The sequence below is a fragment of the Loxodonta africana genome, chromosome 4 (assembly GCF_030014295.1).
Source record: "Loxodonta africana isolate mLoxAfr1 chromosome 4, mLoxAfr1.hap2, whole genome shotgun sequence".
In the NCBI taxonomy this organism is placed as follows: Eukaryota; Metazoa; Chordata; class Mammalia; order Proboscidea; family Elephantidae; genus Loxodonta; species Loxodonta africana.
The window spans coordinates 14,711,696-14,855,874 of NC_087345.1; the positions used below are offsets into that span (position 1 = coordinate 14,711,696).

Here is a 144,179-nt window from a genome sequence, read left to right on the forward strand (position 1 = left end):
GTGCTGCCTATTTTGTATTCTGTGCTTCCCCAGACATATTCCACCAAATATGTCCTGTTGTCGTCATGGAGCTGACTGTCTCTCTGTCTACACAGTATGCCTCTCAGGTTCAGGGACCTTGTCTCATTCAGCATTGACTCGTCAGCGCCTGCTCCTGTGAATGACACGTAGTTGGTACTCAGTGAATTCTTGGTGAAGGAATATAATGAGTAGTTAATGTGTGCTTAATAGCGTACTGCTTTCAGTTGTTTAGAGGAAAAGTAACTGATTACATCTTAGAACCTTGCCTCTCTGTATTCATGAAGTTAGGAATAAATCCACTTAAAAGATGTACTGATTTTTTTTTAATTAAGTTAATATGTATTCATACTTCAAAGAGTCAAATAGACAGGTCTGGAGTCAAACCACCTGGGTTTAATGCCAGCTTCATGACCTACTAGCTGTGTGACCTTGAGCAAATAATTTCTCTGTGTCTCAATTTCTAAAATGGGGAAAATAATAGTATGTATATCATAAGATTGTTATGGGGATTAAATTGGTTAATATTTGTAAAGCATTTAGACTAATGTCTGATGCGTGTTGTTGTTACTGATGAGTCTGTTCCAACTAATGGCGACCCCATGCGTTACAGAGTAGAACTGCTCCAGAGGGTTTTCTTAGCTGTAATCTTAACAGAAGCAGATCTCCAGGCCTTTTCTTCTTTGTTACCACTGGGTGGGTTCAAACCCACCCAGTTAAGCACAAACAGTTTTCACCACCTAGGGGCCTTGCCTAATGCATAGTAAACATAATGTTGTTGTTAGCTGACGGTGAGTCGCCCCGACTCATGGTGACCCCAGGCACAACTGAACAAAACACTTTCAGATCAGACCATTGTGATCCACTGGGTTTCCATGAGCTGAGTTTTGGAAGTAGATCGCTGGGTTTTCCTTCCTCTGTCTTAGCCTGGAAGCTCCATTAAAACCTGTTTGGCATAATATTAAAAACCCAGTGCCGTATAGTGTTTATTAAATAACTAATAACTCTACAAAGATTGTTACAAACAATTGCACCCATGTGGGCCCCGTTTCCCATTCCCCAACAACGACACTTTCCCATTTTTTAACTGATTGTTTGGATATCTGCTTCCCTACATGTATCTGAATAACATGAGGCTCTGGCTACTTTTTGATTTTTCAGTGGCACACCTGGAAAGATGGGGAGTGGGCTCTCTCACATACACACACTTCCTATCCCCCATCCTCTCAATGTGTTTATATTGTCGTTTTGATTGGGTCATTAATCAGCATTATTATGATGACACCATCAACACTATCGCCAGCTGAGCTATGGAGTATATCATGGTGTATATATGTATATATATATTTATATATATATATTTTTTTTTTCCCTGCAAAACTTTTGTTACCCCTGGAACTAAGTCTTTTTTTTTTTTTTTTTAATTTGTCCATTTTCTTGTTTTTGTTTTTTCTTTTGTACTTCTCACAATTTATCTCAGATTTTCCATTGGCTGTATAAATCTCCTCCCGGTACATTCAGACACTTTAGATAGTCTGTCAATTTCACCTTCATTTTCCAGCCTTCTGACCTGCTTCACTCTCGGTGGTTCTTTTCTAGACTGTTTACATAATCCTGGGGATTCCCTTCTTCATTCTTGTCACCTCAGTGGTCTTTTAACCTGTTTCTGTCTGTGTCTTTCTGGCTTCCCACAGAGACGGGATGTCCACCAAGAAGCCAAAACCAGTGCAGAAAAAGGAGGCACCCATCTTTTCCCTGCCATCTTCCAGCTTACCTGAAGGAATCCTGGCCAAAGAACTGGAAGAAGCCTTATAGGTGAAGCCCACACATGTCGTCAAATCTAATCTCAAAAAGAAACAACAAAACAAAACAAAAAAGTAATATTGCAAGTAGGGGCAATTTAGTCATTCCCAGTCCATGGGACAAAGAATATTAAAGTTCACTCCTTTTGCTGTTGTCAGGTACCATTGCATCAGTTCAGACTCATAGCGACCCTATGTACACTGCCCAGTCTTGCGTCATCATCACAATCATTCTTATGCTTGAGCCCATTGTTGCAGCCACTGTGTCAATCCATCTCATTGAGGGTCTTTCTCTTTTTCACTGACCCTCCACTTTACCAAGCATAATGTCCTTCTTCAGGGACTGGTCCCTTCTGATAACATGTCCAAAGTATGTGAGATGAAGTCTCATCATCCTTGCTTTAAATGAGAATTCTGGCTGCACTACTTCCAAGACAGATTTGTTCCTTCTTCTGGCAAAGGCATCAATTCTTCTTCAGTTTCCCTTACTCATTGTCCAGCTTTCACACGCATATGAGGCAATTGAAAACACCATGGCTTGGGTCAGGCCAATTAGTCCTCAAACTGACATCTTTGCTTTTTAACACTTTAAAGTGGTCTTTGGCAGCAGATTTGCCCAGTGTAATGGGTCTTTTGATTTCTTGACTGATGCTTCCATGGGTGTTGATTGTGGATCCAAGTAAAATGAAATCCTTGACAACTTCAGTCTTTTCCCTGTTTATCATGATGTTGTTTATTGGTCTAGTTGTGAGGATTTTTGTTTTCTGTATGTTGAGGTGTCATCCATACTGAAGGCTGTAGTCTTTGATCTTCATTAGTAAGTGCTTCAAGTCCTCTTCACTTTCAGCAAACAAGGTTGTGTCATCTGCATATCACAGGTTCTTAATGAGTCCTCCTCCAATCCTGATACCACAATCTTCTTCATATAGTCCGGTTTTTTGGATTATTTGCTCAGCATACAGATTAGTAAGTATGGTGAAAGGATACAACCCTGACACACACCTTTCCTGACTTTAAACCACGCAGTATCCCCTTCGGCTCGACGGCACTGGATACTGGGGTAGTATCCGCTTATTCTGTTCAAACGACTGCCTCTTGGTCCACGTACAGGTTTTTCATGAGCACAATTAAGTCTTCTGGAATTCTCATTCTTCGCAACGTTATCCATAATTTGATATGATCCACACAGTCAAATGCCTTTTCCACAGTCAATAAAACACAGGTAAACATATTTCTGGTATTCTCTGCTTTCAGCCAGGATCCATCTGACATTGGTAGTGAAAATCTCTTGTTCCATGTCCTCTTCTGAATCCGGCTTGAATTTCTGGCAGTTCCCTGTTGATGTGTTGCTGCAACCACTTTTGAATGATCTTCTGCCAAATTTTACTTGTGCATGATATTAATGATACTTTTCAATAATTTTCACATTCTATTGAATCACCTTTCTTTGGAACAGGCACAAATATGGATCTCTTCCTGTCGGTTGGCCAGGTAGCTATCTTCCAAATTTCTTGGCAGAGATGAGTGAGCACTTCCAGCACTGCGTCCGTTTGATGAAACATCTTCAGCTGGTATTCCATCAATTCCTGCAGCCTTGTTTTTCGCCAGTGTCTTCAGTGCAGCACTGAAGTTCACTCCTAACCTGGGCCAAAGGTATGATTTAAATTGGAATTAAGTCACTTTGTTCCTGCTTTTACTTACTAATTCTTTCATTCACTTATTTATTAATAATAACACTATGGAATATATTAAATTATTAGATAATAGTAGTAATCATAAGAGATATCATTTATTGAGGACCTACTTGGTGGGTGCTCTGCTAAATCCTTTTTAGACATTATCTCATTTCACCCTCTTGGTGGCCCCCTGAGTGGGTATTGCTACCTCCATTTCTCATAGAAGGAAACTGGGGCTTGAAGAGGTTGAGCAGGCCCCACAGAGGGGAACCTATGGATTTATTCTGTACCATCTGTGTACTATACTAAACCCTGTGGGTACAGAGATGAGTAAAGACATGATCTTCGACTTTAAGGGGCTCACAGCCTAGAAGAAGGAAGGAGAAGGATGTGTAAACCGATAAAGACATTAATACTCTGCTAGAAACCTGTATGGAATCTGAGAAAACCTGAGGCAGGTGAAGCCAATGTGCCCAGGAGCCCTTCGGGATAGACTTCACTGAGCTGCAGCAGTACCGGAGCCAGTTGGTAGAAGGACCTGTGCCCTAGCTGAGAGGCCTGGCCTGTGTCATCTGGGCCTCAGGGCTCATAGGAGTGACCTGGTCTGATTTAGAACAGTCCATCTGGCACAGCAAAGAGGGAAGGAATCCTGTGGATGGTTGTTTACCCAAACCAAGGAGCAAATAAGTGCATTCTGGAGACACATAGTGCCTCCCACAGGTACACATCCCCATGTGAACCCTGAGTATAACCCTAAGTGACCCTCTTGGAAAATATGACCCAGGAAAAGAGGAAGCGTGGCAGGGAAGGAACCCAAGCTTTGGCACCAGAAAATTCTTGGCTTCGTATCCCAGCCCTGCTCCTTAATAGATGTAGGACTATGTGCTTAGTAGTCGTGTGACTTGACCTTTCTGTTCTTATTTCTTAAGTGCAGAAACAGAGTGCCGACCTAGGAGGGTTGTTGTGATGGTTAAATGAGGTGATTTATGCAGAGTTCCTGGCACAGTGTATTTTACTTGGTAACTGCCACCAAAACCAAAGGAACCCGTTGCTGCTGAGTCAATTCCGACTTATAGTGACCCTATAGGACAGAGTAGAACTGCCCCTAGAGTTTCCAAGGATTGCCTGGTGGATTCAAACTGCTGACCTTTTGGTTAACAGCTGTCACTTTTAACCACTGCACCACCAGGGTCTTCATAACTGCCACTAGCTATTATTGTTCTTGTTACCACTGTTATAAAGTATATCCTTCTCCTGAAACCAGGATGTGTTGAGAACCTACCATGTACAAGGTGCCATAGGGTTCAATAAGCAGAACACTCTCTCCCCTTCCCCAGCTGCAATCAGCTCTTTTTTAATAACTTATTTTTGTTGTTGTTGAGAGTATACACAACAGAACATACACCAAATCAACAGTTCCTACATGCACAATTCAGTGACATTAATTACATTCTTCGACTTGTGCAAATATTCTGACCCTCCTTTTCTGAGTTGTTCCTCCCCCATTAATATAAACTCACTGCCCCCTGAGATTCCTATTTAGTCTTTCAAGTTGCTGTTGTCAGTTTGAACCCATACAGAGAGATCTTAAAAGAGCACAGTGCTTCAGGCAGACATTCTTTACTAATTAAACTAAACTATTATTTGGTTTTAAGAAGACTTCAGGGGATATTTTTGTTTAAAGTTTAAAGATTATCTCAGGGCAGTAGTGTTGAGGGTTCATGCAGCTCCAATGGCTCCAGAAAGTCTGGATTCCATGAGAACTGAAATTCTGTTCTGCATTTTCTTACCTTTTGATCAGGATTCTTCTATAGAATCTTTGATGAAAATGTTCAGTAACGGTAGCCGGGTGCCATCCAGTTCTTCTGGTCTCATGGCAAAGGACGCAGTTGTTCATGGAGACAATTAGGTAAACATTCCATTTCCTCCTATCCCTGACTCTCCTTCTCCCTCTATTGCTCCAGGCAAATAGATAACAATTGTTGTACCTTGGATGGCAGTTTGCAAGCTTTTATGATCCCAGACTCTACACAACGAACTAGGAGATAGAACAGAAGCGCTAAACACATTCTTAGGCCAATTAACTGCGGTGTTCCATGAAACCATGACCCTAAACCTCCAAACCAAGCAAGCAAATTCCACGAGCTGTTTGGTTGTACATAAGCAGCCTCAGCAACTACTCTTTTTGTTTGTTTGTTTGTTTCATGGTCAGCTCTATATTTGCAGTTCTGAGAAGGATCCATTCCCCCTCCTGTTTCTGGGCCTTTTTCCTATTGCTTCTGTACTTGAAAGGCCCTTCTCCTCCCTCTTCTCCGTTAACTCCCAATGTCACTAATTCCGGCTCCTCTTTCAGGACTCCCCTTAGATGTCTCCTCCTCTAAGAAGTCTTCCCTGACATACCTCCACCAAGGATGGCACATGTGTTCTCCCAGGGCATTTCATGCACCCTCACTGTGGTAGCAATGATCATAAACCAGCTGCCACCAGGTCCATTCTGACTCATGGCTACCCCATATGTGTCAGAGTAAAACTGTGCTCCATAGGCTTTTCAGTGGTTGGTTTTTTTGGAAGTAGGCCACCAGGCCTTTCTTCCAAGGCACCTCTGGGTGGACTCGAACCTTCAGTCTTGCCATTAGTGGCCAAGTGCATTAACCTTTTGCATCACTCAGAGACTCCTAGTAATTATCATGGTGGATTTTAATTGCCCTTCAACAAAGTAGGTTGGCACGGTGGCTGCAACAATGGGCTCAAGCATAATGATTGCGAGAATGGTGCAGGACCAGGCAGTGTATCGTTCTGTTGTACATAGGGTCGCTGTGAGTCGAAACTGACTTGGAGGCACCTAACAACAACAACATTTACTCATCTACCTCTACCACTAGCCCACACCCCGAAAAAAGGTCTCCTAGTTTTCTGGGCCCAGCGCAGCTTGCATTGCCATCCTTTGCACAGCTTGGGTCTGGACAGACCTTTTCCAGAAATTACTGAAGACTCATAACCACAGGCCTCTCAGCAAGTTAAAGATGAAAAGACCTGTCTCTACCCTTTGTAAGTATTAGAAGGGAAAATTATGGGGAAGAAATATTTTGCTGTTTATAAGGGGAGCGGGTAGAACATGGAAGGGAACTAACATTTAAAAAGCATTTACTGTAATGTGGGATAAAGCAAATGAGTAAGTGCATAATATTCTAATTCTATCATTCCCCATGTTGCCAAGAACTAGTATCAGCATGGAAGAAAGGAAATCCAGATGTTAAACTAGAAGAGATTAGATTAAAATCCTGCAGTCCTGATTTTTTTTAATTATGGTCAAATACATATCATAAAATTTACCACTGTAACCATTTTAAAATGTAGAACTCAGTGTTACTAAGTACATTCACAGTGTTGTACAACCTAGAGCTGATATTGCATGGATGGCTTTAAAGAACAGAAATTTATATTTCTAGAGGCTACGTGCCCTTCTGAGGGCTCTGAGAAAGAATCTCTTTCATGCCTGTCTCCTAGTTTCTAATGGCTCCCAGATATCCTTGGCATTCCTTGGCTTGTGACTGAGTCTGCCTCCATAGTCCCATGGCTATTCTTCTTCTGTCTCCCTCTCCATGTCCTCCTGTTTTGTAAGACATCACTCAGATGGGATTAGGACACACCCTATTTCCAAACAAAGTCACAGGCACCATAACTTTTTGAGGGGTACAATTCGATCCATAACAGCTACCATAACCACTATCTCGTTCTGGAACTTTTTCATCACCCCAAACAGAAAACCCATACCCAATAAGCAGCCATTTTCCCCTTCTACCTTCTCCCCAGCCCCTGAAAACTACTAATCTATTTTCTGTCTATAAACTTGCCTATTCTGGACCTACAATATGTGCTCTTATGTGTCTGATTTCTTGTACTTAGCGTAATATTTTCAAAGTTTATCCATGGAGCAGCATGTATCGGTCGTTTTTTCATTTTTGCGGCTGAAAAATATTCTATTGTGTGGATATATGACATTTTGTTTATCCATTCATCAGTTCATGGACATTTGGATTGTTACCACTTTTTGGCTATAATAAATAATGCTGCTATGAACATTTACATTCGAGTTTTTCTGTGACCATATGTTTTCAATTCAAAGATGCATTAAAGTCCTAACCACTGGTACCTGTATATACCTAGAAATGGAATTGCTGAGTCATCTGGTAATTCTGTGTGTGACTTATTGAAGAACCGCCAAACTGTTTTCCACAGTGACTGCACCATTTTACATTCCCACCAGCAATGCATGAAGGTTTTAATTTCTCCACACTCTAGCCAACACTTGGTCATTTTATTTCTTTGTTTGTTTTTATTATGAACATCCCAACGGATATGAAGTGGTTTCTCATTGTGGTTGTATCTTGACTTTGGATCAGATGTATCAATATGAATTCGAGATGTATTTTATCTAACAAAAACAGACAGGTTTAAATTATACAGTCCGATATACTATTAGATTATACTGTCTGGTGATGTTTGTCTTTAGTGGCAGGGAGTGTGGTCCAACAATTACTTGCTGAATACTTAAAAAAAAAAAAAAATTTTTTTTGAATACTTAAAGGAGTAATATTTCATACTAGTGGTAAGATCTCAGAGGGAAACAAAGCTGGAGGGCCACAACTTCTCTGGACCACATCAAGAAACATGAACACCAGCTTCTGGCTCTCCCAGATTGTTCCAGGCCCTTATAGTATCATCAGCCATCAGTGAGTGTCTTGAAGGCTCCTGGGGGTGTTTCTCAGCTCCTAGAATAGTAACTGACACAAAGTAGGAACTCGATAAAAACTCGCTGAATTATTATTGTAGATGGAATGACTCACACCTGGGTGGAACATACTGTGTTGTAGAGAAGTACATATCCTGCAATACGACCGATATCTTTTTTAGCCTGGTGTAAGGTACCCAAAAATGGGTAGAGATTCATATGGCAGAGGCTAAAAAAAGAAGGAAACATCATTTAGTAGGAAACACCTGAGATCAGACGAACCAGATTAGGAACTGGGATGTTTTCACAAGAGGGCCCCAGTGAAAGGTTGAACTTCTCAAATGATTCCCTGTCAGACTGTGGGAAAAATCACATTTGGTGAGCAATTTAAAATCTGAGCACATTCTGTGATGTGTGTGTGTGTGTGTATGTGTGTGTGTATATATATATATATATATTAAACAAAAAAAACGGGGGAAGTAGCTGTTGAGGCTTCTTAGATACAACAGAACACCTCATGGAATTTGGCTTATTGGTTTGGGGGTTTAGGGTCATGATCTCATGGGACATTCCAGTTAATTGGACTAATACTATTTTTAGCACTTCTTTTCTACCTCGTGGTTCATTGTGTAGTGTCTGGGGTCTTAAAAGCTTTCAAGGAGCCATCCAAGGGAAAATAGTTGGTCTCTCTTCACCTGGAGCAACAAGAAAGAAGAGCCAAGAATAGGGGGAGGAAATGGAATACATAGTTGATCACCTCCACAAACGACTGCCTCCTTTGCATGAGACCAGAAAAACTGGATGGTGCCCGACTACCATTACTGGACATTTTGATCAAAAAGTCTAATAAAAGAAACTTGATCAAAAGAAGGGAAGATGTAGAACAGAATTTCAATTCTCACAGAATCCAGATTCCCTGGAGCCATTGAGACTAGATGAACCCCAAAAATACTGCCCTGAGATAATCTTTAACCTTGAAACCATAAAGCAGAAATATCCCCTGAAACCTTCTTTAAGCCAAACAACAGTGTAGCTTAACTAATATAGAATGTCTGCTATGGCCATTGTGTTCTTTTGAAGAACTTATGACATGGATCAAATTTTTAACGGAAACTCAAAAAGTTTGATAGGAAGCTTGGGGGAAGTGAGTTTATATCAATAGGGGAGGAACAAATCAGAAAAGGAGAGTGAGAATGGCTGTAAAATTTGAAGAATGTAATCAATATCACTGTATCATACATGTAGAAATTGTTTAATTGTTGTATGCTTTGCTGTGTATTTTCAACAACAACAACAAAATTCTAGCACATTCAGAAAAGTCCTTCTGAACATTTGCAGTCCCAACCACCCTAGTACCCTAGCATGGTACATCCACGGTACAGTTCCCTGGATGTGAAGTGTAAGCTCAGGAAAGTTTAGAATTAAATACAGAGATGATAAAGTGATTCGAACCAGTTAGGAATAATTGTTGTATGTATTTAAAGTGGTTGTATCAGTTAAGAGAATTTGTCAAATTTGAGCATCTAACAGATTGGCTTTGTGATTCCTAATTAAAATATTAGATATTTTTAGTTGAAAGATATAAGGGACTTTTACAAAGCTATATTTAATTTATGAAGACTTGACATTACTTGCAACAAGTTTTGACATCAACTACCCAGAGTTAGGCCAAACTTCACAATTAAGAGCACAGTCCTCCACAGGACTACCGTCACTTCAGACACCATCTACAAGCTTGGAGCTCCCTAGACACCTCTCACATCTGGCCAGCTGACTACAAATTCAGACATTCCCACTACTCACTCAGATTCAATAATTTGCTAGAACAACTCCCAGAGCTCAGGAAAGCACTATATTTAAATTACAGTTTTATTAGAACAGAAACATGCACATCAGAGCTGCCAAAGGGAGAGAGAAGCATAGAGCAAGGTCTGGGAGGGTCCCAAATGTGAACTTTCTGTGGTCTTCTCCCCATGGAATCAGGACTCATTACCTCCTGGCACATAGATGTGTGACAATATGCAGAGTATTCCCAACCAAACAAGCTCGGTGTCCAGAGTTTTTATTGGGGTTTCATTATGTGTTGCTGTTATTGTTTTTGTTAGGTGCCATCGAGTTGGTTCTGACTCATAGTGACCCTGTGTACAGCAAAATGACACACTGCCTGGTCCTGGGCCCTCCTCACAATTGTTGTTATGCTCGGGCCCATTGTTGCAGCCACTGTGTCACTCCAGCTTGTTGAGGGTCTTCCTTTTTTTCACTGACCCTCTACTTTACTAAGCATGATGTCCTTCTCTAGGGACTGATCCCTCCTGATAACATGTCCAAAGTATATGAGACAAAGTCTCATCATCCTTGCTCCTAAGGAGCAGTCTGGTTGTACTTCTTCCAAGAAGATTTGTTCGTTCTTTTGGCAGTTCATAATATAGTCAATATTCTTCTCCAACACCACAATTTAAAGGTGTCAGTTCTTTGGTCTTCCTTATTTATCACCCAGCTTTCACATGGATATGAGACGATTGAAAACACCATGGCTTGAGTCAGGCCCACCTTAATCTTCACAGTGACATCTTTGCTTTTCAACACTAGAAAATATTATCGAAGGCTTAAGGAAAACTAAATTTTAAAATGTTTTATTACTTAAATTAATTGAACATTAATTTTAAAAAGCTTTCTAGCATACACACATATTTTCCATTATTTACCACAATGTTTCAGTAAAATCTGATGTGCCTTTCTGCTTCGAGTGATACTACAGAGAATGAAGGGATAGGGCAAAGAAGAGGACCATGGGTGACTCACATCAGTCTCTCCACTGATGTCTGTGGAAAAGGGGCTGCATATCCTATTGAGGGGACTATGTGTAGGATGCCAGGTGGCAGTGAATGTGAAGAAGCACTGTGGAGTGGGGCACCCAGTGGTAAGAAGCTACTTCCCAGTGGACATCTCAGGAAGGACATAAATTTTCCACTTTTCTAAAACCATGGTAGAAGTTAGTTTTTGATGAGGGGGTTATATATATATATATGTAGTATACACATAACATTTGTATATATAACTGAATCAGAAAACAGACTGCTGTTACTCACAGAGCATCTTAGCACCAGTTCCCCATGTCCCAGTTCTGCAGAGGGTGATGAATGAGGGCCAAATATTCACCTGTGTATACAGCAGAGTTTGACCACAGGGGAGAAACCCCAAAATTTTGATGAGACTTGGAGTTTATATAGAACGGCTGGTATATCTGCCCCTTCTCCCCCTGGAGAAAGAGAGAGAGAGAGAAACACAGAGACCTTTACTATCTAGTGTAAGCAAATCCCATCTAGGGAGTGGAGCAAAAAGTTCCTAGGTTTTTACAACCCTAGAATATAAGCAAATGACTCCAGGGAAGAGGGGAAAGGCATCTCTAAATTTTATCACCTTTAGGATGTGAGCAAACGGCTCAGAGAAATTCACATCTCTAATTTCCAAGGCATGTTTGCCATTTAGTCGTAAAGACCATAAACCAAAAAACAAAACCCTTTGCCACTGAGTTGATTATAACTCATAGCAACCCTATAGGACAGAGTAGAACTGCCCCAATAGGGCTGCCAAGGAGCAGCTGGTAGATCCAAACTGCCAACCTTTTTAAGCAGCCATAACTCTTAACCACTGTACCACCAGGGGTTCACGCAGAAAAATGAAAATATTCATGGGGATCGTCAACAGGGGAGAAGCAGAATTTAGGGTTATACTATTACAGTAGCAGTGGCTATAATTGCCTATATACTTATCTATAGTCCTCACAGGGTTTGTATCTTGCTTGTTGTTGAATCCCTAGCACCCAACACCTAGCATAGTAGGTGATTTTTTTTTTAAGGACTTTTATATGTTTAAGGGAAGATGTACCCACTGGAATTCTTTATGTGATGACCCTGCATTCTTTAGTTTTCTACTAAAGCCATTTTCAAATTTGAGCTGTTGAGCCTCCGAGAATATATATCTGCAGGCATCAGTATGAGAAATCTGTTAGTCACTGAAATCATTTGCTTCTATTTGTTATAAGGTGATTGTCCACAGAGGGGCAGTAAAGCGCAGTGGTTAAAAATTCAGATCCTGACTGTAACCCCACTGCCTATTTTTATTTTTTAGAATATCATAATATGACATAAAAATTTTAAATTTTGTAGGGAACTTGTGGACTCCCTGAAGAATTTGAAAAACTGGACGAACTATCTTATCCAGTTATAAATTGACACAAAAGCTCTGGCTTGCCATGCTCTGTATTTAGGAAAGTGGCATTTTGTCTTGCAGAATTTTTTTTTTAAGGTACTTACTAGTTTTTCACGGCTTCTGAGTTTTATGTCATACTCAAAGAGGCTTTTCCTATTCAAAGATAATTTTTAAAAAATTCTACCACATTTTCTTCTAGTACTTTTATTATTTTATTGTTCAGATTTAATTTATCTGCAGTTTATTTTGGTGTAAGGTGTGAAGTATGATTCCAATTTTATTTTTCTTCCAGATGGCTACCTAGTTGTTCCAACACCATTCACTGAATTCATCACTTCCCCACTCATTCAAAATGCCACCTTCATCATATTCAGAATTTTCTATGATTTGAAAGACTCATCTTTTTTGTTGTTGTTCTGTTGAGTGGAAAGGTCTTCTTGTATAATTTTTAACTACTTCAGATTTTTTTTTAAATATTTTTAAAGTTGTATGTAATCAACTATGATATCCAAACAAAATTTTTATCCTCACTTTATGAATTTGTCATTACCAAGCTCATTTCAGCTTCTTTCTTTAAGTGTACTGCACACAACCTTCAAATATTATGAACATTTCTCTCTCCCAGCTGTCACTACACCAAACTACATATGTTATATTTCCCTAAATCATCTTGCTGTGCTCTTTGCAGCTCTTCTGTACACTGTTGATGTCTTCATCTAACAAACTGCTCAGAAGTTACCTTAGTTATTTTAATGAGGCCTCAGAGAGAAAGCCTATCATCACTACCTAGCTCATCCCCAAAATGGCCATTAATTTCCATTAACAATGGACAGCCTATGTTTCTGGAAAACAACAGATTTCAAAGAGCTATGGCAGTTATTTATTGGCTCTTTAAACAATCCACCTGGGGAAAAGTGTCCGACAAAATGCCAACTGCTATTGTGGGATATTTTTTTTTTTTGCTATTTATTCCAGCAAAATGTTTCAGACAATGAAGAAAAAGGGTTGCCCTGTACTAGGTCTTGAACCCAAAGAACTGTTTGCATAGATAGTCATCCAAGATCCATCACAGCCTCCACCTCAACAGATGCTCTTTCAAATGTTTCATAATTCTCTTCAACAACAGTCAGTCTCCATTTAAGGATAGGAGGACAATGCTGCCAGAGATGGCTCTGCTGGCATGAAGGCAGGCTTACAATTTCTATTTAAAAGCTGGACCAAGATATGTTTGGCATCTGTTGTCTATTTAAACTGCAAGTTAAGATGAAGAAAAATTACTCTCCATCCTGAATGGGCCCTTGGTGTCTCAATCACAGACAAGAGAGTGGTAAATGGTAACAGAGTCAAGGAGAATGAAATGAGCTTAGGAACACTGAGGTTTGAGGGACAGACTGTGAAGCCGGTCTGAAACACTTGGAATGAAAAGAAAAGCCTTGGGCAGGGGAAAAGAGACCCCTCACCATTCCACTTCCTAACTCGAAGGTTCTGATTAAGACAGGCATTGGGTATATCCCCGCCCTCTCTTCTACTCAACACCCTTCCCTCATCTCAAGGTCTTCCACCTCAGTGATGCCCTTCCCCAAATCAGCCGCTTCCCAGCGGCCTCTCTTCAGCTCAGACCAACCCCCACTTCAGGACGTTCTTGCTCACGGCAGCCTGCCCTCACCCCAGCGCGCCCACCTCAGCATCCCCTAATTTCGGCACGTCTCCTCAGTGCCTCCACCTCAGAGTGCGCGTCCTTACTTCAGCATCTCCCTCAGCTCAAGGAGCGCCCCAGCCTCTCCTCCCATCAAGGGCCCCCTCCTCAGTACATTTCCTCCACCTCATCGCCCCTGCCCCATCCCAGCGAGCCGCCCCCACTGCAGGGAGTCTCCCCTCAGGAGGCTCCTCTGGCAGCAACTCCCAGCCCCGCCCCCTGGGTCAAGCCCCGCCCCTCGCCCTCCGACCCGCCCACCGTGTCCCGCCCGCTCCCGCCCCTCAGCCCTCGCCCCGCCCACGTTGAGCGCGCGCCCGGGGCCTTTGTCTTTCGGCGCCAAACTCTCAGGTCAGCGACGCGCGGGGTCGCCCTTCTCTGCGTTCTGGGTCGGATCCCAAATCTCACGAGCTGAGAACCGGAAACCCAGGGTGGGGGCGAAGGGAAATCACCTTGAAAACCTCGGGGAGAGCGTTGGTACGAGGGAGGTGTGTGGCAAGCGGGAAACCGTGTGAAGAAACTGAGGGGAAACTCGAGGCTTTAAGAAAATACAGTCCGCTTTTTCGCCCCTTTCCTGGGGTCGTGGCTGGGGCCTGGGCTTGTGACTTTGTGCGCTCCGCCACCAGCCCCGGGGAGGAATCTCGGTGGTCTTAGAGGATCTCCGACAGCTTTATAAAACTGGACCGAAGTCTTAAAGAAGCCTCCTCGGCCCTTCCCTCGTATGAGGGAGTCGGATGTCAAGAAAATGTCCACAGGGGGGCTCTGGCTGCCAGGTCCCAGGTCGCCTGTCACCTGGTGACATCAAAGATGACATGGACCATGCTCCCCCAAGATACGGAGCCCTGTCTCCCTTAAACCGAGGTGGCAGGTCACGCGTAAAACCGTAGAAACCAAGATGTCTGGGAGCCCAGTAGAGGGAACTGTTCAGTCTGTCAGTTGCTACTTGAAAGAGATAGTGAACAATGTTTTCGTTTTATCAAGAAGAAATGGATATATATATATATATATATATATATATATATATATATATATTTCTCCCTTCGATTCAATGAGGATAGTCAATGTGGAATTTTGGGTAACCATTTTTTTTATATATATATGTAGCTATCTGGTGACACTGTGGTTAAGATTTCAGCTGCTAACCTAAAGCCAGCAGTTGGAATCCACCAGCTTCTACTTGGAAACCCAATGGGGCAGTTCTCCTCTGCCCTATAGGGTCGCTAGGAGTTGGAATCCACTCCAGGGCAACAAGTTTGGGTTTTTTTACGGCTTTATCTGAGGGACAGTATTCTAGAAGATTCCGTGTAAACTATACCACATTTGCCTCTTATACCTTTCTGTTTAAAAGTACTGGGTGGTAGGACCATACCTCTACAATAGTTTATTTCCTTTCTGCTGAGTTCCAACCCCTGACTTTGGTATTAAGTGAGGAGATGGAATAAACCAAGAAAACTTGATTATTAAGCCCACATTTTATTGTGAGGAACCTAGTCATGTAGATTCCGGACAGTTAAAACAACTGCTACAGTGTTAAATCAAAGACTCTTTAACAACTTATTGGCCCTAATGTTATAATACTACAGGTATCCACCTTATTTTTAATCTCAAAAAAATCACGAAACTGGTAAACATTATAAAACAACATATATCTAGTGTCGTATGAAACAAAAAGATACATGTTACAAGAGAAGAACGAATTCATAATCAGCAAACAGGAATGCATTCATCATAAAAAAAAAAATATGAGAAAAATAAAATCTGTTCATTCAGGGTAGGCCATGTTCTAGGTGCCAGGGAGCATACAAGGAAAAATGGCATAAGGTCAAGGTTATTACAGTGTTGTTAAACATAAACATGAAAGGTTAAATAGCAATATGCAATTTTAAATATCATTCTAAGACAACAATAAAGATATCAGACAGTCCGATTAACTGTGCTATGAGAAATGAAAAAGATGACAAAAAGTGAGCAGTGTTAATGGAGAGAAGAAACAAAATAAGACCAGCCCACCCCCCCCCCACAGACACACACAAAAGTAATGCCACCTGCCCAACAGAGAGAAGATGGCCCTGCCCATTCATTCCAAACTAAATGTTTCTCTTCTTTTGCTTCTAGTGACTTTGAAATGAAATCAAGGAGGCCTCTGGGCAAAAGATGTTTTACTATACCACCTCTGAAATAATTTCTTATTTTCCTAGAATTGTTCTGCTGCTCGGCTTTCAATATGAAGGAGGATCAGGTTGTGACGGAAGAACCAGGATTCCAAGATGATGAAGTATGTTAGGATGCTGGACGATAAGTAGACATTTAAGCATTCCACAAAAATTAAGTTCTGTCTCTGTTAGCTACTATTTTTAGAAACTAAAAGTAAAAATAAAACATAGCTCTAGAAAGAGGTTGCATTATAGATACATAACAGTACTATGTCGAGGGGTGCTAAGATTAGCTGTTTAGCAACTGGCATGAAGGTTATTTTAATAACTGAACAACTGGTATGGCTATACTAGTACCTATGCATTGTCGTTATTAGTTATCGTCATGTCTATTCCGACTCATGATGACCTCATGTGTGCAGAGTAGAACTGTTTCATAGGGTTTTCAAGGCCGTGACCTTTCAGAAGCAGATCACCAGGCCTGTCTTCCAAGGCACCTCTGGGTGGGTTTGAACCACCAACCATCTGCCTGATAGTCGAGTACTTAACTGTGCCACCCAGGGATTGGTACCAAATAGCAGCCTGGTCTTAGAAGGAGTTCAGGGTCTGGTGGGGAAGAAAGTTGAAAAAACATGTTTAAAATAGGTTAAATGCTGTTCCACTGCTTTGGATAAAAAAAAGCAGTGGAACAGCATTGGATAAAGGCCTTAAAAATTTGGTAAAAACCATGACAAAGGTGTAAGTTTCCCAGCCCTTTCAACGTTGGAAGTTCTTCTAAGTATGTAACAATGTGTGAGAAAAAACATTATTGATCCTACTTCAAACCATCTAGAGAAGTGAAATTTGAGGCATTTTGGAGTGACTTATTTTATTGAATTAACTCTTTAAAAGACATGAAACAATTGGATATGAAAAATCAAAACTCATTTTTTTGTTTTATCACCTTTAGGAATCTTTGTTTCAAGATATTGACCTGTTACAAAAACATGGAATTGTAAGTATTTTTTGATTTTGTGTTTAGTTGTTCAACTCAGGGTTTCACAGCACAGGCCTATTGACATTTTGGGCTGGATAATTCTCTGTTGTAGGGGGCTGGCCTGTGCATTGTATGGTGTTTAGCAGCATTCCTGGCCTCTACCCACTCACTATGTGCTAGTAGTGAGTAGTGCCCTCCAGTTATGAAAACCAAAAATGTCTCCAGACATTGTCAAGTATCCCCAGGGGGCAAAATGTCGCCAGCTGAGAACCACTGGCCAACTAGAGGGGTTCAAAACGACCTCTGAATGCATTTTCCGTGTCCTTATCTATCTATATCTACTGTCTCCAGTAACAGAAAATTCAGTTCTATATGTCAGGTGATGGGAGTGAATGATGTTGACAGAAATCCAGACTTCAAGTAGCAAACGAGATGAATTTCAGCAGCAATCAGTTGGTAGTAAAACTTTCCTGACATCATCTCTTGAAGCCCTAACATTTAATCTCTTTCAGTTGGTTTTAGAAAATAGGAACAAGAGAAAATCCCTGTCCCCTGATGATGTCATTATTTGCATTTTCCAAGGGCACAGGAAAAAAAAATCTTTAAAAGAACATGTTGGTAACAAAGTTCTGTAGAAGGAAGAAGCTGAACTGAGGGGGTGAATGTGTGATAAGTTTGTTAGCTTTTCTACCAACAGACTTTTCTTCTGAATTTCTTGTTACATTGCCATGGTCTCACTAACATTTTTGGGAAATCAGGGCACAGCCAGAACATTTGGCAGCCTGCTGGGTATGTTCTACTCAGATATTTTGAGAACATTTGGCTACATGGTGGGTGGGTTCCACCTGGCTGCTTGTATAAAATTGGCATCATGGTGGAAGGAGATGGACACAAAAGCACATGACTTAGTATGGGAGTCTTTCAAGCTGGCATTTTATCAATCTGTGCCCATTCTTCTACTTGCAGAACGTGGCTGACATTAAGAAACTGAAGTCAGTGGGAATCTGTACCATCAAAGGGATACAGATGACAACAAGGAGAGCCCTATGCAATGTCAAAGGGCTGTCTGAAGCAAAAGTGGACAAAATTAAAGAGGCAGCCAACAAACTTATTGTGAGCAAAATCCATTCTTTCTATTTTTCTTTTAGAAGGGCCTTGTGCGTTTTTATAGCTTTTCTCATTATGAACACTACAAACTGTTGTGGGAACTCTGAATTCCTCTAGATCAACATATTATATTCCACATGTTAACTTTTTATCACCTTATTTTCAAAACAATAGCAATTAATTTCTGAAAAATTGAAGGCAATTATTTTTTATCAAAACTTTTTGTCTCTGTATTTTTTTTCTCACTTTGTTTCTCTGCTTTCTTTTAATTTTTGTTTTTTACCTTCCTCCTCCTTACTTTTGTTTTATCTCCTCAAATATTAAATCTATGGCTGTCGTAAAGCACCAAGTACAAAGAAGTTGCTCTCTCGTAGTATACGCCAGTGGATAAGAGAGCACTGGATTATGAGAAGACTTACAGCTGTTGTGTCTACATGTGTGCAGTAGAGTTAGTTAAGATCGGGAATATTCCTGCCGAGGCAGCTGAGCTAAAATAACCCATACCTTGCAGATGGTCGATAGAGTATGAGGGGCCCATGCAGCTGAGAGGCTGCCAGGCATTTTTCCTTATTATTCATTTCCTTTTCTTTTTTCTTTAATTTTTATTGTGCTTGCAGTGAAAGTTTACAAATAAAGTCAGTCTCTCATACAAAAATTTATATACACCTTGCTATATACTCCTAGTTGCTCTCCCCCTAATGAGACAGCACACTCCTTCTCTCTTCTATTTTCATGTCCATTCGGCCAGCAAAGCAGAGACCTTTGACCCAAACATTTGTCTAGAGGTTTTGGAAGCCACTGGATAAAGTCAGCTTTAGAAATACGAATGCGAAGAAAGGGAGTCACCAGGTCTACTTCTTTGCAGAAGAGCAAGCCTTTCCACTTCTACATGTGCATGTGAAGGTCTCGTTCTAAGCAAGTCCTAGAAGTTCTTTCTTCACCAATAGCCATTTGGTTCCCTTCCCCAGAGGCAGTCAAGACAGAAGAGTAATGCAGGTGGCAGTGTGGTTCTCAACTTGAAGAGGACCCAAATGAATTACCCTGAATGCAGCGCAGTTGTTCTAGCTTCTGGATACCCTCAGGCAGTACCCACAAGGTCAATTCCACAGCTGCCAGGGAGTCTGAGGAAGCCCTTGGAGCAACATTCAGAATTTGGAAAACTTAGTCCTAGGCATTAACCTTTTCTTTGGTAAACTCAATCCCATTACCAAAGAAAAGAACCCCTCTCCTTCTAAAGCACCACAGTGCTGTCAGTGATAGGATAATATCCGTACACCTACAAGGAAGAACAGTTAATATGACTAGGATTCAACTACTAATGCAAATGAGGATGAAATCGAAGATTTTTACCAACTTCTGCAGTCTGAAAGTAATCAAACATGCAATCAAAAGACATTGATTATTACTGGCGATTGGAATGTGAAAATTGGAAACAAAGGAGAAGGATTGGTAGTTGCAAATTTTGGCCTTGGTGATAGAAATGACACTGGAAAGTGCATGACAGAGTTTTTATAAGACCAATGACTTCATCATTGTAAATACCTTTTTTCAACAGGTACACATGTGGACCTCGCCAGATGGAATACACAGGAATCAAATTGACTAAATCTGTAGGAGAAAAGCTCAATATCATCAGCCACAACAAGTCCAGGGGCCAACTATGGAACAGACCATCAATTGCTCATATGCAACTTCAAGTTGAAGCTGAAGAAAATTAGAACAAGTCCACGAGAGCCAAAGTACAACCTTGAGTATAGCCCACCTGAATTTAGAGACCATCTCAAGAACAGATTTGATGCATTGAACACTAATGACCAAAGACCAGACAAGTTGTAGGATGACACCAAGGATATCATACATGAAGAAAGCAAAAGGTCATTAAAAAGATCATGTATATATGTATATACTGAGACGGACATCATGCTTGGTAAAGTAGAGGGTCATTGAAAAAGAGGAAGACCCTCAATGAGATGGATTGACACAGTGGCTGCAACAATGGGCTCAAACATAGCAGTGGTTGTGAGGATGGCGCAGGACCAGGCATTGTTTTGTTCTGTTGTACATGAGGTCACCGTGAGTTAGAACCAATTTGATGGCACCTAACAACAGCGACTACATACAGAGTCTTAACCTTTCTAACTGAAGCTATTTATTCTTAAAGGGAAAGAGATTGAGAGAGAGAGAAATGAAGTTAATATTGTAGTACAGTGCTTCTAAAACATTGGTGTGTATCAGAATCACCCATGGAGACTAATAAAGAACACAAAAGCCCACGCTTATTGAAGTATGATAGAGACTGGGGGTTTTTCCACTCCTCCCCTCTGCCTTCCGCTCCGTAAAGTTCTTCTAAATTTGGGAACCACTGTCTATCATAGTATAAAACAACAAAAAGAGAAGCTCATTAGACCACATCAGGGCCCATTTTCACTAGCTATACCACTGCATCACTGCATCAGTTTGTATTTCATTAATTCAACAAATAAGTGGTATACCTACTGTGTGGAAAAACATTGTCTCATGAATTTCTGGACTCTTTGCAACTCTAGGCCTTTAAAAAAATGATGCCATTGAATGAAATCAACTGAATCTTTCAGTAAAATACCATTTTGCTTTATTAAGCAAATTCATTCATATTTCATTAAATGTATCTTACTTCATCTTCACAGCTACCCTTATGAGAGAGACACTGTTATTATCCCCATTTTACATACAAGAGGAAGCTGAAGTACAGAAAGATTAAGAACTTTACCCCACATCATACAACTAATAAGTAGTGGAGGCATATTTTAAACTCAGGTAGGGTGGTTTCAGAGCCTGTGTTCTTAACCAGATGTTATGCTGTCTTCCAAGACAAATGAACTGTGAGTTTTGCCAAATAATGACCTGATGATCAAGTAAATAGTTTTTGGCAACGTTTGAAATTAAAACCATCACCTTATACTTTTTCTGAACCTTCCTTATTGTGTCTTTTTAGGAACCAGGATTCTTGACTGCCTTTGAGTATAGTGAGAAGAGGAAGATGGTTTTCCATATCACCACTGGGAGCCAGGAATTTGAGTATGTATCTCATATTATAACCCCTTGCACAATCTTTGGAATACTATATTTTGTTTCCTCCATCTAGGAACCCTGCTAGTGTAGTGGTTAAGAGCTCAGCTGCTAACCAAAAGGTTGGCAGTTCAAATGCACCAGCCGCTCCTTGGGAACCCTATGGGGCAGTTCTACTCTGTCCTGTAGGGTCTCTATGAGTCGAAATTGGCTCGAAGGCAATGGGTTTTCCTCTGTCTGGTTGCTATTTCTACTAAAAATACTTCTTCTTTTGAAGTAGTTTTTCTTTTTCCAGAAGGCAAACTGAAGCGAGCAGAATTCTAGACTACTTGTAGAAACAGGATTTAAGTTTTAAGAAATTCAGACCCTAAATATAAGTAGTTTCAAAATCAGCTTGTATTAATTTATAAGGCATTTTTAAAAAATCAGTCTGACTTTTCATTTCCTTTCCTATTGATAAAAGAAATTTTGTTTCGTCTTTAGGTTTTACTTAAAAATCAGTTGTTTGATTGGATATTTTAGAAAAAAAATTCAATCAATGTTGATTTTGCTCTTCAGTAGCAGCAGATTTAGCTTCTTTTTTTATTGACTATCTTATGAAACCTGAGACATAATCATCATTTGCCAATGCCAGTTGACTAGAATGTTTTTTTCTTCCTTATCAGCAGAACTAGTATTTCATAAATCAGAGTAGTGTTCAAGAACAAGTTGAACAAAAGCAGTTTTTTTTCCTCAATGTATTCCTCAAAACACTGGCCTCACAAGATACTCCAGGACGAAAGGATTTTATAGTTAAATCTGCCTCTACTTGGATGTCTAATAGGCAGCTGAAGACTTCACTGGATGAAAACCAAACTTCTGATGTTTGCTCATCCCAAAGTCTCCCTCATCTCAGATCTGTCTTTTTCTTAATCCTTGGACCTAAAACCTCGACATCATCCTTGGCTTTTTTTTTTTTTTCCCCTCTCTCCCACCTCAGGTCTAATTCATTAGCAAATCTGTCTGCTCTACCTTCAGAATAGGTCCAAACAGAATAAACCACCCTGTTCCTTCAACAAATAAATTGCAAGAAAAAAAAGAGAGAGAGAGAAGGAGCCTTATCACCTAATCACAAAATATGGACCTTATTTGGATCCTGGTTCAAACATGGTATAAAAAATATGACATGCATGAAAGACAGTTGGAAAATTGAACATTTACTGATATTAAAGAACTATTAATTTTTTCTTTATTTTTAAATTGTGCTTTAAATGAAAGTTTACAAATCAAGTCAGTCTGTCATACAAAAACTTATATACACCTTCCTAAGTACTCCTAGATACTCTCCCCCTAATGAGACAGCACACTCTTCCTCTCCATCCTGTATTCCCCGTGTCCATTCAGCTCCTCCTGTCCCCCTCTGCCTTCTCATCTCGCCTCCAGATGGGAGTTGCCCACATAGTCTCATGTATCTAACTGAGCCAAGAAGCTCGCTCCTCACCAGTATCATTTTATGTCTTATAGCCAGTCCAATCCCTGTCTGAAGAGTTGGCTTTGGGAATGGTTCCAGTTTTGGGTGAACAAAGGACCTGGGGACCATGACCTCCGGGTCCCTTTAATCTCAGACCGTTAAGTCTGGTCTTTTTATGAGAATTTGAGGTCTGCATCCCACTGTTCTGCTCCATCAGGGATTCTCTGTTGTGTTCTTGTCGAGGCAGTCATCAGTGGTAGCTGGGCACCATCTTGTTCTTCCGATCACAGGCTGATGTAGTTTCTGGTTTATGTGGCCCTTTCTGTCTCTTGAGCTCATGATTACCTTAGGTCTTTGGTGTTCTTCATTCTCCTTTGCTCCAGGTGGGTCGAGACCAATTGATGCATCTTAGATGGCTGCTTCCTAGCATTTAAGACCCCAGATGCCACTCACCGAAGTGGACACAGAATGTTTTCTTAATACATTTTGTTATGCCAGTTGACCTAGATGTCCCCTGAAATCATGGTCCCCAAACCCCCATCCCTGCTACTCTGGCCTTCAGAGCATTCAGTTTATTCAGGAAACTTCTTTGCTTTTGGTGTAGTCCAGTTGCGCTGACCTCTCCTGTATTGTGTGTTGTCTTTCCTTTCACCTAAAATAGTTCTTGTCTACTATGTAATTAGTGAATACCCCTCTCCCTCCCTCCCTACCCACCCTCATAACCATCAAAGAATATTTTCTTCTACGCTTAAACTTTTTCTTGAGTTCTGATAATATGATCTCATACAATATTGGTCCTTTTGCAACTGACTCATTTCACTCAGCACAATGCCTTCCAGATTGCTCCATATTATGAAATGTTTCACGGATTCATCGTTGTTCTTAATCATTGAGTAGCATTCCATTACGTGGATATACCATAATTTATCCATTCATCTGTTGATGGGCACCTTGGTTGCTTCCATCTTTTTGCTATTGTAAACAGCGTGGCAATGAACATGGGTGTGCATATCTCTGTTCGTGTGAAGGCTCTTATTTCTCTAGGATATATTCTAAGTAGTGGGATTGCTGGATCTTATGGTAGTTCTATTTCTAGCTTTTTAAGGAAGCGCCAAATCGATTTCCAAAGGGGTTGTACCATTTTACATTGCCACCAGCAGTGTATAAGTATTCCAGTCTCTCCACAACCTCTCCAACATTTATTAATGTGTGGTTTTCGGATTAATGCTGGCCTTCTTGGGGTGAGATAGTATCTCATTGTAGTTTTGATTTGCATTTCTCTAATGGCTAATGATCGTGAGCATTTCCTCATGTATCTGTTAGCCACCTGAATGTCTTCTTTGGTGAAGTGCCTGTTCATATCCTTTACCCTTTTTTTTAAATTGGGTTATTTGTCTTTTTGTTGAGTTTTTGCGGTATCCTGTAGATTTTAGAGATCAGACACTGATCGGAATTGCAGTAGCCAAAAACTTTTTCCCAGTCTGCAGGTAATCTTTTTACTCTTGGTGAAATCTTTGGATGAGCATAGGTGTTTGATTTTTAGGAGCTCCCAGTTATCTAGTTTCTCTTCTGGTGCTTGTGAATTGTTAGAAAATGTTTTATAGAAATTATTAATTATTTATAGGAATTATTTATAGGAATAATTAATTATTATTTAAGTGTGATAATGGTAATGTGGTTATGTTAAAAATAAGAGTCCTCATCTTTTAGAGATACGTACTGAAATACTTAGGATGAAGTGATATGTTGTCTAGGATATGCTCAAAATAATAGGGAAAGAGAGGGAAATGGATGGCGGTTTAAATGAAAAAAGATGAGCCACGAGTTGGTGGTTGATATTTGCTGAAGCTGGCTGACAGGCGTATGATGATTCATCATACATTTTTTGTCTCCTTTTGTTTATGTTAGAAATTTTCCATAATGAAAAGGTTAATATACATATATGTATATAAAGAGAGAGAAAGAGTGAGGAGGGAATATGAATTCAACTATTTTTTAACCACTTCCATTGTTACCTCCCTGGTCTAAACTACTTATTAATATCTACCCTGAATAGTTATAACAACTTCTAAGTAAACTCTCTCCTTCAGCTCTTGCCCCCTACTATTTATCTTCATGAAACAGATAGATGATCCTTTTAAAACATGCCAGATCATGACTTTGCACTTACTGTTCCATCTCCTTGGAACATCCTTTCCTAATATGGCTAGGTGTCACCTCTTTCAGGTTTTTGCTAAGATATCCATTTCTCCTTAAGGGCTTCCCTGGTCCCTCTCTTTGAAAATGTAAACTCCCCACCTTCTTTTCCCTATACTCCTTATCCTCTGTCTTGACTTTATTTTTATCCGTAGCATTTAATAACATCTGACCTACCATGAATTTTACTTGTTTATGTTCATTTTTTGATTTCCCACTTGAACATAGGCTCCATGAGATAAGGATTTATGGCTCTTGTTCACTGCTTTATCCCAAGTGCACAGAACAATGTGTGGCACAAACTAGTGCTCTATAAATATTTCTTGAATGACTGAATGAACTAATAAACAAATGTTGAATGAATAAGTTTGGGAAGTACGGTATACAGTAAATCCTGTGAAAGCTGGAAATCCCGTGTAAGGCAGAAACCTTTCAGATAAGAAAATTAAAATATTTTCCACTAATAGAGAGCAATAGAAAAGTGGTAAGATTGTACCTGTCAAAGGTGGAAAACTTGTGAGACCTGGAAAAACAAGGCAGTTCCACTGAGTTCCAGCTTTCACAGATTTCACTGTACAGTGTATTATATATTCTCTCTCTTTTTTTTTAAATTAAAATGTTTTATTGTGTTTTTGGTGAAAATTTACACAACACATTAGGTTCCCATTTAACAATTTCTACACAATTTGTTCAGTGACATTGGTTACATTTTGCACAGTGTGTCAGCTTTCTCATCATTTCCATACTGGTTGTTGCTTCCAGTAATCCAGTTTCCCTGTCCCCTTGCCTTCTCATCTTTGCTTTTGAGTAAATGTTGAACATTTGGTCTCATAGAGACAATTTTTTGAAGGAGCACAGTTCTCATGGATGGTATTGTTTATTTTATGAGCCAATCTGTTATTTACCTAAAAGATGACCTTGTGGAACAGTTTTGGTTCAAGGTTTAAAGAGTAGCCCAGGGCAATAGTCTTGGGGAGTCCTTCAGTCTCAACTGATCCAGTAAGTCTGGATTTCTTAAGAATTTGAGTTCTGTTTCACATTTTGCTCCCATTCTATCAGGATCCATCTACAGGTAGTCCTTGACTTATACAGGGTTCTGTTCCAACGGCTCCATCGTAAGTTGATTCTGATGTAAGTCAAATACCTCCTATTTTTTTTTTTTAGTTTTCATTGTTATTGTCTTTTATTATCAGTATTTTTACAAATGTGATCTTTATTTGTCTTTGGGGGTTGGAAATATTACAAATAAACTTACAGATGTATTTTAATACATACATACATTAAAAAATACACAAATCATAAAAATTTACTCTGATGATGAAGAAGAGTTGGATGACATTGGCATTTTGTCAGTTGCAGTCGTAACTCCACTTGTGGAAGGTTCTGGATCACCTGGATTACCCTGGGAATGGGGATAGCATTTCCAGTCAGAAAATTAGTATGAGTTGTCTGGATGGTCCTTTTCTTTTTTCCTTCATATATTTCGTGGTGACATCTCACTGCTTCCCAGATCTGCCTATTGACTTTAGCAAAGCGATCTGTGTTTGGGTCCATGTTTTCAAGCAACTGAAGGCCCTGATTTAGTTTAGAAAACTAAATCAATATGACAGCATTTTGAACAGTAAATTATAAAATTCAACATCCGCAAGTGAACGTCTGAGAATGCTAATGTCAACAAATTATGTGCAGCAATGTTGTATGTGGTACATGTTACTAACGATAGGATATACAGAAACAAAAAGCAGATGGTTGTAAGTGCAGTTCAGTATAACTAATACATCATAATTCAGGAACTACCTGTATTGTGTTCTCAATCAGAATGGTTGGTATTGGTAGCTGGGCACCATCTAGTTCTTCTGGTCTCAGGATAGATTAGGTTGTGGTTCGCCTACATTATTAGTCCTTTGGACTAGTTTCTTCTCTGGGTTTTTGATTTCCCTCTTTCTCTTTTACTCTGGATGCATAGAGACCAATAGTTGTACCTTAGATGGCCGCTTGCAAACTTTTAAGACCCCAGGTGCTACTTGCCAAACTAAGATGTAAAACATAAACTTTACCTACTATATTTTGCCGTTTGACCAAGTTATCCCACAAGACTATGGTCCTAAGCCTTTAGACCCCATAAAACCAATCCTGGGAGGTATTTGGTTAAGTCTGAGAGTATCTGTGTTTGTGCCCCCATGTGCTTTATTGTTTATGTGAATAATTATGGATGCATACATTTACGTATATATACACCTGCATATGAGTACATCTATATATGCCCACATATACATACCTGTACATTTGTTGTGGAGTGACTTCAAGGACATCATACATGAAGAAAGCCAAAGATCACTTAAAAAGACAGGAAAGAAAAAAAATACCAAAATGGATGTCAGAAAAGACTCTGAAAGTTGCTCTTGAACGTCAAGTACCTAAAACAAAAGGAAGAAATGAAGTAGAAGCGCAGAGCAGAAGACTTCAAAGGGCAGCTCCACAAGACAAAGTAGAGTATTATAATGACATGTGCAAAGAGCTGGAGATAGAAAACCAAAAGGGAAGAACACTGTCTTAGTCATCTAGTGCTGCTATAACAGAAATACCACAAATGGATAGCTTTAACAAAGAGAAAGTTACTGTCTCACAGTCCGGTAGGCTAGAAGTCTGAATTCAGAGAGCCGGCTCCAGGGGAAGGCTTTATTTCTCTGTCAGCTCTGGAGGAAGGTCCTTGTCATCAGTCTTCCTTTGGTCTGGGAGCATCTCAGCAGAGGAACCTCAGGTCCAAAGGACGTGCTCTGCTCCTGGCGCTGCTTTCTTGGTGGCATGAGGTCCCCAACTCTCTTGAGAGATAAAAGGTGGTGCAGGACACACCCCAGGGAAATTCCCTTTATACTGGATTAGGGATGTGACCTGGTATGGGTGTTACAATCCCACCCTAATCCTCTTTAACATAAAATTACAATCACAAAATGGAGGACAACCACAGAATACTGGGAATCATGGTCTAACCAAGTTAATACACACCTTTTTGGGGGGACATAATTGAGTCCATGTCAAACATGCTTGGCATTTTTCAAGCTGCAGGAACTGAAAAAAAAATTCAAGCCTCGAGTTGCAATATTGAAGGATTCTACAGGGAAAATATTGAACCACGCAGGAAGCATCAAAAGAAGATGGAAGGCATACACAGAGTCACTATATCAAAAAGAATTGATCGACAATCAACCGTTTCAAGAGGTTGCATGTGATCAGGAACCGATGATACTAAAGCAAGAAGTCCAAGCTGCACTGAAGGCACTGGCGAAAAACAAGACTACAGAAATTGATGGAATACCAATTGAGATGTTTCAACAAACGAATGCAGCACTGGAAGTGCTCATTCATCTATGCCGAGAAATTTGGAAAACAGCTACCCGGCCAACTGATTGGAAGAGATCCGTATTTATGCCTATTCCAAAGAAAGGTGATCCAACTGAATGCAGAAATTATCGAACAATATCATTAATATCACATGCAAGTAAAATTTTGCTGAAGATCATTCAAAAGCGGCTGTAGCAGTATATCAACGGGGAACTGTCAGAAATTCAGGCCGGATTCAGAAGAGGACATGGAACAAGGGATATCATTGCTGATGTCAGATGGATCCTGGCTGAAAGCAGAGAATACCATAAAGATATTTACCTGTGTTTCATTGACTATGCTAAGGCATTCGACTGTGTGGATCACAACAAATTATGGATAACATTTCAAAGAATGGGAATTCCAGAACGCTTAATTGTGCTCATGAGGAACCGGTACATAGATCAAGAAGCAGTTGTTCGAACCGAACAAGGTGATACTTCATGGTTTAAAGTCAGGAAAGGTGTGCGTCAGGAACGTATCCTTTCACCATACTTATTCAACCTGTATGCTGAGCAAGTAATCCGAGAAGGTGGACTATATGAAGAGAAATGGGGCATCAGGATTGGAGGAAGATTCATTAGCAACTTCCGTTATGCAGATGACACAACCTTGCTTGCTGAAAGTGAAAAGGACTTGAAGCACGTACTGATGAAGATCAAAGACTATAGCCTTCAGTATGGATTACACCTCAACATAAAACAGCCCTCACAACTGGACCGATAAGAAACATCATGATAAACAGAGAAAAGATTGAAGTTGTCAAGGATTTCATTTTACTTGGATCCACAATCAACAGCCATGGAAGTAGCAGCCGAGAAATCAAAAGACCCATTGCATTGGGCAAATCTGCTACAAAAGACCTCTTTAAAGTGTTGAAAAGCAAAGATGTCACCTTGAAGTCTGAAGTGTGCCTGATCCAAGCCATGGTGTTTTCAATCGCCTCATATGTATGTGAAAGCTGGACAATAAATAATGAAGACCTAAGAAGAATTGATGCCTTTGAATTGTGGTGTTGGGGAAGAATATTGAATATACCATGGACTGCCAAAAGAACAAACAAATCTGTCTTGGAAGAAGTAGGACCAGAATGCTCCTTAGAAGCAAGGATGACAAGACTACGTCTCACATACTTTGGACATGTTATCAGGAAGGATCAGTCCCTGAAGAAGGACATCATGCTTGGTGAAGTAGAAGGTCGTTGAAAAAGAGGAAGACCCTCAATGAGATGGATTGACACAGTGGCTGCAACAATGGGCTTAAGCATAACGATTGTGAGAATGGCACAGGATGGGACAGTATTTTGTTCTGTTGTACATAGGGTTGCTATGTGTCGGAACCAACTAGATGGCACCTAACAACACTTGTATGCATACGTATATACACATGTAACCACAGTCCTGTTTTTTAGCTGTTATTACACAGTTGTATATGTCATAGCATTTACCAAAAACATCCTTTGTCCTTGCTTGCTTCTTAGTGATATCATTTGCCTTGGTCAAGCTGTGCATGCTTCACCTACATTTGGTTACATATTACGTGTATATGCTATATATTCCTCTTGGAGAAATCCTGTGGTAAAACAAGACACCTATTAATTAGCATTTCCCCAAATTTTCAAAATCACAGAACCTTTTTTTTCTTTTTTCAAGTATCAGCTAAAGAGCAGTCTTTGAGAAATCCTGCTACAACACAAATTGGTCAAAATCCAGTTATCAGCAAAACAACTTGATTCAGATGGCTCGATATTCTCCAGTTGCTGTACCACATGGTCTTTTAACAACCATTGTGCGTGAGAAATTACTATCTTTGTGAACTTTCTGGTGCCCTTAATGTTGGCTTTTGTGCACAGAAAAGATCACTCTGAAACTATGTTTTTTTAATGAATATTTGATTTATTAAAATGTTACACATTTTTCCTTAAGCTTGAAGTACATTTATACATCTAGCAAATTTTATGGGAGCTTTTATAACACAGCTAAGCAAATTCTCTTAAACATTTTGAACTATATTTATAGATTTAATATATTTCCTTTTAAGAGTTTTGTCTTATTAACAAGCAAAACCCTCCCAATTACCTAAATATCTTTGGTAGATCTAATAAATTACGCTTATTAGTATAGTGAGTCTTAGGCACTTTTAAATGTTCAAACAATGTTTATAAATTTAGCTAGCAACCTAAAAATTACAGCTCTATATCATTTAATCAATCAAAGACTAACCTGTTATTATAAAAGGCTTAATTCGCTTAAATTTTAGAAGTTCTCAGAATACCAAGTGTGCACAATTATTCCCAAATTTAATTCAAAAATAGTAATCTGTGGGTTTGATTTATGTCTCTGTTTATTTTTAAATCTCCTTAGGTTTAAAAACACTATTTCTATACTTAATTCTAAATTGTCCTTAGTTCCACAAAGGAAGCAATTACGTTATCCCGAATAATTTTGGAGTACCCTCCCAGGTAAATTTTGGGGTTATCGTTACAGCTGATTGAGGTTGCGTATCAACCAGAAGTTTTGTCTGGGAGACCCAGAGCTATCAAAATTTAGGGTGATTTTTCTCAAGTTAAGGAGGGACAAGTAAAGCGTTCTTTAATAGTTGAGTTGCCAGGCCTGTAAACCTGTCACTGTCGAGTCGATTCTGGCTCATAACGACCCTGTAGAACAGAGTAGAACTGCCTCGTAGGGTTTCCAAGGAGTGCCTGGTGGATTTGAACTGCTGACCTTTTGGTTTGTAGCCTTAGCTCTTAACCACTATGCCACCAGGCCTATAAAAACAACCAAACCCTTTGCTGTTGAGTGGATTCCAACTCATAGCGACCCTGTAGGATCTCCAAATGCATGCCTCCAAATGGAGGGATCTCTCAGCTGGTGATCTTCAGATTCAGGTTACTCAGATCAGTATCTCGATTTTTCTTCTCTTCAGTGAAGTCAGCAACCCTCACTAAGTTTGTGGATAACTTCCAACATTGCTTTGATTTATATTTAAATCGCTGTCTTAAATTATGTAAATTTTATGGATTTCTGTTGGATTTTCCATATCTCTTAAAAGGCTGTCTGATCCAGTGATCACGTCCCAAAAGCATGCTAATGGAAACTACAAAGGTGTTTAAAGTGCTGCTACCAAGTCTTAACACAGTTAACACAATATTTGCTGTATTTAATGAATGAGATCATGACTTAAATTTAGGTCTTTTCACATCAAGAACATCAAATACACTAAAACACTGGGTTACCAATTAAATGTATGCTGTTAAAATCTGACAGTTACTCTTCTAACTGCTGACATTACCTGTAACATACTCAGAATATTTTCATATCTTGACATGTTCATCTAGAATTTGACTTATGTGAGATAAGCCAATCATGGTGGCAATCACTGGATTCTCCTAGTATCTGTTTTTAATGTTTCTCAGTATGTTAAAAAAAGGATACTTAATTGATTTCTGGAACCATAGTCCCAGCACAATATGAAAAGGCCAATTAATAACTAAGACCACTTATTGAAACACCAATTAAATTCTAAAGAACAGTGAGACCTAAGGTCTGCGTGACCTGTCTCCTGTTGATACCTGGAAGTAATAACAGCAGGGCTTATACATTGTTGATTGGAGCACTGGAGGTGTAGTGGTTAAGAGCTCGGCTGCTAAGCAAAACGTCAGCAGTTCAAATCCACCAGCCGCTCCTTGGAAACCCTGTAGGGCAGTTCTATTCTGTCCTACAGGGTCGCTATGAGTCAGAACCAACTCGGCGGCACCAACAACAACATACATTGTTGATCTACCTGCTTATACACAGTAGAATTTGTGATTTGAGCAGAGAGAGTGCCATCTGTTTAATGAAGAATCCCCTGCTCACGTTAGATACATAGACAGGTAGGTACTAACGCTTTCTCCTTTCTTGCTATCTCTGTTTCTGCGCCTGTAACTAACGCTTACTTTCTGTTTCTAGTAAGTTGCTAGGAGGTGGAATTGAAAGCATGGCAATCACAGAAGCTTTTGGAGGTAGGTAAAACCTTAATATTTTGTTACATGAAATCTATATTTTAAATAAACAATCAGTAGTAAATTTTTTTTTTTTTTTAGTAAATTGTATCTTTTTTGGAACTTATGATGAAATCTCAATTATTACGATACAGGATCAGTCTGGGCTGCAATTAAAATATATATCAGCATTCACAGATGGGTCTCACTGGTATTTTTCATCTTTTTATCTCTGATTCCTATAGAAGAGGACAAATTTTGTTTCTCTCATTCCTTCAAAAGGTAATTGAATAATGAGACTGATCTTATTTCTAGGAAATTCATGTTTCATGAATGTAGAGCAGGTCCTCTCTTCCCTGATTCTTAGAATCTCTACATTCTTTTGAGATTTCTGTATTGATAACCATATCACTGGCAACTAATGACTGTTTTGTTTCTTCCTTCCTAAACTTTATGCCTTTCATTTCTGCTCTTTGTTTCTATCTTTGCGCGCCACCACCACCACCCTGCCACCACCACTCCCATCTCTTTTTTCTTACTAGGATGGCTAAGGCCTCCAAGACAACAACAAATAGAAGTGCTGATAATGGACATCCTTGCCTCCCTTCTGGAGCCCTGGTGGCGTAGTGGTTAAGAGTTTGGCTGCTAACCAAAAGGCTGACAGTTCAAATCCACCAGCTGCTCCTTGGAAACCCTATGGGACAGTTCTACTCTGTCCTATTAGGTCACTATGAGTCAGAATTGACTCAATGACAACAGATTTGGTTTTTTGGTTTTGCTTCCCTTCCACTTTTAAAGGGAATGCTTCCAACAGTTTCCCATTAGAATGATGATGGTGTAGGTTTTTTGTAGATACCCTTTATCCTGTACGGTCGCTATGAGTCGAAATCAACTCGACGGCAACTGGTTTGGTTTGGGGTTTTTTATCATGTTACGGAAGTTCCCTTCTGTACCTGCTTCGCTAAGAACTTTAATCATGAATGAATAATGGATTTTAACAAATGCTTCTTCTATCTTTATTGAGATGATCATTTGGGATCTCTCCTGTATTCTATTATTGTATGGAATGACATTCATATATTTTTAAATGTTAAACCATTTCTGAAATAAACTTAATTTGTCCATGGTTTGTTAGCTGTAGTATCTTTTTTCATACATTTTAGATTTGTATTGCTTATATTCTGCTTAGCATTTTTAGATCCATGTTCATAAATCAGACTGGCTTGTACTTTTTCACCCCTGGTGGCATAGCAGTTAAGAGTTCAGTTGCTAACCAAAAGGTCGACAGTTTGAATTCATCACATGCTCCTTGGAAACCCTATGGGACCCTACTCTGCCCTATAGGGTCACTGTGAGTCAAAATCAACTCAACAGCAAGGGGTTTGGTTTGAGTTTGGTTTATATTGTTCTTTTCTGGTTTTGGTATCAGATTATACTGGCCTCACAGAGATGGGGGGTAGTCCTCTTTTTCTGTTTTCTGCAAGAGTTTGCATAAGTTTGATGAGCTGTTTCTTTGAAAGTTTAGCATAACTTAAAAACAAGTTGAGCCTTGTGTTTTCTTTGTGGGAAGACTTTTTTAAGAAAGGCTATTTTAGTTAAAGGACTATTCAGGCTTTTTATTTCCTCTCATATCAGTTTTCTTAGGGTTTGTTTTCTAGGAATATGCTCATTTGAAGTTTTCATATTTATTGGCATACAGTTGATCCATGTATACTTATTAATCTTTTAATCTTTGCTTTATGTGAAGTATGTCCCTTTTTTCATTTATAATATTGTTTATTATACCTTCTTTCACTTTTCCTTGACCAATTATGGTTTTTCAATTTTATCAGTTTTATCAAAGGACTGGTTTTTCACTTCATAGGTCCCCTCTATTTTATGTTGGCTTTCAATTTTATTGATTTCTCCTCTTTATGATCTTTCTTCTACTTTCTTTGGGTTTATTCTACTAATCTTTTTCTAACTTCTTAAGATAAACACTTACCTCACTGATTTTCAGCTTTTCTTCTTTTCTAAAACAAGCATTTAAATAAGTCTACAGATTTTCCTCAAAGAATCACTTTCACAGAGTCCCACTAGTTTTGATGTTAGTATTGTTGTATCTTTTGGTTCTAAGTATTTTTTAATTCCCGTGGTGATTTCCTCTTTGATCCATGAGTTATTTAGAAGTTTTTTTTTTTTTAATTTCCAAATCTATGGGAATTTTTAATTTATCTTTTTCTTACTAATTTCACACTTGATTTCATTGGGGTTAGTGATAATGTTCCCTGTGTACTTGAGGAAAATATGTATTCTCTAATTGTTGGGTGCAGAATTGTATATATGCATAAATTAGTTCAAGCTCGTTAGCTCTATATCTTTAACAATTTTGTCTTTTTGACATATTAATAATTGAGAGAGGGTGGCTTTATCAATTTCTCTTTGTCATATTATCAACTTCTGCTTTATATGTTTTGAGTCTCTTTTATTTGGTGAATTCAACTTCAGAATTTAATTTCTTCCTAGTAAACAGAGCTTTTTTTTTTTTTTAATAATATATTGTGAATTGAATTATGTCCCCCCCAAAACGTGTTTATCAACTTGGTTAGGCCATGATTCCCAGTATTCTGTGGTTGTCCTCCATTTTGTGGTTGTAATTTTATATTAAAGGGGATTAGGGTGGGATTGTAACACCACCCTTACCCAGGTCTCATCCCTGATCCAATATAAAGGGAGTTTCCCTGTGGAGTGGCCTGCACCACCTTTTTTCTCTCAAGAGATAAAGAGAAACGGAAGCAAGCAGAGAGTTGGGAACCTCATACCACCAAGAAAGCTGCATCAGGAGCAGAACGCGTCCTTTGGAACCAGGGTCCCTGCATCTGAGAAGCTTCTTGACCAGGGGGAGATTGAGGACAGGGACCTTCCTCCAGAGCCAACAAAGAGAGAAAAGAGAGAAAGCCTTTCCCTGGAGCTGACACCCTGAATTTGGACTTGTAACCTACTAGACGGTGAGAGAATAAATTTCTCTTTGTTAAAGCCATCCATTTGCGGTATTTCTGTTATAGCAGCACTAGATAACTAATATATATATTAACCCTCCTACGCGAATGATGGAGCTCTGGTGGCACAGTAGTTAAGAGCTATGGCTGCTAACCAAAAGGTCAGCAGTTCAAATCCACCAGCTGCTCCTGGGAAACCCTATGAGGCAGTTCTACTTTGTCCTATAGGGTCACTATGAGTCAGAATCGACTTGATGGCAATGGGTTTGGTTCTGGTATACCTAATGATGCTTTTATCTTAAGGTCTGTTTGGTCTGATAATAATGAATGATGCCAGGTGTAAGTTAATATATCTCCAGTGTCTTAGTTATCTAGTGCTGCTATAACAGAAGTAACATAAGTGTATGGCTTTAACAAACAGAAATTTATTCTTTCGCAGTTAGGAGGCTAAAAGTCTGAATTCAAGGCACCAGCTCCAAGGGAAGGTTTCTCTCTCTGTTGGCTATGGGGAAAAGTCCTTGTCATCAATCTTCCCTTGGGTCTAGGAGTTTCTCATCACAGAGACCCCAGGTTCAAAGGATTTACTCTGCTCCTGGCCCTTCTTTATTGGTGGTATGAGATCTCTCTCCTCTTTGCTCACTTCTCTCTTTTATGTCTCAAAAGAGATTGACTCAAGATACAACCTAATCCTGTAGATTATGTCCTGTCTCGTTAATACAACTGCCTCTAATCCTGCCTCATTAACATCATACCAAAAAACCAAATCCATTGCCTGCAGGTCGATCTCAACTCATACTGACCCTATAGGACGAGTAGAACTGCCCCATAGGGTTTCCAAGGAGTGGCTGGTGGATTTGAACTGTCAGCCTTTGGTTAGCAGCCAAGCTCTTAACCACTGCACCACCAGGGCTCCCATTAACATCATAAAACCAAAAACCAAACCCAATGCCGTTGAGTCAATTCTGACTCATAGTGACTCTATAGGAGAGAGTAGAACTGCCCCGTAGAGTTTCCAAGGAGCACCTGGCGGATTCAAACTGCCGACCTCCTGGTTAACAGCCGTAGCAGTTAACCACTATGCAACCAGGGTTTCCATTAACATCATAGAGGTTAGGATTTACAATATGTAGGATAATTACATCACATCACCAAGAGGACAGCCTCACAATACTGGGAATCATGGCCTAGCCAAATTGACACACATTTTGGGGGAACACAGTTCAGTCCATAGCACCCAGTACATTTTTTTCTGTGCTTTAGCTTTCAACCTATCCATATCCATATGCTTTAGGTGTGTCTCTTGTAAACAGCAAATGTGTTGTTGTGTCAGATTTTTCAATCCAATCTGATTCTTTCTTGTAATTGGTGAAGGTAATCTGTTCATATTTATTGTGATTGTTAAGACGCTTGGACTTTTCTACTCCCTCACTTTTTGATTTTTATTTGTCCTACTGTGCTTCTTACCCTTTCCTTAGATTGACTGAGGGTTTTTTTGGTTGTTTGTTTCTTTAAATATAATAGTTCTTATTCCTTTTTTCTCCTCTCTTGTTTCAAAAATACACTCTGTTTTCTTTTTGGCATTCACTCTTGAATTTTACCATAAGTATTTTTTTTAACAACTTTACTGAAATATAATTTGGATACCATAAAATTCACTCTTTTAAAGTATACAATTCAGAGGGTTTTAGTATATTCACAGAGTCGTGCTACCATCGTGACTAATTCCAGAACAGTTTCATCACCCCAAAAAGGAATCACATACATGTTAGTAGTCACCCCGTTTCCTCCTCTCGCTCCCCAGTGCTAGACAACCATTAATCTATTTTCTGTTTCTAAAGATCTGCCTCTTCTGGAAATTTCATATACACAGAATCATACAAAATGTGGTCTTTTGTGACTGTCTTCTTTCATTTAGCATAACATTTTCAAGGTTCATCATGTTGTAGCATATGGTATAATACATATTTAAAGTCTAAAGTTAAACCCCCTCTTAAACCCCCTCTTAAACCCCCTCTTAAATAGTGTAAAGGATTTGGAACACTGTCCTCCAGATTTACATGGTATTGTCCAATATTTTGTTGTTGTTGTTAGTTGCCGTCAAGTCAATTCCGACTTATGGTGATCCCATGTGTGCAGAGCAGAACTGCCCCATGGGGTTTTCAAGGCTGTGACCTTTCAGAAGCAGATCGTCAGGCCTGTCTTCCAAGGTGCTTCTGGTGGATTCAAACCACCAACTTTCGGCTACTAGTTGAAGACTTAATCGTTTGTGCCACTCAGGGACTCCTTGTCCAATATTTTAGTTCTTCCTTTTTCTTTAAGGAAAAAAAAAAAAGATACCCATTTTTGTTATGGAGAATTTCCAATGTACAGAAAAATAGAAATCATAGTATAATGAACCCCTGAGTACTCCATGACCCAGACCCAACAATCATCAATTCATAGTCAATGTTGACCGATTGACATCCATTTCATCCCTTCCACATTATTGTGAATCCAATCCCAGACATTATTTCATCGATAAACATTTGGTATGTATCTCAAAAATATACAGCTCTTTTTAAAAACGTAACCTCAATACAGCATACCCACTGCTGTCAAGTCAATTCTGACTCATAACGAATCTATAGAGTAGAATTGCCCCATAAGGTTTCCATGGCTGTAATTCTTCATGGAAGCAGACTGCCACATTTTTTTCCTGCAGAGAAGCTGGTAGGTTCGAACTACCGACCTTTTAGTTAACACCCAAGTGCTTTAACCATTGCACACCAGAGCTCGAATACAACATACCTCAAACAAATGAACAGTTCCTTAATATCTTCCAAATATCAAGTTAGTGCTTAAATTTACATTTGTAAATGTTATTCTTTTTTTAGAGTTTATTTTAGTAAGAAAATTAAGTACATATATTTGCAATTACTTTATATCTTTTAAATAATTTTAATCTATACCTTCCTCCTTCATCTCTCTTTCTCTTTTTTTTCCTTGCAATTTATCTGTTGAGAAAACTGGATTGTTTGCCCTGTAGTTTCCCACAGTCAGGATTTTTCAGATTACATACCTGTGGTGTCATTTTACATGTTCCTCTGTCCTCATAAAAAAAATAGTTTCTATAAATTGGTAGTTGGATCTAGAAATCATGATCAGATTTAGGTTTCTCTTTCTTCTTAACCTTACCAATTAAGCATTATTATATATTACCATCATTATTTTTTACTGGCAATGTTTGTTTGCATCCTGACACATTTTTACCATTTTATTGCTTACCATCCCTTCTTATACTGCAGTATTATTCTGGGATCATTTGCCTTTAGAAATATTTTTAAAAGTTTCTTAATAGCAAACTCTCTTAGTTTTCACTTACCTGAAGTTGTCTTTATTTCATTCTTGTTCCTGAAAGATAATTTTGCTAGGTAGACAATTCTAGTTAGCTAGATTGGTAGTTATTCTAGATAGCTATTTGTCTCTCAGAGCTGAGAAGATATTATTCTATTTTGGATATTCATTTTTGCTGTTGAAAGTCTGCTTTCCTTTTAATTGTCATTCCAGTGTAGGTAGCCGGTCCTTTCTCTCTGGCTACTTTATTTTGATCTTGCTGTACTGCACTCTCACTGATGGTATATATCTAAGCATGAATTTCTTTTTTTTTTTTTAATCCTATTTGGAAGATATGATGCTTATTAGACCTATTAAAAAAAAAAAAAAAAACCTCATTGCCGTCCAGTTGATTCTGACTCATAGCGACCCTGTAGGACAGAGCAGTACTGCCCCATAGGGTTTCCAAGGAGCAGCTGGTGGATTCAAACTGCTGACCTTTTGGTTAGCAGCCAGCAGCTGAGCGCTTAGTCACTGTACCATTAGACCTATGGAGCTGTGTTTTTCAGCAGTCTGGAAATTTTACCACCATTGTCTCTTTATGTGTGGCCTCTCCTTCAATTTCTTTATTCTTTCTCCGTGGGTTTCCTGTTAGACCTCTGTTATGCCATCTCATTGTAGCTTCAGTATCTTTTAAGTTCTTTTTTATATTTTTCATCTCCTTTACTTTCTGTGCTACATTCTGAGTAATTTCTTCATCTAAATCTTCTAGTTCATTATTTCTCTTTTCAGCTGTGTCTATTTAATTCATCGATTGAGTTTTTTATTTCAATAATTATATTTTTCATTTCTAGGCATTCCATTTGTCATTTTTTCAAGGACTATTAGTTCACTCCTAATTAAACTGTATAATCCTTTTATTTAAAAAATCATTTTTAGGATTTTATCCAATTTTTTTCATCAATTCACACATAATTATGTTACTGCATCAGACAACCCCAGTATTTGCAGTCCTTGGGAAATACATCTGGTTTTCGATATTTCTGTTGACCCTCAGTGTTAGTGAATTATCTTCTCATATATTTATTGATTTTTCTACTTTATTGCTTAATTTTAACGTGTGGGAGTTCAATGGGCCTAAACTGGTGAGTGAGGAAGTTTTCTTGCAGAGAGAATTTGCTTCTGCTGCTAACCATCTAAGATTACTTCAGCTTCCCCTTGAAGATCTCAGTTTAGTAGGGGAGCCTGGGACTCTCCTTCCTAGGGTGATGTCTTAAACTCTATATGACTATTCCTAAGGAAAACTTAAACTAATTTTTATCCAAAGGACAGGTCTATGAAAAAATACCTTAAATTTATTTTTTACTGCTGGTATTCATACATATGGAATCCATTTTTGACACAAGACGTACCTTATAAGTGAGATTTGACAGTTGGAAAAGAAAACCAGTGATATTCTAAGGCCATATTTTATTTTTATAAAAATATCTAAAAATCAGCTATGCATGCTTTCTTATTATTTTCTCTATATTTCACAGAATTTCGTACTGGAAAAACCCAGCTCTCTCATACTCTCTGTGGTAAGGATACGTAACAACCATAATAATAATTACAATAGCAATAATCATAGCTGTCATTTACCATACATCTGCTGTGTGCCTGGTACTTCATATAATCTCATGTGATCTGAACAAACTTGCAAGGAAACTGAAGTTCAGAGAGGTTAAGTAAACAGTCCATAGTTACACAGATAGCTACCAGAGCAGTTCTTTGAATGTGTAATATCAGAGGTGATGTTGTGTATGCTAGACTATGAACTCCTGAGTGGAAGTATGGAGGAGGTATATGGGTATTTGTGTGTATTCGAGGGGAGAAGGATCGATTGTCTCCGTTTTTCCCATTTCTTCTTTTCTATATCCTTTTTACAAGAATGCCACAAAATCTGTTGAGGACTAGAATTCTTTACTTTCCATGGATTAGGATTGGCTCTAAGAACAACTTAAAAACAAATTTTTCTAAATCAAATAAACAATAATATCTCATTTTTCACTACTTTGCATGTTTTGACCCAAGTAGAAGGCGTGTGGCAAAGTGGTTAAGAAGGGGATTCTGGAATCAAAGTGCCTGGTTCCGGTCATGGCTTTGCCATGAACAGCTGTGTGACCTTGGGCAAGTTGCTTTACCGCTTTAATTTTTCCCATCAGAAAAATAGGATTAGTAATAATGCCAAACCTTAGAGTTCTTTTGAAAAGTAAATGAAATAATGCATGTACCTGATACAGAGTAACTCCCTTGTAAAGTCAATGCATTTTTAAATTTAACATACATCGAAAAAAAAAAAAGGTTACTTAAATGACTTGTATAGCGTAAATTCTATTTGTGATTATTTCTTACAGGCAGAAAGTTAGTACTATTTAAATTCTACTTCCATTCTTTGGGAGAACTAACTTTCATGACTATCTCTCATTGTGAGAGATATTGAAATCCTTTGTTGAGTTACTCCCATGCTGGCAGAATACTTACAACTTCACCACTGAAATTCACCACTGGTAATATGAAAATATAGCATGCTGTTTAGAATCTAAGGTATCATGATTCTTTGCTAAATTTTCTAAAGAGTAGCAACTGCATAAATTCCATGTTAATTTATATATTCATTTATACGAAGTTTATTCACTCCTATTAATATTAATTAATTTTTAATTGCTCCCTAGTGACAGCTCAACTTCCAGGAGCAGGTGGCTACCAAGGAGGAAAGATTATCTTCATTGATACAGAAAATACTTTGTAACCTTTTTATTTAAACAAGCTGCTAGTCCAGTAGTGATAATAGTAATGTTACTACAGAGGAGAGTTTGTTTGAAATATATCATTCTAGTAACCTTCCCATAAACCAACAATAACGAGGAAAGACAGGAAAATAATCACTGGTCAAGTTCTTGACTCTTTATTTAATAATGTTTCACTTTTCCAAATGGGTTTGGTATAAAACTGACAAAAGGAATACATGAGATTAAATTATATCTTATTCATTTTTTTAATAGACCTTATATTTTAGAGAAAGGATCCCTGGTGGCACAACAGTTAAGCACTCAGCCATTAACCAAAATGTTGGAGATTTGAACCCACCCAGTGGCTCCATGGGAGAAAGACCTGGCACTCTGTTCCTGTAAAGATTACAGCCTAAAAAATCCTACGAGACAGTTCACTTTGTCACACGGGGTCATTATGAGTCAAAAATCGACTCCAAGGGACTCAACAGCAACATACTTTAGAGCAGTTTTAGATTTACAGAAAATTTATGCAGAGAGTTCCCATATACTCCTTCCCACTACACATTGTTTCTCCTAACATCTTGCTTCCTTGTGGGACATTTGTTGTAACTGATGAACCAATGTTGATACATTAGTATTCACTAAGGTCCTTAGTTCATATTAGGGTTCCTTCTTGGTGTTGTACAGTCCTATGGGTTTTGACAAATACATAATGTCATGTGTCTACTTTTATAGTATCATGCAGAATAGTTTCACTCCCCTAAAAATGCCGTGTGCCCTACCTATTCATCCCTTACCACTCCCTCTGAACCCCTGACAACCACTGATCCTTTTACTGTCTCTATAGTTTTGCCTTTTCCAGAATGTCAGATAGTTGGATTCATATAGTACGTGATTTCTTGAGACTGGCTTCTTTCACTTAGCAATATACATTTAAAGTTTCTCTATATTTTATCTTCAGTCCTCTTATTTCTTCAAAGATTTTGCTTAATAGTTAGAAGATTTTTTTCCTTACTCAAATTCACGGCCCCACATGAAGGGGAAGGCATGAAGCAAAGACCAAAAGCACAGAAGAGAAATGGGTAGAACCTGTTTGGATAACAGAATTGCAGTGTAAGTGAGGTATAAGGTCTTCCTAGAATGCAAGGCTGGTAAGGTGATTTGGGTCTTAGACATGAAGGGCTTTGAGACCAGATGGTGGGTGAAAATTGAATACTTTTGTAATATTCTAGACAAGTAGTGAGAACCTAATCTAGGTTGGAAGCAGTAGGAATAAAAAGAAAAGGACAAGCAATATTAGGAAGGAAAAGTGAGAGGACTTGATGATTGTATTTGGTAGACAAAGAAGAGTTGTGAGAAACCCCGCTCAGATTTTTTGTCTAGATAGACACTGGAAAAATAGTGATGCTAATGACAGAATTAGGAAGTTCATATTTCAGAGAAAAATTGATGTTTCATTCTAATGTGTTGAATTTGAGGTACAGGAGAGACCCAGATGGCAGTTGGAAATGTCAGAAAGAGTAGGCCCATAGGAATGGATGAAATAGCCAGGGAGGAAGAGAGCTTACCAAAAAGAAGGGAGGGGAACGGAGAACATAACTTTGGGGTATGCCCACAGAGGCAGAAAAAATAGGAGGACATCAGGTTGTAGAAGACAAGCAAAGGGAAAATTTCAAGAAGAGAAGAGTGGTCAGAAATAGAGATGTTGAAGGTTTGAAGGTACAGACTGAGAAACATCACTGAAGTTGGAAATTAAAAGTTCAGAGAGAGTGAGATCATAGAAGCTTGTTACACACAAGCATTAAGGAAGTCAGGCGCTGTGTAGCTGACCAGTGAACAGAATAGTAGTTTCAGGAGATATCAGGTTCGGAGGAAAGGGAAGACCATTGACAACCTTATCTCTCCAATCACATTATCCACTATTACCACTATTAGAGGCAATGAGGTCAGTCTGTTCTAATCAGTTATCATTGCCTCTGAACAATGCTTTGTTATAAAATTTGAGAACAGCAGTTATTATTTAGATTATGAAGATTCTTATCTTCTTTGTTCACTGGTTTCTTGCACTCCGAATCTTCTTTCCTGTACTTTTGTTTTGCTGGAGTACCTATTCAAGTAATTCTTTCAGAAAAGCACTCCAGGTGGTAAATTTTGAGCCCTGGCATGTCAGAAAATATCTTTATTCTCTCATTCTGGAATGCTAAATTGGCCAGTTATAGAGAAATTTGCATGGTATTTCTATCCTATTGGGTCATTGCTCCCTCTACCCCCACCTTATTTAAAAAAACCACAAAAATCATACAAATCCTTTAAGACTCTCAGTTCAAGGCCTGCCTTTTTAAATCTTTCCTAATTACCTAAATTAGAAAGGCTTATCTTCCCCAATTTTCTCTTACAGAATTTACTATCTAAAATACTCGTGTGAAAGAAAAACAACAGAGCACAGCTCACAGAAGACTTTGGAAATGCTGGGCATGGGAAGGCTCTGAGGAACATTCTAACTTGGGGCAGGAAGGTGGAATGTTATACAGGCCTTTAGCAAGAGGGGCTCAGCTGGGATTCTGCTGGTTTTCGAAATAGTTGGTCTATGGTTCTCGGAAGAGGGAGGAATTATTCTTGCAGATTAACAGCATTTTGGATTTTATCAAGAAGGACAGAGAGCAACAGTTAGGGGCTAAGTCAAACGCAGGAGGCAATGGGAAGAACTGCTGTAGGGGCAAGGATATTGGAGGGCCGCATGGAACATTCTCATTCCTTCAGGGTCTCACGCTTAAACTGCTGTCTCTTGATAGTTTTCTGTTTATATGTTTATATTTTGTCTCCTTAGTAAAAGGAGCCCTGGTGGCACAGTGGTTAAGCACTTGGCTGCTAACTGAAAAGTTGTGGGCCGAACCTACTACCGCTCTGTGGGGGAAAGATGTGGCAGTCTTGCAGTTCTACTCTGTCCTATAGGGTGGTTGTGAGTCAGAATTGACTCAAGGTCAATGGTTTGGTTTTAGGGCATGGATTGTCTTATGATTAATTATATGCTCCACGATGCCTTGTGGTGGTAATTGTTTAATATGGTAATTAATTAATATGGTAATTGGCTAATAAATATTTGTACATTGACTTGAACTCCCCTTCAGTTTAAGCCTAACTTATATACCCCTAGTAACATAATATCCACACTTTGTGGAAACCAATGTGGTAGGAAAGGTATTTATTGCCTCTTCTTCTGCTTGTTCACTGAAGACATCTACTGGGTATGCTAAGTAGCAATAGAAGATTTTAGTGTCTATCGCTGAAGCTCTGAAGACAAGCAAAGCCACGCCCTAAGAAGATCATAGTAGTGCGTTAGGCTATAGATGATTGGGAAATCCTAAAGACAATTCAATTCAACATTTATTGAACTAGTTGAAAGTATCACTAATAAGATTATAAACGGTCTTTGCTTTACAGTTACTTACAGTATGTTGTTGTTGTTAGGTACCATCGAGTCAGTTCCAACTCATAGCAACCCTATGTACAACAGAAAGAAACACTGCCCAGTCCTGCACCATCCTCACAATCACTGCCATGCTTAAACCCATTGTTGTAGCCCCTGTGTCAGTCCATCTCATTGAGGCTCTTCCTCTCCTTCGCTGACCCTCTACTTTACCAAGAATGATGTCCTTCTCCAGGGACTGATTCCCTCCTGATAACATGTGCAAAGAGTGTAAGATGTAGTCTCGCCACCCTTGCTTCTAAAGAGCATTCTGGTTGTACTTCCTTCAAGACAGTTTGGTTTGTTCTTTTGGCAGTCCATGGTATATTCAATATTCTTCTCCAGCACCACTATTCAAAGGTGTCAGTTCTTCTTCCGTCTTCCTTATTCATTGTCCAGCTTTCACATGCATATGAAGCAGTTGAAACCACCATGGCTTGGGTCAGGAATGCCTTAGACTTCAAGGTGACATCTTTGCTTTTCAACACTTTAAAGAAGTCTTTTGTAGCAGATTTTCCCAATGCAACGGGTCTTTTGATTTCTTGGCTGCTGCTCCCATGGCTGTTGATTGTGGATCCAAGTAAAATGAAATCCTTGACAACTTCAGTCTTTGTTTATGATGATGTTGCTTACTGGTCCAGCTGTGAGGAATTTTTTTTTTAATTGTACTTTAGATGAAGGTTTACAGAACAAACTAGGTTCTCATCAGTTAGTACACACATTGTTGTGTGACATTGGTTAACAACCCCACAACATGCCAACACTCTCCCTTCTCAACCGTGGGTTCCCTAGTACCAGTTTTCCTGTTCACTCCTGCCCTCCAGCCCTTGCCCCAGGGCTGGTGCACCCTTTAGTCTTGTTTTGTTCCATGGGCCTGTTCAATCTTTGGCTGAAGGGTGAACCTCAGGAGTGGCCTCATTACTGAGCTGAAAGGGTGTCCGGGGGCCATACTCTCAGGGTTTCTCTAGTCTGTCAGGCCAGCAAGTCTGGTCTTTCTTTTTAAGTTAGAATTTTCTCCACATTTTTCTCCATCTCTGTCCAGGACCCTCTATTGTGATCCCTGTCAGAGCAGTCAGTGGTAGTAGCCAGGTACCATCTCATTGTACTGGACTCAGTCTGGTGGAGGCCACTGGAGATGTGGTCCATTTGTCCTTTGGACTGATCTTTCCCTTGTATCTTTAGTTTTCATTCTTCCTTGCTCCAGAAGGGGTGAGACCAGTGAAGTATCCTAGATGGCTGCTCACAGGCTTTTAAGGCCCCAGACGCTACTTACCAAAGTAGAATGTAGAACATATTCTTCATAAACTATGTTATGCCAATTGAGATAGATATTCCCTGAGATCATGATTCCCACAGCCCTCAGCCCAGCAATTTGGTCCCTCAGGGAGTTTGGATGTGTCTATAGAGCTAGCATGACCTTGCCTTGTACAGGTTGTGCTGGCTTCCCCAGTATTGTATACTGTCTTACCCTTCACCAAAGTTAGCTGTGAGGATTTTTGTTTTCTTTGTATTGAGATGTAATCCATATTGAAGGCTGTGGTCTTTGATCTTCACGAGTAAGTGCTTCAAGTCCTCTTCACTTGCAGCAAGCAAGGTTGTGTCATCAGCATAATAAAGGTTGTTAATGTATCTTCCTCCAATTTAGATGTCCTGTTCTTCATAGAGCTCAGCTTCTCATATTATTTGCTCAGCATACAGATTGAATAGGTATGGTGAAAGCATACAACCCTGATGCACACCTTCCCTGACTTTAAATCACAAAGTATCCCCTTGTTCTGTTCAAACAACTGCCTCTTGATCTATGTAAAGATTCCTTATGAGCACAATTAAGTGTTGTGGAATTCCCATTCTTTACAACGTTATCCATAATTTGTTATGATCCACACAGTCGAATGCCTTTGCATAGTCAATAAAACACAGGTAAACATCTTTCTGATATTCTCTGCTTTCAGCCAGGATCCATCTGACAGCAATGATATCCCTTGTTCTGTGTCCTCTTCTGAATCCAACTTCAATTTCTGGCAGTTCCCTGTCGATATACTGCTGCAGCTGCTTCAGCAGAATTTTACTTGGGTGTGATATTAATGATACTCTTCAATAATTTCTACATTCAGTTGGATTATCTTTCTTGGGGATAGGTATAAACATGGATCTCTTCCAGTTGGTTGGCCAGGTAGCTATCTTCCAGATTTCTTGACTTAGAAGAGTGAGCACTTCCAGTACTGCATCTGTTTGCCAAAACATCTCAGTTGGTATTCCTTCACTTCTTGGAGCCTTGTTTTTCGCCAATGCCTTCAGTGAAGCTTGGACTTCTTCCTTCAGTACTACTGCTTCCTGATCGTATGCTACCGCCTGAAATGGTTGAACATCGACCAGTTCTTTTTGGTGTAGTGACTCTGTGTATTCCTTTCACCTTTTCTTGATGCTTTCTGTGTCATTCAATATTTTTCCTGTAGAATTCTTCAGTATTGCAACTTTAGGCTTGAAATTTTTCTTCAGTTCTTTCAGCGTGAGAGATGCCGAGCCTGTTCTTCCCTTTTGGCTTTCTATCTCCAGGTCTTTGCACATTTCATTATAGTACTTCGCTTGGTCTTCTTGCTTTTCCATCATCTCTTTCCACAGAGGAAGTTGATTTGATTCCTGTGCATTCCATCTGGTGAGGTCCACATGTACAGTCACCATTTATGTTGTTGAAAAAAGATATTTCCAAAGAATAAGTCATTGGTCTTGCAGAATTGTATCACGCGATCTCCAGCATTGTTTCTATTACCAAGGCCATATTTTCCAACTACCATTCCTTCTTCTTTGTTTCCAGCTTTCGCATTCCAATCACCAGTAATTATCAATGCATCCTGATTGCATGTTTGATCCATTTCAGATTGCAGAAGTTGGTAAAAATGGTGTTTGTCTTTGAAATGCAGAGTAACATTCAAGTTTCTTCATCTTCGGCCTTAGTGGTTGGTGCACAAATTTGAATAATAGTCATATTAACTGGTCGTCCTTGTAGGTGTATGGATATTATCCTATCATTGATAGTGCTGTACTTCAGGATAAATCTTGAAATTTTTTTTTTTTTTATGATGAATGCAAAGCCATTCCTCAAGTTGTCGTTCCCGGCATAGTAGGCCATATGATTGTCTGATTCAGAATGGCCAATACCAGTCCATTTCAGCTCACTAATGCCTAGAATATCCATGTTTATGCATTCCATTTCATTTTTGATGATTTCCAGTTTCCCTAGATTCATACTTCATACATTCCACATTCCGATTATTAATGGATATTTGCAGCTGTTCCTTCTCATTTTGACCAGTGTTATATAAATAGTGTAAACAAAGTGAAATGATACCACAGACATGTATTTTATTTTTTACCTCATTTTACTTCAAATGATTCTGTAGACATATTATTGAGATCACCAAAGACCTAAAGAAAAATGTTTATTAGTCCTTCACAAATAGATAAACCAAAAACCAAACCCCTTGCCATCAAAGGTGTAAGTAAGGGTATAAGTAATTATTAGCATAGGTTTAAGTTTAGACAAGTGTAAGTAATTATTAACATCTTCCTGCATACCCTTACAAGTACACTGAATTTGCCTCCCTATGAGTTTACTAGGACCCTTTTGGTGCAGTGGTTAAGCGTTCGGCTGCTCATCAAAAGGTCCATGGTTCAAACCCAGCAGCAGTTCTGAGAGAGAAAGATGAGGCAGTCTGCTTTCATAAAGATTTACAGCCTTGGAAACCCTGTGGAGCAGCTCTACTCTGTCCTATAGAGTCGTATGAGTCAGAATCAACTCGACGGCAATGAGTTCATGACTTTACTAAATTCAGAAAGCTAACTTATCTTCTTTAGAAGAAGGTGAGTTTTAAACCCTAAATAAACCAAAACCCCGGGTTGGTAATTCCCTTCTGGACCCTTGAGGTTACTTTTGTGACCCTTTGGTTCCCATAGTCAAGTTTGTAGTTTGTCAGCAGTACAAGGTTAATGGTATATTAACCTATTTTGTATTGAACAGGAGAGAAATATAAAGAGAGTGAATTAATTCACTTTGAAATGACTTGAATTATAATTCAGTGATATTATCTTCCTAGAATAGATCTATCTATGTTTATAGAATTGAGAACAAAAGAGATTCACCAATCTTAAATCTCTGGTTTTTCTCCTATAACTGATTTGCTGCATAATCCTGAGTCATTTGCCTAATCTCTCTTTGTCGGTGTCTCCACTTGTGAAATGTAATATAGGCCGTAAGAACTAGCTTCCAAAGCCGTTGTAAAGATTTGATAATATCATATTTAAATTCACTACCGCTTCATCATTTCTATGACTGTTATTATTACTTAAGGTATTTATAAATTGAGACACTTAGGAAAAATAGAATCTGGTATAGATAGACTTTAAGTGATTAGTAGAATATGTCATCCAGAATACCTTTGCAGGCACATTGTCTTTCTTCTCATCCTTACTTAAGGTAGTTGTTGTTTTAATGCTTTTTGGAATTGATTTATTGGGTCCTTAATCCTGGTCTGCTCCAGCCGCCCAGATCGCCTTCGGGACATTGCCGATCGCTTCAACGTAGACCACGATGCTGTACTGGACAATGTACTTTATGCACGCGCATATACTAGTAAGAGCCCCATGCAGCTGGATGCTTGGGTTCTTTTCAGGTTGGCAGCACTGATTTACTATTTGAGTGACAGAACATTTTGGCACTGTTCTATTCTCCTTTTATTTCACTTTTCTCCAAATTAATTTAGTCAGTCCCCAAATTTTATCATCTGGTAAGTCCTTAGGTATTAAAATGCCCTCAAATTACTTCTTGGTCTTTGTCTTTTGGTTAATGTGCATTGGGCATGTATGCTAAGGCAGAATATGAAATCATATCTAATGAAGTCATAAATCATCAAGAAAATCCTTCAAGGATCAGAGTTTCAGAGATTTTGCCTGGCCCCCTAGGACATGAATGATCTTAGTCTTCTGCTTCTTCTGGCTGTTTAACGTCATCTCACTGCGTTTCTCACCAGGCGAACATCAGATGGAGCTACTTGATTACGTAGCAGCAAAATTCCATGAGGAAGCAGGCATCTTCAAACTACTGGTACAAGCTTTGAGATCTTGCTCTCTCACAAAGCTGTGCAGCATATCCTTCTTCTCCTATTGATTCCTCTTCAAATTAACTTCTTCCTTCCATTTCCAAATGCATGTTTATTTTGATGTGAACCCTGTGCAGATCATTGATTCAATAATGGCACTTTTCCGAGTGGATTTCAGTGGTCGTGGGGAGTTGGCTGAACGGCAGCAAAAACTGGCCCAGATGTTGTCACGACTCCAAAAAATCTCAGAAGGTAGATCGTTTAGATAAAGTGGTGCTACCAGAATTGCATCCATGACTATGGTTGCCAAGTAGGCTTTGCAGAGGAGCCGGGAGTATGACGGGAGGTAATACATCTGTAAAAAATAGTTACATTACCTTCATGGAAATGCAAGGCTTTTTACTGACCAAAAATATTGGTACTAATATTATAAGGTATCTAAATAAACATAACTTTAAATAAATAGAAGAGCCTTGGCAGCGCAGTGGTTAAAGCAATTGACTGCTAACTGAGAGGTAGGCAGTTTGAACCCCCCAGCCACTCCTTGGAAGAAAGACGTGGCCGTCTGCTTCTGTAAAGATTATGGCCTCGGACACCCTCTGGGGTCGCAATGAGTCAGAATTGACTCGACGGCAGGGGGTTTGATTTTGAATTTTAAATAAATAATTTCTGTTATCCATGAAAAAACAGTATTATGATTCTGTTTAGGAAATAAAATCATGGGGCAATATCCCAAACCTCTGAAGTTTAACCAGTGAACTTTAATTTATATTGTCCTCCTCTTCTTAATTGTATTTCTTGATACAGAATATAATGTAGCTGTGTTTGTGACCAATCAAATGACTGCAGATCCAGGAGCAACTATGACGTGAGTCCCAACATTCTGCTTCCGTACTTCATGGAGGTTAATGTCAAAAGGACTAGAGGGCAGAACAGAAAATAATTTCAAAAGAATCACTCTTGATGTGGCACGCAAGTCACGTTATTACACAGTGCATATTACTTCATAATTGCAAGTATCACTTATTTCTTGTCTAGAATCTATTTTTCTTGACTTCTTTATAGAATAAAGCAATAATTTAACCATCTTCAGAGATACTTTGAGCACCTCTTTGGTCTAGGACTAAAGGAGCAGTGGAGGACAATAAGAAAAATATCCTCGGGAAATAAAAAACTATCTTCCAGATAAATTAATGGCTTCCATTACACTGATAAGCTGTTAACCTACAAATACAAATGCAGGCTTCTCTACATGATATATGTGAGATATGTTTGTAAGAGGCTGTACGAGAGAAGCCTCCTTCCCGTTTGAAGAAAACAGATCATTTCAGTCCACACGCGGCATGTTCAGAACCTGTCGATGTATTTGTGCACGTAACATAACTATTGATGGCTCTCCCTGAGAGGTATCTGGCAGTGTATAGAGAGGCAGGGAGGACTAAAGCAGGATGGTAAGAACAGAAAATTCAAAGAAAGGTTCATTGCCATTTTAAAAAATTTGAGCATTATGTATCTGAATAAGCAATCAAAATAGCCCCGCATTCATGATATTACTTCTTTTGAAATTTTTTCAACAACTTATTATTTAGAAAAATTTTTAGCCGGAGGAAAGATTCAATGTAGGACAATGAATACACATTACCGTTCACTTGGGTTCATCAATTAAAAGATCTCACGACGTTCTCTCTACACACACACAGACGTACTCACGTGTAGACATGACGTCTGCAGATCATGTGTATCTATATATAGTGGGAAGGGCGTCGTGTTTGGTAAAGTAGAGGGTCAGCAAAAAAGAGGAAGACCATCAAAGAGATGGACTGACACAGTGGCTGCAACGATGGGCTCAAACACAGCCACGATTACAAGCATGGTGCGGGACCAGGCCGCATTTCATTCTGTTGTACGTAGTGTTGCCATGAGTCAGAGCCAGCTCCATGGCACTTAACAACCACGCATTTGAATGTATCATAGACACATATACACATATATATAGTGTGTGTGTGTGTGTGTGTGTATGAACCAGTTGAGGGCTGTCCTTTTTGTTTCTAGAACTATTTGCAGACGTCATGACACTTCACCTCTTAATACGTCCGTGTATCTCTTCTAAGAACGTTCTCTAGAAAGCCATAATACGGTTCTCACATTCAGAAAATTTAACACTGACATAACATTGTTATCTAATATAGTCATATTCAAGTGTCGTCAGTGGCCCCAATAATGTCCTTTATCATTGCTGAGGTTTTTTTTTTTTTATTTGTTTTAGAGTCCAGATCGATGGAGGACCACACATTGCATCTAGTTGTCATATCTCTATAGTCCCCTTTAATCAGAATAACTCCCCAGCCCTTGCTAAATTTTTATGACACGGACATTTTTGAAGGGCACAGGTCAAATTTTTGCAGAATGTCACTCAATTTGGAGCCGTCTGTTTTTTTTTTCTCATTATTTAAAATGGTAAACATTTTTGGCAGGAACACTCCATAAACAGTAGTCTGGCCTCCTCAGTGTACCATATGAGGCCCACGATGGGACTTTGTTCCATTATCAGGGATGTTAAAATTGACCATATTATTAAGATGGTGTTCACAAGATTCCTCCATTGTAAAAGACCTTTTTGCCTTTGTAATTAATAAGTAATGTGTGGGGTGATACTTTGAGACTGTATAAATATCTTGTTCCCCAATAAGCTTTCACCTATTGGTTTTAACACCCATTAAAGACTCTTGCCTAAATCAATTATTACTCTGATGGTAACAATACAGAGTGGTGTAGTACTTTGATACCAAAGTAATACACCATATAGTAGCATATGAGATGAGTCACTGACATATATATTAGAAGATATTTGATATGATAGTATAAATTCTATGAATTGTTCGGAAGTGAATGTATCTCTATAGGCATTTTCTAAATGAACCCTAATAGTATTGCTACATCTTCTGCAGTTTCATAAATCTCTCACTTTTCGATACCTTTTTATGAGTATTTTCTGTTTAATTGTAGGACATTCCAATGTGAAAAATATTAACTTCACCAATGGTATTGAGCAAGTTAAAAAGATTGGAGAGGAAGGAATCAATCATTTATTCAATCAACAAATATTTATTAAAAAATCTACTATGTATCTAGGTTCTGGGAGTTCACTAGTGAATGAAAGAGACAAAAATCCTTGTCTCCATAAAAAGAGAAATAAGTGATGTCCATTCACTTCAAAATTTTGAAGACTTGGTAGGTCACGCATTATGTGTAGTGTCTGAGTGGTTAAGGCAATCTTCTCTCTTCTATGGGGTGTCTTTCAGACACAGGACATGAAGTACTTTACACAGAGAATAATTTTAAATTAAACTAAAGAGAAACGGAAGATTTTTAAGGCTCTCTTTAAAAAGAGAAAATGACTCATTGGCTCAGAGGGAGGAAGTGGGTTGCATTCAAATAAAGCAGTACAAGTTAAAGAGCAATTTTCTTTCTTCAGGTGTGGGGAGGGAACGCTGAAGAGGCTACAACTGTCGATCTAGAATTAAAGGGCGAAGGAAATGGGTAGAAATTAGGTCAGATGGGGTTCTTTTTCTTATATTTGTACAAAGTTTCAAAAAAAGTAAAACAATTTTGAATTGCCGCCGATAAGAAAATGAAAGGAGAAATTGAGTGGTGGCAGAAAGGCAATGATTGCAGTTGGAGAGGGGAGGAGATTTGTAATGGCGTGAGCTCAGCAGAGAGCCGGAGAAGGCAGCAAAGGCTAGTCTTTTCACTGGGTAAATCTGCTTTGAAACATCATGTCCTCCATGTAGCAGAGTTGTAAGGGAACAAGGTTCACTATAATTAGTATATTCCAAAATATATTAAATTATAACAAGACAAATTAATACATGTCTTCAGATAAAGCACAAAAATTGCCACAACTGAATGAGAAAAGCCAGGACAGTTTTAAACTGAAGGATTTCAAACGCTATTAGAAAAGCTCCCATAAAGAAAATATGTTTTGTTTCTCAGTGTTGAGGAACTTCAAGTTGCAGCTCGCCTGGGGCCTGTCAGAGAAATATCACTATAATTGGTATGAGTCCCCAAGTACGCTGACAATAATTGAGGCTTATATCCCATGTATTATACTTGATGGCACATCGTATTAAAAAGGAACAAAATTATAGAGGCGAGGAGCTGCTGTATGATACAGCAGAGGGTAGCTCCTAGCTAAGGCTTACAGATACAGATTTGAAAACTGGAATGATCCAGCTGATGAAGGCCTAGGATAAAAAAAAAGTCCAAGTGTCAGCCTGTGAAGCCCCACACCAGGGCAAATAATAAGATGAGCAACAAATAAGATCAAGACGTTGCCACCTGCTTCATTCGTGTGTTTCTTTTGCTGGAACAAAAGGTCATCTTAGAACATTTGCAGTCATGTAAATGCGCAGTTGGTTTACTCTCTCAGAACATCACCTACTGATTCAACATCATTTGCATAAATTAAGAGGCAGTGTGGTTAGAGGAAAAACACTGTGCCATGGTCACTAGCATGGTGACCTTGCACAAGTCATTTAAACTCTTTAAACTTCATTTTCCTCCCCCACAAAACTAAGAGAACTTACATGTATTGATTGCTTACCATGTGTCAAAAGGCACTCTGGTGGCACAGTGGTTAAAGTGCTCAGCTGCTAACCAAAAAGTCAGCGGTTCAAACCTACCAGCCGCTCCACAGGAGAAAGATGTGGCTGTCTGCTTCCACAAAAGGTTTAAAGAACCAAAAGCCAAACCCACCGCTATCGAGTCGATTCCATCTCATAGTGGCCCTATATAGCCTTGCAAACCCTATGGGCAGTTCTACTCTGTCCTGGAGGGGCACGATGAGTTGGAATCGACTCGATAGCAGTGGTTTTGGCTTTTTTTGTTTTGGTACTGTGTGCCAGGTACGTTCTTGCATCATTTTATGTAATTCTCATGTGACCTTAACATAACTCAAGCTTCTTGGGCCTCTGTGTTCTGTTAGTGAAATATGTTGTTGTATTCCCTTCCCGCCCCCCCGCACACACCAAAAAAAAAAAAAAATCACCTTCTAGAATGTTGACAAAAAGTATAGATTTTTCTGCATATTTTGGGAGGAAACAGGAGAGCAAAGTTACTTAGCAAAACTTCTTAAACATACCCTTTCTTTTTTTTTAACGGTGTCAGCTCTTTCCCCAAAATTCTTCTCTTGGCAGTACGCCTCTCTCCCAGTCTTCCCTTAGTCTCTAAGCCTCCTCCTCATTCCTGGGCACATTCACTCAGCCTTTCTCTCAGCAGACCCCATCTGTAAATTTTTCCCACCAGCAAGTCAAAAGCACCAGGAGTGCCTATTGTCCCTTAAGCTTGTCCCTTACTATGCCTTTCAAGGTCCATGCCCCAAACAGTATTTGAGGTAGGCGTTCTAACTATTATTGCTGACTTATAAAGGAGGAAACCAAGGCTCGGAGTACTTAAACTCTTGCCAATCACACAATTAAAAAATCGGGGAGCTTTCAGCTGCTAACCAAAAGGTCAGCAGTTCAAACCCACCACCCACTCCGTGGGAGAAAGATGTGGCAATCAGTTTCCATAAAGATTTACAGCCTTGGAAGCCCTATGAGGGCAGTTCTGCTCTGTCCTATAGGGTCGCTATGAGCTGGGATTGACTCAATGGTAATTGGCTTGGTTTTTTTGTTTATCTCTGACTTCAAAACTGATGCTCTTTTAGCCTACTATGTTACCCTCCCCTCACCCCCAGAAAAATATCACTTGCCCTACATGACAGCCTTCATAAATTGTGAAGAATCTTCACCATAGCCCTAACTTTATGACCCCAGCACCCTAATTTGAAGTTTGGAGGCCAGGCTGTCCTGGTCTTACCCTCAACAATATATTATGCTGTATCCTATTCAACCTGAGGGGGAGAAATGGAGCAATCTTTCTCGGCCCCTCCTAATATCTACCATCATCTCTTCTTCCTTCTCTCACCGTACTCCCCGTCCCCTGGGAATAGGAGAAAAGACAAGGAGAAGAAAATACAAAAGAAGGGGAAATGAGGGAATAGGCTAAAGGAGGGTTGTGGGTGGTTGTCTGCAGCTGTTTTTACTTGGTCAGAAATAGAAGTAAATTAAAGCCCTCCGAAAGAATGTGGAATGCTATTACACCTTCATGTACTTCACCTCAAGACTTGGTTATAGCTGCTGAAATACTCGAGACGTTCAAAGAAACTTTTTTCAGAAAAGTTTCTTGGTCTACATTTCACTGAAAGAATGACTGTTTTAACTGAATTGTTCAGTTAAATAATAATAGTTACCATTTACTGAGGATCTCTTATGTGCCAAGATTGCTGTAATATAGAACTAATATACAGTAAAACCTACAAAAGCTGGAAGAAACTGTGTAGGGCAGAAATCTGCCAAAGAAGGAAAACTAAAATATTTTCCACTAAAAGAAGCGATAGTAAAGGGTGAGACCACAGCCTGTCAAGGCGGGAAGGCTTGGGAGACCCAGAAAAGCAAGGTAGTCCCGTCGAGTTCCAGCTCTCACAGGTTTCACTGTATATAAATGACCTAGCACAGTTCCTGGAACATAGTAAACTCCCAGCAAGTTATATTAACTATATCTTGAATCCTCACTTCACAACAACCCTAGGAGAAAAGATCTTTCTATTCCCATTTTACAGATAAAGAAACCAAGCTTCATAAAGGTTAGGTAACTGGAACAAAGTAACATAGGGAATAAGTGGTTGAGTCAGAATTAGGAAAGCAGAGAAGTGATAATGGTGACAGTCACTGCTAATGCCTTACCTGAATTATTTTACTCTCTGAGGTTATTTACTAAATATGGAATCCGAACAAAGGGAACTAAATTAGATCAGTTAGGAGAGCATCTGCCACATAGTTAGGGCTCAATAAATCTTAGTTATTGTTATTATTACCACCCATCTATGCAGAACATAACCCCAAAACAGTTGCAGCTGTATATAAACAGAGAACTGCCAGAAATTCAAGCTGGATTCAGAAGAGGACTTGGAAGGAGAGACATCATTGCCGATGTCAGATGGATCCTAGCTGAAAGCAGGGAATACCAGAAAGATGTTTACCTGTGTTTTATTGACTATGCAAAGGTATTTGACTGTGTGAATCATAACAAATTATGGATAACATTGCAAAGCATAGGAATTCAAGAACACTTAATATGCTCATGAGGAACCTGTACATAGACAAAGAGGCAGGTTTGAATAGAACCAGGGTGTACTGCATGGTTTAAAATCAGGAAAGGTGTGCATCAGAGTTGTATCCTTTCACCATACTTATTCAGTCTGTCTGCTGAGCAAATAATCAGAGAAGCTGGACTATATGAATAAGAACAAGGCATCAGGATTGGAAGAAGACTCATTAACAACCTGCGTTATGCAGATGACACAACCTTACTTGCTGACAGTGAAGAGGGCTTGAAGCACTTCCTGAAGATCAAAAACTACAGCCTTCAGTATGGATTGCAACCCAATGTAAGGAAAACAAAAACTCTCACAACTGGACCGATAAGCAACATCATAATAAACAGAGAAAAGTTTGAAGCTGTCAAGGATTTCATTTTACTTGGATCCACAATCAACACCCATGGAAGCGGCAGTCAAGAAATCCAAAGACTTATTGCATTGGGCAAATCTGCTGCAAAAGACCTCTTTAAAGTGTTGAAAAGCAAAGATATCACTGTGAAGACTAAGGTGTACCTGACCTAAGCCATGGTATTTTCGGTCACCTCATATGCATGCAAAAGCTGGACAGTGAATAAGGAAGACTGACAGAGAATTGATTGCTGCCTTTGAATTATGCTGTTGGAGAAGAATAGCAAATATACCATGGGCTGCCAGAAGAACAAACAAATCTATTTTGGAAGAAGTACAGCCAAAATGCTTCTTAGAAGGGAAGATGGCGAGAGTTCGTCTTACATATTTTGGACATGTTATCAGGAGGGACCAGTCACAGGAGAAGGACATTATGCTTGATAAAATAGAGGGTCAGTGAAAAGGAGGAACACCCTCAAAAAGATGGATTGACACAGTGGCTTCAACAATGGGCTCAAGCATAACAACAATTGTGATGAAGGCGCAGGACCGGGTAGTGTTTCCTTCCATTGTATATGGGGTCACCATGAGTCGGAACCTACTCGATAGCACCTAACAACAACATGCCAGAGAAGGAGGTCCATGAATCTCCTAAACTAACGTGAAAATTTTTGTAGATGTACATATGTGCATTTTCTTGGGGAAGGGGAAGTCTATATCTTATATTAAATTATCAAAGTACTAAAAAAAAAAAAAAAAAGTGACCTTAAAAAAATGTTAAAAGCCATAAATTCTACCCAGAATCCTGACTACCTTGATGGAGCAAGCAGAATTTGGATTGGCTTATTCTCCCAGAGCCAAGGCTGTTATGCTATGTCACAGTCTGTTTTGACCAAGTATAACCTCTAGATCTATGCTTAGTCCCTTTATGATGATTTCTAAGCCTAGACTTCCTTCTGCATCAGTTGAGATGATCATGTGTTTTTTTCTGCTTCATTCTATTGATGTGGCATATTACACTGATTTTTGTATATTCAACCACCGTTGCATTCATGGGATGAATCCTACTTAGTCATGGTGTATAATCCTTTTAATATGCTATGAGGTTTGGTTTCCTTACATTTTGTTGAGGAATTTTGTACCCAGGCTTTCTTAAAGGGCTCACGGACAGGGTTATTTCTTGTCAATTCTTGCCAAGTGAGTGGTAGTCCCCTAGTGAGTATATCTCCCAAGATGAGTGTCAATAATATTTGTGATTACCTTGCAATCGTAATCAGACACAGTAAGAGCTTATCTTTTGATTAACCTAATTTAGAAGAATAATCTTTAGGCATCAGTGATGAAGGCAAAGATATTTCCAAGATTATTCTCACTGCAGATTAATAACTAGTATGACATTGAAGGCTTCCAACATACAGTTAATGAACAAGAAGGAGGTTCTAAATCTGTCTTCATTTACATAGTATCCCACGGAAAGACTGGGTATTTTCTTATTTATTAGACTGTATCTATCTTCATTGCGTAGAATAGTGTCTGGCAGACAGTGGGACATTAATAAATATTTTTCAGTGAATAGATGAATGAATGACTAAATGAATCCAGTCTTTGTATTTTATAAAGAAAAATTGCTTAACCCTAAGAATTATTCTAAGAAGTAAATAATATTTTATTTGTGCTTTTAAAAAGTCAAACAAATTCAAACAGAAACTTGTACACTAATGTTCATTGCAACATTGTTCACAATAGCCACAAGATGGAAACAACCTAAATGTCCATCATGAACAGATAAACAAAATGTGCTATATACATCCGATGAAGTATTACCTAGCCATAAAGAGAAGTGAAGTCTTGATACATGCTACAACATGTATGAACCTTGAAAACTTTCTGAGTAAAATAAGTCAGTCACTTGGTGAAGGGTAAGACAGTATACAATACTAGGGAAGTCAGTACAACTTGACCAGGGCAAAGTCATAGAAGCTTCACAGACAAACTCAAACACCCTGAGAGACTGAGCTATTGGGCTGAGGGCTGGGAACCATAGTCTCAGAGGACGTCTAGCTCAATTGGCATAACATAGTCTATAAAGAAATTGTTCTACATCTGACTGTGGTGAGTAGCATCTGGGGTCATAAAAGCCTGCAAGTGGCCATCTAAGATGCATCTACTGGTCCCATCCCATCTGGAACAAAGGAGAATGAAGAAGACCAAAGGCACAAGGGAAAAAATTTGTCCAAAGGACTAATGGAGCACAACTACCATAACCTCCACCAGATTGAGCCCAGAACTACTAGATGGCGCCAGGTTACCACCACCAACTGCTCTGAAAAGAATCACAATAGAGGGTCCCGGGCAGAGCAGGAGAAAAATGTAGAACAAAATTAAAAAAAAAAAAAAAAAAATACCAGGCTTACTGGTCTGACAGAGACTGGAGAAACCCCAAGAGTATGGCCCACTAATACCCTTTTAACTCAGTACTGAAGTCACTCCTGAGGTTCACCCTTCAGCCAAAGATTAAACAGGTCTATTTTATAGGGCCAAGGCACTGAAGGCACTGGTGAGAAACAAGGCTCTGGGAATTGACGGAACACCAACTGAGATATTTCAACAAATGGATGCAGCGCTAGAACAGCTCACTTATCTATGCCAAGAAATTTGGAAGACAGCTACCTGGCCAAATGACTGGAAGAGATCCATATTTATGCCTATTCCAAAGAAAGGTAATCCAACCGAATGCAGAAGTTATTGAACAATATCATTAATATCACATGCAAGCAAAATTTTGCTGAAGGTATTTCAGAAGTGGTTGCAGCAGTATACCGACAAGGAACTTCTAAAAATTCAAGCTGGATTTAGAAGAGGACGTGGAACCAGGGATATCACTGCTGATGTCAGATGAATCCTGGCTGAAAGCAGAGAATACCAGAAAGATGTTTACCTGTGTTTTGTTGACTATGCAAAGGCATTTGACTGTGTGGATCATACCAAATTGTGGATAACATTGCAGAGAATGGGAATTCCAGAATGCTTAATTGTGCTCATGAGGAATCTGTACATAGATCAAGAGGCAGCTGTTCAAACAGGACAAGGAGACACTGCATGATTTAAAGTTAGGAAAGGTGTGCGTCAGGGTTGTATCCTTTCACCATGCCTATTCAATCTGTATGCTGAGCAAATAATCTAAGAAACTGGACTATATGAAGAAGTACGGGGCATCAGGATTGGAGGAAGACTCATTAACAACCTGAGTTATGCAGATGGCACAACCTTCCTTGCTGAAAGTGAAGAGGACTTGAAGCACTTACTGATGAAGATCAAAGACCACAGCCTTCAGTATGGATTACATTTCGATGTAAAGAAAACAAAAATCCTCACAACTAGACCAATAAGCAACATCATGATAAACAGAGAAAAGATTGAGGTTGTCAAGGATTTCATTTTACTGGGATCCACAATCAATACCCATGGAAGCAGTAGTCAAGAAATCAAAAGACTCATTGCATTGGGCAAATCTGCTGCAAAAGACCTCTCTGAAGTGTTGAAAAGCAAAGATCTCACCTTGAGGACTAAGGTGCGCCTGACCCAAGCCATGGTATTTTCTTTCAGTCGCCTCATATGCATGCAAAAGCTAGACAATGAATAAGAAAGACAGAAGAAGAATTGATGCCTTTGAATTGTGGTGCTGGTGAAAAATATCGAATATACCATGGACTGCCAAAAGAACAAACAAATCTCTCGGGAGAAGTACAACCAGAATGCTCCTTAGAAGCGAGGATGGCGAGGCTACATCTGACATACTTTGGACATGTTATCAGGAGGGGCCAGTCCCTGGAGAAAGACATCATGCTTGGTATAATAAAGGGTCAGTGAATAAGAGGAAGACCCCCAATGAGTTGGATTGTCACAGGGGCTGCAACAGTGGGCTCAAGCATAGTGACAGTTGTAAGGATGGCACAGGACCAGGTGGTGTTTCGTTCTATTGTGCATAGGGTCACTATGAGTGGGAACCAACTGGATGGCACCTAATAACAACAACAACATGGAGCCAACAATAACAGAGGTGAGGAATGGGCTTCACAGTTCAATTTATGCATAGGAGACTAACGGGCACACCTGCCCAAAAGCAAAGACGAGAAGGTGGGAAGGGGCAGGAAAACTGGACGAATGGAAACAAGGAGCCTTGGGCGGAGGAGAAGAGAGTGTTGACACATCGCAGGATCGGCAACCAATGTCACAAAATAATTTGTGTATTAACTGTTTAATGAGAAACTAATTTGCTCTGTAAACTTTCACCTAAAGCACAATTTAAAAAAAAAAAAAAGAAAGAAAGAAATAGGCAAATATGTAGATACCAGGGCTTGAACTGACTCATTCCCTTCTTAGAATTTGCAGATTCCCTGGTAATTCTTATGTATAACAAATTTTGAGAACCACTCCTCTACTAGTGGTTCTCAGAGTTGATCCCTAACAGGCAGCATTAGCATGGTCTGCGAACTTGAATGCAAATTCCCAGCAGGAGTTCACACCAGAATGAATCAGTTTGAAGCCCTGATAGATAAAGCACCTTTATTAGTGCTTACAGGGTGGGTGGGATGGGAAAAGGGAGAGTGTTTGCTTAGGGGGCACTGAGTTTTCCGATAATGGTTGTCAAATAATTTGGCAACAGTGGTGATAGGTGTACAACATGTTGATCGTACTCAATGTCACTGAATTGTACATGTAAAAAAATGTTGAATTGGCAAATGTTTTTTATATATATTTTGACCACAATAAAACAATTTTAAAAAGTCAAACAAAACATGAAATATTTACCATAGGAATCTCAGAAGGAAGCCTGAACTAGTTGACAATAGGGTATACGGCAGCTCAAAACTCACCCCACTCTGTAGTCTGTGAAGAAGCCTCTGCTTATTTAGAATGCATCCCTACAGAAATGTTGCCTTGTGATTGCAGCCAGATGAAGAAATCTGAAACTGCCTTTTATTAATTCAGCTTTCAGGCAGATCCCAAAAAACCCATCGGGGGACACATTCTGGCTCATGCTTCAACAACAAGAATAAGTTTGCGAAAGGGAAGAGGAGAACTGAGAATTGCCAAGATTTATGACAGGTAAATGTCTTATTCCTCATTGGATTTTGTGCATGTGGTATTATTAAACAGAATTGACTCAAGGGCAATGGGTTTATTTATTTTTTGTTTTTTTGAAAGGCTATAATTACACCACTGGCAGATGCTACATGTTTGTAATTTCCTTCTCAAAAGTCATTCAGTTCATTGGGAAGTCCCTACTGTGTGCTAGGCAGTAGGGATTCAGGGACTCTGTTGACAAATAGATTGATACCTGACCTTCCAAAGCTTACAGTGCAGCTGGGTAATGAAACAATCAATCCCAGCTAAGGCATGGTAAGTGTCGAAAGCACAGAGCATGGAAACATAGCCGCCTTTCTTTTGGCCAGGTTAACGCCTGTTTGCATCTCAGGTTTCACTTTAAACATCACTTCCTCACGGAACTTTTCCCTGATCCTTACAGTTGAGACTGTACTCTGTATTTTTCACAGTATTTTACTTAATTAAGGATTATCCATTAGCAAATTTTTACAGAGAATCTACCATGTGTCAGCTGTTCTAGCCTCTGAGGATAGGGCAATGAACCAAAAAAAACAAGCCCCTTTGTTCATGGAACTTACATTCTATTGGTAATGATTTCTGTATCATACCTAGTGTGTGACAGACAGTAAATTCCCTGAGGCTAGGGAGAGCACCTGCCAGCTCCCCACTGTGTTCCTAGCATCTGGGACATAGTAGGTACTTATCTAGTGCTGCTATAACAGAAATATCACAAGTAGGTGACTTTAACAAACAGAAACTTATTTTTTCACAGTTTAGGAGGCTAGAAGTCCAAATTCAGGGCACGAGGGGAAGGTTCGCTCTCTGTCCGCGCTGTGGGAAGGTCGTTGTCTCTTCAGCTTCTGTTCCTTAGCTCCTTGGTGATCATCATGTGGCATGGCACCTATCTTCCCCCATCTCTGCTCTTTGCTTCCTTGTTTAATCTCTTTTATATCTCAAAAAAGATTGATTTAAGACACACCCTACACTAATAACGCCTCATTAACATAACAAAGAAAACCCATTCCCGACTGGGATTATAACCACTAAAAACCAAGCCTACAGCCAGGAGTCGATTCTGATTCATAGCCACCCTATAGGGCAGAGTAGAAATGCCCCATAGGGTTTCCAATTCTTTACAGAAGCAGACTGCCACATCTTTCCCCTGTGAAGTGGTTGATGGGTTCAGACCGCCAACCTTTCGGTTAGCAGCCGAATGCTTTAACCACCGCACCACCAGGGCTCTTTATAACTACTTTGGGGTTAGGATTTACAGCACATTTTGGGGGCACACAATTCAATCCATAACAGTAGATGTGCAATATTTGTGACTGACTGATTAACCAACCGTACTACTTCTTTCACTTAGGGTATTAGGTCTACCCCAGGCAGAAAAAAGCAGCCAAAAAATCAGATGGGTTCTTAATCTGGTTTTTGCTATGAATCACAGTGTTTATTATTCATTGTCATTGAATAAATATTAAATAATCAGTTCCCCCATCTGTCTGATTTAGATTCGGATCATTTACTTTTTATCACCTGTACCTCCAGGAGACTATAATACATAAATACTGTGTTTTGCAGAGTTTCAGCAATTTCTAGAAATTTGCTACAGATATTCTTTGTTGAATTAAGTAGTGAGTTGGGTTGTTCCATCTTGTTACTAGAATATTTGACACTTTTTACTCTGACTTGTAATTGTTTACATGAATATCTCCTTCACAACAAGGACTCTGTCTTGTTCACTAATATCCCCAGCACCTAGCATGGTACCTGGCACATAGTAGGTACTCAATAGCTATTTGTTGAATTAATAAATGAATATGACTTCACTTACATGCTCGTTCATTTGTATATTCATCAAGTCCTCTAAACTTACAGGAACAAACAATTCCTCTAGTTCTTACAGCCCCAAGAGATTACTATGGCTCTGCAGATTCAATAAAAGATAATTAAAGTAAATTATCATAGATGTTAGTTACGCCAAATTTCTATAAATTTGAATAAAAACAACAAAACTAGATCAGAGCGTAAAATACCAAAACTTAGTTTATCGTGCAGCATGTATTCATTTCTTTCTGGTCCCTAATGATTTCTCACAAAGAATTCTCCTTAACTTTAGAGAAAACTGTTTGGGAGAGAAGATGATGATGGTATTGATAGCTAACATTTATTGAGTGGCTATTGTGTGCTACGCCAAACTCCAAGTGCTTTATCCATATTACTTCAATATATATAACAGCAATCCTAAGAGATAGAGGTTATTACGCCTATTTCACAATGAGGAAACCAGTGCCCCAAGCAGTTAGGAAACATTGTCCCTCTACAGTCTATTTTAAGCACAGAAGCCAAAGTGATCATTTGTAAAAGATAAGGAGCATGTCTCTCGTCTGCTTAACACCCTCCAATGGCTTCCCTTCTCAACTCAGTAAATGGCCAAGTCTCTATAGTGGTTTACAGGGCACTATGTGATTGGCCCTATTACCTTCCTCCTGCTCTCCCCCTTTCTCACTGTCCCTCAACCTCAATGGGCTTCTTGATGTTCTATAAGCATGCCAGGCCTGCTCCTACTGTAGGGCCTTTGCACTTACTGTTTCCTCTGGCTAGAACAATCTTCCCCCACACGACTTTCCATTTGGTTATCATCCTCATTACTTTAAGTCTGATCAAATGGTACCTTCTCAGGAAGTGTGTCCTGATCTCTCCATTTAAAAGTGCAACTGGTCTTCTCTCAATTCCCTTACTTCCAGTCTCCTTACCCTGCCCTTTTTTTTTTTTTTTTTTTCTTTCCCCATAGATGTCATTTTCTAACGTTGTTTTTGTTAGGTGCTGTCGAGTCAGTTCCAACTCACAGCGACCCTATGCACAACAGAATGAAACACTGCCCGGTCCTGAGCCATCCTAACAATCGTTGTTATGCTTGCACTCATTGTTGCAGCCACTGTGTCAGTCCACTTCGTTGAGGGTCTTCCTCTTTTCCACTGACCTGTACTCTGCCAAGCATGATGTCCTTCTTTAGGGACTGATCCTTTCTGACAACAAGTCCAAAGTATGTAAGACATAGTCTTGCCATCCTTGCTTCTAAGGAGTATTCTGGTTGTACTTCTTCTAAGACAGAATTGTTTGTTCTTTTGGCAGTCCATGGTATATTCAGTACTCTTCTACAACACCACAACTCAAAGGCATCAGTTCTTCTTCAGTCTTTCTTATTCATTGTCCAGCTTTCACATACTAACGTATTTCTAACATATCACATAATATATTTATTATGTTCATTGTTTATTGTTTGTCTTTTCCTTCCCCACATATAAGTCCCACAAGGGCTGAGATTCTTGTCTTTTTATTTTTTTTTTTTCCACTTAGGGATCTCAAGTGCCTGCAACAGGTATATAATAGATGCTCAATAAAAATTTTGTTAACAAATAAAATGAATGAACTTGCCCCAATCACATAACCAGTAAAGATGGAACCAAAATCTATGCTGTCTGACTCTAGAGACTATACTCTTAACCACTACACTATTTCTTGGTTTACTGTTGAAGGTAGTCATAGCTAGTCTATTATAGCTACTTCCATGGCTTCAACGACTACCCTTAAAGAGATATAAGGACTTTCCTTGTTGAAAGAAAACACAGAATTCCCAAGAATTCTTGCAGGAAAAAAGTTCTTAGAAGGAAAATTTCCAGGTGTACAGGAGTGACTATAAAAAGCAGCCCAGCCATTTTCCTTGAACATCACTACAGTTACTGCTTCCATAATCTCTCCTGGCCCTAAATGCACATTTTCCCCTCTTTAAAACTTTTGAGTGAGTGAATGAAAACCCTATTTGTTTGACTTCACTTAGCATATCTGAGATTAGTGGACACTACAAATAAAGAATTCTACTGAATTCAAAGGGATAACAAATTTTAAATAATTATCAAAAAATGAAAAGATATAAAAATGGTCAAGGTTCTGAAGTATTTGTTTCTGATTCTGTTTTTAGGAGAAAGTAAACAAACAAAAAACTGATTCAACTTTGCCAATACCGTGCTCAACTTCGCTCTTTCTCAACTCCTTATTCCTCTATATGAGACTTTTCATTTTCCTTCCTGCCGTTCGTAAATGGCTGTCCAAGTATTTTCCATCAAGACCAAAAGATGACTTTCTAATTCTAGTTAGACCTTCTTATTCATCTCCAGTCTTAGTCTAGCAAAAGCTACTTCATCTATACCCAATTACCATCCTTCGGGGAGACCCTTTTGCTATTTCCCAAGGGAAGTAACTTGACTCATAGTGAGCTCAAAGCATCCTGCCTAATCTCTTCCCCCTCACCCCCGCTGCCAAAAAAAAAAACACTTTGAGAGGCAATCTAATCGAATGACTAAGAACATGAGCTTTGGAGTCAAATACCTTGGTCTCTAACCCTGGCATCTTCACTTTCCAAAAATGTAATCTTGGGCAAATTGCTTCTCTCTGAACCTCAGTCTTCTGTAACATGTGGATAATAATACATACCTGACAGGATTATCATAAAGGTTAAGGAAAGTAATATAAGGGAGAGCCTGGCATCTAGTAATTAATACTTAATAAATGGTAGCTAGATATATTTTGCTATCTAGTCACCATAACCTGGATATAATAACAGCACAAAGTATTTACAGTAGGCTCTTTCTCTTATGCTCAGTGATTTTCAAATTCCTATTAGTCTAACCTTTTACTCAAGTTTTGGTTATTAATTGCCAACTGCTTACAGAACTTCTGTACATGAATGTCCCACAGGTACCTCAAACTCAGCATATCTAAACCAAATTTCTTATTCTTTCCAACTTCCCTGTCACAAACAAGCTTTTCTATTTCTTTTTTTATTGTTGTTGTGATTGTTTGTTCATGCTGTTTTCTCTACCTAGGATAGCCCCATTTCTGTTTCCTCAGAAGTCTCTTCAGTTATTATTTCTGAAGCCTTTCCTAATCAACCTAGCCAGGCACAGTAACTCTTTAAAGCTGTCTAACATCCATATTGACTTTATGAAACTTAGCTTTTTTGTACAATCTATACTGTTTTTGCTTTATGCTGTCTAATACATGCTAAAGTATGATTCTCAAAATTTAAAACCTGATTCACATGCCATTGTGGATTGAATTGTGTCACCCCAAAAAAATGGATGTCACCTTGGCTAGGCCATAATTCCCGGTATTGTGTGGCTGTCCACCATTTTGCGATCTGATGTTGTAAATCCTGCCTCTATGATGTTGATGAGGCAGGATTACAGGCGGTTATGTTAATGAGGCAGAACTCAATCTACAAGATTAGGCTGTATCTTGAGTCAATCTCTTTTGAGATATAAAAGAGAGAAGTAAGCAGAAAGTCAGAGGGACCTCATACCACTAAGAAAGTAGTGCCCAGAACAGAGCACACCCTTCGGACCCTGGGTCCCTGTGCCGAGGAGCTCCTAGACTAAGGGAAGATTGATGACAAGGACTTTCTTCCAGAGCCCACTGAGACAGAAGGCCTTCCCCTGGAGCTGTCACCCTGAATTTGGACTTCTAGCCTCCTAGACTGTGAGAGAATAAATTTTGGTTTAGTAAAACCATCCACTTGTGGTATTTCTGTTATAGCAGTACTAGATAACCTGGTGGTGAAGTGGTTCAGAGCTCAGCTGCTAACCAAAAGGTCAGCAGTTCAAATCTATCAGCCGCTCCTTGGAAACTCTATGGGGCAGTTCTACTTTGTCTTATAGGGTCACTATGAGTCAGAATCGACTCAATGACAATGGGTTATATAACTAAGACACATGCAAATAAATATAAAATGAACTTGTGTCAAAGATTTAATTCAACTCATTAATTAGTGAGAAAACCAGGATTCAAAGAAGAGTTTGAAGGACAGATTTATATAGTAAGTCAAAAGAATACCGAAATAAATTTGCTAATAGATGGAAAACTGTTTAATATCCTGTTGATGTTGTTAGGTGTCATTGAGTCAGTTCCGACTCATAGTAACCCTATGCCCTATGTACACCAGAACAAAACACTGCCAGGTCTTGCACCTTCCGCACAATCATCGTTATGATTGAACCCATTGTTGCAGCCACTGTGTCAGTCCATCTCATTGAGGGTCTGCCTCTCTTTCGCTGATCCTCTACTTTACCGAGCCTGATGTCCTTCTCCAGGGACTGGTCCCTCCTGATAACATGTCCAAAGTATGTAAGATGAAGTCTTGTCATCCTTGCTTCTAAGGAGCATTTTGGCTGTATTTCTTCCAAGACAGATTCCAAGACAGGTTAATAACCTTCTGGGCAATAAATTGTAACATTTGAAGTTATCTTTTCTACTGGAAGAAAATCAGTTGCCTCTCTACACAATGAAATACAGTTGCGCTGCTATAGACTGGAATAATTTGCATTGCCCTCAGACAAGAATCATCTACATTGCTACCAGTTCTCTACAAATAACCTCTAATTCAGAGGTGTAGAGTATACTGAAGGATTAAATTTAAAAGATGATATAACCATGACTCACATACAAATATAAAAGGTCAAAGATTTTATTTAACTCATTGATAAATGAGAGAACCAATAAGATTTTATAACTGACCAAAGGAGAAATCAAAGTACCACGTTTATGTAGTCAAATAAGGAATGTTAAAATTATAGATTTTTAAAAACCTGAGAAAAACAGGTCAGTATCCATTGGACAGTTATCAGTTGCATTCCACCACACACAATTTACATTTCTGGACAAGAATAATATGCATTACTCATAGCTTTCTAAAACAGAGATATAAAATAGTTCAAAGACGATGAGAGGCACAGGGCTCTCACAGAACTGGACAACCTGTTTCCATTGAAGGTACTAGTAATCTTTGAGTCCACTTCAAGGACTTCCACAGTTTTCCCCTACATTCGTCTGTTGTTGGTTGCTGTCCAGCAGGCCTCTGACTCACGGCAACCCCACCACAACAGAACAAAACGTTGCCCAGATCTGCGCCATCCATTGTAATCTGTAGGGGTTTCTTTGGCTGATTTTCAGAAGTACATTAGCCCAGTCAGTCAGAAAGGCTCACATGCCTATGGACTCAGATCTGCCCGAGGGTCTGCTAGACAATGCCTGGCGCTGCACTGAACGAATATCCAGTTATCCCTTTGTCCTGTTTCCAAGTTTGGGGAGATATTTTTGGCATTTAGAAACATATCTATAGAATTTGTTCAGTTTATGTGTGAAAGGGTTGATGATCCTTGTAAGTAAATTCTGTAGTCCACATTTAGCTGTCCCACTCTGCGAGCTGTCTCTGGAGACTCAGACTGATGGGAGCATGAGGCCCGTGACATGACTACAGTATTTATAGAAATAGAGCTTTTTATAAACCTCTGTTCCCTTGTATTCTGCTAGCCCCGAGATGCCTGAAAATGAAGCCACCTTCGCAATAACTGCTGGAGGAATCGGGGATGCCAAGGAGTAGGTGGAGAATTGATGCAAATTGCTTCTTAGTGCTTATTAGGAGCTGAAGAAATGGAAAAGCAGTCTCAAATTTCAGATCTGGAAATAAGAGTTTGTTTTTTTCACATGTTATTAAAGGAAAGTCAGCAAAAGAGATTTAAATCTTATATTTATCTGAAAGGTTTCTGAGTTCAGATAACTATGCATGGCATGTCAACTCAGGAATATGTATTTTCAGTAGATAGACAGGTAGAGATATATGGATCTACCTTTTGAAAACTAGTTGGGGAAGGGCGATCTGATTCCTTCACTTTAGCCTCTCGAAGTGAGCCACTAAGCAGACAGAAAGTCTAAGCACTCAGAAATGTGCCCTCCAACACTTTTCTGGGCTACGTTACCACTGCACTTCCAAAACAGGGAGAAGTTTCAATTAGGGAGGAATGTTTTTAGGACACACGCACACAAAAGCTCTTTTTATTTACAGTGTCAAACTGTACATTCGCCTTTATAGCAACAGAAAAGAAACATTAAATTAAGCCACAATTTGAATCATTTGACCTTCTGACAAGTTGAAATTACTTTAAAAAATGTATTTCTGCTACATACATATTTGTTGGGAAGATAAAGAGGAAAGTAATTATTATGGAAACTTTATAATTCAGGGTGATAAAGGTAGCAGGATTTTTACATTGTGAGTTTTAGAGAATTCAAGATCTTTTTAAAAATATTTAAGTTAGTTGAAATGTAAAATGTATGAATACTAATTTTAGAAATGTTTAAAAGAATATTGTCTTTCCTGACCATTAAACAAAAATAAAATTTTGTTTTCAAAATGTATGTCTGATGAGAATATTTTAAAATTAAAATACTAATAATATCTACAAAGGCAATCTTTATAGACTTCAAAAAAGTTTAAGCTTTTCTGTTGTGTCACCTCATATAAAAATCCAAGTACCATTGGTTACAACTCACTCACCAGCTGTCTGTTGAATGCTTTGTGCTGAAGAACATACAGGGAAGATACGGTTTCTGCCCTCAAAGTGTGTATACTAGTTAGGAGAAAAGACTAATATATATGAAAAAATTATAGAACAATTGATTATATAATTAATTTGTCAGTGGTGTGGTCTTGGATTGACCCTTAAAGAAAAAGTAGGATTCCAAAACTGGGAGAGGAAAGGTTAAGCTGAGAGACAGAAGGTGCAAAATTATAGAAGCAGAGATTTGGAAACAAAGAGGAAACCAACCTGACAAGCAGAAATTGTTCACAGTGCCGGGTACTGGTAAACAAGAGCTTTTTTCTCTTTTTACTTTTTTAAACCACAGAAGCAGCTGCTCTGTATAAGCAGACACAAAGTCATCTAGGAGCGGATTTTCTTTATTCTGCAGTCACTTAAATGGCTTCTTTTAGTATGCAAATATAAAACAGGTAGGCAACCTTTGTCCTCCGGAAGGGAAGATTTTGTTCCTTGGTTAAAACTGTGCATCTCCTTGAGATTCCCTGGTATGCCAACCCCTGGAGAAGGTGTGGACCAATTTACGTGAAGAGCCCAGAGCCTTCTGGTAGAAAAGGAAATAAAACTCCCAGAATTTCAAATTCAGAAACTCTTTCTGGGTTAAGCTGAGTATCCCTGATCAAATGGAATTTGCCACCAAGAGGTGGTCAGTAGGGTTGGTGACCTGGGCTCAACACAAGAGCCTACCGTTCTGTCTGGCTTCAATACGGCAAGTGGCTAAGGGTGGAAACTTCTCTCGATCCAGCCACATTGCCAGGAGCTGCTTGGAAGAATGGGGCTAAAATGTAGCCTGGGGGCCCAACTCTGGGACAGCACTGCACAGAGGGTGCAGTACCTGGACCAGCAAACACATCACCCAGTGTTAGGCAAAGACCCATTGAGCTTTTCTAGAAAAACCAGTCGCTGTCAGGTTGGTTCCGACTCACTGCACCCCGTGTGTATTAGAGCAGAACTGTGCCCCACAGGTTTGCAGTGTTGGATTTTTCAGAAGTAGCTCACCAGGGCTTTCTTCCAAGGGCACCAAGCTTTTCTGGGCCAGGGCTCAATACTTCACCTGTGACCAAAGCATCAGTGCTTTCCAATCTTCATTCTCCACCTGACTGTAGAAATAGATCTGGTTCCTAGTTCTAAGAAAAGGTTGTACTGGTCCAGACTCTTTTGGTTGCAGGCCACAGAAACTCAGACTAGCAAATGCAACTTCAGGGAATTCATTGGTTCCTGAAACTGAGAAGTCCAGAAGTAGAGCTGACTTCAGCCCCCGCTGGAGCAAAGATCTCAGACAACATCATCAGGACTTGTTCTCCCTGCCTCCGTCTCCAGCTTTGCTGACTTCCATGTTGATGTCCTCAGACAGGTCTTCCCTGCTTGGTAGCCAAGATGCCATCTGCAGCTCTTATACTTCACCAAGTTAGAAAACGCACTAGGAAGAGCATACCTCTCTCCTGGTAGGTTATTCTTTCTGTGGAAATAAACGAAGATCACACAAATTAGAATAAACAGAGGATATTTATTCAGACCTGGCTATAGAGAGTAAGGGACCATCATTTGCTTTTGGTAGAAAGCTAAAGGTAGGCAGGGGAATGGGAAAGCTTTATAGTGAAAAAGAGGGAAGGCTTGAAAAACAGAGAGAGAAAGGCTTCGGTATGCTCTGATTGGAGGTGGTTGATGTGAGGAAGCTGGAGGTTGGTAACTAGAAGTGGGTCGTCTTATGTGATTGTTTCAGGGAACATATTTGGCTTTCTCTGACAAAAAACAGGGAAGCTGCCATCCTTGACCAAGTCCTAACTGTGACAGGCCCATTGCTGCAGAGGTTATGGCTTGGGTTCCTGGACTGACTACTGCAGAGGTTGTGGGTCAGGTCTCTATTGTTGTATGTGGTCTGGCCATTGTCCATTTATATATTAAGTATTTCAGTTCATTCATTTTCTGTCTATAAACCCACTGCCTTTGAGTTGATTCTGACTCATAGCAACCCTGTAGGACAGAGTAGAACTGCCCATAGGGTCTCCAAGGCGGTAATCTTTACAGAAACAGACTGCTACATCTTCCTCTCGAGGAGCATCTGGTGGGTTTGAACTGTGGAACTTTCAGTTAGCAGTTAGCAGGCAAGCACTTAACCACTGTGCCATGCACAGATATATACACACACACATATATTCTTTTTCTTTTATTTTTTGAATGCTTATACATGCCAGGCACTGTCGTAGATGCTGGGGATATAATGGTGAAAAAATTTTTTAAATTCTGGCTTAATGAAGTTTATATTTTAGTGGGAGGAGGCAAATACAGTAATTAATAGACAATATGTACTATAAATCAGGCAGTAATAAATGTTGTGCAAAAAAATAAAGCAGGATAAGGGTATTGAAAGGGTAAGCTGGGAGATGCTATTTCAGACCAGGTGGTCAGGAAAAGGTTTTCTGTTAGGAGAACATTAAATCCAAGACCTAATGTGTATATATCCATGTCTTTAATGCTAAGGAGTTTAGCATGTAGACTCTCTGCCTCTTGAATCTGCCTCTTTGAGCCTGGACATGAAGGAAATGTTACCATTAGAATTAAAAACCCTAATTAGTTCATACATTTTCAATTCTATCAATTTAGACTGAACTGACATCGCAGATGAATTTGCCAGATGTTAATCCCAAGGTAAAGGGCCCTAATGGCACAATAGTTAAGTGCTCAGCTGCTAACTGATGGGTTAGTGGTTCAAACCCATCCCACAGGAGAAAGAGCTTTCCTTGACCTACGAAGTGCCACATGGTCTGGCTTCTACCCATCTCTTTGACATCATCTCCCACCACTCTTCCCCTCAATCTTTTGTTCCAGCCACATTGGCCTTCTTTCTGTTCCTTACACACCCAGGATTTTTCCCACATCGGGGCCTTGTCTTTCTTCCCTCATCTGGAACATTCTGACCCCAAGATATTCACATGGCTGGCTCCTTCGTATTTTTCAGCCTCAACTTAAATGTCACCTCAAAGAACTCTTTCTTGACCATAGGGTCCCTCCAAGTTATTATCACATCACCCAACTTGGTGAGATCAAATCAGGACAGGCTGCTTGGAGGAGGTACAGTAAAACCTGCGAAAGCTGGAACATGTGTAAGGTAGAAACCTGTCAGAGACGGAAAATTCAAATATTTTCCACTAATAGAGAGCAATAGAAACATAGTAAGACCGCACTCTATCAAAGATGGAAAACTTGCAAGACTCAGAAAAATAAGGCAGTCCGATAGAATTCTGGCTCTCACAGGTTTCACTGTATATTGGATTGGAAAGTAAAAATATATCCCAATCCAAAGTGTGGAAAAGCTCAGTTCACGGCCTGGAGTTTGACTGAGTTGGCAGATCTGGCATGGACCTAGAGAAAAGGCTGGCCTCCCGGATTCTTCACATTCATGGTTTCAGTGTGAGCTCCCTCCCCTTTTTTTGAGCTTCAGCTTTCCCACCTAAAATATAAGAAGAACAAACTCCTATATTTGCCCCTCCAAATGGTCAGGAGCCAGAAAGCCTATCAGAAAGCCAGGATCAGGGTGGGGAGCCTGAACGAAAGCAAAGATTCTGACGGACACAGGAGAAGCGGGCATTTTAAGAGAATCCTCTATATCTAGGGTGACAGGTTAGAATCTTCCAGGCCAAGGCAGTGGTGGGTGAAGATTGGGGGTTGGGCTGGCGTGGAAAGAGAAGACTGACTCAGTAAGAACACTCAGCCAACTAGTAGGGATCACCTTCCTGGCCTTGACTGTCATTCGCTCTCCCCTGCCTTGGGAATTATTCCCACATAGATCCAAGCACCGATGAAAATTCTCAGGAGGCCCTGATTATACATGCTGATGGAGGACTGTGTGTTTTTAAGTTCACTACTGCTACTAATTATTAGCTGCCATTTATCAAATCCTTTTTTTTTTTTACCTCATCCTAGCTGCTGGGCTTAGTGCTTTTCATATGTAATTTCATTTAATCATCACAACAACCTTGTTAAGTAGATATCAGTATTATCCTATTATTATAAGAATAGCTTTTATGAAATGCATTTTCAGTAAAGGAAATTGAAGACGGGTAATATAATTGGTTTCCCAAAGTCATAAAGCTATCAAGTGGGAGACACTAAAGCCCGTGTTCTTAACCGCTATACTCTTAAAACAGATGAAAGTGATATTGTAGGAGGATCGGTCTGGTGAGACATGGAAATGGATAAAGGAAATAACACTGGCATCAGGAAGGCAATTTAGAAAATAGTTAAAATAATTCAGTTGTGAGATGATAAAGGATGAGACTGGGATGGTATTAATGAAATGGATAGACATTTCAAAAAAGAGTTAAGATTTGATGTTAGAGTGAATATAAAGAGAGGACGTGAAGGCAGAGTCACAGCTGAAGACATATTTGGTGACTATTAAAGTTCTTTTAACTCATGAAAGGGGATTATGTTTCTGTCATAACAGGAATGAAGGGGGACAGAGAGAGATTAGGCTTTTACCTGAGAAGGTTAGTTAGAATCAGGTACAATCAAGGGCCAAACACCAGGATGCTAAAGAGACACACGTGAAGTCATTACCAGCTAGAGTCACAAACATGGGAGTCAAGATGTGGGAAAAACATAGCATTTTTATTTAGAAAATAAAGAGACTGAAGTAGATCGCCTCTAACATCTCTTTAGAACTTTCCTGTTCAATCATTCTTTAGAGAACAAAGAAAAAACAAAGACAGAAAGCCATGAGATCAAAATAGGGTGGCCAGCCCATAAAATAAAACGAGACCAAATGGGCACACCACCCCAGGGGCAAGGACGAGAAGGCAGGAGGGGACGGGAAAGCTGGTAATGGGGAACCCAAAGTCGAGAAAGGGAGAGTTTGACACGTCGTGGGGCTGGTAACCAATGTCACAAAACAATATGTGTATTTATTGTTCAATGAGAAACTAGTTTGCTCTGTAAACCTTCACCTAAAGTACAATTTTTTTTTTTAATTAAAAAAAGAAAGAATAGAGTGGCCAGGCCCAAAATAGGAAGTACCATGGACCAGAAGCACAGATTAGATATAAGGGAAATCTTTCATGGAGGGTTGGGGACCCTAAACATCAAGTTGCTGCCAGTCACCTGACCCTGGCTTGTTGGCTATAGTGAATGAACGTTTACCATTTCCTGGTTTCCACTTCTCCATCATAATAATACTCTCCCAGACTTTGTGTAGTCCACCCTGAGACTCGATACTAAGTGACAATCGCAAGGACCAGAACATGGGTTAGAGGCCATCCATGCGCGCGTCAGCAGGGGTGGCAGGGCTGGCAGCAGTCGGGGTGAACTAAGCAGGCTGCTCCTGCTGCCAGACAGCAGGTTCCTGACTCCTCTACTGCAGAGCTGTTCAGACTCCTGTCCATTCCCAGGCTGCTTCTCCAACCTCCTGCCAAGCCAGTGACCCCTCCTGTCCTTCTGATAAATTCCCCTTTGCTTCACTTAGCCAGAGTTGGATTCTATTACTTGCAATCCCAAACTCCAGCCAAGGCACCAACTGGGTGTCTCCTAAATGCTGCTCCAGGAGCTGGAAAATGGGAAGCCAGGAGGGCTTGATTAACACTCAGATGGGGGATTCCTCATTCTTCACACTCTTCTTACACCAGTCTTCGATATTTTAAAATGAAAGTTGCCAAAGAGATTATATTAGTTGGGATTTTATTTAGCTAAATATAAGAGAAAATCCTAAAATAACAGTGTCTTAAACAAAACTGAGGTTTATTTTTCTCTCGTAGAAAAGAAACCTGAAGTTCAGCAGCCCAGAACTTCCAGGGTGGCTCCACTTTGTCACCAGGAGCCCAGGCTTTTGTCTCTCTGCTTGACCATCCTAATTCTTGGCTTCCATTCTCAAGGTCACCTCATGGCTTTAAGATGGTGGCTGGAACTCTAGCCAGAGAAACCAAGCTGGGGGAAGAAAGACTAAAGGCAGAAGGGCAAGAAAACGTTCCTTCCAGCTTGGTCACCTCCTGTGAAGCTCTCCCACACAACACTTCCACTTAGATTTCATTGGCCAAAACTTAGTCACGTGGTCACACCTACCTACAAAGAAGGTAGGAAAATACAGTCTTGCGTTCCAGGCAACAATATGCCCAGCTAAAATTCAGAGTTTGTCATTAAGAAGGAAAGGGAGAATGGTTGTTGGGGCAGGCAACTAGCAGTTTCTCCACAAAATCTTTTTTTACTTCTTACTTCATCAATGACAAACTTACTGAATGCCACTATTAGGTGAGGTGTTTCCGATTTTGTACCAGAGAGCTGGTTGAGGAGTATGTCGGTTAAAAGATGCATGCCTTCAGCTGTGAAAAACAGAAAACCCAACTCACAGTAGCTTAAACAGTGAGGAAATAAACCATCTCACAGACCTTGAGTCCAGAAGTTGAGCAGCTCAATAGTTGGATAATTGAGCAGTTCTAGAATGTCATCAAGGCCTCAGGTCCTTTCCTTCTCCCACTTTCCCATCCTCAGTGTGCTAACTTTGTTCTGCAAAAGCTCCCCTTGTGGTCAAAGGATGACTACAGCAGTTCCAGCCTCACATCCCACAATGAAAACTTCCAGAAAAAGACAAAACATCCTTTTAGAAGGAAATGGTTTTCAGAAACCTCCTAGCAGACATCTCCATATATGTCATTGGCCAGTATCATGATTCAAATCTCATGCCTGTGCCAGAAACAGGAAACTGGGCCATCAAGACTGGCAGATCAATACGGACATCTCCCCACCCCAAACAAGGACTGGGGTCAACTTAGTCTCCATGAAGTACACAGCTACACAGAAACCAAACCAAACCCACTGCTGTTGAGTCGATTCTAACTCATAGCAACCCTAGAGGACAGAGTAAAACTGCCCCACAGGGTTTCCAAAGAGCGCCTGGTGGATTCGAACTGACTTTTGGTTAGCAGCCGAACTCTTAACCAATACGCCACCAGGGTTTCCCAGCTACATAGAGAGACATGGATATCTGAACAAAACGGGGATTCTGTTAGCAAGGAAGATGAACAAATGAATTTGAGGTAGGCAACTATCAGGGAAAGGAGCCCTGGTGGCACAGTGGTTAAGCACTCAGCTGCTAACTGAAAGGTTGGCCAGTCAAACCCACCAGCCCCTCCATAAGACAAAGATATGGCAGTTTGCTTCTGTAAAGATTACAGCCAAGAACACCCCATGGAGCAGTTTTACTCTGTAACGTGAGGCCGCCATGAGTCGGAATCGACTTAACAGCAATGGCTTTAACCATCCTTGACTGCTACAGGAGCAATGGACACATGCTCAGAAAGATAGAGTGGAATAGCAGGTACGAAGACTTGGACTTAAATGAATGATGCCAACAAGTGTTCAGAGAATGAAGCCATCACCAAGGACTAGCCTACACTCTGCGTGTGTCTTGTTTAGTTTAGCCACATAATGTGTATCACTGTGACAATAAGGCTGGCTACAGAAACTGCTGCCCCCTCCTATTGTGTGTCTTCCTGTAGCCTTGGCCTTGAGATAACAGCCCTATTTACTAGGCACTGAGTCAGAATTGACTTGACGGCACTGGGTTTTTTTTTCACTAGGCATATTTCAGAGTGCCTGTTTGTCCCAAGAGCCCTGGTGGTGCAGTGGTTAAGTGCTTGGCCGTTAACCAAAAGGTCATTGGTTTGAACCCACGAGCCGCTCCGCGGGAGAAAGATATAGCAGTCCACTTCCATAAAGATTACAACCTTGGAAACCCTATGGGGAAGTTCTACTCTGTCCTATAGGGTTGCCATGAGTCGGAATTGACCAGACAGCAATGGGTTTGAGGTTTTTGTTGTTGTTGTTATTTGTTCCAAACCCTGGCCCTTTTGCCCTAAATGCCCATGTTCTTTACCACTTAATCTCACCCCTTTGGCAATAGCTGATAGGACCAAGGACCGTGGAACATTGACCCAAGGGCAGCCAACCTATGTGCTGACCAGCAGCCCAGACTTGGAACCTGATTGACAAAAGATGAGTTGGATCAATTAGATTCTTTTATCAGGAATATGGAAATTGGAAATGCAGAGACTGAACAGTTAGCTGGGGATTCTGAGCTGTAAGTTTGGCCTGTGGCTGCCATTATGACCCACAAGCTGGCCCAAGATGAGAAGCAGAGATGACGAGTAAACAGAGGAGGCTGGGCTGTGAGAAGAGGAAAATGGAGACAATGCAGAGAGAGAAACAGAGAGTAAGCGAGCTCCCGAATAAGCTTTGGTTCCTAATGGGGTTCCAACGTGCCTGTGAGGTGTGGCTCTACATTAGTTCTTGTCCTTAGAGATTCGTGAAGCCACCCTGGATCCCTACTATAAACTTTCCTTTCCTTGAGCTGGCTTGAGTGGAGTTTTGATCTTTACCCCCTCCCTTTTCCCCTGCTCTCTCATCACCCATCGTCTTCGTATGTCATCTCTTTCCTCCTCTGGTCCTTCCCATTATTATCAAGTCGTCTAAAGTATAGCATCCTTGCCCACGCCAGAACCTTTGATGGCTCCTCAGTGTCTACTGAATCAAACCCAAACTTTTTAAGCTGGCATTCAAAGCAGCATGGCAAGAGAAAGGGCATGGTAACTTGGGAATAAATCTAGGCCTCTCGGCTTCTTGTTGTTGCTGTTGGGTACTGTTGAGTTGGTTCCCACCCATAGAGACCACAAGTGACAGAACAGAGAGGCTCCATTGGGTTTTCTTGGCTATAATCTTTAATAGGAGCAGAACGCCAGGTCTTTCACCACAGAGCCCCTGGGTGGGTTTGAACTGCCAACCTTTTGGTCAGCAGCGAGGGCTTACCCTTTGCCCCACCAGGCCTCTTAACCACCAACACTTTCTATCAGATATCATTGTCAGGATAATGATCTTCGAGTTCCCCTTTCCTCCCCACTTGCAACAGTCTAGTGGCTCTTGCCCAGCATTCTTTTTAAGCTTTGTTAACCGTACATTTCTTACAGATGTCTATCAAGAGAACTCTTCCTAACACTGATTTTTACCTTCTTGCCTCCAACACTGTCCAGGCAGTTCCCTCCACTTGAAATGCACCAGGGCGTATCCAGGGTGTTGCACCAGCCCTGGGTGCGTGGCGCCACTGAGCAGTTTCTATTAACCCAGTATGGCCCAACATCCTTCCTCAAGCACAATAATGTCTTAATTAAAAGATTAACAAGCTTGACTTGTATTTTTGAGCTGATATTATGGTAATGTTATCTAAAGGAAGGGTGTCAGATGTTTGGACAGGGGTGCAATTTCAGCGCTTGCCATAGGACTCATCTTGCATAGATACACCACTGGGCTGTACCAGATTAATAAAAACTGCTCGGTGGCGCCACACACACACCTAGGGCCAGTGCAATACCTGCCATAACTGCCAAACCCTAGTTATGTCTCTACCAGGGCTCACCCCCAATCTGTTGAAACCTTACCTGTCCTTTAAGGCCCATATCAAATACCATTTCAGTTTAGGAAGATTTCTTCAAGACTTCTTGTATACGATGTCATCTGCTATTTGGTATGGAGACAGGAGGAAGGTAGGGGCTGGTGCCAGGTACCATGGATAGAGCAGTGACTAACCAAGACAGACAGTTTCTGACCTGTGGAGCTGCAGGGATAAATCACCCAAATAACTAATTACCATTATGCTTAAGTGCTACAGAGCATAAGTTAGGCAGCTATGTGAGCGCCTGCTGGGGAAACGGTCTGGCCTGGGGTTAGCCTACTACAAAGACCTACCAGTTCACATTGTCTTGACAAGGCCCCCTCTAGCCTGGATAGCTCTTGGATGGCTGTGCTGCCAGCCTCCCCAAGTAGTTACACCCCTCCTTGGAGGAGAACAAACAGCCTATCCTGAACACCACAATCCCAATGTAATTCACGAGTGATGCCAGGGGGTCACTTTCCTCATTTCCAGTCTAAGAACTGGCCTTTGCAGCTATTCCAGTAGTTAGAGGAGGAGAAGCCGTGTGAATCTGCTCAGGCGGGCTTATTTACTCTGCGCAGCAGCCAGTTTGGGGGAAAACAACAGGCCTGCAGTACCCCTATAAGTTCTCAAACACACATCTCGAAAATACATAATTACGCAACAGCAAAAGCCCCTCGTTTTGACTACCCAGTTTCCACTTGGTATCAGTTTGAACCACCCTCATTCCCAGGTCAACATGTATGTGTGCATGCGTGTGTGTGCCTTGTATGTGTGTAGAATCAGCATTCTTGTTTGGCAACTGAACAGGCCTTCCTCTTAGGGATAACTCTAATGCTAGTTGGTTTTCTTCCAAGTGTGTGCAAACTCTATTATGCCTCTGAGATCAAAATTATGTAAATAGCAGAACCGTACTTCTTATTATATAATATCTTAAAGACACCAGTTGGTGTTTAACTGACCTATTGATTTTTTCCCTGTCTTTGTGCTTATGTTCTGATTTTTGGTGCCAGACTGTTTTTCTTCATGTTAGTAAGTCTATGTATTTCTAAAACACAATTTGACTGGAACATAATTACATACTTTGTGGTCAATTCTCCTCCTTCCCATTCAATTTCTCAAGAGGACGCTGAGAATTTTCCTCTCTGACTCTCTACTCAACTCCATGTCTGACCAACACCCCTATATATCTGTCTGGAAACAAAGAGGAACCTATTAAACACTATGAACCCGCCCCTCTAACTCTTGTTCAGCTACTAAGGAATCTGGTCTCAGTTTTAACATATGCCCACTCCCTCCCCTCCAGCCTCTGAGGGCTGACTTTTCCTATTTATAGGTTTGTCATAAGCAAATCAGGAACCCAGCCCCAGAAAAGAAGAAAAACTTTTTTTATATTCCACAGCAAAGACTAGGCCCTTCCCCTTGAGGTCACTTTTTAGCTAAATAACAAACTGGCTCATAAAATAAAGAATATCACCTGTGATATCCTTTAAAAAACCATCTACATGAGATCAAAGGGTCAAAGATCACTCTCAAGCAAAGATGAGATGGTAAGGGGGTAGGGAAACTAGAGTACTGGAAGTGGTACAACCAGAATGGAATGAATGACACTGATGACCCATTGTGGAAAATGTCACCAATATCACTGAATAACTTGTGTAGAAATTGCTAAATGGGAGCCTAATTTGCGGTGTAAACTTTCACCTGAAACACAATAAAATACCATTAAAAATCAATAAGTAAAATAAAAAAAAAAAACAAGATGAGGCTCCTTCTGCCCTTCCGGAGTCTGTCAGGGCCTCCCAAGCACCAGGTCACAGTTGCACAGCCCGGGTGGGCAGGGCCGGCCTTTAACCCCAGCCCCACCCAGAATAAGAACTCCAAGGCTGACGCCCAGCAGGTGATGTGGCACATGGTCTCTGGCCACAGTGACTCAACAGTTTGCTTGGGTCAATTTTATGGCTTCTCAAAGCTGCCTCTGAGATGGCCCTGGGCTTGGTCACTCAGACTTTGGTCAGTCCACCAAACACATTACCATCGAGTAGAGTCTGACTCATAGCAACCCTCTAGGACAGAGTAGCACTGCCCCGTAAGGTTTCCAAGGAGGGGCTGGTGGATTCGGGCTGCCAAATTTTGGTTAGCAGCCAAGTCTTTCAGTCCTGCACCACCAGGGCACACTGGACAATCGAAGCCTGTGTTCACAGCCGGTTTTTCTACTGCTAGCAAGCAAGGAGGGGCCGGTAGAGTCAGCGGTGTCCGGACTTCAACTGCTGGGGACCCTGGGACTGGCTGTAGCTTTTGCAGTAGTGACATGGGGGAGACGGGAAGCGTAGGCCGGAAGGATAGTAGGGAATTTGGGGGACAGGAAATTAAAGGAAAACTACATCCCTGAGGGTTACAATCTGCTGGCACATCTCTGAACTTTCTGTGGGCTGAGACTCAGTCCCCCCAGATGCAGCTATATGAGCACCGACAGTCTCTGTCCTCACCTGGCATCCAACTTGAAGTGGAAGGCAGCACTCCATGGCATCTTGGAGGCACCTCCATTAAACAAATATATGCCACTAAGCACTCGTGAAAGAGCCCTGGTGGTGCAGTGGTTAAGCGCTCAGCTGCTAACCAAAAGATCAGTGGTTTGAACCCACCATCAATTCCACGGTAGAAAAGACCTGGCGATCTGCTCCCATAAAGCTTACAGCCTAGGAAACCCTAAGGGGCAATTCTACTCTGTTATAGAGGGTCGCTATGAGTTGGAATTGATGGCACACAACAACAAAGCCCCTGTGGGCGTTACTGATTTTATTGGAGGTAAAATCATTGCCTGTTCTCCCATCTCTTCCTCAGGCAAAGCGTTTTTACTTTATCTAGCTTCTTTAATTTCGCACCCCCATTCCTATCAGACTTTAATTACATACAACGAACCACAGATCCTTCAGCTACCAGGATCCCCTTGACTTAGAAAGCTGCTAGGGAATTATAACAATTTTTTCCTGTCACCAAAAAACGTTTTCTCATCCCATCCTAATTAGAAAGATCCATGTGCTGAGGCAAAGGTCAGGGAGGATGTGTCATCCTGTGCCTTCAAAAGGATAAATGCTGAGCATTCATGTGTGAACGCAGTATTTGTCCCAGCTTATTAATTATAATTCCCACTCCTGATATAGAGTTTTACAGTCAGGGTGGATTATCCAGTAAGTGAGGTAAACACGGGCTTACTTGTACTTACTTCCTAATTTGTAGTGAACAATTTCACGTTTTTCACCAAACTAATCCCTTGCTTACCTCACTGACTGGGTGATCCACCCCGTCAGGGATTATAACTTTGAAAAGAGGCTTTAATTCTGCAGGAAGGTGCCGTGGGGTTGGCAGAATCTTTCATGTGGTAAAAAAATGTGAAATTGTCCACTACAGATGATATAGTAAGCAAGGGAAACACTGCACTTACCTTGCCTATTGGATAATCCGCCCCTGTTTACAATGCATGAAATCTGTTAATCCCCAAGTCTGTGAGTCATTCTGTCTCCTTAAGGTGACTCTGAATAGTTCACCTCTAGTAAAAAAAAAAAAAAAAATTTTTTCTTTTTTTTTTTTCCTAGTGAGCTGACTGTGTACAGTCTAAACTCTTTTCTTCCTCAGCTTGGGTGTGTGGTACGTGTTGAGGAGAGAAGCTGCACTGCTGTTCCTATTATTTAAAAAGATAACAGAAAAATGGGGACCTCCTCCCACCACCTCAAGCTCCCACGTGTCTGTCAGTTTGTCAGCTTGTGTGTTGCTGTGATGCTGGAAGCTATGCCATTGGTATTCAGATACCAGCAGGGTCACCCATGGAGGACAGGTTTCAGCTGAGCTTCCAGACTAAGACAGACTAGGAAGAAGGACCTTGCAGTCTACTTCTGAAAAGCATTAGCCGGTGAAAACCTTATGAATAGCAGCAGAACATTGTTTGATATAGTGCTGGACGATGAATCCCCCAGGTTGGAAGGCACTCAAAAGATGACTGGGGAAGAGCTGCCTCCTCAAAATAGAGTTGACCTTAAGACGTGGATGGAGTAAAACTTTCAAGACCTTCATTTGCTGATGTGGCACGACTCAAAATGAGAAGAAACAGCTGCAAACATCCATTAATAATTGGAACCTGGAATGTACGAAGTATGAATCTAGGAAAATTGGAAATCGTCAAAAATGAAATGGAACACATAAACATCAATATCCTAGGCATTAGTGAGCTGAAATGGACTGGTATTGGCCATTTTGAATCAGACAATCATATAATCTACTATGCTGGGAATGACAACTTGAAGAGGAATGGTGTTGCATTCATCCTCAAAAAGAACATTTCAAGATCTATCCTGAAGTACAACGCTGTCAGTGATAGGATAATACTCATATCCTACAAGGAAGACCAGTTAATATGACTATTATGCAAATTTACACACCAACAACTAGGGCCAAAGATGAAGAAATAGAAGATTTTTATCAGCTGCTGCAGTCTGAAATTGATAGAACATGCAATCAAGATGCATCGATAATTACAGGTGATTGGAATGCGAAAGTTGGAAACAAAGAAGAAGGATCGGTAGTTGGAAAATATGGCCTCGGTGATAGAAACAATGCTGGAGATCAAATGACAGAATTTTGCAAGACCAATAACTTCATTGGAAATACCTTATTTCACCAACATAAACAGCGACTATACACATGAACCTCCCCAGATGGAACACAAAGAAATCAAATTGACTACATCTGTGGAAAGAGATGATGGGAAAGCTCAATATCATCAGTCAGGACAAGGCCAGGGGCCGACTGTGGAACAGACCATCAATTGCTCATATGCAAGTTCAAGCTGAAACTGAAGAAAATCAGAGCAAGTCCACGAGAGCCAAAATATGACCTTGAGTATATCCCACCTGAATTTAGAGACCATCTCAAGAATAGATTTAACACTTCGATCCCTAGCGACCGAAGACCAGGTAAGTTGTGGAATGACATCAAGGACATCATACATGAAGAAAGCAAGAGGTCATTAAAAATACAGGAAAGAAAGAAAAGATCAAGATGGATGTCAGAGGAGACTCTGAAACTTGCTCTCCAACATCAAGCAGCTAAAGCAAAACGAAGACTTGATGAAGTAAAAGAACTGAACAGAAGATTTCAAAGGGCGTCTCGAGAAGACAAAGTAAAGTATTATAATGACATGTGCAAAGAGCTGGAGATGGAAAACCAAAAGGGAAGAACGTGCTCGGCGTTTCTCAAGCTGAAAGAACTGAAGAAAAAATTCAAGCCTCGAGTTGCAATAGTGAAGGATTCTATGGGGAAAATATTGAACAATGCAGGAAGCATCAAAAGAAGATGGAAGAAATACACAGAGTCCTTATACCAGAAAGAATTAGTCGATGTTCAACCATTTCAAGAGGTGGCATAAGATCAGGAGCCGATGATACTGAAGGAAGAAGTCCAAGTTGCTCTGAAGGCATTGGCGAAAAACAAGGCTCCAGGAATTGATGGAATATCAATTGAGATGTTTCAACAAACAGATGCAGCACTGGAGGTGACCACTTGTCTATGCCAAGAAATATGGAAGACAGTTTCCTGGCCAACTGACTGGAAGAGATCCATATTTATGACAATTCCCAAGAAAGGTGATCCAACTGAATGTGGAAATTGTAGAACAATATCATTAATATCACACGCAAGCAAAATTTTGCTGAAGATTATTCAAAAACGGCTGCAGCAATATATCGACAGGGAACTGCCAGAAATTCAGGCTGGTTTCAGAAGAGGACATGGAACCAGGAAATTCATTGCTGATGTGAGATGGATCCTGGCTGAAAGCAGAGAATACCAGAAAGACGTTTACCTGTGTTTTATTGACTATGCAAAGGCATTCAACTGTGTGGATTATAACAAATTATGGATAACATTGCGGAAAATTGGAATTCCAGAACACTTAATTGTGGTCATGAGGAACCTGTACATAGGTCAAGAGGCAGTTGTTCGGACAGAACAAGGGGCTACTGATTGGTTTAAAGTCAGGAAAGGTGTGCGTCAGGGTTGTATTCTTTCACCACACCTATTCAATCTGTATGCTGAGCAAATAATCTGAGAAGACTGATTAACAGCCTATGTTATGCCGGTGACACAAACTTGCTTGCTGAAAGTGAAGAGGATTCGAAGCACTTACTAATAAAGACCACAGCCTTCAGTACGGATTGCACCTCAACATAAAGAAAACAAAAAACCTCACAACTAGACCAATGAGCAACATCATGATAAACGGAGAAAAGACTGAAGTTGTCAAGGATTTCATTTTACTTGGATCCACAATCAACAGCCATGGAAGCAGCAGTCAAGAAATCAAAAGACCCATTGCACTGAATAAATCTGCTGCGAAAGACCTCTGTGAAGAGTTGAAGAGCAAAGCTGTCACCCTGAAGACTAAGGTGCGCCTGACCCAAGCCATGGTATTTTCAATCACATCATATGCATGTGAAAGCTGGACAATGAATAAGGAAGACCGAAGAAGAACTGACGCTTTTGAACTGTGGTGTTGGCAAAAAATATTGAATATACCATGGACTGCCAAAAGAAGGAACAAACCTGTTTTGGAAGTAGTACAACCAGAATGCTCCTTAGAAGCAGGGATGGCAAGACTGCGTCTTACATACTTTGGACATGTTGTCAGGAGGGATCAGTCCCTGGGGAAGGACATCATGCTTGGCAGAGTACAGGGTCAGTGGAAAAAAGGAAGACCCTCGACGAGGTGGATTGACACAGTAGCTGCAACAATGAGCTCAAGCATAACAACGATTATAAGGATGGCACAGGACCAGGCAGTGTTTTGTTCTGTTGTGCACAGGATCGCTATGAGTCGGAAGCAACTCAAAGGCACCTAATAACAACAACAACAGAAAAATACTGTTTCCAGGTGATGAGTGATTAACTAGAAAATGGAAGAGACTCTAAGTGCCAGAGGACAGAAGATAATTTCCAGAAGGCTCCAATGGGTCTAACTAGACCTTGCTTTGTTCAGTGGTAGAATTCTCTCCTTCCATGCAGGAGACCTGGCTTCGATTCTTGGCCAGTGCTCCCTAAGCACAGCCACCCCACATCTGTCAGTGGAGGCTTATGGGTTGCTATGATGCTGAAGAGGTTTCAACAGAGCTTCTAGACTAAGATAGACTAGGAAGAAAGGCCTGGTGATCTACTTCTGAAAAATCAGCCACTGAAAATCCTATGGATCACAGCAGTCTGATCCCATTGTACAATGGTCTGATCCCATTTTATATAGGGTTGCCATGTGGGGGCTGCCTCAGTGACAACTAACAACAAAGAAGGGTTAACAAAAATCATAGAAGTTGGCAAAGTAAAAAATGTGTGTGAAGAATAGAAAATAAGATTTGTTGAAGCAGGGGGGGAAAGCTGAGGTTAAATTTTGGAAGGTCTTGAATGTCAGACTATGGAGTTAAAGTTGGGAGTTTAGGCTATAGGGAGCCCTTTCAGGAGTTTTAAGCTAGAGATTTACACAGAATGTTGTTGTTAGGTGCCACCAAGTCAGTACCAACTCATAGCAACCCCATGTACAAGAGAACCAAACACTGCCCAGTGCTGTGCCATCCTCACAATCATTGTTATGCTTGAGCCCATTGTTGCAGCCACTGTGTCAATCCATGTCATTGATGGTCTTCCTCTCTTTCAATGACCCTCTACTTTACCAAGCATGATGTCCTTCTTCAGGGACTGATCCCTCCTGATAACATGTCCAAAGTATGTGAGACATAGTCTCACCGTCCTTGCTTCTAAGGAACAATCTGGCTGTGTTTCTTCTAAGATAGATTTGTTCGTTCTTTTGGCAGTCCATGGTATATTCAGTATTCTTTGCCAACACCACAAAGTTGAAAAACACTTAGGGTGGAATCCCATTTTTCTATGTCTCCCTAATGCGGAAGTCACTAACAAATGCATTCAATTAGATGTCACTAACAGATCGGGCCCTATATTTCTGCCACTAAGAAAATTCTGAAAAAAATATTTTGGGTTGATAGCTGAACTTTTTCATTATAAGTTTAAATCATTTTAAAGGATGTAATTTATGATAAAGTGAAATATTAAAATTTTTAAATGAAACTGTCACTCCACCCTTTTAAATGTATCTCAACGGAATTTAAATACCAGAGCTGTTTGATACCTACCACCATCCTTTAAAAATACATGAATAAGCTCTTCTTTAAGAGTGGGGATGTTTTTGAACCAGCGACTACATCATCCTGAGGCCAGAAGAACTAGATGGTGCCCGGCTACAACCGATGACTGCCCTGACAGGGAACACGGCAGAGAACCCCTGAGGGAGCAGGAGAGCACTGGGATGCAGACCCCAAGTTCCCGTAAGACCAGACTTAATGGTCTGACTAAGACTGGAAGGACCCCAGTGGTCATGGCCCCCAGACCTTCTGTTGCCCCAGGACAGGAACCATTCCTGAAGCCAACTCTTCAGACACGGATTGGACTGGACAGTGGGTTGGAGAGGGATGCTGGTGAGGAGTGAGCTTCTCGGATCAGGTGGACACTTGAGACTATGTTGGCATCTCCTGCCTGGAGGGGCGATGAGAGGGTGGAGGGGGTTAGAAGCTGGCGAAAAGGACAGGAAAAGAGAGAGTGGAGGGAGAGAGCAGACTGTCTCATTGTGGGGAGGGCTATTGGGAGTATATAGCAAGGTGTATATGGGTTTTTTGTGAGAGATTGACTTGATTTGTAAACTTTCACTTAAAGCACAATAAAAATTATTTAAAAAAAAAGAGTGGGGATGTTTTACACCTTACCTTTTTCTCTTTGAGCTCCTAGTTCCTTTCTGGAATTTTATCCTGCATTTTTATATTGCATATCTTTTATTCATCGCTTGATCTTATTTCTCAAAATTGTGGCACAAAGATTAAGATGTTTTTCCTTCTGATTTTCTGTGACCCTAAGGTTCTAAGTATTAAAATGTCTTCTGGGTTGGGTTATCATTATAATTATTTTAGAATGCAATTAATCAAAATAATATGTATTACAACTTTGGATAATTTTGAAACATACAAAGTAAACATAACTCATTGGAAATGCCTCTTTTAATGGGATAAAAAAAAAAGAGAATTAAAAAAAAAACACAGATCCTATATCATGGATAAATACTACCTTTGGCTAGAGTGAGTCAGGGTTTAAAATCAATTCTATTCCTTTTTTTTTTTTTTCCGTTTTTACAGCAGTAAGTGCTGAGAAACGTTGATCACATAATTTAGTAGGTGGGAATAGAGTTTTGCTATAGTAATGTCACTCAATTATTTCATCTTCCAAGTTATATGCCAAAAATGCACAGTTCTCTTTCTGAAGAAGTTATTTTTAATGATCTATCTTGGCTGAAAACTCCATGTGGTCCTCCCTCCATTCTGCTGGAAGCAAAGAGCTGTAATTCTTCTAATTTGTAAAAGGATGTGTCACTCAGTCAGTGGAATCATCTATTGCTTCGACATCAATACCAGTCTTTTTAATTGTCCTTGTATTTGGCACCTTGGGGATCTTTACATCTGTAGCAAAGTCCATAGTGAACTTTAGCACAAAAAAAAAAAGCCCAGTGCCGTCGGAGTCAATTAGCATAGAAGCATTCTTTTCTTTTCTAAGTTGAGAGGGGGCAATTGTGAGCAAAGTTCTCAGTCATATCAATTTTAGAAACGAGTGTGCATAAAAGCTCAAGTTCTGGATAGACACCCTGAAAACTCCATTCCTATGTGACCCTTATATCACAGTTTGAAGGCGTCTGCTTTAGGTTACCTTGTGGACATATGTACATCAGTAGTCTCAATATCTTGTATCTAAAGTTCCACGAACCAAGCTATCAAAGAAGCTGGGTCTAACCAAGACAGAAAACAGGGACATTTGTATTTCACATTTAAAAAAATTACGTGAGTTTAATGACATGTTGTCAGGAGCGATCAGTCCCTGGAGAAGGACATCACACTTGGCAAAGTACAGGGTCAGCAGAAAAGAGGAAGAACCTCAGTGAGGTGGACTAACACAGTGGCTGCAACAATGAGCTCAAGCAAAACAACGGTTGTAAGGATGGCACAGGACCCGGCAGTATTTTGTTTTGTTGTGCACAGGGTCACTATGAGTCAGAACCGACTTGACAGCACCTAGCAACAAAAGAACAATGGCTATGAAACTGCAAAGTTGTGAAAATTAGAGACAGTATTAAGTACAGAACTTAGTGTGTGTCTTAGTTACTTAGTGCGCCTTTAACAGAAATACCAGAAGTGGCTACCTTTAATAAAGAAAAATTAATTTTTTCACAGTTTAGGAAACTGTTATTGTTAGGTGCTCTCGAGTGGGTTCTGACCCATAGCAACCCCATGTACAACAGAACAAAATGCTGCCCGGTCGTGCGCCATCCTCACAATTGTTGTTACGCTTGAGCCCATTGTTGCAGCCACTGTGTCAATCCATCTTGTTGAGGGTCTTCCTATTTTGGGAAACTAGAGGCCTGAATTCAGGGGATGAGCTCTAAGGATAGGCTCTCTCTGTCCACTCTGGAGGAAGGTCCTGTCTCTTGCCAGCTTCTATTTTTTGCCTTTTGGTAACCATGTGGCATTTATCTTTCCCTTTATTTGTGCCTGCTTGCTGGCTGGATCCGTTCTTTTATATCTCAAAAGAAATCGACTTAAAACACATGTACACTAATACTGGAGCCCTAGTGGCGTAGTGGCTGAGTCTGGTTGCTACCCAAAAGGTCAGCAGTTTGAATTCACCGGCTGCTCCCTGGAAACCCTATGGGGTAGTTCTACTCTATCCTATAGTGCTGCTATGGTCGGAACCCACTCCACAGCAATGGGTTTCAGGACACTAACACTGCCTCATTAGCATGACAAGGCAAATTCATTCCCAAATGCGATTGTAATCACAGATATGAAACCAAAACCTATTGCCTTCCAGTTGATTCTGACTCACAGGATTCCGACTCATAGCGACCCTATAGGATAGAGTAGAACTGCCCCACAGGGTTTCCAAGGCTGTAAATCTTTACAAAAGCAGACTGCTTCTCCAGTATCCACAGGTATGTTGTTGTTGTTGTTGTTGTTGTTGTTGTTGTCAGATGCCAGTGAGTCGGTTCTGGCTCATAGCGATCCTATGTATAGGGGTTAGGATTTACAACATACGTTTTTGGGGGACACAGTTCAATCCATAACACTGAGTGTGTGTGCGTGTATACATATGTACACATATATAAAAAACATACATAAAAAAACCAAACCTGTTGCCACTGAGCTGATTCCAAGTCATAGCAACTCTACAGCACAAAGTACAACTACCCCATATGGTTTCCAAGGAGTGGCAGGTAGATTTGAACCACTGACCTTTTGGTTAGCAGCCAAGATCTTAACCAGTATGCCACCAGGGCTCCTATACATACATAAACATACAACATACATATGTATATATATATATAAAACCCACTGCTGTCTAGTTGATTCTGACTCGTAGCTACCATATAGGGCAGAGTAGAACTGCCCCACAGAGTTTCCAAGGTTTATATACATACAGTTGTTCTTAGGTGCTGTCGAGTCAGTTCCGACTCATAGCGACCCTATGCACAACAGAACAAAACAGTGCCTGGTCCTGCACCATCCTCACGATCGTTGCTATGCTTGAGCTCACTGTTGCAGCCACTGCGTCGATCCACCTCGTTGAGGGTCTTCCTCTTTTCCACTGACCCTGTACTTTCCCAAGCATGATGTCCTTCTCCAGGGACTGATACCTCCTGACAACATGTCCAAAGTATGTAAGACACAGTCACACCATCATTGCTTCTAAGGAGTTGTGGTGGATTAATTACTTTTGTGTGTGGCCTTTATAGCCATAGTCTTGTAACTCCCACCCAGGTGATTGTATAATTGTGGCCTCCCAAGGAGATTTGTCAATTTTGCCTTAAAAGAGAGCCAATTTCAGAGCAAAGAGGAGACCCCACTACCACCAAAGAAGGAGAACCCTCCAGAAGATGGCACAGTGGGCTTCCCAGCCCACGAATAGAGAAAGCTGAGTGCCTTTGGGCAGAGACTGAGCACCAGAGAGTGAAGTCTATGCCTGAACCATGGATTTGTGATTTGCCAGCCTCCAAAATCACCTGAGCCATTTCTTTTATATGGACTGTGAGTTCTGCAAGACACTGCAAGAAATTAGGGAACCCAAAGACAGGGGGGAGAGTACTGATGGGAGAGGGAGTAGTTGATGTTAGAGATGATGGAGTGGTACAGCAGCTTGGAAAAGTTAGACATTTGGGACATCCTTAACCTCCACTCATAGGAGCCAGCTTTGTGCTGATCGTTTTATTCATTTAGGAACATTCTGGCTGTGCTTCTTCCAAGATAGGTTTGTTCTTTCGGCAGTCCATGATATAGTCGACATTCTTTGCCAACACCATAATTCGAAGGCATCAATTCTTCTTTGGTCTTCCATATTTATTGTCTAGCTATCGCATGCATATGAGGCAATTGAAAACACCATGGCTTGGGTCAGGCACAACTTAGTCTTCAGGGTGACATCTTTGCTTTTCAATACTTTAAAGAGGTCTTTGGCAGCAGATTTGCCCAATGCAATGCATCTTTTGATTTCTTGACTGCTGCTTCCATGGGTGTTGATTGTGGATCCCAGTAAAATGAAATCCTTGACAACTTCAATCTTTTCTCTGTTTATCATAATGTTGTTTATTGGTCCAGTTGTGAGGATTTTTGTTTTCCTTATGTTGAAGTGTAATCTATACTGAAGGTTGCAGTCTTTGATCTTCATTAATAAGTGCTCCAAGTCCTCTTCATTTTCAGCAAGGAAGGTTGTGTCAATGAGTCTTCCTCCAATCCTGATGCCCCGATATTCTTCTTATAGTCCAGCTTATCAGACTATTTGCTCAGCATACATATTGAATAAGTATGGTGAAAAGATATAACCCTGACACACACATTTCTTGGTTTTAAACCTCAAAGTATCCCCTTGCTCTGTTAGAATGACTGCCTCTTAGTCTACGTACAGGTTCCTCACGGGCACCATTAGATGTTCTGGAATTCCCATTCTTCACAATGTTATCTATAATTTGTCATGATGCACACAGTCGAATGCCTTTGTGTAGTCAATAAAACACAGGTAAACATCCTTCTGGTATTCTCTGCTTTCAGCCAGGATCCATCTGACATCAGCAATGATATCCCTGGTTCCACGTCCTCTTCTGAATCTGGCCTGAATTTCTGGAAGTTCCCTGTTGATGTACTCTGTAATCACTTTTGAATGATCTTCAGACAAATTCTACTTGTGTGTGATATTAATGACATTGTTTGATAATTTCCGCATTCTGTTGGACTATCTTTCTTTGGAATGGGTACAAATACAGATCTCTTCCAGTCAGTTGGCCAGATGGCTGTCTTCCACATTTATTGGCATAGGTGAGTAAGTACTTCCAGCACTGCCTCCATTGTGGAAACATCTCAACCGGTATTCCATCAATTCCTGGAGCCTCGTTTTTCACCAACGCTTTCAGTGCAGCTTCAACCTCTTCCTTCAGTACCATCAGTTCTTAATTATATACTACCTCTTGAAATGGTTGAACATCGAACAATTCCTAGTACCATGACTTTGTATATTCCTTCCATCTGTTTTTGATGCTTCCTGGGTCATTCAAAATTTGGCTTATAGAATCCTTCAATATTGCAGCTTGAGGCTTGAATTTTTCTTCAGTTCTTTCACCTTGAGAAATGCCAAGCGTGTTTTCCTTTTTGGTTTTCTAACTCCAGGTCTTTCCACATTTCATTATAATAATTTGTCTTTCCAAGCTGTTCTCTGAAATCTTCTGTTCACCTCTTTTACTTCATTCTTTTCTTCCATTCACTTAGCTACTCTACACTTGAGAGCAAGTTTCAGAGTATCTTCTGGCATTCATTTTGATCTTTTCTTTCTTTCCTGTCTTTTTAACGACCTTTTGCTTTTTTCATCTATAATGTCTTTGATGTCATTCTACAACTCATTTGGTCTTCAGTCATTAGTGTTCAATGCATCAAATCTATTCACGAAATGGTCTCTAAATTCAGGTGGGATATACTCAAGGTTGTACTTTGGCCCTTGTGGACTTGTTCTAATTTTCTTCAACTTGAACTTGCATATGAGCAATTGATGGTCTATTCCATTATCGGCCTCTGGCCTTGTTCTGACTGATAATATTGGGCTTTTCCATCTTCTCTTCCACTGATGTAGTTGATTTGATACCTGTGTATTCCATCTGGTAAGGTCTACGTGTCTGGTTGCAATTTATGTTGTTGAAAAAAGGTATTTGCAATGAAGAAGTCAATTTCCAGCACTGTTTCTATCACCAAGGCCATATTTTGCAACTACCAGTCCTTTTTCTTTGTTTCCAGCTTTCATATTCCAATTGCCAGTAATTATCGATGCGTCTTGATTACGTGGTTTGATCAATTTCAGACTGAACAAGTTGGTAAAAATCTTCAGTTTCTTCATCTTCAGCCGTAGTGGTTGGTAAGTGAATTTGAGTAATAGTTGTATTAACTGGTCTTCCTTGTGTTGTTGTTGTTAGGTGCTGTCCAGTCTGTTCCAACTCATAGCGACCCTACGTTCAGCAGAACAAAACAGTGCCTGGTTCTGCACCATCCTCACAATCATTGTTATGCTTGAGCCCATTGTTGCAGCCACTGTGTCAATCCATCTTGTGGAGAGTCTTCCTCTTTTTCGCTGACCCTCTACTTTACCAAGCATGATGTTCTTCTCTAGGGATTAATCCCTCCTAATAACACGTCCAAAGTATGTGAAACGCAGTCTTGCCATCCTTGCTTCTAAGGAGCATTTTGGCTATACTTCTTCGAAGACAGATTCATTTATTTTTTTGGCAGCCCTTGGTATATTAAATGGAAACCCTGCTGGCGTAGTGGTTAAGTGCTACGGCCGCTAACCACAAGGGTCGGCAGTTTGAATCCACCAGGCGCTCCTCGGAAACTCTATGGGGCAGTTCTACTCTGTCCTATAGGGTCACTATGATTCGGAATCAACTCGACAGCACTGGGTTTGGTTTTTGGTTTTGGTTGGTATATTAAATATTTGTTGCCAACACCGTAATTCAAAGGCGTCAATTCTTCTCCAGTTTTCCTTAATCATTGTCCAGCTTTCGCATGCGTATGAGGCAACTGAAAACACCATGGCTTTAGTCAGGTGCACCTTAGTCTTCAAGGTGACGTCTTTGCTTTTTAACACTTTAAGGAGATCTTTGGCAGCAGATTTGCTCAATGCAATGCATCGCCTGATTCTTGACTGTTGCTTCTGTGCGTGTTGAGTGTGGATCCAAGTAAAATGAAATCCTTGACATCTTCAGTCTTTTCTCCATTTATCATGATGTTGCTTACTGGTTCAGTAGTGATGTTTTTTTTTTTCTTTGTGTTGAGGTGTAATCCATACTGAAAACTGTAGTCTTTGATCTTCATCAGTAAGTGCTTCAAGTCCTCTTCACTTTCAAGGTTGTGTCATCTGCATAACGCTGGTTGTTAATGAGTCTTCCTCCAATCTTGTTGCCACATTCTTCTTCATATAGTTCAGCTTCTCAGATTATTTTTCTGAGCATATGGCTTGAAAAAGTATGGTGAAAGTATACACCCTGATGCACACCTTTCCTGACTTTAAACCATGAAGTATCCCTTTGTTCTGTTCGAATGACTGCCTCTTGATCTATGTACAGGTTCCTCATGGGCACAATTAAGTGTTCTGGAATTCCCATTTTTCATAATGTTATCCATAATTTATTAGGATCCACAAAGTTGAATGCCTTTGCATAGTCAATAAAACACAGTAAACATCTTTCTGGTATTCTTTGGTTTCAGCCAGGATCCATCTGACATCAGCAATGATATCCCTGGTTCCATGTCCTCTTCTGAATCCTAGTGGTAAAGAGCATGGCTACTAATGAAAAAGGTTGGAAGTTCAAATCCACGAGCCACTCCTTGGAAACACTGTGGGTCAGTTCTACTTTGTCCTATAGGTTACTATGAGTTGAAATCTACTTGACAGCAATAGGTTTGGTGTAGAGACCTTTTGGGCTGTCACAGTTAGCAGGGGGGTGTATCCTACTGGTATCTAGTAGGCAGAGGCCAGGGCACTGCTAGGCATGTTATAATTCACAGGACAGCCCTCCACAACAAAGAATTATCCAACCAAAATGTCAATAGTCAAAACTCTGCCAGAGTACCTGGATTTGAGGCCCGGCTATGCCATTTGCTGTGCATCCCTGGGCTGGCTACCTTTTTGAGCCTCATTTTTTCTCATCTGTAAAGTGGACTGATAATAACAGCTAACATTTGTTGAGTATTTATTACGTACCAGGCACCACTAAATGATTTCCCAGCTTCCCTATGAGGTATTATTATCCCAATTTACAGATGAGAATAAAATAAAGTAATGAAGATTGAAAAAAAAAAAGTTCCTAGCATAGTCCCTGGAACACAGTGAACATGAACACTCACTAACTGTAAGCTCTTAGCTTTAAAAATAAAAAAAGATGAGTTCTGCTTACAGCAACAGTCTTGGCTATTACTAATGAAATATTTAGGTCATCTGACCTCTGTATCTAATGAAAATCTTTCTCTGTGTTCTAGAAACAACATAAACTTCAACAGCCACCTGTTAGGAAAACACAGAGATACCCATATAAAGAAAGAGAAAAGCATTCTACGGACTGACTTTGTAATGAGAAAACTGTCTTATAGAGGAAGATTAAAAGATGACTTTTTTGGCAGGGGATTAGTAAAACATAAAAGAAACATATAACGGCATACTGTGACAAGCTTTATGAAGGCAAAGGAGCTGTGGGATACTATAAGACAAGGGCCTTATCTAGTAGCAAAATATCAATGACTCTTCCCTGGCAAAATGTAGGGAAGGTTTCAGTGGACCTACCTTTCTTTATAAACTATATATTGTTAAACAGAGAGCCTCAGGTTGAATTAGCATAAATGATAAATATGAAAATAAGTCCCAACAATATCCTCAGTGTCTATTACGTTGTCTAAATCCACAAACCAAACCAAACTCGTTGCTGTTTTGTCAATTCTGACTCATAGTGGCCCTACAGGACAGAGTAGAACTGCCCCAAAGGATTTCCAATCTGTAATCTTTTATGGAAGCAGACTGCCACATCTTTCTCCTGTGGAGTGGCTGGTGGGTTTGAACTGCAGACCTTTAGGTTAGCAGCTGAGGGCTTTAACTACTGCACCAAGAGCTTGGTATTTGTTGGCCGACTCCAACAAGATTCATCTCTGACTCTTCTTTCACATTCACTCCATCAGCAAATCTTTGGCTTGACTTTCACAATCAGACCATTTCTCCCTAACCCGTTGCTATTAACCTGCACCAAGCCCCCCATCTCTTGCCTGGATAACTCTAACAGTATCCTAATTAATCTGCCTGCTTCTGCCCTAGCCCAACCTCAATTTATTCTCCACACTGCAGTCACAGGTGTCCTTTTATCATGTTACTCTACTCAAAACCTTTCAGGGACTTTCCATTTTACTCAGAGGAAAAGACAAAATTGTTACCATGTGCTACATACTCTTCATGACCCGCCCATCTCCTGCCTCTCCTCCTCATTCTGCTCCAGTCACACTGGTTCCACCACAGGGCCTTTGCACTTGCTCTTCCCTCTTATGTTGGCAAGGCTAGCTCCCTCACTTCAGACTTTTGCTCAAATGTCACTTGGTCAGGACACCTTATCTAACCAGTATACTCCTCCCCACACCAACCCTCACCCCACACACACGCTCTCTACCTCCTGCTTTCTTTTATTTAGCAACTGCCCCGCATAAACATTTCCCCCCCACATCTGTCAGTCTGTTGTACTGGGAGGGCTTGCATGTGATGCTGGAAGCTATGCCACCAGTATTCAAATAGCAGCAGGCTCACCCATGGCAGACAGGTTTCAGCTGAGCTTCTAGACTAAGACAGACTAGGAAGAAGAACCTAGCAGTTTACTTCTGAAAAAAACTAGCCAGTGAAAACCTTATTAATAACAGTGGAACATCGCCTGATACAGAGCTGGAAGATGAGCCCCTCAGACTGGAAGTCACTGAAAAGATGACTTCCAAAGAGCCACCTCCTCAAAGCAGACTCAGCCTTAATGACGTGGATGGAGTCAAGCTTTTGGGACCTTCATTTGCTGGTGTGGCATGACTTAAAACGAGAAGGAACAGCTGCAAACATCCACTAATAATCAGAATGTGAAATGTATGAAGTATGAATCTAGGAAAACTGGAAATCATCGAAAATGAAATAGAATTCATAAAGAGGCTCCGAATAAGTGAAGCATTACTGAAGAAGAACAAAGCGGGAGTCCTCACACTACCTTATTTTAGAACCTATTACACCGGCATGGTAGTCAAAACAGCCTGCTACTGGTACAACAACAGATACACAGACCAATGAAGCAGAATTGAGAATACAGACGTAAATTCATCCACCTACGAGCAGGTGATATTTGACAAAGGCTCGAAGTCCATTAATTGGGGAAAAGACAGTCTCTTTAACAAATGGTGCTGGCATAACTGGATATCCATCTGCCAAAAATTAAACAAGACCCATACCTTACACCATGCACCAAAACTAACTCAAAATGGATCAAAGACCTAAATATAAAATCTAAAACGAGAAAGATCATGGAAGAAAAATAGGGAGAATGCTAGGAGCCCTAGTACATAGCATAAACAGAATACGAAACATTACTAACAATATACAAACACCAGAAGAGAAACTAGACAACTGGGAGCTCCTAAAAGTCAAACACTTATGCTCATCAAAAGACTTCATCAAAGGAGTAAAAAGACAGAGGTGGGGCCAAGACAGCAGAACAGACACGCTTCCATCGAGCCCTCTTACAACCAAAAACCAAACCCAGTGCCGTCGAGTCGATTCCGACTCATAGCGACCCTATAGGACAGAGTAGAACCGCCCCATAGAGTTTCCAAGGAGCGCCTGGCAGATTCGAACTGCCGACCCTTTGGTTCGCAGCTGTAGCACTTAACCACTACACCACCAGGGTTTCCCCTCTTACAACAAAGACCCAAAAAAACAAGTGAAACAATTATATTTATGACAAGCTTTTTTTTTTTTAAGAGCCCTGAACATTAAAAGCAAAGTTAGAAAACAGACTGATTGGCAGTGGGAGGAAGAGAAGGTTCAGAAGCGGAGAGGAGTTACCCGACCTGAATCTCAGGGAGCCCTCAGGAACCATTCCCGGACTGGCCAGCGGGCTAGTACTAGCCTTCGGCTGCAGTTTTCTCAGGGAGAAGCAGCCAGCCACACAGCCTACTCACACCTCTGGAAACTGAGAAGACCAGTGCTCTCAGCCAAAGCTAAGTACTTGCATATATTTTTCTGCGCCCCCTGCCCCCAAGCTGGCTTCAGTGGCTGTTGATTTCCCTGGGCCTGAGATAGGCACTGTTGAACGCCTAGAGCCATCCTCCTGGCCTTGCAGAAGGAATAAATTCGCAACTGAGGGAAAATATAATTTGCCACCTCCACTAACCTGGGGAGCTCAGGACAGAAGCGGCTCCTGTCTAGGCATAAACAGCCCGTGGACTTTGAGTATCTTTCCCCCTGCATGGACCTGTGTGGGCCTATTTCAGGAGAACAGGCCCTTGTTGGCAAACTACAACTGTTTCAGCTGTGCAGTGGAGAGGTGGGTGTTTGATGTTTGATACTTTCCCTATTAAACAGGGTCCTCACCTACCTACATCAGAGGCCTAAGGACTAGTGGCTCTACTCATGTTACCCAGCTACCTGTGACAGGGCTCCAAGGATGACTGGTACCTCCCAGTCCTTACAACCAAAAACTTCGGGTGTCCACGGTCAGTCTGCAGAACCCACCTACCCGTACAGTCGAAGGAAGAGGGATGCACCTTCCTCAGAGACACTCGGGGGATGATTCTCAGCCCCCTGCCTTGTTCAGAGCATGACCCCGTGCTGCATCCAGATACCGGTCCCTACACCAATCACCCCTGCCCCTCTAAGACTGTAGGACAGAGCCTCTACCACACACTGGATGACCAGCTACCTGGACACCTGAGCTGAATCCACACAAGAAAAGTGAATGGACTCCTGGACTGATATACCTGATAACAGCTCTAGCCATCTAGTGACAGGTTGTCAGAGCTTCAAAGGCAAAAATAACCAAGCTACCTCACTTGAGCAACCCATTTGGGCATATCAAAACAAAACAAAGCAAGAAGCTAGGATACAATAAGCAAACATAAAATAAATAACTTATAGATGACTCAGAGACAACAGTCAATATCAAACCACATAAACAAACAGACCATGATCGCTTCAACAAGCTCTCAAAATAGAGAATCAAAGGATCTTCTGGATGAAGGTGTCTTCCTGGAATTACTGGATGCAGATTTCAAAAGATTAATATACAGAACTCTTGAAGACATAAGGAAGGAGATCAGGCAGTACACAGAACAAGCCAAGGAACACACAGATAAAACAGCTGAAGAAATTAAAAAGGCTCTTGGAGAACATAATAAAAAATTTAATAAGCAGCAAGAATCCATAGAGAGACATCAATCAGAAATTCAGTGCTGCAATGAACATGGGGGTGCATATATCTGTTCGTGTAAAGGCTCTTATTTCTCTAGGATATATTCCAAGGAGTGGGATTGCTGGATCGTATGGTACTTCTATTTCCAGCTTTTTAAGGAAGCGCCAAATCAATTTCCAAAGTGGTTGTACCATTTTACATTCCCACCTTCAGTGTATAAATGTTCCAGTCTCTCCACAACTTCTCCAACATTTATTATTTTGGGTTTTTTGGATTAATGCTAGCCTTGTTGGAGACAGAATCTCCTTGTAGTTTCGATTTGCAATTCTCTAATGGCTAATGATTGTGGGCCATTTCCTCATGTGTCTGTTAGCTGCCTGAATGTCTTCTTTAGTGAAGTGTCTGTTCATATCCTTTGCCCATTTTTTCATTGGGTTATTTGCCTTTTTGCAGTTGAGTTTTCGCAGTATCATGTAGATTTTAGAGATCAGACGCTGATCAGAAATGTGATAGGTAAAAATTTTTTCCCAGTTTGTAGGTAATCTTTTTACTTTTGGTGAAGTCTTCGGATGAGCATAGGTGTTTGATTTTTAGGAGCTCCCAGTTATCTAATTTCTCTTCTGCTGTTTGTACAGTTCTAGTAATGTTTTTATACTGTTTATGCCATGTATTAGGGCTCCTAGCATTGTCCGTATTTTTTCTTCCATGATCTTTATCATTTTAGATTTTATATTTAGGTCTTTGATCCATTTTCAGTTAGTTTTTGTGCATGGGGTGAGGTATGGGTCTTGTTTCATTTTTTTGCAGACGGATATCCAGTTATGCCAGCACCATTTGTTAAAGAGACACTTTTTTCCCCATTTAACTAACTTTGGGCCTTTGTCAAATATCAGCTGCTCATATGTAGACAGATTTATGTCTGGATTCTCAATTCTGTTCCATTGGTCTATGTATCTGTTGTTGTACCAGTACCAGGCTGTTTTGACTACTGTGATGGTATAATAGGTTCTAAAATCAGGTAGTGTGAGGCCTCCCACTTTGTTCTTCTTTTTCAGTAATGCTTTACTTATCTAGGGCCTCTCTCCCTTCCATACGAAGTTAGTGATTTGTTTCCCAATCTCATTAAAAAGTGTAGTTGGAATTTGCATTGGAATTGCATTGTATCTATAGATCACTTTTGGTAGAATAGACATTTTTACAATGTTAAGTCTTCCTGTCCATGAGCAAGATATGTTTTTCACTTATGTGGGTCTCTTTTGGTTTCCTGCAGTAGCGTCCTGCAGGTTTCTTTGTATAGGTCTTTTACATCTCTGGTAAGATTTATTCGTAAGTATTTTACATTCTTGGGGGCTACTGTAAATGGTATTGATTTGGTGATTTCCTCTTTGATGTTCTTTTTGTTGGTGTAGAGAAAGCCAAATGATTTTTGTATGTTTATCTTGTATCCTGATACTCTGCTGAACTCTTCCACTAGTTTCAGTAGTTTTCTTGAGGATTCTTTAGGGCTTTCTGTGTATATGATTACATTTTCTGCAAATAGAGATACTTTTACTTCTTCCTTGCCAATCTGGATGCCCTTTATTTCTTTATCTAGCCTAATTGCTCTGGCTAGGACCTCCAGCACAATGTTGAATAAGAGTGGTGATAAAGGGCATCCTTAGATGACACCACCTTGCTTGCTGAAAGTGAAGAGGACTTAAAGCACTTACTAATGAAGATCAAAGACCACAGCCTTCAGTATGGATTGCACCTCAGCGAAAAGAAAACAAAAATCCTCACGACTGTACCGATAAGCCATAACATGACAAACACAGAAAAGATTGAAGCTATCAAGGATTTCACTTTACTTGGATCCACAATCAACACCCATGGAAGCAGCAGTCAAGAAATCAAAAGATGCATTGCATTGGGCAAATCTGCTGCAAAGGACCTCTTTAAATAAAGTGTTGAAAAGCAAAGATGTCACCTTGAAGACTAAGGTGCACCTGACCCAACCCAAGCCATGGTACTTTCAATCTCATCATATGCAGGTGAAAACTGGACAATAAATAAGGAACACCAAAGAAGAATTGACACCTTTGAATCATGGCATTGGTGAAGAATATTGAATATACCATGGACTGCCAAAAGAACAAACAAATCTGTCTTGGAGGAAGTACAGCCAAAATGCTACTTAGAAGCAAGGATGGCGAGACTGTATTTTACATACTTTGGACATGTTGTCAGGAAGGATGAGTCCCTGGAGAAGGACATCATGTTTGGTAAAGTACGGGGTCAGTGGAAAAGAGGAAGACCCTCAACAAGATGGATTTGCAAAGTGGCTGCAACAATGAGATCAAGCATAACAATAATTGTAAGGATGGCGTAGGACCAGGCAGTGTTTCGTTCTGTAGTTCACAGGGTTGCTATGAGTCAGAACCAACTCAACAGCACCCAACAACAACAGCAGTCTGTCCTATGGGATCACTATGAGATGGAATTGACTCGACATTAATGGGTTTTTCTTTTTTTGTTTTCTGCAGTTTGAAATGGATTGAATATGCAATCAGGATGTATGGATAATTACTGGCGATTGGAATGCAAAAACTGGAAACAAAGGATTGGTAGTTGGAAAACACAGCCTCGGTGACAGAAGCATTGCTGGAGATGGAATGAAAGAATTTTGCGAGACCAACAAACTTCTTCACTGCAAACACCTTTTTTCAACAACATAAATGGCGACTAAACACATGGACCTCGCCAGGTGGAATACAAAGGAATCAAATTGACTACATCTGTGGAAAGAGATGATGGAAAAGCTCAATATCAGTCAGAACAAGGCCAGGGGCCAGTTCTAGAAAAGACCATCAATTGCTCATATGCAAGTTCAAGTTGAAGCTGAGGAACATTAGAACAAGTCCACAAGAGTCAAAGTATGACCCTGAGTATATCCCATCTGAATTTAGAGACCATTTCAGTAATAGATTTGATGCGTTGAACACTAATGACTGAAGGCCAGATAAGTTGTGGAATGACATAAAGGACATCATACATGAAGAAAGCAAGAGGTCATTAAAAAAAAAAACAGGAAAGAAAAAAAAAAGACCAAAATGGATGCCAGAAGAGACTCTCTAAAATTGCTCTTGAATACTGAGTAGCTAAAGCGAATGGAAGAAACAATGAAGTAAAAGATGTGAACAGAAGATTTCAAACAGCACCTCGAAAAGACAAAGTATTATGATGACATGTCAATGACCTGGAGATAGAAAACCAAAAGGGAAAAGCACACTTGGCATTTCTCAAGCTGAAAGAACTGAAGAAAAAATTCAAGCCTCAAGCTGCAATAGTCAAGTATTCCACAGGCAAAATACTGAATGACACAGGGAAAATCAAAAGAAGATGGAAGGAATACACAGAGTCACTGTACCAAAAAGAACTGGCTGATGCTCAACCATTTCAGGAGGTAGTATAGGATCAAGAACCAATGATACTGAAGGAGGAAGTCCAACCTGCACTGAAGGTATTGATGGGGAACAAGCCTCCAGGAATTGACAGGGAACTGCCAGAAATTCAAGCCACATTCAGAAGACGATGTGGAATAACGGATATCTTTGCTGATGTCAGGTGGATCTTAGCTGAAAGCACAGAATACCAGAATGATCTTTATCTGTGTTTTATTGACTACACAAAGGCACTCGACTGTGTGGATCATAACAAATTATGGATAACATTGTGATGAATGGGAATTCCAGAACACTTAATTGTGCTTGTGAAAAACTTGTGCAAAAAGCATTCGTCTGAACAGAACAAAGGGATACTATGTGGTTTAAAGTCAGGAGCACTGTGCCTCAGGGTTGTATCTTTTCACTATGCTTATTCAATTCACAGGCTGAGCAAATAATCGGAGAAGCTGGACTAAATGAAGAAGAATGGGGCATCAGGATTGAAGGAAGACTCAATAACCTGCGTTATGCAGATGACACAACTTTGCTTGCTGAAAGAAGATTTGAAGCACTTAATACGTAGAATGAGCAAATAATCTGAGAAGCTGGACTATATGAAGAAGAATGGGGCATCAGGATTGGAGGAAGACTCATTAACAACCTGTGTTACGCAGATGACACAACCTTGCTTCTTAAAAGAAGACTTGAAGCACTTACTGATGGAGATCAAAGACTACGGCCCTCAGTATGGATTACACTTCAACATGAAGAAAACAAAAACTTCTCACAACTGGACCAATAAGCAACATAATGGTAAACGGAGAAAAGAGTGAAATTGTCGAGGATTTCGTTTTACTTGGATCCACAATCAACACCCATGGATGCAGCAGCCAAGAAATCAAACGAAGCATTGCACTGGGCAAATCTGCTGCAAAATACCTCTTTAAAGTGTTAAAAAAAAAAAAAAAAAAAAAGATGTCACTTTAAGGACTAAGGTGCACCTAACCCAAGACATTGCCTCACATGCATGTGAAAGCTGGGCAATAAGTAAGGATGACCAAAGAATCGATGCCTTTGAATTATGGTGCTGGTGAAGAATGTTGAATATACCACATACCGCCAAAAGAACGAACAAATCTGTCTTGGAAGAAGTACTGCCAGCATGTTCCTTAGAAGCGAAGATGGAGAGACTTCATCTCAAATGCTCTGGACATGTTATCAGGAGGGACCAGCCCCTGGTGAAATACAACATGCTTGGCAAAGTGGAGGGTCAGTGAAGGAGAGGAAGGCTGTCAACAAGATGGATTGACACAGTTGCTGCAACAATGTGCTCAAGTATAATAACCATTATGGGGGTGGTGCAGGTTTCCTTCTGTTGTACATGGGGTTGCTACAAGTTGGCACTGACTCAATAGCACCTAACAACCACCACAAGGGCATGGACATTTATTTATTGTCTGTCTCCCCCATTACAGGGTAAACTCCATGAGTATTAGAACAAATTTGTTCACTGGAATGCCCCCAGAATAGTGCCTGACATACAGAAGGCCTTCAACACTTGCCAGTGAATCCATGGTTGAGTATCCCTTTGCATCAAAGGCGGAACAGGGCCTTTCCTGAAGCTCCCTTCCTTATGCAACTTTTACTACAGGTTAGGAGACACCAGAGCCCTGGTGGTGCAGTGGTTAAGAGTTTGGCTGCTAATCAAAAGGTCAGCAGTTCGAATCCAGCAGCCACTCCTTGGAAACTCTTTGGGGCAGTTCCACTGTACTCTACAGGGTCTCTATACATCGGAATTGACTCCATGGCAACAGGTTTGGTTTGGTTTAGGACACATCATTGAGCCCCCACGACAGGCCTCGAATCTCCTCCCTTTCCCCATCTGCACGAAATAGATAAATGAAAACATTAAGCAGCTGGTCACCAAGGGTCCTAGCAGCTCTGCAATTCTGTGACATTTGGCCAAGCTGATGAAGTCCTGAAGTGCAGTTTCAGGGGAAAGGAAGAAGTAGGGAGAGGAAAGCCACTTTAGAAGTGAAAGTGGAGAACATGGCCTACCTAGCCTCGTTAAAAACATGTACTTATGCTCTCACTTCCGCGTCTGAAGACCACCACTCTTAAACTGTTACATTCTCGGAGACCGTGAAGGGCCTTCTGGGGCAGCGGCATCTACCTAAGGAGGTTCCCCACCAACAATTTGCTTCTATGTTTGGACGTCAACTGTGCTCAGCTGAGAATGGTACAAATATTCTGTTCAAAAAATGCAGTTCAGTGTGAATCAAGTAGAGCAGAGAGCGCTTTAACCCTGCTGGCATGTCGCCGCCTGACCCCCTCCCGAAAGAACCGGACAAGGCGCATCCATCATGGCTGCCGGCGATAGGGCAGGGAGAGACAACCGAAAGGAAATGGAGACCGGGTGCGCGGCCTGTCTCGGCGGGCCGAGGGCGGAGGGGCGAGGGGGCTTGCAGGGCTATTTAGGAGCGCCAGCCAGGGACCCCTAAGACCCTCCTGGGCTTCTGACACTCGGAGACCCTAGAATTGATGACTGCAACATGGAGGTTAGTTATTGTCCCTGAAAGCAACGCGTCACTCCATCCCGCGGTCGGAATCCGGCAAACTCTATTCTCTAAACATACTGCGTTACGCATAGTACGCATCTTCGCAATAGTGGGCAGGCTAAGGCCGCAAAGAATGTTACGTCGCACCCGAGCCTCTTCCTCCCCACCCCCACCCCGCGTTCCAGTTCAGGTGGCGCGAGAACTCTACGCCCGCTCCGTACTTTGTTTTTCTTCTACCTACCGTAAAACACGCCCATCTCCGCAACTAACGTAAACCGATTCCAAGAATAGTCGTCTTACTCCGCGAGGCCCTCGGGCTATTCCGAGACGCTGTTTACGTATCGTCTCCGGCGTACGTAGCGTTAAGCTGGAGCAGGCTCAGCAGCGACCGCCATTTTGTGCAGTCGCTGGGGAGGAAGGAGACGCTTAAAGGCAGCACTGCTGGGTTTAAGGGTAGCTAAACCTACCCAGCGTTTTAGTAATCCCGATTCTCTTGTGTTTTGCTCCCGTCTCCGACGAGAGAGGCGGCGACGGTGGCGTCTGCGACGGGAGATAGCGCGTCGGAGCGAGAGAGCGCCGCGCCTGCCGCCGCCCCAACAGCGGAGGCGCCGCCGCCATCGGTCGTCACCAGACCGGAGCCGCAGGCCCTCCCGAGCCCGGCCATCCGTGCCCCGCTCCCAGATCTCTATCCCTTTGGGACAATGCGCGGAGGCGGCTTTGGGGACCGAGACCGGGATCGTGACCGTGGAGGGTAAGGGGGGAGGGGGAGGAGGAGGAGGAGAAGAAAGGCCTTGGATGTACGTGGGGCGGGAGGAGGTGGTTTCCTGAGGAGACTGAAGCCTTCGGCCTAGCGGGAGCGTTGGAGGAAACTGCAGGGCTAGTCACCCTCTCCCCGAACCCGGGAGGCGAGCGGGACAATAATAGCAGTTTGGTGCGCTGGCCTGCGGGCGCGCCGGGGCCTCGGTCCCGCGGTCACTCGTGACCTGGCAGCAGGGGCGGCGGCTTGGCGACGCTCCAGCTCCTTTTTGTGGACGGCGGTCGTGGCGCGGCCTGGCTCCGAGGGGAACCAGAGGCCGGGCCGGCATGGCCGCCGCCAGCTCGAACCCGGGCCGCGCCTGGTTTCCCGGTTTCAGAGCCCGGCCGACGGGGCGAGCCACTGGATCGCTCTGGGCCTCGGCGGTCGCCCGGGAAACTGGGGGGCTCCTGCGGGAAGAGGGGGACGTCGCCTGATGCCGCCTGGGAAAGCGTTAACGCGAAATGGCTTCCCTGGTGTTCTCTAGCGCCTGAGATGGCTGTTGCTGGGCTGGGAACCTGGTTTGAAACTGGACACCGGGAGGCCGACTCTTAATTTTTAGGATATTTTTTAAATCCCCTTCAGTATCTTTTGTTTTCCACTTTGGAGGAAGCACGTTCAGATGTAAATGATCGTGTTTGGGAAGGGAGTTTTTTTTTGCCGGGGGTCGTTATTGTATTTTTAATTATTTTTCTTCTCGGTTTTTTTTTCCTCCCCCTCTGACTGGACTGCAGTATTAATTTTTCAGCCTAGCTATAAAATTCTTAATGTGACAGTGACACAATGCCAAGGATTCTGGAATGGAAGTTAACATGAGATCAGACCTGAAGTACTTCCAGAGACTGAGTTTCAAATCTTAATGTCGCTGAAATGAAAAAGATGCTTAAGAGATCCATGCACTGATTTGTACTGTAACTTTTTTAGTTAATAAAAATTATGTCTCTCTTTAGAGTAGTACGAATCCACTTCTTAATATATGCGTGACCTTGAGCAAGATCTTCAACCCAGCGTATTTCCTTCTCTGATAACTCTCTTTACTTTGCAGTGTTTTGTTACTCTGTCCCCACATTTTGTCTTTTGTAGCTCAGATACACAAGTACCAGATTTACTAGCCGCATGTACCTCAATTATCACTTAATTTACCAAATAAAAGATAATTATTTTGTTTGTACTTTGTTAGGAAGGAAAATACTTTTATCTTGGTGTTAAAAAAAGAAGGGCTAAAAATTAAACATTTGCTTGGAGTTTCATGATATAGCCAAGTGTAGAAGTGAATTTCAATACAACCGTTTAGGAAAAAGAATTATATCTAGTAAAGTTGAAAATGACCAAGTAATTCCTCTCCAAGCTTTAAACCCTACATTTTAGAGCCTAGAGAAACCCTTGCTCACGTGCCCAGGATGCATGCACAAAAATGTTTGTAACAGCATTGTTCCATGATAGCAAAATACTGTAAACAACCCAGATGTCTGGATAACTTGTAGGTTTTCATGCAATAGAATACAGTAGCTAAAATGAATAAACTTACATCAACATGGATCACTCATAAACATAATATTGGATCAAAAATCAAGTTGTGGCAGAAGGATAGCTTGTTTAGTATGTGTAAAAATATGGTAAAACTATAAAGAGCAGGGGAATGATTAGCAGAGTTCAAGGTAGTTGTTAATGGTGGAATAGTAAGCTTGAAATAGGCACATAGGGGCCACCACAGTAGTGTTAATGTTTCTTTACCATGGATGTTTGATTTAATATAATGTTGCGTATATGTTTTTAAGTGATAAACTATTTGAAAAGAAAAAACTTGAGTTTGGATAGTAATTCATGCTTCGCTTATCCCATATCGATGCTTCTGAGTATTAAGATGACATTTTTTTTTAAGCCTTAAAATTATTAATTTCAAACAATAGCATTCTTTTATGAGGTCTGAGCCCTGTTTTCACGAATTTTCCTTTATGATTCAGTATAAACATTTAATGAGCAGTTCAGTAGTGTACCCAGGTATTAGGTTATGTTCACATTAAAGGATGGCACAAACAGGCTCAATTCTACAAGGATAAAAGGTTCTTTTTCATTTTGAGGTCAACATTAATTATAAACATAAAAGACAGCTACTTTTTTTTCCTTCAAATTTTACCTTTAGTGTGAAATAGTACCTCTTGGATAAATAACGAGGGCAGTAGGGAGATGGGAAAATACCTTTTTTGTCATCCCTTAAAAAAAAATGGCTGTTGAGGATAAACTTTAAAAGGAACCTCTTTCAGAAGTTGTTTTCTCTTTCTAAAACATTAGTTTTAAAGTCAGATCTGGAAAATAGCATTGAAGTGGCAACTTCTAGGAAACACATAGGTTTGTATAAACCAGATTGATAGAATCTCTGAAAATTGGTGTTTTGTCATTTTTCTTTTCTTTGCATGACAGTGATAACATAGGCTTGGCTTTCTGTTTTATGATTACCTTATATAGAATTGTGCTGAGTGGAGGAGAAGGGGATTAACCAGGGTGGTGAGTGGTCTGGTAGCATTGAGCCTTAAGCCTGAGAGCATATTAGAGAGGTCTTTGATTTTTTTTTTTTTTTTTCCTCTGATATGTCATGCTGTTTTTTGTTTTGACTATTAATTTCTATTACTGGTTCAGCAGTAGTATAGTTAGAATCAGCCAGGTTCTGCCTGCTGAGTGCCAGTGGTTGCAAATAAAATTCTGTGTTTTTGTGTTTATTTAGAGAAGCATCTAGCTGGGTCTTTAAGAGTTTTAATGCTTTGAATTGCAGGGAAATTGAAGCTCATCCTTAACTTTTTTTCTTTTCAAATAATTTCATTTTATCACTTGAAGCTGAGTGGGTTAGACATGAACAGGGAAATGAGAGGCAGTGTAAGTACCTTACAAGGAGTGAGGAAATGGGATGAAAAAATACCGTATACTGTTTGTATACCAGACAACACCCCACACTTCACATAGGTTTGAAATATGGCAATGAAAGTCATTTTAATGTTAGGGTTCTAGGAAATGTAGCTTTTAATCTTGCATTTCAGGTTTGGCTACATTTGTGTTCTAGCTGAACTTGTGAAAGGTATATATAAAGTGAGAAGAAACTGATTTTAAGTGATCTGTTGAGTTTTTTATATCTTAACTAATAAAGGCTTAGTAATTTTTTTTTCTGTAGGTTAATAGCACCATGTGCCTGGGAACCAAGAAGAGAGGTACAAGATAAAGGTTATAAATCTTTGTTCTGGCTCTTGTTCTGTTAGCATAAACTACAGGTGAAAACCACCTTACCAGTCTTTTACCTTACTGGTCCTAGCAGATTCCTTAGATTAGCAGAGTAGGAGTGCTCCTCACAGGTCCAAAGGGGAAGGATCCAAGTTTGGGGAGACTTGAGTGATGTCTATTTTTATCTCTGCACAATCTTAACCTTAATTTAAGCATATGGGTCCTCCTTTACCCACCCTTTGGACAGTTTAGAGGTAAGCCAGTGCGCGTTCAATATTTTCAGCACCACGTAAAAAGAGTCGTTAGTACATAGTTTGTACTCAGTAACTATTTGTTGAATGAATGAGTACTGAGTGCTTGCTTTGCTTGGCACTGTTTCAAGTACTTTACACGTTAATTCATTCCATCCTCATAGTAATCTGTGAAATACGTGGTATTATTGCCACAGAGGAAATGAAGGCACAGAAGGTAAATAATTTGCATAAAATTGCACAGCAAGTAGCAGAGCCAGAATTCAAGCCAGTCATGTTCCAGATCACGGTCTTCATGGTGATCTATGTGTCTAAATACAGGGATTTTTCGTTTTTCATCTGTCATCATCTGTGTTCATAACTATCACTTGAAAAGGAAGTTGTTTTACAATTTCCGCACCTTCAAATAAAGAGTAATAAAATACTCTTTTTGGAGGGAGGCTGGTCACATCCTAGGAGTCCTGTCTTTTGAATGTTTTTATGATTCTTATGGTATATTGCTTTTAAAATCCTAATAAATCAAAAATGTTGATATTTCTGTAGATTTGGAGCAAGAGGTGGTGGTGGTCTTCCCCCGAAGAAATTTGGTAATCCTGGGGAGCGTTTACGTAAAAAGAAGTGGGATTTGAGTGAGCTCCCCAAATTTGAGAAGAATTTTTATGTGGAACACCCAGAAGTGGCGAGGCTGACTCCGGTAAGTTTTGTTTTTTGTTTTTAATGGTTTTTATGCACATTTACGAACCTAGTGGATAGATGGGCTAGAGTTTATTCATCCTACTGCTGGTAGGTGTTTTATTCTAGTGCAGTGGTGCTGTTCATGGCTCCTTATGAAGACTGCCGGTCCTCGTGAGAGGAACCAGTTTAAATATGCACCTAACGTAATACTTGGTCCTTGTTTGTTAACTGTGCTTCCCGACCTGTTTGTCATATATAATTTTAATTGGAGAAGTGAATTTACTATAGTGGCATTGTGTACTCCCGTTTGTATGTCTAACCCCTCATTATGATTGTTCCGGAGCCTACTCAGGGAATGGTTACTTGTTCAGAAGAAAATACAGTGGAACCTGGGCGTGCGGTCCATGTTTTCTCCCTCTTCCTAGTCATAACCTTGGGCCAAGTAACTTAGCCTTTCTGAGTATCTGTTTTTCTCATGTGGAAAAAGGAACTTCTATCATCTGCGTTACTGACAAAGTTGTGAGGGTTAAATTAAATTATATGAAAGCACTATATAAAGTTTTAAATAAATTTATTTTCCATTCTCATTTGTGAATTGGATAATGGTTGTCCAGCTAGGTTGAAGTGTAAACTTGTGTATTTTCGGAGTATTTGCTACCTCATTTTACTTCATTTTCTTTTACAGTATGAGGTTGATGAACTACGCCGAAAGAAAGAGATTACAGTGAGAGGGGGAGATGTTTGTCCTAAACCTGTGTTTGCTTTCCATCATGCCAACTTCCCACGTAAGTATTCTTTAATCCAGGATCTTAATTGTTGATTTTGGTTGAAAGGTAAACATGGTAGTAGGTTATTTAAAGGTTCTGACCCAGGCTCAGGATTTTGTTGAAAAGACAAGTAGAAACCCTTCACAACGGTAATACAGGTAGTCCCCAATCTACGCTGTATTCAGGTTATAATGAACTGCGTTTACAACTGTGTTTTTTCCTCATGGTTTGTGTATTTTTTTATGTACGGATGTATGAAAATATATCCGTAAGAAACCCTGGTGATGTAGTGGTTAAGTGCTTCGGCTGCTAACCAAAAGGTTGGCAGTTCAAATCTACCAGGTGCTCCTTGGAAACTCTGTGGGGCAGTTCTGCTCTGTCTTACAGGGTCGCTATGAGTCAGCAGCAGTGGGTTTGGTTTTGGTGGGTTTATATGTAACGTTTCCAACCCACAAAGACAAGATGTGATATAAAAAATACTGATATTAAAGACAATAATAAAACAAAAAGTATTCGACCTAACACCAGAACAGACTTGTGACAAGAGTTGTTGGAATGGAACCCTGTCATAAGTTGGGGACTACCCGTGTTATTTTTTTATTCAAAATTTGTTTAACACTAGAGGTAAATACCATACCTGTTGCATAAGAGTTCTTCGTTGTTAACAGGTTGTTTTTTTTTTTTTTTTTTTAGTGATAAATGTAGATAACATTTGCCATTTCAACAATTCTCACGTGTATAGTTCATTGACATTTATTTAAGTTCGTCATGTTCAACCATCACCGTTAACCGTTTTTTGACTTTTTCTGTCACCCTAACAAGCTCAGTGTCCCCTAAATGTTTTGGCTTCCTTACGCCTTCCCTCACTCCCGCCCCTGGTAAGCACTAGTAAACTTTGATCATAGGAGATTTTTTAATGCTCCCCTGTTCTCCAACTTAAACAGAACGTTTATTCGTTTTGGGCATTTCTCATCTTCCACTAGGGTTTTGCCTCTCTTTAAAAAACTGCAGAATGAGATTGCTTTCTAAGCTGGGTATCATTGAATTTGGCAAACAGTAAGTGACTACTGTGTTCCCATACTCTTAGCTGCTTTAGGCAGTGGTTTTGAATTTTTTGAGGGAGAGTAGATGACTGTGGTAGTGAGCTGGTGAGAAGATTGAGTAACTAAAGAAAAACTTCCTTGGAGAGATACAAAAGCTGGGTGAAATGCCTTCCGTGAGACTCGTTTTCAATGTGTGTTCGTTTATTTAAACCAGTAACGTGTTTATTCTGTCTTATAGAATACGTAATGGACGTGTTGATGGATCAGCACTTTACAGAGCCAACTCCGATTCAGTGCCAGGGGTTTCCTTTGGCTCTTAGTGGCCGGGACATGGTGGGCATTGCTCAGACCGGCTCTGGGAAAACTTTGGCAGTACGTACCACCTTATAGTCATTTATTTTGCTGTTCTGGTTGTCACATATATTCTCAATTCTTTGTAAAGTTGTAATATAGATAGTGTGTTGGTGATAATTTTGGCTTTTCTGGCTATCTGAAATGTGTGGAAGTATTTGATGTTCAAGTTTATGTTGCTCATATGTGTGGCAGTGATGAGTCCTGTTCCTTATTTTCCTATTCAGGCATTATGAATTACTGTGATAAGTTTAGAGAAGCTCTGGTGGCATAGTGGTTAAGAGTCAGCTACTCCTCGAAAATCCTCTGGGGCAGTTCCACTCTGTCCTGTAGGGTTGGTATGAGTTGGAATCAGCTTGACGGCTACAGGTTTGGTTTTTATGGAACCCTGGTGGCACAGTGGTTAAGAGCCATGGCTGATAACCAAAAGATTGGCAGTTCAGATCCACCAGGCGCTCCTTGGAAACCCTATGGAGCAGTTCTTCTCTGTTGTATGTGGTAGCTATGAATTGGAATCAACACTCGACAGTAACGGGTGATGAGTTAGATCTTTTAAGGTAATGACTTAGTTTTGGTATAATAACCATGTCGTTCTTGTTCCCCCCAGTATTTGCTGCCTGCAATTGTTCATATTAACCACCAGCCATACTTGGAAAGGGGAGATGGCCCAATCGTAAGTGTGTTTCAATTTGCTTATAATTCTAAGAATTAACTAAAATTTAATAATTACTGTGTTTTACATTAATTAATTCTAAACCCTACCCCATGACTACAAGTCATATTAATTCCCATCTTACTGATATGAAATCTTAGGTACAGTGCATTTATATGGCTTGCCCAGGTCACTACAGCTATTACCAGTAAATGGCTGAACTTGAATTGAGACTGAAGTCTGACTCTAATCACTGTGCATACTGTCTTTATATGTAGGTATTTACTGTGCACTAAATGAAGTGCAGTACCTAATTATTGGTTGTGCTTAGATACTCTCAGGGACTCAAAAGAGGTATGAGATAAGGTCTCTGCCCTATGGCTCTCAAAGGCCATTTGGGGATATGTGATTGTGATTAAATAATACTTTTGTAAACATGTGTAGGGGTAGCATGATTTTCTGATTTGGTAATTTTCCCTTAAGTGTGTTCTGTACAATTTCAGTAGTAGTCTCTCAACTTTCTGAAAGTGTACTTTTACTTGTTCTCTTTTTTAAATTGCTTTTGTACCTAGTGTATATTTATATGTACGGTATTATGGTATGTCTCGGTATTCATAAAAGGAAATAATAATTTTTTATTTATATGGCTGATATCTAATGGACTTGTACATCAAGCAAGATTCGCCGTACTTTATTAATATATATGATACCTATTTCAAAAATCCTTGATTTAGTAGTGTTCGGGCCAACTACTTGTCAGAGCGTATATAAGCCATCATCGTTTTCGCCTAGTCTGCCTAGCAAAGAGCTTAAGCTAGAAGTCAGAGAAGTGTCAGCTCAGCCATTTTCTTGTTCTTGTGTTTCTTGCTAATACCTAATCTATGGTTTTGTTGCAGGAAATTTTTAAAGCCACTTGTTTATTTTGTGAGAGTCATATCGTTTAAAACTAGATAATGCAATGTGTAAATCCACTTAAGTAGCATGCATAAACTAATAAATCATAACGTGTCAAAAGTAAACCAAGTAAGGATGCCCGTGTCATTGTACTTAACCTAATATTACTTACGTATTATGTAATCACAAAGAATACATATTCCCAGTCTGAATATGAGACCCGTAGGGCACTTAAGTAATAAATTACTTAAGTTCTAACATTTTCTTTCCACATTCCTTACGCGGCACCCCCTAGTCCCCCACATACTTTGGGGGACACATACTTTTTGAAAGTAGCACCTACCTTGGAATTACCAGATTAGACAATAGAGAAGGAATTACTTTTTTGTATTGTGCCTTTTTGTTTTATTTTACTTTTACTTGGGGTGAGTGTCTCAAGTGTTTGTTCTGTTTCAGTGTCTGGTTCTGGCTCCTACCAGAGAGCTTGCACAGCAAGTTCAGCAGGTGGCTGATGACTATGGCAAATGTTCTAGATTGAAGAGTACTTGCATTTATGGAGGTGCTCCTAAAGGCCCCCAGATTCGAGACTTGGAGAGAGGTAATGAAAGGATATTGTAGTATATCAATTTTTTAGTTTGATCTTGCTTTACCAATTTCTATGGATCAAATTGAAGAGGAAAATAGGGGGTTATTATGGGGAAAAAAAGAATGTTTCAGCAGTTTAGAAAGTCTTAGATATGGTTATAATGGCTATTTGCAGGAAGAAAGTTAGGGTTAGAGACTTAGTGAAGATTTGATGGCTGTACCTGAATTCTCCTTCCATCGTGCTTTTGCAGGTACTGTTGTTAAAACTATAGGGTTGCCATGAGTCAGAATTGACTTGACGGCAGTGGGTTTGGTTTTGTGGTGTTTGGTTGTTAAAACTTAGCTGCTGCTCCACTGTATTGAGTACAACCACCCAAGCTTATGCTTAGTTTGTTTTGCTGAGGCTTGGACAGTGTGTAAAGAACTCTTAGTTGACTAGCTTTTTGATTTTTTTTTTCCCCCTTTCTTTGCAGGTGTTGAGATCTGCATAGCCACTCCTGGACGCCTGATAGATTTCCTGGAGTCGGGAAAGACGAATCTTCGACGATGCACTTACCTTGTATTGGATGAGGCTGACAGAATGCTTGATATGGGCTTTGAACCCCAGATTCGTAAAATTGTTGACCAAATCAGGGTATGTAAAATTGATACTCCGTTACTTTGATGTTCCTTGCATGTGACAGTTGTGCAGCCTAAAAAAAGCATTTCCTTTCTTCCTGATAGCCTGATAGGCAGACCTTGATGTGGAGTGCAACCTGGCCAAAAGAAGTAAGACAGCTTGCTGAGGATTTCCTTCGTGATTACACCCAGATCAATGTGGGCAATCTGGAGCTGAGTGCCAACCACAACATCCTCCAGATTGTAGATGTGTGCATGGAAAGTGAAAAAGACCACAAGTATGAAAGATTTCACTGTATTTTGTAGATGCTGATAAACCTAGCCATATAATCCTTTGAAATTAAAGTATTAGCCAGTATTTTTTGAGGCCCAAAAACATACTAAAAGATTTGTTAACTTTCTAACAATCCACCCTTTATATCAGAAGTCAACAGAGCATTGTGGTTAAAGGCAAGGACTCGGTATCCTTGGATTCAAATCCTAGCTCTGCCAATTACAGGCTTTATAATTTTAGATATTTTGGAATTTTGATAGCAGCCCTGGTGGTGCAGTGGTTAAGAGGTTGGCTGCTCCTTGGAAACCCTATGGGACAGTTCTGCCGTGCCCTATAGGGTAGCTATAAGTCGGAATCGACTCAACAGCAACGGGTACCTCTTGATAGGAGGCCTGCTGCGCAGAGGTTAAGCACTTGGTTGCTAACCAGAAGGTCAGCAGTTTGAACCCACCACCTGCTTTGTGGGAGAAAGGTGGCAGTCTGCTTTCATAAAGATGCACAGCCTGGGAACCCTATGGGACAGTTCTACTCTGTCCTTAAGGGGTCACTGTGAGTCAGAGTCAGCGGCACTGGGTTGGTACCTCTTGGTGCCTCCGTTTCTTCATCTGTCAAATGGGGATAATCAGGCTTGCTGTGAGGATGGTATGAGTTGTTACTAAGAACGTAGAGCAGTGTCTGGATCGTAGTGCTGTATATATGTTTATTAAAATAAAGCAACGTGAAAAGAAAATGCTATAGCTTTGACAGGTTTATTTCCAGCATATCTTCCTTGTATAGAGAGGCGTTTTTTATACATATGTTAATATTGGTCTTGCTTTCAGATTGATCCAACTCATGGAGGAAATAATGGCCGAAAAGGAAAATAAGACAATTATATTTGTGGAGACAAAGAGACGCTGTGATGACCTCACTCGCAGGATGCGCAGAGATGGGTGAGTGTAGGACAAAGCTAATTTTAACTGACTTTGAATTTGATAGCTTAGTAGGAATTTTTTAATTAGTATTAGGAATTTTGTATATTTCGGTGATGCCTAACATGCAGCTTGCTCTTTAAGTGAACACACAAATCTGTTCATGTAGCCTAACAAAATTATATATGGTAGCATTCCTTTTTAAAGCTTAGGTTTTCCTAATTTTTAAGCTTTCTGAAACATCAGTCACTTTTCTCCTGACAGTTGGCCAGCTATGTGTATCCATGGAGATAAGAGTCAACCAGAAAGAGATTGGGTACTTAATGGTGAGTTTGAAACTAAGCATTTTCTGTGGATTTTTTTTTTTTTTTTTAAATGTCCATGTTGTATTCAGGAATTAGCAAACTTTCTTTATAACGGGCCAGATAGTAAATATTTCAGCATTGCGTTACACATGGTGGTCTCTGTTGCAGGCGTTCAGCTCTGCCGATGAAGCACAAAGGCAGCCGTAGACAATATGTAAAAGAATGGCTTTGCTGCGTTTCTGTAAAGCTGGATTTGCAGAAATTGTCTTTGCGCCATATTGGGCTCTTAGGCCATAGTTTGCCTCCCTCTTGCTTGAGTTGATTGAGAATTAAGCACTTTGGGCATGTCTTCATAGTCTTTAAGGTCTATGATGTCCTCTTTACATAAGGTTCCGTATACACGTTTTCACAACTTCCACCGTTTGGCCTTTATTTAGTAAGTGCTTGTGTTTAATAAAGGCTTCCCCACCCCCACCCATTCTCAGTATAGAAGCACCTACCTTCGTGGAATATTTGACCGTTACTGAAATGTTTAAAGGAAAAAGCCCCTCGATCATCAAGTCACGTTCTAGCACTTCTTCTAGCCCTTTTGTTTTTGTTCAGGACTAGTCCTACAGAAAGTCCATTGAGTGAAATGGAAGAGACTGTATGTAAGAAATGATAACGTATTTATCTTGAGAAAAGTACTGTTCCTCCCTTTGTTCCATATTGCTTAAACTTGCCTCCCCTCCCCCCACTTGTGGTTTTTAGTTGTTCCCTTTGGGAGATAACATCCTGTCACCATTTAAGAGAAAAAAAATTAGTTCATGTTAATTTTGTTTATGAATTGCCACTCAAATGTACTTCCTTATTAGTAGAGGTAGCTTTTTGTCTATTGTCTCTCTGCTAAAAGTGGGTGTAGCAAGAGTTTAAAGACATTACTAGTTTTCTTTTAAAAGGATTGTCCTTTTTTGAGACCACTACTTGAAATTTTAACATGATCAAGTGAAAAGGCCAGATAGTTCAAGATGCTTAAGTGGTTCTATTTGAAGACATGTCACTTAGTCTTGATCGGGTAACTTGGAGTTGATGGTAGCATTCTTCTTTTCCATTGCAGAGTTCCGTTCTGGAAAGGCTCCCATCCTCATTGCCACAGATGTAGCCTCCCGAGGGCTAGGTTTGTACAGATAGGTGTCTCTGTTAATGGTATATGTATCTTTTGGTTTAAAGATTTGTTTGTCATTTCAAATTAGAGTTGGATATATGTGTTTTTAGATAAATGCTTACAAGAGAACAATACAAAGCGTGATTTTTTTTCCCCCACGATTTTTTTTTTTAACCTTGATTTTTTTCCACCCTTTTTTTAATTTTCAAAGTCTCTTCCTGCTCCTAACAAACAGGCTTTGGTCTGCAGCAAGGCCTAGGCATGACTGTTCAAACAGAGGGAGAGGAGACATTCAGTTGAACAGCGCAACTTCCTGGCTTCCTTCTGTTTCCGGGCTGGATAGAATGAGTCTGGTTGAAGTTAGCCATTGTGAGCTAGTTTCTTCAGTTACTACTATGCCAGGCATACATGGAGGTCCGGTACCATGGATGCTAACTGAATATGTTCTTAGAATTTACTTAGTCTGTACCATGATACCATTCAGCAGTTAGATCTACATTGCCCAATTGCATTTCCTGAAGTACAGTTGTCACAGGCACTCAGTAATCTGTTCCCACCCATACTCGTATCTTCGATGTGTGGACTTCCAATTAAGAACTTAATTTGAAGATGATGATCTTCTGGACTTTTCCACCTACTATAAATGAAGATGTATACAGATATCTTAACATACTTTATTTAGCCTATTCTGAGCTAAACAAGGCTAAATGAAAACTTTTATATTTAAAATTGCTTTTATCACAAGGAAATTTTTAAATTATTGACAGGCATTTAATTTCTTGCCCAGTGAGGTGAGAAATACTGTATTGCCTTATAATATTTAACATAAAAGGGACAAGTATCTAAACTGGAATTACAAGAGTGAAGAAGCCTTCTTATGCATTGCACTCATCATTCCCTCCTTCAGAGGTGGCAACCTGCAGCCATGACTGAAAATTGTCTCTGCTCTCTGAGGTCATGTCTGGATCTGTGCAGTTAGAACTTGGGCCTGTTGGGAGAAGAGGCTGAGGCCTGAAAGCAGTTGACATAAAAGCTTTCAGTAATGGTGGTTTTAAACAGGCTTGCTATGTGCTGGTAGCTTCTTTGTGCATCTTGCCTAGACAATTAAAATATATTTACTCCATGTCCCCCTGCATTCGTAAACCAAATCAATTGGCTACCATTAGAATATCTTAGACTCTTCATCCAACCCCCACTCATCCAAATGAGGGGAGAGGGAAGGTACCTGAGTCTGTTTCTTGTTACTCAACATTAGTGCTTGTTTTGGGCCCCTTTGTTTGCTGCCTTGTAAAAATCAGAAGGAGGGGGAAAACCCACAAAAATGGCAGAATTCTGACCAAGGTCCTACAAGATACTGGAAAGTGAAGGCTTCTACCTCATAGACAGGGGTGCAATTTTTAGCTGAGTCACCAGGCCTTTTTTCACTTCCTGTCAAGCGATGGCCTCTTAAGTGTTCCCTTCAGGTAAGTTCTCTGATTCCCATAATTTTATTACAATCACTCTCAGGAAACCACTATTCCGTTTCCACTGAGATATTTTTCCTTTTTTTTTTTTTTTTTTTTGTTTAAATTACAAGCTGTTAAACTAAAAGTACTGAATTTATTTTTTTTTTTGTTTTGTTTTTTAACAGAAGCTTTGATATCAGCTGCAGATCACTCAGTACATGGCCGAGGCAAACCTACATTGGCCCGAAGCAGCTCTAGATGAGCCTGTCGGCTAGTTTTAGTCTTCCCTCTCAATTAGCAATTGGAGATTCAGGCCATGTCTAGGGCTTTTTGATGTCAGACAAAAAGTTATCCCAGGCAGCTGGCCACAGCGTTAACTTTTCAGATTCTTACCCCACTACAGCATCTTCTCTAAAGGCAACAAGATAAAATTGTGGCAGTGCACAAATAACATCAGGGCAAGCTAGACTGGAGAAAACCAGACTCTGCGCTTGCTCTTATGTGCCCTCAGCCCACCTATGTGTGCACACAGGACGCCTTTCTAGTATGAAGAACGTGCACCCTGCTTGCTCCCTGTTGAGCCCCTCCAGAAATACCCCCCAGTAGTACCCGAACTGTTGACTCCAGTCCCCAGTGCTTTCTGCTAGGAAAGCACGCTTCTGTGTATCCAGTATAGTAAGTCAGCTTGCTCTGCTGCTGATGGTCATACACAATGGGATTGACTGAGGAGCACTGTCCTAGCTCTGAAGATGCGGCCTTGGGGCATAACTCCCCCTTCCCAACCCCCCATTGTACATCCGTCCTTGCTCTATAAGTTTTTTTCTTTGTTGCATCAACGACCCTAGCCGGAGACTCACGCTGCCCCCTGTGATAACTGCCTTCTCGTCTTTCTGGTGTGGTTCAGGACTTTAGGGGTCAGTAAAGACTGAGGAGCCTTTATTGTAATAAGAAACAGACATGATGCCCCTTTCTACACAGGCCCTTTAACAAGAGCTGAATTTTTTTTTTTCCCCAATCATCTCCCCTTTCCCCTGAAATTAATCCAGTCTGGGCAATAGATGCAGTCTGACCCTTTGGATGTAACTTACATTTTTTTATTAATCATTTTTTTCTACAATCACCCCAATTATCCTTGGGGGAGGCGTTGGAGGACCTGAAATTTTTACCCGAACCCAGGTTCTCCGGCGCTTGGCAACCAAATGGGGCTACAGAGAAGCATCTAAGCCAGTTCACAGAGCGAGCGTGTGTGGGGACTTCTCACTGCCACGGACCCTTGATGCATGCTCCCCGCGCTCCAGTGGTCCCGTGTCAGAAGGCGGAGTTTTCGAAAGGAGGCCGCCAAAAATAAAAGGCAAAGAGACGGGATCGGCTGCAGCGGTTTCCCAAAGGAGGAGGGAGTGTGCATCGGTCTGGTAACAAACAGAGAATGTTTTTTAATTATTTATATCACAAAAATCTGTGTTTTATCTAGGATATTTTCTGAATATTCTTTGTAAAATGCAGATTTTTTCCACAAAACATTAGGATTCTTTGTTATATTCTTAAATTTATTTGTTTAAGTAGGTAAAAATACATATTTAGCTGAAAGCATTACACTAACATTTACATATTTTAAGTGTTAGGAGGCTATTTAATTCCCAGCAGTGGACAGAATATTAAACTCGTGTCTCAAGGTTTCATGGTTCTCCCACACTCTGGCTGTTTTAACTTCCCAGGTCACGTAGACAATGTTTGATAATTGAAGCAAGCACTGAGTTGAAATAACCTTGAGTTAAGCAGAAACCTCATTTGGCAGAAGCTGGGCTTGTACAGTGAAATTTTAGTGTAATGTGCATTTATGGTAACAGAGGGGAAAGGCAGTCTGGATGTTGCAGCACAGGAAAGTAGGTGTGTGCTTATCTTTGGCTCTGATCAGAGTTTTTGAAAACATAGCAAGAATTAAATGTTTTAGTCTTCTTGAAAATGTAGTAATAAAGCATATGAAGCTTTTTTCGTTTTGCTCTGTGATTGGTTTAAAGGTAAGTTTGTCATGTTACTGATATTTTGCCAGGCTTCTCCCAACAGAGTAGAAGTGATTTGGCCTTGTAACTTTACAGTGGTACCCCTTCCTTTGACATTCCAGTTTTGAAAAGGTTAGAACCTGGAATTTGCCATTCTGAAGACCAGTCTTCGTACAACTCCTGTCAGCACATTGGTTATAGCACAGAAGAGGCAGGAGTTTGGATGGTTGGGTGGGATTCCTGTAGGATTTTACAGCCGATAAAGATGCCATTCCCTGTCCATGTCCCCAGAATCACTAATCCTCTTGTACTCTGTTGGGATGAGTCTTTTTTTGTTTCTGTTCAGAGTGGCTACTAACTTAATCTTCTTTCCTCTTGCTGTCATCTGCATTCGTGCTTCCCACCTGTCGTTGGCATGTCCTTTCTCTTCTCTCCCTGCCACATCAACCAACACACTGACTCGTCGTTGGCTTTGAAGATGTGGAAGATGTCAAGTTTGTGATCAACTATGACTATCCAAACAGCTCAGAAGATTATGTGCACCGTATTGGCCGAACGGCCCGTAGCACCAACAAGGGTACCGCCTACACCTTCTTCACCCCAGGGAACCTAAAGCAGGCCAGAGAGCTGATCAAGGTGCTGGAAGAGGCAAATCAGGCTATCAATCCCAAACTGATGCAACTGGTAGACCACAGAGGAGGCGGCGGAGGCGGGGGTAAGGGTAAGTCCTGGAGTTTTCCAGGTACTGCTGAGGTATCTCTTTGTTCATCGTGCTGTAACCTCTCTTAAAAAAGAAAATGTGAGGTTCGGGGGCTTGTAATATTGCCTTAACTTATGCGGTATAGCATTTCTGTAGATAATATAAAAGTGACCTTTGAGTACATGGTATATGTTCAAAATTAAGCTGAATTGTAGTTGCTCTTTTGTCCTCAGAAGGCTTAGTCAAGTTTTCAGTTTTTCATATGGAGAGAGCAGTAACTGCACCATTTTATGGTAGTAGAACCTGGGGCATGGCAGTTGATCTGAAAACTGCACAGTTACGACATGTATTTGGATCTGGAGGTCCTGGTTTGGTAGTGGGTCCCCACCCCACCGCCCCCCCCCCCCCCCCCCGCCAACTTGCACGTTAATGCTGCATATCAGAATCACCAGAGAGATTGTAAAAATAGGATTTAGTGAGTTTAGAATGGAGCTAGCAGCTTGTATTTTTTTTTTCTAAAGCTTGTGAGAGGATTCTGATGGAGCTAGGCCCCTAAAGCAGCATTTAGAACCTCTGTGTGCTAGTAGGGAACTTATTCGTGGTGGTGTGTGTGAACTTGGCTGCTTGTCTTTATTTCTAACTAGAGTAAGTCATCTAAACCCCTTTACCATCCTAAATTTCTAAGATAGTGGGTTTTTTTTTTTTTTTTTTTTTCCGCTATTCTCAGGTTAAAGTAAGGTCCTAAAAGGGTGAGAAAAGGTAAGTCTTGAGCATTTGAATGTGTATTCTTGAACGTTTAACCACCCTTAGATATACCCAGTTAAAGAACCAAATTATGGGTTTATGTTTACAGCACTGATTTGGAGGTTGGCTTGGCTAAAGATCAGGAAAGAATGCTGATTACTTTTATACTCATTGGAGTTTTTACATGCATGTATGGTTGAATCATGGATTTGGCACTAAAAATTGCATGTATTTTCCCATCAGGAGGTCGTTCTCGATACCGGACCACTTCTTCAGCCAATAATCCCAATCTGATGTATCAGGATGAGTGTGACCGGAGGCTTCGAGGAGTCAAGGATGGTGGCCGGAGAGACTCTGCAAGCTATCGGGATCGGAGTGAGACCGATAGAGCTGGTTATGCGAACGGCAGTGGCTACGGAAGTCCAAATTCTGCCTTTGGAGCACAAGCAAGCCAATATACCTATGGTCAAGGCACCTATGGGGCAGCTGCTTATGGCACCAGTGGCTATACAGCCCAAGAATATGCTGCTGGCACTTACGGGGCTAGCACCACCACCACAACTGGGAGAAGTTCACAGAGCTCTAGCCAGCAGTTTAGTGGGATAGGCCGGTCTGGGCAGCAGCCACAGCCACTGATGTCGCAACAGTTTGCACAGCCTCCGGGAGCCACCAATATGATAGGTTACATGGGGCAGACTGCCTACCAGTACCCCCCTCCTCCTCCTCCCCCTCCTCCTTCACGTAAATGAAACCACTCAAGTGGTAGTGACTTGTGCAGACTTACTACATTTAGAGGAACGCTGTCTTTCCTTCCCCCCCCCCCTTTTTCTTTCTCTTTTTTATTTTTCCCCATCCATTGTGATTGTCGTTCATGCAGATTAGTTAGAATTCACTGCCAGGTTTCCTCTGCCTGCCAAAATGATCCAGTCTGTGATAACAGGTTTTGTAAAAGATATATACATATATATGTATATATATGTGTGTGTATATATATATATATATGTATCTGACTGGAAGAGATTACTTTTTCCCAACTTCTTGCATGTTGAGGATATTTGAGCTAATATTTTTCATCTTAAAAAAAAATAAGGTATTAGGCCATTAGGCCCTTTTGTGGGAGCCCATTTTTGTTGTCCTGAGTTTGGGGGCAGGATGGAGAGCCGAACTGGTCTGCAGAAGAAGTGGCATCTGTGCTTTAAATTGCTCTCACTGCTGGGCTAGAGAACCAAGAGGGATTTCCCTGCACACGTTTTCCTTAATGCTGTATGCTTCTCAAGTTGGAAAAGGGCTCCTTAAGCCTTAGATTTTTTTTTTAAGACAGTGCTTTGTCATTGTCATTTTGGCTGATTGCTTGTTAAGTGCATTTGACAGTTGAAAAAAAAACTCTTAATTGGTTTGTCTCCCTTATTCCCCCCCCCCCCAATTTACTGAAAAATAACCATTTTAGTGTCAGGTTAGAAATTGAATTGCTGAGTCTGAGTTTTTATGTTTTAAATTAAAAACCACAAGTGTTTATTGCAGTGGTTAGACTAGCCTCTCAGCATCTAGGTGGAAGCTGCTTGTTTCTCTAACCCCATGTGTAACCAGGGACCATCTGTGAAGTTCATTATTCAGCCAGACAGCTGCTGTGAGCAGAATGAACATAAATGCTCACTGGAAATTTCCTTTATTAACCACTTGTCCATGCATTCGTCTGCAGTGTAAAAAGCACCTTTAGTTATAAACAATATACTTAAAATGGACAAATTTAATTTTTAACGTCAGTATTTGTAGAGCTAGAATGAAAGCAAGTCTTTATCAAGCTACTCAGCCCTTTTGGCCAAGTGATCTTGAACAAGGCATCTTAAGGGTTTGTTGAGAACTCCCTTCTTCACACCCTGTTGTCTGCTGTGCTTTGTCACAGCCCCTGTTGTCTGCTGTGCCTTGTCACAGCCCCTGTTGTCTGCAGTGCTTTGTCACAGCCCCTGGATGCAGGATTCCCTCGGCATCCGTTTGCACTCGGCCTTTTACAGGTAGGTAGTGCTTCAGAGAGGGTACGGAGGACTAACGCTTAAGTCCTTTCACTTTTTCTCCATCTGAAGGTAGGTAGTAATACTGTTACACTGGGCCTTTGAAGTATTTCCTGCTCTCGTCTTCACCATAACAGGGCAGGGAGATCAGATAGCCACAGAAACCTTCCAAATCCAGTGTGGAACTTTTTTTTTTTTTTGTCTTTTTTTTTTTTTTTTTTTTGGTGTTGTGCACCATGTGGTTAAAGGGGGAAGGCCCCACTGCATACTTTGGCTGAGGCCTGAGAGTGCCGATTTGTAAGATCAAATTATCTAAATACTTGTGTGTGGGGTCCCCCCCCCCTTTAAAATTCTTGAGGGAGAGAAGGGATGGTTTCTGAGAGGTTCTGGAATTGTGGTTGACTGTTCAACGTACAGGTAGGTTGTCAGCATAAAGCTGTAATGACGTGCACGTAAGAGCTTTGACACCTCTCCCCCCCTCCCCCCACTTTTTCTTACTTTACTTCTCTTTCCCCCCTCACCTTGTGGAAGTTGAGGCCGGGAGGATGGTAGGCACAGGAAAAAACTGCTCTGTGCTTTCAAACCAAAGCGTCAAACCCCTACCACCCCCAGATTATTTTTGGTCTAAGCACTGACTGGTCCATTATGAACATTTCTCTCTACAGCCAAATTCGGGGTTTTTTTTCCACCCTTAGTCCCACCAGGCACATACGGCTGCCATCAGAGGGGTATGCTACCCTCTTGCAGCTCTTAGAAAGCATCCATTTGGAGGAAGGGTCTTTGGGCAGGCACGTGGTATTTGGTCTGCTGCTTGCTTCCCTTTTTCCACCAGGGACACTAATCAGAAAATGAGAACAACGGCAAATTCCGAATCTCAAAAGCTGTTGTGTGGCCTGAGCGCTGTGGAAACCCGCAGTTTCTCCTGCGTGTAGCTCTAGAGTAACTTCTGCCGCCTCGCCTGTCGCTCGTCACTCAGCTTCCGCTGTTTGTTGCAGGACATGAGCAGGAGCATCTTCGTTTGATGATAGTTACCTGCATTCATGAGTTGGTAGGGTTTCTCTGTGGAGCTGTGGGCTGCTGCTCCCCATTCCCTCCCTAACAATTCCTTGTGTGGACTTTCTCATCTAAGAGGTTGGTGGCTTTGCTTGGGATCAGTGCTCTCTTCATGTCCTTGCTGGTCTCTGAATACATTCCTGTTGCGTTAAGACTTGAATTGGAAGATTTGTAGATGTGATACTCAGGCACAGGATGCTAAAAGCTGTGTTACTATTCTTAGTTTATAAATTGTCCTTTTGATACCATCTTGTTTCTTTTGTAGGTATAAATAAAAACACTGTTGACAATAAAATATGAACCTTTTATTGTTTAAAAATTCTTCACTGAATAGTTTAAGTCCAGTAAAATGGTAGTTCTCTTATCATAGTTTGATTCCTTCACAAGACCAAGACTGGGGATGTTGGTTTGACTAAATCACCTTGGTTAGCACCAGAACTGCAAGGACAGTGAGATTGATTGGTCTTAGTGTACAAATTTGAGTCACAAAGTTAAAAGATAGGATGCCTGGTAGTTAAGGGCTTCGGTGTGTGTCCTCATCAGTAAACTAGCGATAATGCTACCTACCTAGGGTTATATTGGGATTAAAGTAGTGGGTGCGGGGCCTGGTGGGAACCACAGTAAAACAGCTGTTTAAAGTTGAGGCATGTGAGACTACTTGGCTCCCACTAAAGTGGGTGGATCTGATTTGCCGTGACCTAGAGGCAGGCTAGAAGGGAACTGACATTTCACACCTGTAGGCTCTCACCTTTGTATCTTGACACTCCCTAAATTTGCTCTCCTACCTGGAAAGTGAAAATTCCCAGAACAATATGCACTTGGTGTTTGGGCTGCCAGCTTCAGTTGGGGCATTCTCCTGAAACACTGGACTGTCTCCAGATAGGGATGACTATTTCTTAAAAAGCGTGAGTCTTGCACTAGGGCCTTGAAAGCAACAGCTATATTAGGTACCTTAAGCCCTCTTGCTGCTCAGTTGACACTTGAAGGCAGCATATGTAACTGGCCAAGCTTCATTAATTCTAATAGCCTTATCCAGGGACATCTGATTGATGACAGTTTTCTAGAGAGAATGGTCAGTGCTCAGCTGCAGTCCACATTTAGCATTTTTTTCTGGCTTTAATTTTAACACTTGAGCCCGATCGTGGATAACTCGCCAAGAGGAACATTTGAAATGGTTTATTCCATGCCCTTGTTAAAGTGTAGAACATCTCAGAGCCCTCAAATTGGCACTGGAAGACTCAACTTCTTTCCTTTAAGAACTGGAAGAAAATGGAGATGAAATTAGAATTCATCATACTGATGCCAGAACGGCTTTATAAGTTTATGTATAACCTTAGCATCCCTAATGCCCAGCTCACAGTAGGTGTTCAGGTGTTGAAGCTAAGGGGGAAACTTCTCTGGGTAAACTCCAGACTTCCTGACCCCTATCTTGGTTACTGGCACCACCACCCTCCCTACTTAGATAAGCCATAAACTTAGCAGTTATCCTCAGTTCCCCTCTGTTACACACCACATCCAGTCAGCAGCTCAACTCCACTCCCAAGAGATTTGCTCACAACTCTTTCCACAGATGACCTGGATAACTGCTGCTGCCTCATAACTAGTCTCCCTCCTGTGGCTGGGTTTTTATCCTACATGAGCAGCTGGTAGGTAAAAACGAGGGGCTACCTTCTGACCCCTCCAGTACCTGCCCTTTGCAATCGGTTAAACTGAAACCCTTCACCCTGCAATATGAGACCCTATGTGAACAGATTTGGGTGACCTCTGACCTCAAGGTTTATGGATTTGGATCACACGCCTTTTTGTCACTCCTTCAGGCCAAACTGGTTCCTGCTTTGGAACTTTTGCATAAACTCTTCTGTGGAATGTTTTAACATTTTTCCTAAGCATTCGAGAATTCTATCAAAATGTCGTCTCACAGCTGCCTTTCCTGTATAGTGTTTACATGGTGCACACAATAGCCTATTAGCCTGTGTTATTCGTGGCATTTCATGTGTCCTGAAAATATGTGTGTTTTCCCTCTTATTAGAATGATTCACCCTGACAGGACAGGGAGGGACCTGGAGTTGTTCACCTCCATATTCTTTCAAATATTTATCAACTAGATGAATAAGTCCTTGGGCCCATCTCAGCAATACTTATTCTCCCAGCACCTACCTTTGGTCACGTACAAGTAGAAGAAGTCACAGTAGAAGATAGTTTGTACTACTCCAGACACCACCGCGATTTGGTCATAGAAATTCTCCGTCTGGTACCGCCTGATCCAGTTAGCCAGGTAGAGTGCCCGGTACAGACCCAGAAAAAACAGGTAGTGAGTAGTAATGGTCTCAGCCTCACCAGTCTTGCTGATCATGAAGAGTTGAGGCAGGATAGCCACTGATTCCAGGTAGATAGAGAAAGTCCAGAGGATCTGAGCCAAAGAGAAAAGCGGCCTGAGAGGCTGATCAAAAACAAGGAGTTCGTCTCTAAAAAGTTCAGTCACTAAAGTAGTATGCTTATTGGAGAAAATAGTTAAGCAAATACAAAAGAAGCAAATGTGTAAATACAAAATGTTTTATTGTTAACAATACACAGTGCATACCACTTTTCTCATAACAGCGTGAACGTTTAATTGTAGCCGAGTACTGTATAAACTCACCATAATCGAGGCCATGAATGCCAGCATCGGAATCTCCCAAAATGCTTGTTACAACACACATTCCTGGGCCACAGCCCAGACCTACGAACCAGAGTCTGGACTGGACTGTGCTCAAGCGCTCTGCTCATCGTCTGTGAGACTAAGGTTTCCACAGCCAAAAGAGCTGCTGTGATGCCTGTTTCATTTACCAACACAATATTTAGATGTGTCCATTTTCAAGTGGAGCACTGTGAATAGCTTGTTGCCAGTTTCTTTGTAACTTATAACTGAACATTATATAAGTAGTGGTCATGGTTGTAGCAGAAGGGAAAGGGGCTGGCCGACATTACCAAGGGTCCGGAGGAAGGATGTTAGGAAGCATACTTACCTTCGGAAATTAGTACTCTTGGTCCCTTCCCTTACCTCCAGGGGGGTGAAACTGTAGTTCTCAAGGAAGGAGAGGCCAATGACTGGGACCAGCAGAAACTCCAGGCGGAATGTGTCATTCTCACTGTCAAACGTTTTCCGAAATTTCCCATAGATCATGTACACTGTGACATAGGCACAGAGGAGAAAAACCACCTAAACAGGGAGAGACACACGTGGGACTCGAAGTCTTTTCTCAGCCTGTGAGCTGGGCTTCAGAGAGCCACCCTGACTGGGGCCTAGCAAACCTAAGAGCTAGTAGTAGCTGCGCCTTACATGGAAGACAAGGTGTTTGCAGTTTCTCGTAGGCCTACAATTTGAAGCTCATGACCTCCAAGCCTCTGACTGGGACTGATGATGCTACCACGAAGAGAAAGGTGGCCTGGTGTCTCCTCTGTATGTGGAGCGTGAGGGGGAAAAAAACGCTTGGTCTTTATTGGAGCATATGGCAGTGGCATTCCAGGGCTCTTGCCTCAACTGCCTGGATCTGCATCAGTGACTTGTGAGTGCTCTTCCACAAGGGTAACACCCCTGGAATAGGTTGACCAGTGCTCCTTCAGAAAACTCTGTTTTCTAATTACTCTCCTCCCAACATATGATCTGGCCTCTAACCTAGGCCACAGTTCTCAAACTTCGACATGCATCATAATCATACACAGATGGCTGCCCCCTACCCTTAACCCCCGCCCCCAAGAAAAAAACAAACCCATTGCCATTGAGTCAATTCCATAGTTCCTGATTTAGTAGGTTTGGGGTGGCCCTGAGAACTTACATTTCTAATGCATTCTCAAGTAATACTCATGTTACTGGCCTGAGACCACACTGACCTAGAGAGCTCCTATTTGTACTTGAAGACTCTGGTTAAGAGTAATTTCCTCACCAGAATGAGGCACAGAGCCCCATGTGAAAATATTTACAGCAGCCTGTGATCACATGTTCCATAAATGTCTGTGTACAAGTCTGTCTCCACTACAAAAGGGGATTCCATGAGGGCCAGGTCCATGTCCTGGCCACCTCGGAATCCCCAGCTCCTAACTCAGGGCCTGGGGCAAATAAATGCTGGAATAAATCAATGAATCATGGTCCTCTGCAGAAAGGGTGGTAATTACTTCTTCATTCTTTTAGGTTCCCACACCTCACTCAACCATGCCAAGGGCTGGTTCTGCCAGTCTCTGCGAGGACTGCCCAACACCAGATCCTTGGACAGAGAAATAAACTACGTAGGTGGTGGTTGGTATTTGTGTGTTGAACTTAAGTAGACGGTGATTTCAGGATCTCAACCTGAGTTCACATCCAGCAAGTTTAATACCCGACAGGTAAAAGCATCTTACACTCCACCAGTCCCAGGAACAAGATGCCTGGAATCCCAAAGGGGGATCTCTGATATGGAGGAGAAAGACAACTCGATCTGTTTAATTATCCTAGGCACTTTACATATATTATCTCATGTGATCTTCACAACAGCTCTGCAAGATAGGTAAGATCAGGCAGCCCTTCTTCCTTAGAAACAGGACTCCTATTTTACTGGGAATGACAATGTGTCCAAATTCAAAACTACATTTCTCAGCTTCCTCTGCAGATAAGGATGGTCGGTAAGATGTAAATGGAAGTCACTGGGTTTGGAGAAAGCCGTTTAAAAAAGGCTTACCCATCTGGCAGGCACCCTATTGCTCTTTTCTCCCTTCCTCCTCCTTTCTGCCCAGAGTGTGATAGGACGTTAGGAACTCCAGCACCTATATTATGACCCTAAGGCAACCTTTCGGACAGATGTCACATTCAGGACTGATTACATAATTTGTGGGGCCCAGTGAAAGGTGAAAAAAAATGCAGGGTCCTTGTTTAAAAAAATTTAAGAATTTCAAGATGGTGACAGCAGAGCATTAAACCAAGTAACTGCACAGGTCACACATCCATAAAGTTGGTCCTGGTCACGCTCTAAAGACAGCAGAGCAGAAAAGGTGAGTCCAGGACATCAGTGAAGCTGCCATCCTAGCCTTAGACTGCCCATCTCCAGCTTTCCCATCATGAGAGAAAAAAATACCTCCATCTTGTTAAAATCACTCTTATTTTATATCTCTGTTACCAGCATCCAAGCGGAGTTACGTCCCACTTCACTGACTGAAACCCATCTCCTTCCACCAGACTAAAGAGCCAGGATGGTTGGTTAAAATCTCAGAAGATGCCTCAGCCCAAAATATTCCAACAGTCTTCGGCCAAGAGCCGGGGCATCAGAGTGGAACTGAGATGTTCAGTTTCTCCTGTAAAACAGGGTCATGCTTCAAAGCAATGGCTTCCCACCACAATTAAAATGAAATCCAAATGGGTTAACCTGACTTAGGAAGCCCTGCACCATCTGCCCTGCACCAAGCAGCCCTCGCCCGATGCGCTCCCTTCGCATTGGCCCTCTGTCTGTCCATATACCAAGCTTGTCCCATCTCAGGTCTTGCACCAGCTATTCCTTCTACTTGGAACGCGCTCTTTCTGATCTTCCCATGGCTAGCTCCTCTGTCACTCAGATCTCAGCTCCAATGTCACCTCTTCAGAGAGGTCCTTTCTGATCACACTCCCTGAAGTAACTCCCTAGTCTTCAAACTTTTTTTTTTAATTGAAGTAAACATTTTAATTATTCAAGCCTCGAGTTGCAATATTAAAGTATCCTAAGGGGAAAATATTAAACAATGCAGGAAGCATCAAAAGAAGATGGAAGGAATACACAGAGTCATTATACCAAAAAGAATTGGTCGACGTTCAACCATTTCAGGAGGGTAGCGTATGATCAGGAACCGATGGTACTGAAGGAAGAAATCCAAGCTGCTCTGAAGGCATTGGCGAAAAACAAGGCTCCAGAAACTGATGGAATACCAATTGAGATGTTTCAACACATGGGTGCAGCACTGGGAGTGCTCACTCATCTATGCCAAGAAATTTGGAAGACAGCTACCTGGCCAATGGACTGGAAAAGATCCCTGTTTATGCCTATTCCCAAGACAGGTGATCCAACTGAATGCACAAATTATCAAACTATATCATTAACATCATGAGCAAAATTTTGCTGAAGATCATTCAAAAGTGGCTGCAGCAGTATATCAACAGGGAACTGGCAGAAATTCAGGCCAGATTTAGAGGAGGATGTGGAACCATGGATATCACTGCTGATGTTAGATGGATCCTGGCTAAAAGCAGAGAATACCAGAAAGATGTTTACCTGTGTTTTATTGACTGTGCTAAGGCATTTGACTGTGTGGATCATAATGACTTACGGATAACATTGGGAAGAATGTGGATTCCAGAACACTTAATTGTGCTCATGAGGAACCTGTACATAGATCAAGAGGCAGTCGTTCAAACAGAATGATACTGCATGGTTTAAAGTCAGGAAAGGTGTGCATCAGGGTTGTACCCTTTGACCATACCTATTCATTCTGTATGCTGAATAAATAATCCAAGAAGCTGGACTATAATAAGAAGAACAGGGCAACAGGATTGGAGGAATACTCATTAACAACCTGTGTTATGCAGATGACACAACCTTGCTTGCTGAAAGTGAAGAGGACTTGAAGCACTTATTAATGAAGATCAAAGACCACAGCCTTCAGTATGGATTATACCTCAACATAAACAAAACTCTTCACAACTGGACCAATAAATAACATCAGGACAAATGGAGAAAAGATTGAGCTTGTCAAGGATTATATTTTACTTTGGATCCACAATTAACACCCTTGGAAGCAGCAGTCAAGAAATCAAAAGACGCATTGCATTGGACAAATCGGCTGCAGGAGATAGCTTTAAAGTGTTAAAAAGCAAAGATGTGATGGAAGCAACCAAGGTGGATAAATAATTATGGTATATTCACACAATGGCATGCTACACATCGATAAAGAACAGTAATCAATCCGTGAAACTTTCATAACATGGAGGAATCTGGAAGGCATTATGCTGAGTGAAATTAGTCAGTTGCAACAGGACAAATATCGTAGGAGACCACTATTATAAGAACTTGAGAAATAGTTTAAACAGAGAAGAAAATATTCTTTGATGGTTATGAGAGTGGGAAGGGAGGGAGAGGAGTATTCATCAATTAGATAGCACATAAGAACTACTTTAGGTGAAGGAAAAGACAATACACAGCACAGGAGAGGTCAGCTCAACTGGATTAAACCAAAAGCAAAGAAGTTTCCTGAATAAACCGAATGCTTCGAAGGCCAGCATAGCAGGGGTGGGGGTTTGGGAACCATGGTTTCAGGGGACATCTAAGTCAACTGGCATAATAAAATCTATTAAGAAAACATTCTGCATCCCACTTTGGAGAGCAGTGTCTGGGATCTTAAATGCTAGCAAGTGGCCATCTAAGATGCATCAAAGGGTCTCAACCCACCTGGAGCAAAGGAGAATGAAGAACACCAAAGAGATAAGGTAATTATGAGCCCAAGAGACAGAAAGGGCCACATAAACCAGAGACTACATCAGCCTGAGACCAAAAGAACTAGATGGTGCCCGGCTACAACCGATGACTGTTGTGACAGGGAACACAACGGAGAACCCTTGAGGGAGCAAGAGAGTAGTGGGATGCAGACCTCAAATTCTCGTAAAAAGACCAGACTTGATGGTCTGACTGAGACTAGAAGGACCCCGGAGGTCACGGTCCCCAGACCTTCTGTTAGCCCAAGACAGGAACCATTCCCAAAGCCAAATCTTCAGACAGGGATTGGACTGGACTATGGGATAGAAAATGATACTGGTGAGGAGTGAGCTTTTTGGATCAAGTAGACACATGAGACTATGTGGGCAGCTCCTGTCTGGAGGTAAGATGAGAAGGCAGAGGGCATCAGAAGCTGGCCGGATGGACACGAAAATAGAGGGTAGAGAGAAGGACTGTGCTGTCTCATCGGGGGGAGAGCAACTAAGAGTACATAGCAAGGTGTATATAAATTTTTGTATGTGAGACTGACTTGATTTGTAAACTTTCACTTAAAGCACAATAAAAATTAAAAAATAAATAAATAAAAGAAAGGAAAGTAAAGATGTCACCTTGAGGACTAAAGTGCACCTGACCCAAGCCATGGTCACGCAGAGGCTGGATGATGAATAAGGAAAACCGAAGAAGAACTGATGTCTTTGAATTGTGGCGTTAGCAAAGAATACTGAATATACCATTTTGGAAACCCTGGTGGCGTAGTGGTTAAGTGCTATGGCTGCTAACCAAAGGGTCAGCAGTTCGAATCCTCCAGGCGCTCCTTGGAAATTATATGGGGCAGTTCTACTCTGTCCTATAGGGTCCCTATGAGTTGGAATCGACTCGATGGCACTGGGTTTGGTTTTTTTGGTTTTTGCCAAAAGAACAAACAATCTGTCTTGGAAAAAGTACAACCAGAATGCTCTTTAGAAGCGAGGACATGTTGTCAGGAGGGATCAGTCCCTGTAGAAGGACATTAGCCTTGGTAAAGTAGAGGCTCAGGGAAAAGAGAGAGACCTTCAAGGGGATGGATTGACACAGTGGCTGCAACAATAGGCTCAAGGACAGCAATAATTGTGAGGATGGCACAGGACCAGGCAGTGTTTCGTTCCATTGTGCATGGGGTCACTATGAGTCAGAACCAGCTCGATGGCACCCAACAACAGCAACAACCCCTAACCAAAAGGAGCCCTGAATGCACAATGGTTAAGCACTCTGCTGCTAATCAAAAGATCAGCGGTTAGAACCACCAGCAGCTCTGTGGGAGAAAAGACCTGGCTATCTGCTCCCATAAGGATTACACCCAGGAAACCCTATAGGGCAGTTTTACTCTGTCCAGTAGGGTCGCTATGAGTCGGAATCAACTTTACAGCACACAACAACCCCTGACCAAAGTTCTTCTTGTTCGTGTTTGTTTTATTCTACGCTCCCCATTAGAAGGTAGGTTCCATGAGAACAGGAGCCTTGTTTGTCTTCTTCAGAATGATGCCTGGCACATAGTAGGTGAGCAATAAATATCTGTTGAGTGGATGGATAGACGGATGGAAGGATGAATAACTTCTCTGAAAGCTAAGGACGCCATGTTTGATATTCTGCGCATTCTTTACTCATCATAATGGCTTTTACTGAGGTTTTAAAACATACGACACTTACTGTGCATTTACATCTGTTACCACCTTTAACGTTCCTAACAAAAGCCTTTGAGGGACCAGTATTCATCTCGCAGATAAGGAGGACACTGAGGCACAAAGGCCAGAGGCCTTGCTCAAGACCAGGTCACACAGCTGCTAAGCAGGAAAGCCGGGATTCCAACCCAACCCCAAGTTCCCAAGGGCACTGTTTCACAGTCTGTGGGTGCCTGGCAGGCCCCATCACCGTCGCCACCCGGCGCCCTCACCTTCATTACTGTGTTGTAGATGGAGATGAAGTTGGTGAAGAGGTCCAGGTACCTGGTGGTGAAGACGAGAGCAAAAAGGATCTGGCTCTTCCCAGAGATGCCTGAGGTCAGAGGGAACAGGAGTCAATGAGGATGAGGACTCCCAGGCCCACCCACATTCCAGGAGTTCAGAACCTGGAGCTGGAAAGGCCTCGGAATGTCCACTTAATGAAGACACCCTGTCCAGGACAGCTGTCGCTCTCTGGGGGACAGGCAACTCACCCCTTCCCATTGGATCACTTGAGTCATTGTTCCTCTCATTACGCTGTAATCTGTCTCCCAGTCTCCAAACAAAGACATGAACACCGAGTTCCCAGTCACCCTTCATATGCCTGCCTCACTTCTTGGTCTGGGGAGACTGACAGGGGTGGTGTGAGTCGGGCTGGGGATGGTGTTGAGGCTTCTCTGTGCTCCACCCCCAGGATTCCACTGACAATCCCCAAAGCTCCACCTTTGGAGAATGTCTTTGGAGATCAACTTGCTGACTTTACAAGGTGTTGAATCATTAGGGAGATAGGAGCAGGCAAAGGAAGGCTCAGGGCCGGTCGAGCATTCTACTTTATTTTCCAAAATGTAAAGGTTAAAAAAACTTTTCCAGTTATAAAAGTTATGCATATTTTTACTCTTTGTAAAGCAAAAACCAGACAATACATAAAGATGTAAAGAAAGCAGCAATCACCTGACAACCCAAAACCTCAGCGTGTGTCCTTCCGAATCTTTGTTGGCATATACATTCACATGGCACATGCACGCACACGCGACACACACGTGCACACATGACACGTGGATACATGGAGCTGGCAGAAATGGGTTACAGTCTCCATGTTGTTTCTTGACCTTCGCTGGCTTCTTCCTTCCTCCCTCTCTCTCTTCCTTCCTCCCCGCTCCCTCCCTCCTTCCTTTCCTGTTTTATTGAGATATGATCCCCATACCATACAATTCACCCATTTAAAGTGTATAATTCAATGATTTTTCTATACTCAGAGTTGTGCAACCATCACCAGGGTCAATTTTACAACATTCTCATCACCTCAAAAAGAAACCTGTATTCCTTATCTGTCACCCCCATCACCCCATTGTCTCCCACCCCACCAAAAACCAAACCCATTGCCATAGGGTCGAATCTGACTCAGCAACCCTTCAGGACAGAGAAGAACTGCCCCATAGGGTTTCCAAGGAGCAGCTGTTGGATCTGAATTGTGGACCTTTTGGTTAACAGCCAAGCTCTTAACCTCTGCACCACCAAAGCTCCTTCCAGCCCTAGGCAAACACTCACTAATCTACTTTCTGTCTCCATAGATTGCCTTGCTTTGAACTTGGCCTCTTTTTTTTTTTTTTAGTTTTTAGTTTTAAATAATTTTAGATTTCCAGAAGAGTTGTAAAGACAGTGAGAGAGCCCTCATATCTCCTTCACTGATTTTCCTCTACTGTTATTATCTTACATAACCACGCTACGTTGATCAAAATGAAGAATTAGATGCAAAGGAACAAATACTTATGATCCTACTTACATGAAAGGCAAATGCAGAGGGATCAAAGTTTATTTGGGCTTATCAGGGGCAGGGGAGGGCTGGAAAGGGAAAGTTTTTGATGAAGGAGTACTGGGTTTCTGTGAGGAGTCCCTGGGTGGTACAAAGGTTAACATGCTCGGCTCCTAACAGGACAGTCCGTGGTTAGATCTCACCCAGAGGCACCTCGGAAGAAAGGAAGGCCTGGTGATCTGCTTCCAAAAGGTCACAGCCACGAAAAGCCTATGGAGGGCAGTTCTACTCGGAAACACATGGGGTCACCCTGAGTCAGAATCGACTCACCTACCAGTTTGGTTTTTTGTTGTTGTTAAATTTGGAAACAGATAATGATGATGGTTGTATAACATGGTGAACATAATGTCGCTGAATTGCACACTTAAAAAACGGTGAAATGGCCAGTGTTTTGTTATATATATTTTTACCACAGTAAACACACCTACATTAAAAATTACCATGGGCATAGCACTGGCACCTCAGCTGACTTGATTCAGATTTCACCAGTTTTCCCACTGTTCTTTTTCTGTTCCAGGAGCAATCCAGGACCCCATAGTGCCCCTTGGGATAATTATGCCCCTTGCTCTACTTTTGGCCACTTTTCGGTACATTATATAGTTGTAGGGTGAGGTGAGGTGAGTCTTTTCTCTTTCCCCACCAGGCTGGACACAGCCTCCATTACGCCACCAAAACCACATCGGAAAGTCCATGCCATCTCACCTATCTCTCATGACCTGGCTGTCTTGACCACCCACTCTGCTGGTTGCCTCCTCCTTTGGCCTCCTGTCTAACAAATCCTCCTCCTCACCCTCAGCTGCTTCTCTCCTCACTCTGTCCTCCCAATCTCACTTGCCCCAAATGCCAGGACTCCATATTTACACCTCCAGTCCCAAACTCTCTTCTAAGTTTCTACCTATGTGTTCACCTGCCTACTCAATACCAAAGGAGTCCTGGTGGTGTGACAGTTGCTAGGCACTTGGCTGCTAACCAAGACGTTAGTGATTCAAACCCACCCAGCCGCTGTGCAGAGCTGGCGATCTGCTTCTGTAGAGATAACCAAACCAAAACCAAACCTGTTGCCTTCGAGTTGGTTCCGACTCATAGCAACCCTACAGAACAGGTGAGAACTGCCCCATAGGGTTTCCAAGGCTGTAAATTCTTACAGAAGCTGACTGCCACATCTTTCTCTCTTGGAGCAGCTGGTGGGTCTGAACAACTCATCTTTCAGTTAGCAGCTGAGCACTTAACCACTGCACCACCAGGGTTTCTTCTGTAGAGATTACAGGCTAGAACACCCAATGGGGCGGTTCTGCTCTGTTGCACGGGGTTGCTATGAATCAACCTAACAACAACACTCTACCACTCAGCCATCCTACAAGCACCTCAAACTCATCATTTCCTCCTCAAGCTTCCTCCTTCTCATGTCTCTTCTTCATAAACAGCACCACCATCGTTGGTGCTCAAGCCTGAAAACCAAGAGCCATCCTTGTGCCCTCGTACCCTTAGTCCCTTACATCCAATCACCAAACCCCACCAAACCACCCCCCCCCCGCATATTTCTCAGCTCCACTCTCTCAACCCCGATGTCCCTACCACAATGACCCCCTGACTGGTCTCCCCAAATCCTTCCTTGCTGCTCCCCTCCCCAATTCTATTCTCCATCCAGCAACCAAAGGGGTATGTTCAAAATAAAATTCTGCTTAAGCCCTTAAGTGGCTTCCAAATGCCCAGAGAATGAAGACCCAAACTCATCATGGCTCATGAGGTCCTGCCTGGGCTGCTGTCCCACATCTCCCCCTCACTCTCTCCCTCCCGCCATAGTGATACATCTGGATTTTATCCTGCGTCATGGAACAGCTGGGTTGTTTAGCACCATATTATCTGATTGAGGTTCTGGTCCCACTGCATGCCTGACCCCTGCCCTATTTAACCACACTACAGACATTCAGTGGGAGGTACAGGGATGAATATCGCTGAAATCCCTAATGTTCTGGAGAACACTGGGTTCGTGCGCCAGCTTTTCAGTGTGGCCTTGGGCAAGCCTGGGCCTCACCTTTCTCATCTGTAAAATGGGCACCCTCACACCTATGTGATAGGACTGCTATAAGGAGGAACTAGGATACAACGAGAACGTGTGTGCCTCCCTGGGGACTGGGACTCGTGGACTTGCAGGGGATGAGGACAGCACTGAGGGGGCCATGGGAGGAGAAGCCCACCTTGGGGGTGGAGACCATGGAAGATAGTACTGGGCCAAGGCCACCTGAGCCCTCACAGAAACCTTGTCAGGGAAGCCCTCAACCCCATGTAGGAGGGTCCAGGAGGCAGCCCTGGTGTAGGAGGCTTGACCACACACCTCACATAGTCTTCCCACCCTCCCCCACTCCATCCTCAGCCTGCCAGGCCCTTGGGCTTTGCTTGCATTTCTCTTAATGTTAGGGCACTCCGGCGATCTCGAGCATAATGGGGTTCACACACTTGAAGCAATGAGTAATTTCCACCCCAGCAAGCCACCCACGAGACCCAGGACATAGAAAAGAAAGAACATGAGTGAGCACATGGCCAGAGCCCCTGAGGCATCCACTGAGGACATGTCACCCTCTGACCTGGTGCAGCCTTCTCTCCCATTTGACAGGTGGGGAAATTGAGCCCCAAGGTCACACACTGAGTCAGTGGTGGAGAGAGAACAAGGCCCAAGTCTCCTGCCTTCAGGGCTGGGTAGGGCAGGGCCACATCAGGCTCTGCTTCTCAGGCCAATGAGGCCAGCCTCTGGGCACCCTGCTTCCTCAGATCTCACCTTTTCAATGAGCCTACACTGACCAACCCTCACCAACACAGGCCCATCCCCCTCACCCAGCTGCCCTTTTTCTCTTTTCCATAGCACTTATCACCACTAACCAACCAGATAATTGACTCAACTGCTATGAGAAATGTTGTTTATTAATGGTTCCCCACTGCTAGAGTGTCAGCTCCACCAGGGCAGGATCTTTGTCTACCCCAAGGGCCTAGTACTGTGCCTGGCAGAGTAGATCACATAACAGCGCCCCTCCTGGTCTTGGTTGCTCAGCCACCCAGGGCCCTCTGTGGAAGTGCTAGGTACATCATCTCATTGGAGCCTGCTGCCTCTGGCCACCCCTCTCAGCATTCCTGGCCCACCACCCCTAAGAGGGAACCTGAAGGGCCATGAGTACCAATCTCTCCTGAGACCCCAGACCCAATGGCCTCCAGGTCTAGAACCACTCCCTCCACAATGACCCTCACAACGGTCCCATCCACACTTCCTCCCTGGCCTCCCAGGCTGGCAGCCTCCACACTGGGTCCAGAGTGACTTGCTTCAGGCCCCCTCTACCCTCCTCCCCTGCTCCCAAACTTCCAAGGCTCCCCAGTTCAGACTCCCTAGCCTGACAGGCCCTTCACATCTGGAGCCCCCTCCCAGCTCACTCCCACATCAGACTGCTCACCATTCCAGAGATGTCCTGTGCTCTGTGACCTCTGTGTTGCATCAACGATCCTGGGCTGAAATACTGCCCCACCCTCCAGGGCCCAGCACAGACCTGCTCCCTCCAAGGAGCCTTCAGGGACTGCTCTCTGCCTCCTTGCGCTCCCAGAGCCTCCTTGGCCCCACAAGGCACCTGCGCTCATCTCTGTTGGTACCCCCTCACCCCAGTGTTTAGCACAGGGCCCTTGCCTGCAGCCCAAAGATGGCTGCAGCAGGCTTGATGGTCTGGGTCTCTCTGGCAGCCGCCAGTCCAGACTCCAAACTTCTCAGCAGGGCAGCCAGACTACGGGGCCAAAAAGGTCCCCTCCCAACCTCCCTGGCCTGCAGCTCAGGGTCAGCTCCACACCCACCTGGCTGGGTGGTGTCCCTCCTGCCACATCACGCCCTCCTGGGCCACACACAGGCAGGCCAAGGGCAGGGCCAGCCTGGCAGGGAAGTCTAGGAAGGAGCAGGGAAGAGTGGAGGGGAGCAGGGAAGAAGAGCCTGAGAGTTGGGGGACCACTTCCTGGGTGCACCCCCTTCCACATCCTGGGCCTGAGTGAGGGTGGAGCAAACAATGGGGCCCACGGCCAGTGCCGCTCCTTGCCCCAAAGGCAGTGATTAACAGTGGCAATGCCAACAATGGAGGCAGAGGAGGCACAAGCCCCCATAATCTCAAGGAGCCCCTCATTCTTTTGTAGAGTTTTAAATTTTCTTTGGAAGCTCAGCTGCGCAAAAGCAGCTTCCAAGACCCCTAAGCCAAAGTTCCCACCCTGAAGAGACCTTCTGGAGCCCCTCCAGCTTCTCAGTATCTGTCGCTGCCCTTTCCCTCGGCCCTGCAGGCAGGGGGCATGGGCTGGCCAGCCCAGGCCAGGTGAGCCTGGCCTTTCGCTGCGGGCCCCACCTCCGCCCAGGCGCCCCTCACCCGTGCAGCACTTGGACCTCCAGATCTTCCCCAGGAGCAAAATCATGGCCAGGAGGTGGCTCAAGTCGCCGAGGATTCGGAACACGTTCATGGTTCAGCAGGCGGCCTCGCGACGGCGCCCGGCAAACTTCTACGAAACTTTCTGGAGGGCCGGCGGCTGCTCACGTCGCCAGCTGCCCCTCGGTGCGCACAACCCCCCGCCGGCGCCTCCGAGCCCCGCGCGCTGCACTCCCCGCCGGGCCCGCCAGCCAGCGCACTCTCGGCGGGCGGTGACGTGGCCAGCCGGTCGCCGCGGGGTGGGGGAGCCAGGAAGCCGCTGCGGGGAGACCCCGCCCCCAGCCCATCCCTGCGCCTTCAGTTCCCGGGGCGGGGCGGCCTGGCTAGGCCGAGGGGTTTCCGGCTGGGGCGCAGTTGTCCCGGCCTCCGGGAGACTGCTGTGTGCGTTCCGGGCTCTGTGTGTGCCCACCAAGACCCGCACCCCCAACGACCTGGGCGGTGTCCGCCCGGGAGCCCAGGCCTCTGCCTCCCCTCCTCCGAAATGCGAGTCCTCCTACATACGACCTTGGACAAGCGACCGAGCCCCTGCCTGCCTGTTCCTCCCTTCCCTCATCTGTACACAAGGCCAATAACACTGGTACCAGGAGAAGTGGGGTCCTGGCTGCCAGGGCTTGGCATGAGCCTAGCAGTTCCTAAGCGCTCCATAAATGGCCACTGCTATCGTCGCCATGGAGCCCTGGTGGCCAGTGGTTAAGAGCTCGGCTGCTAACCAAAAGCTTGGCCGGCAGTTTGAATCCACCAGTCGCTCCTTGGAAACTCCACGGGGCAGTTCTACTCTGTCCTGTAAGGTCATGATGAGTCGGGATTGACTGGATGGCAACAGGTATTACCATCATCTAGGGGCTCCAACTGCTCCCTCTTTGGATGAGGCAGGCTGGGGAGAAGAGCTGGGAACTGGAGGCCAACGCTCTTATCTGTCCATTAGGATAGCCACACTTGTCCTGATCCAACCCTGTTGGAGGTGGACAATAATGACACCTGTCAGATTTGGAGTCAGGCTGACCTCTGTTCCTGCGCACCTTCTCCTCTTTTGACCTCGGCTGCTTCATCTGTAAAATGGGGTGGATGTATGAAAGTGTTACGTCTGTCCAGGAGACCAAGGCCCTCGTTAGCGCCTCCCTCTTCTTGGTATGACAAGGAGCACACAAGCCTGGAGAGATCCAGAGGACCTCACGGTGCTGGCCAGGAGGCTGGGAGGCAGAGAGTG

General features: G+C 41.5%; 3 protein-coding genes across 4 annotated transcripts; 2 read left to right on the top strand and 1 right to left on the bottom strand.

Annotated features, from left to right (window-relative positions):
• Window positions 1-16,150: 16,150 nt before the first annotated feature.
• On the top strand, window positions 16,151-70,190 carry DMC1 (DNA meiotic recombinase 1). The gene is made up of 13 exons (XM_064283540.1): window positions 16,151-16,408; window positions 17,236-17,280; window positions 18,229-18,375; window positions 21,344-21,426; window positions 32,395-32,447; window positions 40,255-40,296; window positions 41,431-41,503; window positions 49,495-49,586; window positions 49,984-50,057; window positions 50,190-50,304; window positions 50,860-50,920; window positions 62,594-62,710; window positions 70,079-70,190. The coding sequence occupies exons 1-13, from the start codon at window positions 16,358-16,360 to the stop codon at window positions 70,146-70,148; spliced, it is 1,023 nt and encodes a 340-aa protein (XP_064139610.1). The 5' UTR covers window positions 16,151-16,357; the 3' UTR covers window positions 70,149-70,190.
• A 37,586-nt stretch (window positions 70,191-107,776) lies between these two features.
• DDX17 (DEAD-box helicase 17) lies at window positions 107,777-125,287 on the top strand. 2 transcript variants are annotated; one of them, XM_064283537.1, is made up of 13 exons: window positions 107,777-107,884; window positions 111,931-112,081; window positions 112,748-112,847; window positions 114,111-114,244; window positions 114,831-114,896; window positions 116,226-116,367; window positions 116,828-116,988; window positions 117,078-117,250; window positions 118,068-118,178; window positions 118,422-118,483; window positions 119,559-119,618; window positions 123,530-123,772; window positions 124,739-125,287. In XM_064283537.1, exons 1-13 carry the CDS (start codon window positions 107,835-107,837, stop codon window positions 125,242-125,244), a joined length of 1,959 nt encoding a protein of 652 aa, XP_064139607.1. In that variant the 5' UTR covers window positions 107,777-107,834; the 3' UTR covers window positions 125,245-125,287. The 2 variants fall into 2 exon arrangements, with proteins under 2 accessions (XP_064139607.1, XP_064139608.1); XM_064283538.1 differs by having other exon boundaries at window positions 123,530-123,766.
• Window positions 125,288-128,718: 3,431 nt separating this feature from the next.
• On the bottom strand, window positions 128,719-143,138 carry KDELR3 (KDEL endoplasmic reticulum protein retention receptor 3). The gene is made up of 5 exons (XM_003419764.4): window positions 142,916-143,138; window positions 136,954-137,054; window positions 130,598-130,756; window positions 129,715-129,967; window positions 128,719-128,816 (listed from the first exon to the last, which is right to left on the bottom strand). The coding sequence occupies exons 1-5, from the start codon at window positions 143,004-143,006 to the stop codon at window positions 128,776-128,778; spliced, it is 645 nt and encodes a 214-aa protein (XP_003419812.1). The 5' UTR covers window positions 143,007-143,138; the 3' UTR covers window positions 128,719-128,775.
• Between the last annotated feature and the right edge of the window lie 1,041 nt (window positions 143,139-144,179).

Excerpts from the sequence above, each read along its gene's own strand:
- DMC1 (XM_064283540.1), top strand. The coding sequence starts at position 16,358 with ATGAAGGAGGATCAGGTTGTGACGGAAGAACCAGGATTCCAAGATGAT. Across the intron at positions 18,376-21,343 it reads AGGCAGCCAACAAACTTATT|GAACCAGGATTCTTGACTGC; the intron begins GTGAGCAAAATC and ends GTGTCTTTTTAG. Across the intron at positions 49,587-49,983 it reads TTATGCACGCGCATATACTA|GCGAACATCAGATGGAGCTA; the intron begins GTAAGAGCCCCA and ends GTTTCTCACCAG.
- DDX17 (XM_064283537.1), top strand. The coding sequence starts at position 107,835 with ATGCGCGGAGGCGGCTTTGGGGACCGAGACCGGGATCGTGACCGTGGA. Across the intron at positions 112,848-114,110 it reads CCATCATGCCAACTTCCCAC|AATACGTAATGGACGTGTTG; the intron begins GTAAGTATTCTT and ends TCTGTCTTATAG. Across the intron at positions 116,368-116,827 it reads GATTCGAGACTTGGAGAGAG|GTGTTGAGATCTGCATAGCC; the intron begins GTAATGAAAGGA and ends CTTTCTTTGCAG.
- KDELR3 (XM_003419764.4), bottom strand. The coding sequence starts at position 143,006 with ATGAACGTGTTCCGAATCCTCGGCGACTTGAGCCACCTCCTGGCCATG. Across the intron at positions 130,757-136,953 it reads TCTACAACACAGTAATGAAG|GTGGTTTTTCTCCTCTGTGC; the intron begins GTGAGGGCGCCG and ends CTCCCTGTTTAG. Across the intron at positions 129,968-130,597 it reads ACAGTTTCACCCCCCTGGAG|ATCCTCTGGACTTTCTCTAT; the intron begins GTAAGGGAAGGG and ends TCTTTGGCTCAG.